At 45.4% G+C, this 125,198-nt stretch overlaps 1 protein-coding gene across 3 annotated transcripts; it reads right to left on the reverse strand.

Annotated features, from left to right (window-relative positions):
• Window positions 1–12,487: 12,487 nt before the first annotated feature.
• LOC106607821 (HIVEP zinc finger 2) lies at window positions 12,488–110,434 on the reverse strand. 3 transcript variants are annotated; one of them, XM_014205212.3, is made up of 10 exons: window positions 109,997–110,434; window positions 96,135–96,200; window positions 44,226–44,408; window positions 31,909–31,976; window positions 26,708–31,823; window positions 26,343–26,494; window positions 23,767–23,942; window positions 23,397–23,498; window positions 22,034–22,965; window positions 12,488–15,080 (listed from the first exon to the last, which is right to left on the reverse strand). In XM_014205212.3, exons 5-10 carry the CDS (start codon window positions 31,583–31,585, stop codon window positions 14,262–14,264), a joined length of 7,059 nt encoding a protein of 2,352 aa, XP_014060687.1. In that variant the 5' UTR covers window positions 31,586–31,823; window positions 31,909–31,976; window positions 44,226–44,408; window positions 96,135–96,200; window positions 109,997–110,434; the 3' UTR covers window positions 12,488–14,261. The 3 variants fall into 3 exon arrangements, with proteins under 3 accessions (XP_014060687.1, XP_014060688.1, XP_014060689.1); XM_014205213.3 differs by lacking the exon at window positions 109,997–110,434 and adding an exon at window positions 96,714–96,872; XM_014205214.3 differs by lacking the exons at window positions 96,135–96,200; window positions 109,997–110,434 and adding an exon at window positions 75,580–75,812.
• Window positions 110,435–125,198: the final 14,764 nt, after the last annotated feature.

Here is a 125,198-nt window from a genome sequence, read left to right on the forward strand (position 1 = left end):
TCACTATTATTCTACAATGTAAAACCCTTGAATGAGTAGGTGTCCAAACTTTTGGCTGGTACTGTACATCAAAATTATATTGCCACAACTGCATAAAACAATGTTTTTATTTCACCCAGTCTCACTGGCGTGTCAGAATGAGCAAATGGTTTTAAATGTTGTGTTATTGCTAATAATCATAACGCCATTCCTCATTCACAATGTATTGCACCCTCTCATTCTTGTTTTATCCAGTTCTCTCATTGAGATCATTGTTTGTAGGTGGCCTCAGTCAGTATGCTGACGGTCTACAGTTTGCAACAGTGTGACATTTTAAAACGCCAGAAACGTGGAGCGGATGACGACAACGTGGCTCTAAGAATAACAAACAAACAGACGCGGGCCAAGTCCACCCTGTACCCCAGCCCAAACACACGTCAATGACATGAGACCTACCATGTCTTCTTCCATTTCTCACTGACACCCCCCCCCCTCCTCCTTCGCTCGCTGGAAATACTTCGGCCAAAAGTGGCCTGAGTAACAGATTTTTCAACCATATGTCCTCTCTGTCTCACTGAGCTCCATCTTTCCCGCTGCTTCATCTCTTGCCTGCACCCCCCTCCTCCTCCATCCATCCCTCCATTCCTCCCACCTCTCCCTCTCCTCTCCCTCCATCCTGCTCTGGGCAGCTCATATTACTTGCCCATCTATGTGTTGGCACTGTTGTTTCCTGTGTGTTATGTCTATCTCCAGAGATGTAGGGTGTTCTGGCCACCTCTCTTGAGGTTAACCGCTGGTCTGCTCTCCCCTCCCTTCTTTCTGACCCAACTGACAGAGCTCCAGGAATCCCAACCCCTTGATACTGTAACAGACTACAGAGTAGAAGATAAGGCCTTGTAAAGGCGGTTATGAGCGTTGGACCAGTAACCGAAAGTCACTGGTTCGAATCCCCAAGCCATCTAGGTAAAAGAAAAATGTCAATGAGCCCTTGAGCAAAGCACTTAACCCTAATTGCTCCTGTAAGATGCTCTGGATAAGAGTGTCTGCTAAATGTAAATGAAAGTTTTGCTGCAACACCTTTTTCACTTTTAAACACATTCAATTTTCCAAATAAACACCCCAGCATGGACCTGTCACAGGAGAGAAGAGAAGGTTTACTATCCAGATTTCCTCTGAGCCGTGTCATTAATGTGTGACCTGGAGCGGTGGCTGTGGGGAGAGAGAAACAGACAGCATGGTGATTGTGTGGTGCTGCTGACTGATTTATAGGGCTGGATTAATGGAGAGAGGGTCATCTCGGTGTGGAGCAGACACAGCCCTGTCCTCCACAACCTCCCTCCATCTGATGGAAAAGTAACCTCTCAGTATGTTCAGCATGCCCTTGCCCTTTCTCATGCCCATCACGGCAGAATTGATGTTGTTCTTTCCCCCAATGTTTCCAAATAAATCTTCCTAATGGTGGCAGCTGTAATCACAATTTAACAGGGCCTGACTCAAACGCAAGGCATTCTAGGCCATCTTGTTGTCCTTAAATATCTTTTGCATGTGCTTAGTCAGTGCGGTGAGTTATGGTGAAAAGCCAGCCTGGCAAAGTACTAGCCAAGGAGTCTTCCCAGGCCCAAGAAGGGGGGGTAACTATCAGAGATAGAGAGAGAGAACGTCATCTGGCGTGACTGGAGGCTATCGGGGTATGGAGAGGATGAGCACAAGCTCAACATTACAAGCCTGTGCCCAAGGGAGAGGCCATCACTCCAAACCCATCATTACGCTGTACTACCATTTCCTAATTACAGAGTAATTAACTCATTACCGCACAGCATTTTCTCTAGAACCGGGTCCCGCAATACTGAGTGGGACCAAAAACAGCTCTCCTTCTCACAAAGAACCATTCAAAATCTCCATCCCATACCCAAATGAACCTAAAATATTCACATGATGGAAGTTGGAATCTTCGTAAATATACCTTAAAACGCCCGAGAAGTGACAAAGAACGTCTGTGAAACTGTCCATCAGCTAACTAAAGGAGTAACTAGTTGTCAAACGGCAAACCAGTATGTTCTAACCTACGCCTGTTTTTTTCCCTTGCATACTGTATGCTCTCAGGGAGCATTTTTTTTGAGTGGTGATCGTCAACGGCTGTGTGTGGTCGAGGTGCTGGAACACGTGACGAAACACACAGTTGGTAGATAGGAAATGAATCATCCACCGGTAGGTACGAAATTAATCATCTGTGAGGGTTTGCATAAGGTTTGAATAACGTTGAGATACAGAGGAACATACAGCATCCTATTTACAGAAGAACATACAGCATCCCATTTACAGAGGAACATACAGCATCCTATATACAGAGGAACATACAGCATCCTATTTACAGAGGAACATACAGCATCCTATATACAGAGGAACATACAGCATCCTATATACAGAGGAAAATACAGCATCCTATATACAGAGGAACATACAGCATCCTATATACAGAGGAACATGCAGCATCCTATTTACAGAGGAAGATACAGTATCCTATATACAGAGGAACATACAGCATCCTACATAGAAAGGAACATACAGCATCCTATTTACAGAGGAACATACAGTATCCTATATACAGAGGAACATACAGCATCCTATATACAGAGGAACATACAGCATCCTATATACAGAGGAACATACAGCATCCTATATACAGAGGAACATACAGCATCCTATATACAGAGGAACATACAGCATCCTATATACAGAGGAACATACAGCATCCTATTTACAGAAGAACATACAGCATCCTATATACAGAGGAACATACAGCATCCTATATACAGAGGAACATACAGCATCCTATTTACAGAGGAACATACAGTATCCTATATACAGAGGAACATACAGCATCCTATATACAGAGGAACATACAGCATCCTATATACAGAGGAACATACAGCATCCTATATACAGAGGAAAATACAGCATCCTATATACAGAGGAACATACAGCATCCTATATACAGAGAAACATACAGCATCCTATATACAGAGAAACATACAGCATCCTATTTACAGAGGAACATACAGTATCCTATATACAGAGGAACATACAGCATCCTACATAGAAAGGAACATACAGCATCCTATTTACAGAGGAACATACAGCATCCTATATACAGAGGAACATACAGCATCCTATATACAGAGGAACATACAGCATCCTATATACAGAGGAACAGAGGTACATACAGCATCCTATATATATATATTATATTTTTAGTAAGAGGGTGTGAACGATGCTGAATGGGCGTAGACAAAGAAGAGCTCTCCAGTAGGTGTACCAACACATTCAAGGGCCATTTTCTCAAAGTGGGGTTACAATTTTATCAATTTTCAAAGCAGAATAACTTTCCCATTGTTCCTCAACTGTAATGTATGATATAATTGCTATTATTTTTTATTTAACTAGGCAAGTCAGTTAAGAACAAATTCTTATTTACAATGACGGCCTACCAAAAGGCCTCCTGTGGGAACGGAGGCTGGGATAAAAAATAAATAACATATAAATATAGGACAAAACACACATCACCACAAGAGACAATACAACACTACATAAAGAGAGACCTAAGACAACAACATAGCAAGGCAGCAACACATGACAACACAGCATGGTAGCAACACAACATGACAAAAACATGGTAGCAACACAACATGGTAGCAGCACTAAACATGGTAGAAACATTATTGGGCACAGACAACAGCACAAAGGACAAGAAGGTAGAAACAACAATACATCACTCAAAGCAGCCACAACTGTCAGTAAGAGTGTGCATGATTGAGTCTTTGAATGAAGAGATTGAGATAAAACTGTCCAGTTTGAGTGTTTGTTTCAGCTCGTTCCAAGTCGCTAGCTGCAGCGAACTGAGAAGACGAGCGACCCAGGGATGTGTGTGCTTTGGGGACCTTTAACAGAATTTGACTGGCAGAATGGGTGTTGTATATGGCGGATGAGGGCCGCAGTAGATATATCAGATAGGGGGGAGTGAGGCCTAAGATAGGGGGGAGTGAGGCCTTTTATAAATAAGCATCAACCAGTGGGTCTTGCGACGTATATACAGAGATGACCAGTTTACAGAGGAGTATAGAGTGCAGTGATGTGTCCTGTAAGGAGCATTGGTCGCAAATCTGATGGCCCGAATGGTAAAGAACATCTAGCCGCTCGAGAGCACCCTTACCTGCTGATCTATAAATTATGTCTCCGTATTCTAGAATGGGTAGGATGGTCATCTGAATCAGAGTTACTTTGGCAGCTGGGGTGAAAGTGGAGCGATTACGATAAAGGAAACCAAGTCTACATTTAACTTTAGCCTGCAGCTTTGATATGTGCTGAGAGAAGGACAGTCTACTGTCTAGCCATACTCCAAAGTACTTGTATGAGGTGACTACCTCAAGCTCTAAACCCTCAGAGGTAGTAATCACACCTGTGGGGAGAGGGGCATTCTTCTTACCAAACCACATGACTTTTGTTTTGGAGGTGTTCAGAACAAGGTTAAGGGTAGAGAAAGCTTGTTGGACACTAAGAAAGCTTTGTTGTAGAGCATTTAACACAAAATCCGGGGAGGGGCCAGTTGAGTATAAGACTGTATCATCTGCATATACAGTTGAAGTCGGAAGTTTACATACTTAGGTTGGAGTCATTAAAACTTGTTTTTCAACCACTCCACAAATTTCTTGTTAACAAACTATAGTTTTGGCAAGTCGGTTAGGACATCTTCTTTGTGCATGACACAATGAATGTTTCCAACAATTGCTTACAGACAGATTATTTCACTTATAATTCACTGTATCTCAATTCCAGTGGGTCAGAAGTTTACATACACTAAGCTTGGAAAATTCCAGAAAATGATGTCATGGCTTTAGAAGCTTCTGATAGGCTAACTGATAACATTTGAGTCAATTGGAGGTGTACCTGTGGATGTATTTCAAGGCCTACCTTCAAACTCAATGCCTCATTGCTTGACATCATGGGAAAATCAAAATAATTCAGCCAAGACCTCAGAAAAAAATTGTAGACCTGCACAAGTCTGGTTCATCCTTGGGAGCAATTTCCAAATGCCTGAAGGTACCACGTTCATCTGTACAAACAATAGCACGCAAGTATAAACACCATGTGACCATGCAGCAGTCATACCGCTCAGGATGGAGACGTGTTCTGTCTCCTAGAGATGAACGTACTTTGGTGCGAAAAGTGCAACTCAATCCCAGAACAACAGCAAAGGACCTTGTGAAGATGCTGGAGGAAACCGGTACAAAAGCATCTATATCCACAGTAGAACGAGTCCTATATCGACATAATCTGAAAGGCCGCTCAGCAAGGAAGAAACCACTGCTCCAAAACCACAATAAAAAAGCAAGACTACGGTTTGCAACTGCACATGGGGACAAAGATCGTACTTTTTGGAGAAATGTCCTCTGGCCTGATGAAACAAAAATTGAACTGTTTGGCCAAAATGACCACCGTTATGTTTGGAGGAAAAAGGGGGAGGATTGCAAGCCGAAGAACACCATCCCAACCGTGAAGGACGGGGGTGGCAGCATCATGTTGTGGGGGTACTTTGCTGCAGGAGGGACTGGTGCACTTCACAAAACAGATGGCATCATGAGGCAGGAAAATTATGTGGATATATTGAAGCAACATCTCAAGACATCAGTCAGGAAGTTAAAGCTTGGTCGTAGATCAGTCTTTCAAATGGACAATGACCCTAAGCATACTTCCAAAGTTGTGGCAAAATGGCTTAAGGACAACAAAGTCAAGGTATTGGAGTGGCCATCACAAAGCCCTAACCTCAATCCTATACAAAATGTGTGGGCAGAACTGAAAAAGTGTGTGCGAGCAAGGAGGCCTAAAATCCTGACTCAGTTACACCAGCTCTGTCAGGAGGAATGGGCCAAAATTCACCCAACTCATTGTGGGAAGCTTGTGGAAGGCTACCTGAAACGTTTGACCCAAGTTAAACAATTTAAAGGCAATGCTACCAAATACTAATTGAGTGTACGTTGGGACTGTGATGAAAGAAATAAAAGCTGAAATAAATCATTCTCTCTGCTATTATTCTGACATTTCACATTCTTAAAATAAATTGGTGATCCTAACTGACCTAAAACAGGAATTTTTACGGGGATTAAATGTCAGGAATTGTGAAAAGATGAGTTTAAGTGTATTTGGCTAAGGTGTATGTAAACTTCCGACTTCAACTGTAAATGGATGAGAGACCTTCCTACTGCCTGAGGTATGTTGTTGATGTAAATTGAGAAGAGTTTGGGGCCTAGGGTTGAGCCTTGGGGTACTCCCTTTGTGACAGGCAGTGGCTGAGACAGCAGATTTTCTGACTTTATATGCTGCACTCTTTGAGAGAGACACCAATATTCCTTAGCCGGCCCACATAAATGGAATGGTCTACCGTATCAAAAGCTTTGGCCAAGTCAATAAAAATAGCAGCACAACATTGCTTAGAATCAAGGGCAATGGTGACATCATTGAGGACCTTTAAGGTTGCAGTGACACATCCATAACCTGAGCGGAAAGCAGATTGCATACCAGAGAGAATACTATAGACATCAAGAAAGCCAGTCAGTTGATTATTGACATATACAGAGGAACATACAGCATCCTATTTACAGAAGAACATACAGCATCCCATTTACAGAGGAACATACAGCATCCTATTTACAGAGGAACAAGGAACATACAGCATCCTATATACAGAGGATCATACAACATCCTATTTACAGAGGAACATACAGCATCCTATTTACAGAGGAACATACAGTACCCTATATGGGAAACATTGGATAGCTGATATGGACCATATAAATTAGCCAGGTTCTGAGGAAGTACATGTAAAACCAAAGACATTATCTATCTGTCATAAATATATGCAGGGGACCACATTTTTAGGAAACAGAAGCTGACAGACGTGGTCTAACCATGTCTCTATGAAATACATTTCATGTTAAAATAATTAGGTCACGTTGCAGATTTTACAATAATTCCCCCAAAACTGCTCTCTTAGTCTACATATATTGATTGCTTATCAATTTCATTGGGCTCTCATATCACCACCAATGTGAGATTACAGTAAACAATAACATTAGTCTGACTCTGAGATTGTTGTTATCTGCTTTACATCTGGTTCTGTTTATGAGTTCCCATGCCGACCTTATGCGGCTCCAGTCCCCAAGCTAGCTTGCCTGGATCTCGGGGCCAGAGAGAGAGCGAACTTCATCCATCCGGCAGGCAGCCAAACCCAGCCTGGACAATAAAAACACCTCCCTATTTTGTAGAAGGAGAGTTTATCCCAACCAGAGTCTGACTGAATTTATACTGCACGTATAATAGGACTGTTCATGTAAGTACAGTGGCTGTTATCTTATCAGGGACATGGGAGGGATTTTTCTCTTGAGACATTGTTTTGCCTTGGGCTGTTTTGAACAGCAACATTAAGGATGCATTGTTTAAATTTGTAATTAAACTGCAGTCATTTTGGGGATTATAATCTAGTTAGGAGTGATGCAAAAACGATTTAAAAACGCTTCATGAAGTCTCATGAAATGAAAACCATAAAGTGTAAAGTAAGTGGATAAAACTAAATACATGAGAGGTGCTGACTAATGCAGAACAGTCATCCGTCTACATACATACAGTACACATTTCATCAGGTTTTCTACACAGCTGTACTACTTTGTTTTACCTACAGGTGGCAGTATATCTCTATGACATGTCTACAATGTATGTTCTTAAAGCAGTTTAGCCTAGAGTCGTAGTATATTTCATTCAACTGCTAAAAATACTAGGTAAATTTCATATTCACAAATGCAAATGGTCTAATGGTCTTTTTTCACTTTATAAATGAATTTAAACAATATGGCACTACTTTAACTAAAATGAAAAACAAAAGGCAATTAAAACTTGTATTATTAATGAATAGGATTTTTTTGTTTAGGATTCCTGGCAATGTAAATAGTTTGTATGTATGCTTGGTTGCATGTGACTATTCATTTTTCGTTTGTTGATATTTGTTAACAAAAAAGAAATAAAATGACTACTCTACTCTAAAAAAAATAAAAAATTAAAATACATAATAAAATACTAAAATACTAAAATTAAAACTATCTACATTCATATATAATATTCTAGGTCAGTGGTGACTTTTACTTCGGGTACAGTCTACCCAGCCTTTATGTAGGACATATGGGTTGTTGTGTGCACTATACTGCTTTATGCATACTGTATATATAATCCTTGCATTGACATTTACAGAATACAATTTTCTGGTAAACACAAATTTTGGTTCATATTCCAATGGTCCTGGCACACTCTATATAATTTTCATCAGGCCATCATGCATAGGTAGAGTACATTTTAATTAGTTAAACTTTATTTAACTAGGCAAGCCAGTTAAGAACAAATTCTTATTTACAATGATGGCCTAGGAACAGTGGGTTAACTGCCTTGTTCAGGGTCAGAATGACAGATTTTTACCTTGTCAGCTCAGGGATTCAATCTAGCAACCTTTCAGTTACTGGCCCAACGCTCTAACCACTAGGCTACCTGCCGCCCCAAATTTGATATAAAAATAATTTACATTAAATGATTTCCCATGCAAGTGGATTTCCATCTGAGGGATATCATCAGAGCTTGTTAACATCACCAGTTTTTCCTGTCAGTGCTCAGATGAACCTTCCCGATCCTGGAAACATGGACATGGGAGAGAACATTATGGTTTTAATTGATACATTTTTGTTCCTGCCACCAAAACATTTACAACTATTTCCTCCTCCAAACAGATTCCTCTCCAGGAAAACAGGCACACACGCTGTGAGGGTACCCCCTTAACCAAACACTCTCTACTTCCTTGGAACACATTATTTCAATCTTGACGACAAATTGCAGTCTTCCACGTTGCTAGTACTACATCCTAGTGATTCCAAATGACCAATTTTAAATGAGAGAAGTAACTATTTTGGCAAAATAAGACAGCTTTTAGACAGCTTGTTTACTGCACATTAAATAAATTGCATGGCTTGACGAGTCATCATTTATAACTAGCATGCATTTGTTTTATCCAGAAAAGTCCCATTGAGGTCAGAAGACATTATTACCTGGCCAAGATGTACTCATACACAATACAGTGCATACACAGCACAGCAAAAACATAAAGAGATTATTTCCTGTAATTTTGGGTGTTTATTAGGATCCCCATTAGCCACTGCAAAAGCATCAGCTACTCTTCCTGGGGTCCACATGAAACATGACATAATACATATTACAGAACAAGTCAAGGACTGAAATACATCAATTTAAAACGTCACACATAGCCAACATATCAGTACATACACACAATATCTAGGTCTAATACATAGTACAGTGCAAATTACAATGCAATGTATATAAAATGGCTGTGTCTCTTCACAGTCCCCTTTGTGCAGTATGGTGTTCTTTTATCCGTTTTTTAACTGCTTTTATTGCTAGCTTGAGTTACCTGGGGTGGTAGAGAGTTCCATGTAGTCATGGCTCTATTTAATACTGTGTGTTTCCCAGCCTCTGTTCTGGATCTGGGGACTTTGAAGAGACCTCTGGTTGCATGTCTTGTGTTGTACCAATGAGTGTCTGAACTGTGTGCCAACTGCTTGAACAGACAGGTCGGTACCTTCAACACATCAATACCTCGCACAAACACCAAAAGTGATGCAGTCAATCTCTCCTCAACTTTGAGAAAGGAGAGACTGGCCTGCATGTTACTGACACTTTCCCATGTACATCTAAGTGCGATAAATTCTTTGTTCTGGTCCATCTGCAATTTATCTATGTCCTTCTTTGCTGCACATGACCACACAGCTGGGCAGTAGTCCGGGTGACAAAAAAATGAGGGCCTGTCTGGTCGACTGAAATGTCAATAAGGCAGAGCAACGCCCTATCATGGACAGACCTCTTCCCATTTTAGCAACCATTGAGTCTATATGTTTTGACCATGACAGCTTGCTATCTAGGGTTGCACCCAGCAGTTTAGTCTCAACTTGCTCAATAGCCACATTATTCAATAACAGATTGAGTGATTTGTCCCACAAATGATGTTTTAAGTTTTTGAGATATTTAGCACCAGCCTGCTGCTAGTTACCCATTCTGAAACTGACTGGAGCTCTATGTTCAATTTCTGTTATTTATTTGAATGTTGCAGCCAATGTGTATACTGTTGAGTCGCCAGTGTACATAGACACAGGCTTTATTCAAGGTCAGTGGAAGGTCATTTGTAAAAACAGAAAACAATAATGGCCCTAGCCGGCAGCCCATAATAAGGCAGAGGACGCAAATCCATAACAGCTATGTTTTTTTCAGCAATAGGTTATGATCAATGACATCAAAGAGCTGTAATGTACAGTAACTATATCCTTAGAGGCATGCTACAGCACACCCTCTAAACCCATAACTAATGTTTCTCTTGCTCGACAACATTTCACAATACCCACTCAATACAAAGGGGGAAGTGGGTGATTGTGGCATTATAGGGATGGCCACTCCTTTTTTCAAGGAGTGTTTTTTTCAAGTTTTAATTTACTGTACATGCCTCACCGTTAAATCAATGACAACTGTAAATGTCTGTAAGAGAACAATAGAGAGTAGGTGGGCTATCTTTCGGGCCAGGAAAAACCTCTGGGCTGTGCTTAATATTCAGAGGCTGGCTCCAGCAGCCCGTCCTGCAGTCCTGATCCGTCTGTGGTAGCCGTTCATCAGAGAGGGTTGGACATGAAAAGACAGGACAAGGCCAGACGGATGGCAGGTGTCTGGGTGACACAGCCATGTCCAAGGGGCGGACGCTCAACCCACTGCCTGCCTGCCACCCTGATGGAGATGTAAGGAAAATAATACATTAACATGCTCACTCACAGCTGTGACAGCACCAGGCCACTGCACCCACACGCCTGGATACAAAATAACCAATAGGCTAGTCATTTGCCGGCTGTATTGTGTACTCTACCTGAATACCGACATACTGTAAGAGCAATTTGTCAGTTGCAGTATTCATGAGGATGACAATCTGACAATCCAAAATGGGTCTCTGAGTTACTGAAGATCTAAAGGGAGAATTCCCATGTGAATTTACGTAAACAGATGACTTTCAAAGTAGAAACATATAGACTCACCAGGTCTAAAATACCCTAAGATCAAAGTATCTTTCAAAGTGATCTGAAAGACAAACACATTAGTGAGAATAACCAACCTAGTTGTGTCAGAGTGGATTAAACCAAAGGGAAGTAACTACACGCAGGGAAGTGTGTTCAGGGATAGCCAAAAATGAGCAGCTGGAGATGAGATCTTTAAGGTTTTATATAAGTGGTATATATATATATATATATATATATAAGAGGTATAACTGAGGTAGTTGATAAAGTGTATACCATCCAAAGTGATCAAGATCCAATTTATAACGCGATGTGTTGGCTCAATCGGAAATTACCTGTAGATTTTAATGTGGATCTTCTGAGATACGGTTTGAATCCAGCTGTCACAGAATATGTCGTACTCGTTGCTGAAAATGTCATACTGGATAGAGAAGGACCAAGGCGCAGCGGGTATGTGGATACTCATTATTTTAATTGGAAAATGAAAAGCATCCACAGGAAAAAACAAAACAATAAACGGTACTCACGATCAACAACAGTTTTGCAGGCTATCCAAAAACGCAGTGCAAAAACAATTCCCCACAACCCCAAAGACAAACACACATACCTATATAGGACATCCAATCAAAGGCAACTATACACACCTGCCTTCAATTGGAAGTCCCAATCACCAACACAACATTCAACAAACACAAACCACCTGCCACATCCTGACCAAGACTAAGCAATACGCCCTCTGCTGGTCAGGACGTGACACCAGCGCCTCTACATGGTTTGTATGCATTGACTCCTGTTGCGCCTATGGTACTGTAAAGTGTGAAATGTAGTGTTGGCCTACATGATATTGCAAATATGAAGTCCAAGTCTTAACATTTTCTGGATTGACTGACCTTCATGTCTTGAAGTAATAATGGACTGTCGTTTCTCTTTGCTTATTTGAGCTGTTCTTGCCATAATATGGACTTGGTCTTTTACCAAATAGGGCCATCTTCTGTATACCACCGCTACCGTGTCACAACACAACTGATTGGCTCAAACGCATTAAGAAGGAAAGAAATTCCACAAATTAACTTTTAATAACTTAACTTTTATCATCAAGGGAAATGGTGGCTACTTTGAAGAATCTCAAATATAAAATATATTTTGATTTGTTTACACTTTTTTGGTTACTACATGATTCCATATGTGTTATTTCATAGTTTTGATGCCTTCACTATTTTTCTACAATGTAGAAAATATTCAATATTAAGTAAAAACCCTGTAGTGTGTAAGTGTGTCCAAACATTTGACTGGCACTGTATGTACATATGAAGCACTTGAGGAAGACAAAGAATGAAAGCATCGAGAACATGCATATTATTGTAGTCGTATTTATTTATTTTTTAACAAAAAAAAACGTTTTTTCTCACCTGTACTGTGATTCATTATTGAAACTGGGGTCTTACATGATATTGTACTTTCCACTGAACATCACAAAGTTACCCTTTTTATGTATGTTTACCTTTTTTTTCTTTTTTTTTCTATACAATGATTTGTGCTTTGATACCTTAGATTTTAAAGACATGTTAATACAGTTAAGTGAATACCAGGGACTACTGACAAAAATGTCCAAAGAGTAAAATACACAGATCTTATACACACCATACAAAATACATAAGAGTGACTGGCTGAGTGCTCCCATTCATTTAGGTTGTTTATTTGCACAGCTTTTTACAAGCAACTGGGGATTCCAAATTCCAGTTCCAAAATGTATATATTATGAGATTGTACCCCCAAAATTTAGGGAACATAAGGTGCATTTTTTCAGAGTTCTTGATATCTGTGTGTACAAGCCTTTAAAAATGTTTTGGGGATTAACTGACGGCATTGCCCAGAATCAACTCTTTCCATGTATAAATGTGTATGACTGCATGTGTGTGTGTGTGTGTGTGTGTGTATGTATGTATATATATATATATATATATATATATATATATATATATATATATATATATATACAGATTCATGGGCATTCAATATTTACATCTGCTGGAATGTTCCCCATACTACTCATTAAATCAAGTACTTCAAGCAACGTGATTCACAGAAGATCAAACTATCTTTAATATTTCACTACTACTTCAGTAAGCGATGAACGACAACAAAAAGAAAGAAAATGCATAAGTGCACATGTTGAACAAAAAAATAATAAGTTCTACTTTTTTGTAAAAAAATTACAAAATCACAACTAGTGTAGCCAATCCAGCAGGAGAGAAAAGGGTACAAGCATTTAGAACTAACTACCATACTGTATGTGGGTGTCAATCCAAAATGTAAGTGCAGATATATATATATATATATATATATATATATATATATATAGAATATATATATTTATACAATAGGTATATATTCTTGTAAATTTAATAATATGTATATACTTCCAAGTAAAGTGTATTCACTAACATATAAAGCCATTTTACAGTGTACATATTTTTTGCTCTAATTACGCCATAGCAAAACCCATGCTTTACATAGAAAAGGCATCCACAACATTAAGAAAAATTTACAATTTATAAAACATGATACAATAAATAGTATTATAGAATTGTTGCTGTACACAAAAGCCATTTAATTTCACTCATATAAAAATATGTTTTAGTGCAACCTTACATATATTGATACTTCACATCATTCAGACTCAAGTGTCCAAAAAAGACGGGAAATTGCATGTATTACAAAGCTGATAAACTTTATATATTTACATTTCTTCCTGCTTAATATGCTTATAAGAATATGAGCAGAAAGTAAAGAAAAGGCACACACATCTGTACATTTAAACGTACCAGACTGGAGTCCATAAGCAATTTGGTCAGGCTCATGGATAAGTTAACTTATACTGTCTGTATATTCTCTGAAACTTTAAATAAGAAATACATTGTTAAAATAGCAAACCAGGTTATAAAAGGCATGCTATACACATACATTGAAACTACAGAGTATCTACTTAATTTGCTTGTTTAAAGACTTTTTTGTGTTTGCGTGTGTGTGTTTGAATGTCTGTCTCTCTGTGTTCTTGTGTTGTGTGTGTGCAATAGTATGGGTTGATGTCTTTACGTTGCACGTCCCTCCCTTTTTAAACAACGTTCACCTGTTCTCTGTGGAGTCCTTTGATATATCTTTGCCTCTCTTTGTGCTTGCTGCCCTTTCCCCTGGGCCCTGTTGACCTGGTGACCTCTCCTTGACATGGTGGCCTGGCCCTGCCGTGGGGCCCTTTGATGTGGCCGGCAGGGAGGTCTCTGAGCTGGAGCTGGAGGGTAGGGGAAGAGGGGATGCCGAGTGGCCGGCCGGGGACTGCCTAACCTCTAGGCCACTAAAGTGCTGAATCCTGCTGGGGGCGCTCTCCTGAGGGATGGGGTGAGGGGGATGGCAGGGGTGAGGCAGCGGGGAGCGACGTCTCTGGTGGGGCTCTAAAGAGCACGCCACCCCGCCTTTCTCCAGAGAGTCATGTTCGGTAGCGATGCGGAGAGAGGCAATAGCTTTGGTACATGTCTGTATGCTCTCCTCCTGCTGCTTACTGTCCTTGATGTTGGACATGTCTGCGCAGTCCTGGCGACTTCCTGACCTGGGTAAGGACGGGCTGGAGGAAGGAACCGGGGTCCTCTGCATTCTTTCATGGCACTGGGGCGAATCGGGGGACCCGGTGGACCCCTTGCCCAGCGGGAAGGACACTTCACTGGTGCTAGACTCCTCGGACGTGCTCTTCTGCAGGGGGAGGCGGGCAGGGTGGGCCAGGCCGGTGACTGAGGTGGCCACGGAGTGCACCATCTGGATGCCCCCGATGGGGATCATGGGGAAGGGGGTGCGGACCTGCTGCTGGGAGTGCAGGGGGAGGTGGCTGAACAGGCCCTGGTGTGGCCGTGGGGACTCCTGGCTGCTGTGGGGAGGGGAATCCTTCCTCTGATCCTGAAACAATACAAGATGAATTCAGTACAAAATATAGTGGCCAAAGATAAATAGGGTCTGTGGATCTTAGACTATAGAATATGCAGATGATCTCAGATCTCCGTTGCAGATCACGATGCCTTGCTCCCAGACAGAATAAACAACTTTTTTGCTCGCTTTGAGGACAATACAGTGCCACTAACACGGCCCGCTACCAAAACCTGCGGGCTCTCCTTCACTGCAGCCAACGTGAGTAAAACATTTAAACGTGTTAACCCTTGCAAGGCTGCAGGCCCAGACGGCATCCCCGGCCGCGTCCTCAGCGCATGCGCAGACCAGCTGGCTGGTGTGTTTACAGACAATCAATCCTTATCCCAGTCTGTTGTCCCCACATGCTTCAAGAGGGCCACCATTGTTCCTGTTCCCAAGAAAGCTAAGGTAACTGAGCTAAATGACTACCGCCCTGTAGCACTCACTTCCGTCATCATGAAGTGCTTTGAGAGACTAGTCAAGGATCATATCACCTCCACCTTACCTGTCACCCTAGACCCACTCCAATTTGCTTACCGACCCAATAGGTCCACAGACGACGCAATCGCCATCACACTGCACACTGCCCTAACCCATCTGGACAAGAGGAATACCTATGTAAGAATGCTGTTCATCGATTACAGCTCAGCATTTAACACCATAGTACCTACCCTCCAAACTCGTCATTAAGCTCGAGACCCTGGGTCTCAACCCCGCCCTGTGCAACTGGGTCCTGGACTTCCTGACGGGCCGCCCCCAGGTGGTGTTGGTAGGTAACAACATCTCCACCCCGCTGATCCTCAACACTGGGTCCCCACAAGGGTGCGTTCTCAGCCCTCTCCTGTACTCCCTGTTCACCCACGACTGCGTGGCCATGCACGCATCCAACTCAATCATCAAGTTTGCAGACGACACTACAATTGTAAAATCTTCTCTCTGCCCCGTGGCAAAACATGTAGAATTGCAAGAAATGGACTTTTAAACAAAAAATGTCTCTCTTCGCTGTCATGAGGGGGGCCGCTAAAATGTTTTGCTCGCAAGGTGAGAATTACTAAAATAATTATTACATTTGTGATTTTGTCAGACAGCATAGGCAGCAGCTCTATAGAGATGAGAGGATGACTTAAAGAAATAATAAAGTCATCAAATAAAATAAACGTAATATACGCAACATTTGAAATATTTATTAATATTTATTAGTGCCTCCTGACCCCTCCTGTCTCAGTCTCCAGTATTTATGCTGCAATAGTTTATGTGTCGGGGGGCTAGGGTCAGTCTGTTATATCTGGAGTATTTCTCCTGTCTTATCCGGTGTCCTGTGTGAATTTAAGTATGCTTTCTCTAATTATCTCTCTCTCTCTCTCGGAGGACCTAAGGACCTAGGACCATGCCTCAGGACTACATGACATGATGACTCCTTGCTGTCCCCAGTCCACCTGGCCGTGCTGCTGCTCCAGTTTCAACTGTTCTGCCTGCGGCTATGGAACCCTGACCTGTTCACCGGACGTGCTACCTGTCCCAGACCTGCTGTTTTCAACTTTCTATAGACAGCAGGAGCTGTATAGATACTCTCAATGATCTGCTATGAAAAAATATACATTTCTTAATAACTGATCTGAAATCGAACTATCAGTCCAGTGAAATAAAAAAACAAGTTATTTAATGCCCATGATGTGCCTCGCAAGTAACAGGCTTTCCACATTTTGTTACCTTACAGCGTTATTCTAAAATGGATTCAATACAAAAAAGTCTCATCTATCTACACACAATACCCCACAATGACAAAGCAAAAACAGGTTTCAAGGGCCAAGAGTGTGCAAAGCTGTCATCAAGGCAAAGGGTGGATACTTTGAAGAATTTCAAATATAAAATGTATGTTGATTTGTTTAATACTTTTTTGGATACTAAATGATTCCATATGTGTTATTTCATAGTTTTGATGTCTTCACTATTATTCTACAATGTAGAAATAGCCAAAATAAAGAAAAACACTGGAATGAGTAGGTGTGTCCAAACTTTTGACTGGTACTGTAAGTATTTATTGTCATTATGGTGTATTCTGTGTAGACTGAGGAGGTAAAAAAAACCAATTGAATCCATTTTAGAATAAGGCTGTAATATAACAAAATGTGGAAAATGTCAAGGGGTCTGAATTATTTCCCGAATGCACTGCATGAAAATAGGCAAATGCATGAAACAACATTTATTTACAGTCAATGTAAATAGCCAATCATTTTTAGGAATTGTATTTAATTGGAAAAATAACTTTGCCTTGTGCTTCTTCATACTATCAACAAACTATCGGTTGATAAGCAAATGCTGGTTATGGTTAAGGTTAGGTTTAAAATATGGATTAGGGTAAGGGTTAAGGTTAGGGTTAAGTTTAGCATTAGGATAAGGGTTAGGGTTAGTACAGATGTAGTTGAAAGGTTACTGATCATCTGTAGATCTTCTACAGATGGACTATCCAAATTAAGTGTTACTTGGGATTTTAATGGATCTTGAGATGGTAGGAAAAATCAGCTCAAATACGACAAATCTATTACCAGCTAAAAAGAAGTCAAAATATGAATTTTCAAAAAAATATATATTATACAGCTGAAGCGGGCTCCATTTCACGCTTCATTTAAACTGGCCGGGTTTAAAAAGACTCTTAAGAACAAAAATAACAGTTATTAACCACTGAGTGATGAGCCAAGCTTACAGTACATTATGGCTACGGTTGCCTTATCTTTTTATCCCTCAGTACCACAGAAACCAACCAGATGGTGTGGAGAAGTCAAGAATGACTCCACAGTGCAAGAATACTGCATTTTTCCCCTTTCCCCAGGGATTCTTAATTAGCCACATATATAAATAGAAACGACCGCAGAGACTGTAAGAGCACTCTATAGTGGGCCTGCATGGTTCCATTGTACTATAACTTTAAGTTAGACTCTCCATTTATCATCCTAAAAAAGCAGCCACTAATAATACACTGAACAAAAATATAAACGCAACATATAACAATTTCAACAATTTTACTCTGTTACAGTTCATATAAGGAAATCAGTCAATTGAAATAAATGAATTAGGCCATAATCTATGGATTTCACATGACTGGGCAGGGGCGCAGCCATGGGTGGACCTGGGAAGGCATAGGCCCACCCATTTAGGAGCCAGGCCCACCCACGGGGAAGCCAGTCCCAGCAAATCAGAATGAGTTTTTCCCCACAAAAGGGCTTTATTACAGACAGAAATACTCCTCAGTTTCATCAGTTGTCCGGGTGGCTGGTCTCAGACGATCCCACAGGTAAAGAAGCTGGATGTGGAGGTCTTAGGCTGGAGTGGTTACACATGGTCTGCGGTTTTGATGCCGGTTGGGAGTACTGACAAATTCTCTAAAATGACGATGGAGGCAGCTTATGGTGGATAAATTAACATTAAATTCTCTGGCAACAGCTCTGGTGGACATTCCTGCAGTCAGCATGCCAACTTCACGCTCCCTCAAAACATGAGACATATGTGGCACTGTGTTGTGTGACAAAACTGCACATTTTAGAGTGGCCTTTATTGTCCCCAGCACAAGGTGCACCTGTGTTATGATCATGCTGTTTTAATCAACTTCTTGATATGCCACACCTGTCAGGTGGATGGATTGTCTTGGCAAAGGAGAAATGTTCACTAACAGGGAATTAAAAAATCTGCACAACATTAGAGAAATAAGATTTTTGTGCGTATGGAAAGATTCGGGGATCTTTTATTTCAGCACATGAAACACGGGATTAACACATCTTGCATTTATATTTTTCTTCAGTACATATACACACACACACACACACACACTATCATTCAAAAGTTAAGGGTGACTTAGAAATGTCCTTGTTTTTGAAAGAAAAGCAATTTTTTGGTCCATTAAATTAACATCAAATTGAAATACAGTGTAGACATTGTTAATGTTGTAAATTACTATTGTAGCTGGAAACGGCAGATTTATTTATGGAATATCAACAGTTGAATTCTGAAGTTTAAATAAACCTTAGCCAAATACATTTCAACTCAGTTTTTCACAATTCCTGACATTTAATCCTAGTAAAAATACCCTGTCTTAGGTCAGTTAGGATCACCACTTTATTTTAAGAATGTGAAATGTCAGAATAATAGTAGAGAGAATGATTTATTTCAGCTTTTATTTCTTTCATCACATTCCCAGTGGGTCAGACGTTTACATACACTCAAATAGTATTTGGTGGCACTGCCTTTAAATTGTTAAACTTGGGTCAAACGTTTCAGGTTGCCTTCCACAAGCTTCCCACAATAAGTTGGGTGAATTTTGGCCCATTCCTTCTGACAGAGCTGGTGTAACTGAGTCAGGTTTGTAGGCCTCATTGCTCGCACACGCCTTTTCAGTTCTGCCCACACATTTTCTATAGGATTGAGGTCAGGGCTTTGTGATGGCCACTCCAATACCTTGACTTTCTTGTCCTCAAGCCATTTTGCCACAACTTTGGAAGTATGCTTGGGGTCATTGTCCATTTGGAAGACCCATTTGCGACCAAGCTTTAACTTGCTTAATGATGTCTTGAGATGTTGCTCAATATATCCACATAATTTTCCTGCCTCATGATGCCATCTATTTTGTGAAGTTCACCAGTCCCTCCTGCAGCAAGTACCCCCACAACATGATGCTGCCACACTCGTGCTTCACGGTTGGGATGGTGTTCTTCGGCTTGCAATCCTCCCCCTTTTTGCTCCAAACATAACGATGGTCATTATGGCCAAACAGTTCTATTTTTGTTTCATCAGACCAGAGGACATTTCTCGAAAAAGTACGATCTTTGTCCCCATGTGCAGTTGCAAACCATAGTCTGGCTTTTATATGGCAGTTTTGGAGCAGTGGCTTCTTCCTTGCTGAGCGGCCTTTTAGGTTATGTCGATATTGGACTCGTTTTACTGTGGATATAGATGCTTTTGTACCGGTTTCCTCCAGCATCCTCCACAAGGTCCTTTTCTGCTGTTCTGGAATTGATTTGCACTTTTCGCACCAAAGTACATTCATCTCTAGGAGACAGAACACGTCTCCTTCCTGAGCGGTATGACAGCTGCGTTGTCCCATGGTGTTAATACTTGCGTACTATTGTTTGTACAGATGAACATGGTACCTTCAGGCATTTGGAAATTGCTCCCAAGGATGAACCAGACTTGTGGAGGTCTACAATTTTTTTTCCTGAGGTCTTGGCTGATTTCTTTAGATTTTCCCATGATGTCAAGCAAAGAGGCACTGAGTTTGAAGGTAGGGCTTGAAATACATCCACAGGTACACCTCCAATTGACTCAAATTATGTCAATTAGCCCATCAGAAGCTTCTAAAGCCATGACATCATTTTCTGGATTTTTTCAAGCTGTTTAAAGGCACAGTCAACTTAGTGTATGTAAACGTCTGACCCACTGGAATTGTGATACAGTGAATTATAAGTGAAATAATCTGTCTGTAAACAATTGTTGGAAAAATGACTTGTGTTATGCACATAGTAGATGTCCTAACCGACTTGCCAAAACTATAGTTTGTTAACAAGAAATTTGTAAAGTGGTCGAAAAACGAGTTTTAATGACTCGTGTGTATGTAAACTTCCGACTTAAACTGTACATAGCCGTACAGAAGCCCATTATCAGCAACCGTCACTCCTGTGTTCCAATGGCACATTGTGTTAGCTAATCCAAGTTTATCATTTTAAAAGGCTAATCATTAGAAAACCCTTTTGCAATTATGTTAGCACAGCTGAAAACTGTTGTTCTGATTAAAGAAGCAATAAAACTGGCCTACTTGAGACTAGTTAAGTATCTGGAGCATCAGCATTTGTGGGTTCGATTACAGGCTCAAAATGGCCAGAAACAAAGACTTTCTTCTGAAACTCTTCAGTCTATTCTTGTTCTGAGAAATGAAGGCCATTCCATGCGAGAAATTGCCAAGAAACTGAAGATCTGGTACAACGCTGTGTACTACTCCCTTCACAGAACAGAGCAAACTGGCTCTTACCAGAATAGAAAGAGGAGTGGGAGGCCCCGGTGCACAACTGAGCAAGAGGACAAGTACATTAGTGTCTAGTTTGAGAAACAGACGCCTCACAAGTCCTCAACTGGCAGCTTCATTAAATAGTACCCCGCAAAACACCAGTCTCAACATCAACAGCGAAGAGGCAACTCCGGGATGCTGGCCTTATAGGCAGAGTTCCTCTGTCCAGTGTCTGTGTTCTTTTGCCCATCTTAATCTTTTTTTTTTATTGGCCAGTCTGAGGTATGGCTTTTTCTTTGCAACTCTGCCTAGAAGGCCAGCATCCCGGAGTCACCTCTTCACTGTTGACGTTGACGTGTTTGCGGTTACTACTTTATGATGTCATTCCATGACATAGACTGACCAGGTGAATCCAGGTGAAAGCTCTGATCTCTTATTGATGTCACTTGTTAAATCCACTTTAATAAAGGGGAGGAGACAGGTTAAAGGAGGATTTTTAAGTCTTGAGACAATTGAAACATGGATTGTATATGTGTGACATTCAGAGAGTGAATGGGCAAGACAAAAAATGCAAGTGCCTTTGAATGGGAGCACCGGTTTGTGTCAAGAACTGCAACGCTGCTGTTTTTTAACGCTCAACAGTTTCCTGTGTGTATCAAGAATGGTCCACCACCCAAAGGACATCCAGCTAACTTGACAGAACTGTGGGAAGCATTGGAGTCAACATGGGCCAGCATCCCTGTGGAACGCTTTCAACACCTTGTAGAGTCCATGCCCCGACGAACTGAGGCTGTTCTGAGGGCAAAAGGGGGTGCAACTCAATATTTTGAATGTGTTCCTAATGTTTGGTATACTCAGTGTATATTATGCCAGTAAGGAGCTGTTCATGAAGGCTGATGTGCAATGTTTATATAATAGAATAGAACAGTTTAATACGTTCTGGAACACTTACTGTCTCCATCTCTGAATGGCTTCTGCTGCTCTGGCCCATTGGCACCATCTCTGAGTGTAGGTGCTGGCCCAGACTCCAGGGGGCACTGTGATGGTGCATGCCCCTCCTGGGGGAGACAGGTCTGATCATGCCCCGGTGGCGACTCCGTGGAGACAGCTCCCTCCTGCACAACAGTTCTCTGCCCGGTGACATGGGGCGTCCGGTGTGGGACAGGGGTGAGATGTGACTCCTGGGGGAAAGGTCCCTGCGGGGCGAGAGGTCCCTTCTGAAGGAGATGTCCCTCTTGGGGGAGATGTGCCTGAGAGGGGACACCTCTCTGTGGGGTGACAGGCGGCCATGGGGGGACAGGTCCCGTCGGGGGAAGAGGTACTTGCGTGAAGTGGAGGTGGGGGACGGCTCTCGGAGAGGGGAGGAGTCCAGGCCTGGGGAAGAGAGGCGAGACGGGGACAGGTCGAATGATGAGGAGCTGTGAGCTGGGGAAAGGCCAAACTCCTCGTCCATGGAGCTGGGTACGTCTAGCCTGCTCTTATAGTTCTCACCCAGGGCCCCCTGCAGCAGCTGCTGGTACTCTGCCATCTGGTCCTGGCCTGCACCCTCACTGGGCACCATGAGCTGGGTGATCTGGATGCTGGGCAGGCTGGTGAAGTAGCTGAAGAGGGGTGGTTTGGAGCAGTGGCCCAGCAGGTCTGAGGAGCAGGCGCCCTGAGAGTCCGTGACGGACAGAGATGGTATGCCATAGGGCTGAGGGCTGGTGCTTCTGGAGCGAGTCTTCGGCGTGGATTCACCATCGTAATCGTCGTCATCATCTTCATCGTCATCCACCTCATCCCCGTCATCCTCGCCACCATCAGAATCATCGGCGTCTGAGAACTGGTGGTCAGCCATGATGCCTGACATCTTCCCAGACTCCCTCTGGTCATCCTCGCCATTGTCTAAAAAGAAACATATGGTTTATCCAACCGTTGATCCAGTCAAACCCTATGCAAATGCAGTAATAGTAGCCTACTTTGTTCTGCAAGACAAATAAACAGCATTTAGTGCAGTCTTAACAAGGAAATGAGACATACAAACACAGTAGTGCTTTCTATTTAGGCGTTTACAAATCTTTTACAGCAACTGCAATTTAACTATTTTGGATTGAATGGGTCACTGGTGTTCTTTCCCACAAGCAGGGTGAATGTGAACTGTGTATTTTTAAAGTTGGTCATTTTACATAAACCTGACAAAGGCGGCTCCTGTTTTTCATTACGATAATTGTTCCTCAAGAACCGCACCAGTGCAACATACAGGGCCCAGTATTTATCAAATTTTGGCTCATCTCTATAAAATATGCTCAGCCTGATATGCTCAGTCTGATTCATACCAGCTTCTTCAGCGTCCGCATCCTCCACAGATGTCACTGACACCCCGAGCTCCAAGCACTTCTTCATGTGGGCTTTCGACTTCATGTGTTTTGTCAGGTTTCCTGAAACAAGAGTTTACGACTTTTAAAACGTCTTACTGGAAGCAGCACAGGCCGTCTGGCCTTTCAATTCACTCATCAACACTCCACTGCAGCAGAGAGAGAGAGAACCTTACCACAATGAAGTGCAGACAGAGGTCTGTTTAGTTCTACATAAATCCTTTTCCAATGTGATCACTGTTTTTGTTTGAACTATCAGGTTAAAGTGCTTCAGAAGAAAGGTGTACATTTGCATACATGTGGTTATATGAAACAGAAGAAGGAAACCCACCTTTAGTTTTAAAAGCAAAGTTGCAGAACTTGCAGACATACGGCCTGACATCGGTGTGTGTGCGGATATGTTTCTTCAGCATGCTTGGCTTCTTACAGCGGATCCCACACTCTTCACATATGTACTTCCCTCTTCCTCTGCCCCGCACGTAAACATAGTCTTCATTGGATTTGTACCTGAAATCATAACAAGATCAGATTTTTCAACATTATTGGAGGGTTTTGAGTATATCGAAGCATGTGTTAAGGGAGCAAATACCAAATACATCAAACAGCTAACTTTACATTGGGAAAGTTAGCCTGCAACTGCTCAGAGAAAATATTTCTGGTGCCAAATTCAACTGGGTATTGGTCAGACATTTTTACAGCTGTTCTCGTTTCTGAAATTGAATTATATGAAGAAGAAATCTAACAATATGGTAATATCTTCAAAGGGATATTCAAGATACCGTTTGTGATTGTGATTTTTTTTGTTTTTAAATTATTTCAAAAATAATTTGGAAATCTATTTATCGCTTGAACCAAAGTAAAGAGGTTACCCGAAGCCTCACGGACAGTAGTCAATAATACCATGGCAGTTAAACAACAAAACTTTGCTCTACTGTATTTCCATAAAAACAGTAGCCTATGCTAGTAACGCCTTTCAATCACAATTAAAAGCCATCTGAAAAATACATTCTGCTTTATATATATACAGTGCATTCGGCAGGTATTCAGACCCCTTGACATTTTCCACATTTCTACTTTACAGCCTTATTTTTCCTCATTAATCTACAAATAATGACAAAGCGAAAACAGGTTTTTAGACATTTTTGCAAATGTATTGAAAATAAAAACAGATACCTTATTTACATAAGTGTTCAAACCCTTTGCTATGAGACTCGAAATTGAGCACAGCTGCATCCGGTTTCCATTGACCATCCATGAGATTTTTCTACAACTTGATTGGTGTCCACCTGTGGTAAATTCTATTGATTGGACATGATTTGGAATGGCACACACCTGTCTATATGAGGTCCCACAGTTGACAGTGCATATCAGGGAAAAAACCAAGCCATGAGCTCAAAGGAATTGTCCGTGGAGCTGCGAGACAGGACTGTGCTGAGGCACAGATCTGGGGAAGGGTACCAAAAAAATGTCTGCAGCATTGAAGGTCCCTAAGAACACAGTGGCTGCCATCATTCTTAAATGGAAGAAGTTTGGAACCACCAAGACTCTTCCTAGAGCTGGCCGCCCGGTCAAACTGAGCAATCGGGGGAGAAGGACCTTGGTCAGGGAGGTGAACCTGATGATCACTCTGAAAGAGCTCCAGAGTTCCTCTGTGGAGATGGGAGAACGTTCCAGAAGGACAACCATCTCTGCAGCACTCCACCAATCAGGCCTTTATGGTAGTGACCAGACGGAAGCCACTCCTCAGTAAAAGGCACATGACAGCCCGCTTGGAGTTTGCCAAAAGGCACCTAAATACTCTCAGACCATGAGAAACAATATTCTCTGGTCTAATGAAACCAATATTTAACTTTTTGGCCTTAATGCCAAGTGTCACATCTGGAGGAAACCTGGCACCATCCCTACGGTGAAGCACGGTGGTGGCAGCATCATTCTGTGGGGATGTTATTCAGGGGCAGGGCCTGGGAGACTAGTCAGGATCGAGAGAAAGATGAACGGCGCAAAGTACAGAGAGATCTTTGATGAAAACCTGCTCCAGAGCGCTCAGGACTTCAGACTTGGGTGACGGTTCACCTTCCAACAGGACAATGACCCTAAGCACACAGCCAAGACAACGCAGGCTCCAGGACAAGTCTCTGAATGTCCTTGAGTGGCCCAGCCAGAGCCTGGACTTGAACCCGATTGCCCATCTCTGGAGAAACCTGAAAACATCTGTGCAGCGACTTTCCCCATCCAACCTGACAGAGCTTGAGAGGATCTGCAGGGAAGAATGGCAGAAACTCCCCAAATACAGATGTGCCAAGATTGTAGTGCCATACCCAAGAAGACTCGAGGCTGTAATCGCTGCCAAAGGTGCTTCAACAAAGTACTGAGTAAAGGGTCTGAATACTTATGTAAATGTGATATTTCAGTTTTGTATTTTTAATACATTTGCAAAAATTTCTAAAAACCTGTTTTTGCTTTGTCATTATGTGTTATTGTGTGTAAAAAAAACCATGTATTCAATTTTAGAATAAGGCTGTAACGTAACAAAATATGGAAAAAGTCAAGGGGTCTGAATACATTCTGAATGCAGTGTATACATCCTATTTCTGCAGAAAAAGCCTTCAAGTCCATGAACGTAAAGCAGTAATTTGACAAAATCATGTAATAGCTACATTTCAGTTATCACAGTAATTGTTTTACCATTCTCATATAACATAGGCCCTGAAGAAAAGGTTTCAGCCATTAAATCCAACTTAACCACAAAATATTTCATATTTAAGTGCTGATAATTTCTATACAAACCTGTACATTTTGTATAGAAGTCACAACAATATAACAATTTAAGCAGCCGTCTCCAGAAGGTTCCACACTGATATCAAAAGGCTTTCATTTTAATGGCTAATGGCAGCCATCTTGACATACCCTCCTTCAAAGATTCTGATGCGAGTGGGCTCAGCCTGCTTTGAGGAGGCCTCCTTCTCTCCGTGGTCCTCCTTGATTCGATCCCTGGAGCTCAGCCCCTTGATTTTCTTCCCATATTTGCTCACATCTAGCTGCATGAGTTCTGGCTTCATCTGCAAATGGAAAACATGCATAACACTAAGTTAAATCCTCACAAACAGACAAAAACACTTGATGGCAGATGTAATGAAATAATATTTTATAATATTGTAGGGGATTTCAAACTTTCTAAACCTTACATGTGAGTTATGAAATCTGTAATGCTTATTTAGTAAATGTAAATGTAATGAATTGTGAACACGAGGCAAATGTGACGTGTTGATTACCTGCTCAAACTTCTGCTTCCAAGCAAGAGAGGACACAAGTTTTCCAGTCCCGGGTTGATACATAGCAGCCATCGTGTAGGTTTCTGTGTTCTTCCTCTGCTTGGAGCGGAGCAGGGCCAGAGTAGCCTTGGTGCTGAGGCTGAGAGGGTTGGGGTTGTAGGAGCTGATGCACCAGGAGCCGTAGACAGAAGTTAGGGGAGTCGTCTGAGCGTTGTTTGGCTTGGTGTAATTCAGGAAGCACCAACTGACACTGGTTGCCGTGCGAAGACTGGGGAACTGGAAGAACTGCTGAACGTCTGCCAGATCTGTGAGCAGCAGAGTGCTTCCAGCAGCGCCCCCACTCTGATTGGCAGCCAGCTGCACCAGCATGTTGACAGGGATCTTGCTGCCCATGGGCGGCTTGGCCTCCTCTGGAGTGTCACTGGAGGAGACCATGGACTGTGGGCTGGAGCTAGCCTCTGGGGTGAAGGAGTCATCAACATCTAGCTCCTCTGGGGACTCTCTGCCACCAGGGATGTCCATCACAATTTGCAGAGGGGGAGTGAAGCTGTCAGCTGGTGGCACATCGGGTATGTGAGGTGCGTTGGAACGCACTGGGATTTTGGTGGAAGGGAAGTCTACTGGTGGGGAGGAGGACATCCTCTCCTGATCGTCCATTGAACCCTCACTCTTTAGAGGTGCACGCTTTGGTAACTTGATGCTGTCCTTCGAAGCACTCAGCTCGACAGCGCTCAGCTCCTTTACAATCTGACCGTACATCTTCTCCTCCTTGACCCGTTTCTGCTGTTTGGTCTCTATAAAGAGTTCCAGGCTACTGGCCGGTGATAACATCCGCTTGCTTCCCCCGCTACTGGAGGACGCATCCGTGGTGGAGATGGTTCTCGATGTCAACGACAGCGGAATTCCCGTGTTTAGTCTCCCATGTTCGGTGTTCAGATCTGGAACTTTCCAGAGTGGATAACGTGGAGCTCCCTCAGGCTGACCAAGGATCTGAGATAGGTTAAAGCAAACTCCGTGCTTTGAAACACTGCCGCTTGTGAGTGAACTGGATGATGCATTCTCTGAGCATATGACTCTTGCTGAATAAGTGCTCTGGCTGTGGTTAGCTAAGAGCTGTGAAACACTTGTGTACATAACACTTCCGTAAGATGGCACGTGAGTCTGTATCCTAACGGGGATTAGCATACCTGGGAGTGATGGCTGTGAACCTGCATTCTGAGTGGCGAAGATTGGCTGGACCTGTTGCAGGAGCATTTTACTCTCGGTGAGGGCCACTTTAGACGGTGGAGAGCTGTAATGCTGGGCCTGGGGGGAGACCCTGGAGGGATACTGGTAGTTCTGACTGATAGCACCGTCAGCCTTCATGTCACACTGCTCCTGGATCTGCTGTAGCTGATGAAGAGGTGGGTGGGATTTCTGGAGCATGTGCGGTATACTAGGCTGTCTGATATGTAGTTTCTGTAACTGGTGTGGCTGGAAAGCCAGATGCTGCTTGTGTCTCTGTGTTGACTCCGGATGCCAGAACAGGCCAGGCTGAAATGGCAGGAAAGGCAGTGAAGCCAAGCTGCTCTGGAGTGAGGAGTATTGCATCGCTTCCTGGCTCATGAGCTCATGACTTGGATGCTCTCCCTCTGATGACTGTTGACTTGGCAGACAAGATGACTTCTGGAACAGTGTTGGGTCTTCCTGGCTGTCCTCACTAATTCTCTGTTGCAGAAGATGATAATGTGACCCTCTCTTAGGTCTTGCTACTTCGCTGGCTGGTGCACCGTGAGAACCTTGAGAGGATAGGGGGCTCTGCCAAGATAAGGGTCCATGATCCGAGTGCTCTTGCTTGATGGTCATTTCGAGACCACCTTGCTCATGCACTACAGTCTCGGGGTAAACGCTAAGGGATGCCTGCCTTACTAGGTAGCCCCGTCTCCGTTCTTTCATGGCTGATGCACTGGAGTAAATCTCTCCCTGTCTGGATGATGTTGAGAGACTGCCATAGTCAAAGGACTTGCTACGGATCTCTGGGATCTCGGTGGCCAGAGCACAGGGAGCCTGTTCTGATGAGGATCGTCGCATCTCCCTCTGCTGGTGATGGCCGGGGATGGTGAGAGAGTTGCCACTGTACTCAGACTGCTTGCCAAAGTCATCCTGCTTGGTCGGTGACACAGACTTCAGGCTCTCTTCCTTGTCAAAGGACATAGAGAAGTTGGAGCTGTGGGACAGGTTGCTTTCCTGGCTGGGGCTCCTGGACAGGCTGGTGCAGGACTCAAAGCTGGACTCCCCAGAGGAGTGCTCCAGGTCTGCCAAACGCAGACGCTTCTTTTTAGGAGGCAGCTTCTCAGCAGGGAGCTGGGACAGCGTCTCACTCCTCTGGGGCCACTGGAATTCTTCAATGTGCTTCTCCGGCTCCTTGGTCGGTACATCAGGCTCTTTCTCAGGTTTATCTGGCTCCTCCGTCACCCTGATCTCAGGCACTTGGATGTTAGGCTGACGCACCAGTTTGGGGGGCATGTGACAGGGCTGGTTGGGTGAAGCTAAATCACTGTCGCTCTGCTGCTCCATGCTCTCAGACCTCAGGATAGAGTCCAGGCTCTGCACATCTTCTGTGTTTTCTGTATCTGACTGCTCTGAATATTGGTAAGAGGGTTTGTCTTGCAGGTAGGTTGGGTGCTCGAAGGACTCTGACTTCTCAAAGGAGTTTGGCCTACTGAGTGAGTTTGTGTGCTGAATGACAGAGATAACGTTGCCAGTTGCCTTTCTGTCAGAGTCTGGGACTAGCACTACATCCTCTGAGCACATACTACTACAGCATGTTTCAAAACTGTCTGATTGGCTATGTGCATTGTACATGGATCCAATGGATCCCTTCCCAGTAGGTGTTGCCCTTGAACCCACTTGACTACCTTGTTTTGAATCATAATCCCCAACCATATCTAGTGAGCCACTACTGTCATACTGGCCTGGGCCATCCTCCTCGTCCCCTACACTCTTTTCCTTCCTGCGTTTACGAGTGGCAATCTCTGTCATTCCCACTTTAGTACCATAAGGACTGTATGCTGTATGCTCTGGCACCACAGGACTACGCTCCCCTAGCTTTAACACCACAAATGGGGATGCGTTCTTGGGAATGTGTCCATAGGTTTCAGATTCGCCATGCCCTTCATGTGCTGAATGCTCAAAAGCTGCCTGTCTCCTAAGCCTCCTAAGACCGGCAGCACCCGGGTAGAAGACGTCATCAGAGGTCATCATCTCATCGAAGGAGTGGCTCACTCTTATCCCCGGTGGGACGTTGAGGTTGGTCGGGGAGGATGTTGGCATTGAGTTACTCCTAATGAGTGGCCCTGAATCAGGAGCTTCTAATAGACCTGTGTTGCTTTGGCAAGGGCTTGTGGGATACTGCTTAGGGTCAACGCCTGCTAGTAGATGCGCTTCACTGTTATCATTACGGAAAAATATATGATCTTCAGATATCTTCCCCATGACTAGGTTAGTGTCTTGGCCAACAGTGCCCATGCCTACTGCAATGGATTGTCTAGATCTAGGAGAGTTAGGTTTGTAATACCAAGTCCGACCAAACATGATCTCCTCGTAGGACTTTGCATTTGTGTTGGGAGGGCTGATCTGTTGCTCCGCACTCTCTGAAAGGGAGAAGTAGCCTGAGTCTGTGCTGCCTTTGCTGTGTGGACTCAGAAGGTTCAGGGACTGCTGGGACTGCTGGTCTGAGTCCTGTGATCCCTTCCTATCTGTCAGTTTCAGAGCCAGTCTCTGTTTGATAGTAGGAGAGTCATCCACACGGCTCACCTGGGAGCTGATGTGAGAAGCCTTGAGTTCCATGAATGGGGGGCACTCCATTGCTGTTGGTGGGATCCCATGTTTTGGGACAATTAGGATAGGCACTTTCATGGATGCCATAGCTAGTTCCTCAGCTGAGTCAGCATATGGCGGCTCCCCACCCTTCTCCATTGTGCTTTTGTCCATCTCAAATGATATCTGGGGGATGGGGCTGACTTTGTCCATAAACATAGAGGCCTCTGCTGTCTCCTCGTCGGTGTCCGTGCTCTGTTCACCGTCTGAGTGTACATCTGTCTCTCCCACTGAGGACGCTTGATCCATGTCTGTGCGTGAAGCTGCCAGTTCGGAGAATGGGACTAGTCCTGCTTTGATGGCATGGGCATGAGATTTTCGGTGTTTGTACAAATTACTCTTGGTTTTAAAGGAGAACCCGCAGGGGACACAAGGGTAGGGGCGTTCCCCAGTGTGTGAACGAATGTGCTTCTTCAGCACGCTGGGTTTCGCACAAGCCCTTCCACAGTAGTGGCAGATGTACTTTCCTGGCTTCTTGGGTTTCTGCTCCTTCTTATATCCCTCCTCTGGCAGCTCCGGCCCTGATTTGGAATACTGGCCAAAAGAACTGGGTAAACTGGGAGATTTCTGACGAGAGAATACTCCATGGGCACGGGAGTGTCCAGGGAATATGTCGTCAGAAGGGAGCTGTCCAGCGAAAGGCCAGGCATGGGCCTCCAGACCAGGCTGTGGCTTGGCTCCGGACAGGAAGTGCTCTTGCATGGGCTGCTGTGGGTACGGTTGTGGTAACTGGTAGGAGTAAGTACGGGGGAAAGCCTGTGTGTATTGACTGTCTTGAGATGGCTGACCCATTGCAGTTGATAACATCTTCCCAGAGCCATACTTTTGTGCTGAGACAGTAATATTACTGCCACTGGCACCACTTTGCAGGCTTTCGCGATGCGAGTGCCTTTTTCCCTCCGGGTCAGCGAAAGTGCTTCTTTTTGTGACAGCTGAGGGCTCAGAGACCCACTTCCTTTGTAGCTTCTCCCGTGGCTCCTTGGTGCATTTTTGTCCAGAAGCTGATTCATGTGGCTCCATTGTCCAACTATACTTCAGTTGGGTTTCTCAAATGTCAAATGTCAGATGCTGTAGTTCTTAAATAAAGGGGCCTTCCATTGCTGAAGTCGTTTTGGGTTGTTCTACATTTGAGTCACAAAGATCCTCTAGTGGGCATCAGAACACTTTCTTCCTATCAAGCATACTGTACACTTGCGAACTTGCTTCAGCCCTTCAATTCTCTGTTTATTCATTAAATGTATCAAGACCTTTGAGTGATCTGAAAATGCAAACAGAACATGAATAAATGCCATGTACTTTAAAAATCATGATTGGGTATAAAATATCTATTACTGAACACTTACCAGTCTGAAAAAAAGTGTTTGTTGATATCCCTCCTTTTACAACTTCCACGAGAATCTTTATGTACGACCTGGAGAGAGGAGAGGGAAACAATTCAATGATTGAAACAAAACATTCACTGTGAAGTCAGTTAATAACTTATGTCTCTAGGATTTTCTCCATTTTCAAATAAATGAATCCCAGTTCAGTCATCTACAGTTGAAGTCGGACGTTTACATACACTAGATTTAAGCTCAGTTTTTCACAATACCTGAAATTTAATCCTCGTAAAAATTCCCCGTCTTAGGTCAGTTAGGATCAACACTTTATTTTAAGAACGTGAAATGTCAGAATAATTGCAGAGAGAATGATTTATTTCAGCTTTTATTTATTTCATCACATTCCCAGTGGGTCAGAAGTTTACATACACTCAATTAGTATTTGGTGACATTGACTTTAAATTGTTTAACTTGGGTCAAACATTTTGGGTAGCCTTCCACAAGCTTCCCACAATAAGTTGGCTGAATTTTGGCCCATTCCTCCTGACAGAGCTGGTGTAACTGAGTCAGGTTTGTAGGCCTCCTTGCTCGCACACGCTTTTTCAGTTGTGCCCACAAATTTTCTATAGGATTGAGGTCAGGGCTTTGTGATGGCCACTCCAATACCTTGAATTTGTTGTCCTTAAGCCATTTTGCCACAACTTTGGAAGTATGCTTGAGGTCATTGTCCATTTGGAAGACCCATTTGCAACCAAGCTTTAACTTCCTGACTGATGTCTTGAGATGTTGCTTCAATATATCCACATCATTTTCCTTCCCCCTGCAGCAAAGCACTCCCACAACATGATGCTGCCCCACTCGTGCTTCACAGTTGGGATGGTGTTCTTCGGCTTGCAAGCCTCCCCCTTTTTCCTCCAAACATAACGATGGTCATTTTGGCCAAACAGTTCTATTTTTGTTTAATCAGACCAGAGGACATTTCTCCAAAAAGTACGATCTTTGTCCCCATGTGCAGTTGCAAACCGTAGTCTGGCTTTTTTTAATGGCAGTTTTGGAGCAGTGGCTTCTTCCTTGCTGAGCGGCCTTTCAGGTTATGTCGATATTGGACTCGTTTTACTGCGGATATTGATACTTTTGTACCGGTTTCCTCCAGCATCTTTACAAGGTCCTTTGCTGTTGCTCTGGGATTGATTTGCACTTTTCGCACCAAAGTACATTAATCTCTAGGAGACAGAACGTGTCTCCTTCCTGAGCGGTATGACGGCTGCGTGGTCCCATTGTCACGGCTGTTCGAAGGAGCGGACCAAAATGCAGTGTGTCCGTAGTTCCACATATTTATTAAAAGTGAAACTGAATGCAATACACTGAAATACTTTAAAATACAAAACAACAAACCGTGACGCAGAGAGGACAACACAAAGGACAATAACCCACAAACCACAATGAGAAAAACCCCTACTTAAATATGATCTCTAATCAGAGGCAATGAGGATCAGCTGCCTCCAATTGGAGATCAACCCCAAACAATCCCAACATAGAAATAGACAAACTAGAAACTAAACATAGAAATAGAAAACATAGATTAGCCCAAAACACCCCCTGTCACGCCCTGCCCTACTCTACTATAGAAAATGACATCTTACTAGGGACAGGACGTGACACCCATGGTGTTCATACTTGCGTACTATTGTTTGTACAGATGAACGTGGTACCTTCAGGTGTTTGGAAATTGCTCCCAAGGATGAACCAGATATGTGGAGGTCTACAATTTCTTTTCCTGAGATCTTGGCTGATTTCTTTAGATTTTCCCATGATGTCAAGCAAAGAGGCACTAAGTTTGAAGGTAGGCCTTGAAATACATCCACAGGTACACCTCCAATTGACTCAAATTATGTCAATTAGCCTATTAGAAGCTTCTAAAGCCATGACATAATTTTCTGGAATTTTTCAAGCTGTTTAAAGGCACAGTCAACTTAGTGTATGTAAACTTCTGACCCACTGGAATTATGATACAGTGAATTATAAGTGAAATAATCTGTCTGTAAACAATTGTTGGAAAAATTACTTGTGTCATGCACAAAGTAAATGTCCTAACCGACTTGCTAAAACTATAGTTTATTAACAAGAAATTTGAGTGGTTGAAAAATGAGTTTTAATGACTCCAACCTAAGTGTATGTAAACTTCCAACTTCAACTGTATATTCTCATGTACAGTGGTATGCAGTACAAGGAGTACAGTGCTAAACTAGATTGAAGTTAAAATACTTCTAATGAGTGTAGTTTGTGATTGGGCCACCCACCCCCTCATGCTTACAGTGAGTCATCAGTAACAACTAGGCCCACGCAGTTCCTAAAAAGACACAAAAAAGTAAAAATAGCATGCAAAATGGAGGTGACGTAAGACATCATATGTGCGTGGGCGTCCAAAGGGCAAGTCATAAAGGAACTACCAGCACTAGCATTTTTCTTTTCGCTGGCGTCTGATTTTTACTTTCTATACATACACATACTGCAATGCCGAGTAAACACAGAAGCTACAAATAAACCTGCATTCATTTGTGATTCTATTTCAGAGTGCTAACGTACAGAAACCACACCAACACTTGAATATAGAATGAATCCAGTGTCTGAGACTAACATGCTGAACATGTAACTCTCTGCCGTGCATTTCTTGATTTCATTTTTTTTCTCTGATTGCGACAGACACACACAAGGCCCCTTTGCTCTGGCACTGCTGGGGTAGGAGCACGGAAGCTATGTGACGCGGGTGTCTTGAGGCCAATGTGAGAGATAAAAATAGCCCAGTAGAAAACACTGGTATTTTTAGCACCTGAAACATGAACTTTTGGTCGGTTTTTGTTTTCTTCCATGCTGTTACACAAAAAGAATGTGTGCAAACAACAGAACTAGCCATAGGCGCTCAGTGAAGTTTAGCAACTACAGAATAAGTGGTTGGATGGAGGTTTGGTACCGGCCAGATATCCTTTCTTATTGACCAACGATAAATACCACCTGCGATCCTGTTAAACAACTATACATGTACATGTTTAAATTAAACCCAAAGCCAAATGTGTTTGTGAAAACACAGCCATAGGCGCTCATGTTTAGAAAGATTGGAAGATACAGAATTCAGTATCAATTGCAACACACCTGAATCAAAAGCTGTTGCATACCAACCTAATGAAATGTTCTCGATTGTCAGCTTTGTAAAGATAACGTAGTTACAGAGAGACACATTCTGAGAGGAATAATAACTCATCCTAGCGTATTCGCACAATACGCACTCCGTTGCTAGTATTTTGTAAAAAGGGGTCAACTGATGAGCCTTATGAAGCCAGAGCAAACCTATCACTGAGTGGAAAAGAGCAATCTGTCTAAGCTTGAGTCAGTTTCATATATCACACTTAATGGTGGCCAGGTTGGTGTACCCCTCTCCTCTTCCCTTCTCCCCCAAAATCTCCCCCTCAATGTTTGGGAGCATCTCCTTCCATGAATTCATCTGTCTAGTATCTCTTGTTATCAATACAGATCCGCTACCATGGTGACGAAGTTCTCTAAAATCTTTCTTTTAGGACATACAGTTCAGTAGGCATCTGTCCAAAACCATTGATGAATTATTCTCTGCCGTGTTGCATAAGGTTATCATTGTTTAAGTCAAAGAAAAACTATTGAATGGGTTATATAAAGTGTTTTTTATCCTAACTAAAATGCTGTCCTATTTTCTGACTGAGTGTGGGTGAGAATATTCATTGGCATCCTTTTTAAGTGGAGTACCTGGAGGAAGTGTGCGTGGGACACACACAGAGACAGAGTGTGCTAGGGACACCTCACTCTATACAGACGGACCACATTCTCAAAGATATAAACGGAAACACTCCACTGGATGATTCAAGCATTTTATGTAACATCTCCATAGTCTAACAGTATTTCATCTGATAGGAGGCCCCACTGCCAAAAACTGATAACCATGATGAGGCGGACATTTTCATTATTTACAGTACACCGGCCCCCCACAGTAAGTTACTACCCCCACCCCAACCATTACAGTACATATATCTCCATCAACCCCCTCCTCCCCAAAGGTATACATAAACCATGTTAGCTTCCTTATTTGGGCTCTCTTTTCATGGGGAGAACATAACGGTGAGAGAGCCTCTACCCACCTCAGGCCTAGTTCTGGTTTCTGGCTGGAGATCTATGGGGAGTGGGGGATAAGCTGGTAGCCTGGGGCTGTACCAGGCCCTACACACTGACGCACATCTCCATTGTGACTGGGGAAAGAGCAAACCTTAAAGAGGCCCTTTCACTCAATCAAAATACATCCTCTTTCCAATGCAGGGATTAGGTATTTAAGCATTTTTGGGCTGGCAGATTCAAGAGAGAGGATTAGAAAATGTTTTGTTATTTTGTGTGACAATGAGTGATGTGTAGTTATCCTTAAACCATTTGGACAGCCAAGATGCCACATACCAATTTGAAGTGCTTGGAATTCCTTTCAACACTGAAATAAAGAATAGAGTGAATCCCGTTTTCTTTTCCCTCAAATAACAACATCTGAAGTTAAAAATGAATCATGATGCCATATCTCTCACTGTCACACCAAAAGTTATTTGCAGGACACGAGCACTTTAAATAAATAAATACAATTGTTGGAATAAAAAAAAAAAAAAAAAAAACAGACCTGGAAAATATCTCCGTTGCCAAACTATGTTCTTTAAATATTTGGAGTCATAGTCTTTGACACCGCTATTATCGACTGCTGTTTCAGACCTGCCAGTGTTACATAGTTACTGCAATAAACAGCTGAAGGTAATTAAATCAACCTCATCTAGTTTCAGTTCCAGCTCTATTACAGAGGGTAGTACACACGGTTCTGTTTGTCTAAGCAAATTGACATCTGCAATTATACCTGAGTAATTCCTGTAGAAACAAAGGCCAGTCGCATGGGCAGCCGCCTGTGTGTTTTGGGTATCTCCTAAACCACAGGGCCATTCGATCACCACAGTGGCCTAATTCAGTGGCCTGTCTGTGGGGTTGACCGTGACACATCAGCCAGTGTGTTTTTAAAGCTCCGGTTACCCCCTTTTGTTTGTCCTCCTGGTGACATCATGTTCACAGCAGCGATGTAGGCAGGCACACACACACACACACACACACAGGCCGTTTCTTATTTCCCTGAACGGAAACCGGCACAGTTTCTTGTACTTTCCAGGGCAGACTCTGAATAATTCAAATCATTGCTAATTGTTTCCATTCAGTAATTACAGAGTTTATGGTAACAAAGTCCTGCCTAGAAGTGCATCATGGTCAGTGCCTCAGCCTCAGGAGGCCTAATGAGACCCCCAACCGAGACCCTTGTTTATTTATCTGTGTGTGTTCGTTTGTTAGAAACACACACATATCTGCATAAATGTTTTATGCATTTCTCTGTATCTTTCCTTACAGTGGGAATGAGAGGGGACCTGGGTCGGTTTGCTGGGGTCTTTGTTCCAGCTATTCCATCTCATTGGGGATGGAGGCAACTTTAAAAGCTCCAACTGGCTTCATCAACTGGCTAGCTAGGGGAAAATGTGAAAGGGCTCTGAAAATAAATTGAAGCAAGGGTCCTACAATAAAGTATTGTGTGTTTTATGGGCGTCTGGATCAACGCGCCTTTCACCTGAACTGGGTTAGGGAGTTATTCACAATGCAATGTTTAAGAATCCCTCTGTTCTCAAATGGACTGCATGTACAGAATACACAACATATTTTTTGGACTATTGAAAGGACTGAATGAAATGTATTAATTCTGCGGTCTTGACACACTTCTCTGCGCTATTCAGTTGCAGGTTCATCTGTGCCTCTCAAGGTAACATGGAAAACAAAAGTAGCTTGTTTTGTCTTTTCCAGTGTGTATCGCGTATAAAACATGTACATATTGTAAAATATTAATAGAAATAAAATAATGTGCAATAAATAAACACCCCCACCAAAAAGAAAATCTATGAAACAGAAAATATTCCTGAATCTTATTGAAATCCCAGAAATAACTATTTTCATCTTCAGACTTATACCACCAATAGTTTGCGTCTTGACAGCCTGAGAGATTCACCATTTGCACAGCCAGCAGGTTTGTGGTGTGATTTTATCCCCTGTAAGCAGGTTCTGTGGATGTATCACCCAGTCTGTTCGCAAGTCAGCCCCCGGGAGTGTCATATTGACTCCTCATTAGGAGCCCAAAGATAAAGCACAGCCTGGAGCTGGGAGGGACTGTAGCCGGGAGATACTGCAGTCTGGAGACTGTGGAGAGACAACACGCAACAGGTTGAGAGAGGGGGAGGGAGAGAGAGACCATCCATTGCGCAAACCAGGTCAAGGTGGTCAGCAGAGCCAGTGGCCTCACAGAGCAATACTAAAATTACAACTACAATGTATAGTGCATTATACACATTTATAGAATGGTGACTGTATGTGCAATGCGTATGGCATGATGGGATGGATATTTCGTTTTGGGACAAACTCCAGCAACACATTTGAAAAGTAAAGACCAGTTCTGGTAAAACTACAAGGCACATGATTCAGACAAGAATCATATCTTGACAGTCATACATCCTGTCATACATCCTGTCATACATCCAGTCATACATCCTGTCATATATCCTGTCATATATCCTGTCATACATCCTGTCATACATCCTGTCATACATCCAGTCATACATCCAGTCATACATCCAGTCATACATCCTGTCATACATCCTGTCATACATCCAGTCATACATCCTGTCATACATCCAGTCATACATCCTGTCATACATCCAGTCATACATCCTGTCATTCATCCAGTCATACATCCTGTCATACATCCAGTCATACATCCAGTCATACATCCAGTCATACATCCTGTCATACATCCAGTCATACATCCAGTCATACATCCTGTCATACATCCTGTCATACACAGGTCTACATTTCAAGCAGAAAGTACGAGGTACAGCTAGGCATAAGATGGGAGGTGGTATTTTTAACATGGTGGATGTGTGTGTAGTGAGTAGTGAAAAGAGAGAGTTGGGCTCTGCGTGGGTGAGAGGCCTCGGCTACAGCCTCATTGAGACAGGGTGAGGTGAGGAGTGTGGGTGACAGTTCCTGTGTGGGAAGAACAAGCCTGAATGCCATGCAGCAGGGTTACCATGCTGATGAATTGGCATTATGAAAGGAGCTGGTTGCACAACCCAGCTAGGCGGTTGGTCGGTCGCTCCGCTGGGCCACCTCTTCTCGCCGTCTGTGTGGGAGCTCAAGTGGGAAGACGGGCGTTCACTAGGCATAGCAAACCACACCTTAAGCTGAGGTCTTCACTGTGCACAGCCATGCAATAGCACAAGCAATAATGGCAGTAGTTACACGTTTCCCGCTGATAGACAGGTGGAATTTCTTGCTTTTATTTGCATTTGTTGTTATGAGATACGGCAAAAACATTTGTCATTAAATGGGGAAACATCATCCATCAAATTATAAACATATTGATGTTACAAAAATGGACTAATCTGGGCGTTGGGTTGTCTGTTAACAAATTGCTGTGTGCCAAATCTTGACTGGGTCGTGCCATGGGTATCAGTCCCATACCTGATGATGTTCCTGCTGATTGTGATGAATGTTATCTGCTCTTCCAAGAATGCTGGGCCATTATGGGAGGCGTAACCTATGAGCGCCGGCAATAAACAGAATTTCTCTCGGCTGTGTGGAGGTATACAGTCAGGCACTCAGGCCAACAGCACACACATCGCCTCACAGACAGTTGCCCCAGAGACACTGTTTAGCTGTTCACTCATTTGTTTATGAGCTTTTGATCGATGCGTCCATCCAGATCCTCTTAATCAGTTTCTGATCTGGTTTCTCCCTGGCTCTCTCCAAGAAGACAATCACATTCAGAGATGCAGAGTGTTTCATAGTCACATGTTCAGGGGTTTCATGTGTGATTGCAGGCTACAGTGAAAATCTTCGACTCCACATTAGTCATTAGTCAGTTATTCAGGCTCCACATTAGTCAGTTACAGAGATCAGGAGCAGAGCTGTCTGTTGGTGTTGGGTAAAGGCCCAGTTACAGAGACCAGGAGCAGAGCTGTCTGTTGGTGTTGGGTAAAGGCCCAGTTACAGAGACCAGGAGCAGAGCTGTCTGTTGGTGTTGGGTAAAGGCCCAGTTACAGAGACCAGGACCAGAGCTGTCTGTTGGTGTTGGGTAAAGGCTCAGTTACAGAGACCAGGAGCAGAGCTGTCTGTTGGTGTTGGGTAAAGGCCCAGTTACAGAGACCAGGACCAGAGCTGTCTGTTGGTGTTGGGTAAAGGCTCAGTTACAGAGACCAGGAGCAGAGCTGTCTGTTGGTGTTGGGTAAAGGCCCAGTTACAGAGATCAGGAGCAGAGCTGTCTGTTGGTGTTGGGTAAAGGCCCAGTACAAATCAAATCAAATCAAATGTATTTATATAGCCCTTCTTACATCAGCTGATATCTCAAAGTGCTGTACAGAAACCCAGCCTAAAACCCCAAACAGCAAGCAATGCAGGTGTAGAAGCACGGTGGCTAGGAAAAACTCCCTAGAAAGGCCAAAACCTGGGAAGAAACCTAGAGAGGAACCAGGCTATGAGGGGTGGCCAGTCCTCTTCTGGCTGTGCCGGGTGGAGATTATAACAGCACATGGCCAAGATGTTCAAATGTTCATAAATGACCAGCATGGTCAAATAATAATAATCATAGTAGTTGTCGAGGGTGCAACAAGTCAGTAACACAAGAGTAAGTGTCAGTTGGCTTTTTCATAGCCAACCTTTGAGAGTATCTCTACCGCTCCTGCTGTCCCTAGAGAGTTGAAAACAGCAGGTCTGGGACAGGTAGCACGTCCGGTGAACAGGTCAGTGTTCCAGCAGGTCTGGGACAGCAGGTCTGGGACAGGTAGCACGTCCGGTGAATAGGTCAGGGTTCCATAGCTGCAGGCAGAACAGTTGGAACTGGAGCAGCAGCACGGCCAGGTTAACTGGGGACAGCAAGGAGTCATCAAGCCAGGTAGTCCTGAGGCATGGTCCTAGGGCTCAGGTCCTCCGAACAGAGACCAGGAGCAGAGCTGTCTGTTGGTGTTGGGTAAAGGCCCAGTACAGAGACCAGGGGCAGAGCTGTCTGTTGGTGTTGGGTAAAGGCCCAGTTACAGAGATCAGGAGCAGAGCTGTCTGTTGGTGTTGTGTAAAGGCTGTTAAATAAAGGTTAAATAAAATCAATTAAAAAATAAAATAAAAAAGCCCAGTACAGAGGAGATCCAGCTCATAATCAACCCTCTCCAGAGACTCAGAGTCCAGGATTATATGTTTAAAAGTATTGCTTGGTTGTAAGTACAGACGACGCTAAAGGGTATGTGTACAGTGTGACCTGTTTGGCCATGCCACCAGCCCAGCGCCTCATCTTGAAGATGAATTAGCCCAGAACAGTCTGTGGACTTTGGACAGGGTTGATGGGGAACAGAGGGTGACATAATTTCCCCCAGACAAGCCAGTCCATGAGCCTGAGCGTGAATGGACACACACGCACACACACACACACACACACACACACACACACACACACACACACACACACACACACACACACACACACACACACACACACACACACCACACGCGCACACACAACTGCGCACACACACGCGCACACACAACTGCACACACACACATAGGCACGCGCACACTCTCCTTCTCTCTCTCTCTCTCTCCCTTTCTTTCTCCGTCTCTCAGTCTCTGTCCCTCTCTCTCTCCTCCTCTCTCAGTGAGAGGCCCATCATGGGGTGCAGGAAGACTCCAGTGGTCTGAGCATAGCGCCTGGGGTGTTGAGCCAAAGACCGGGCCCCACAGGCTGAAAGCCATTTAGAGAGGGAGAAACAGATCCTTTCAACATGAGGTCATGCTTAATACAACTGACACTCTGGCGGCCCCGCCAGTGTCCCCAGCCTGATATACAGTTACCAATGAAACAAGTGGCCAGACGGACACAGACAAAGCGGAGAGGGTGTAAGTGCCGCCATGCTAAGGTCCTGGGGAGGCTAGGTTGAGGGTTGAGGGCAGGGAGGGAGGGAGGGAGGGAGGGGAGGGAGGGAGGGAGGGAGTGCGGTACTGTGGGACTCTCTGGCAGACCGACTGTGGGACAGAGCCGGGTAATTACACCAGGCCTCAGTAATTGAAAACGGCATAGATAAAAACTCATCTCCCTGTCTGTGTACAAGCCCTCTGCTCCAACAGGCTGCCTGCTGCAATGCTGGAAAGAGCAACAAAATAAGAGTCGGCAGCAGCATGCTTCCTGGTTGGATTTATGATTATTTCCTGGAGGTGGTAACGGCTAAACATGCATGCTGTGTGCACAGTGGGATAAACCATGTGACCCAGATCTTACTCTTTATGTTGTAGTAGGTGCAGTTATGGGATTTCTCCAGCTAAGCAGCAGAACTAACTATCCCTAGTTTATTCATGCTCCACAGCTGTAGCCGTTTAACGTACATGTTTCCATTTAGCGCTGGATGAAACACATAAAATCCCCCCTATGGAAGGAAAGAGAGGGAGAATAAAAACAAATAAATAAAAGGGCTTCATGTTGGTTTTAATTGTCTATGGAAAGACGGTCGTATTTTCCACCGGGTAAGCTTGAAAAATTACCTTCATTACATTTTCCACAACATTTTGCAGAAATGTCAGGAAGCAGCTGTAGAGGTACTGATTAATTGTCTTTCTCACTGGTTCCCCCACGTACAACACCGAGCCCCCTGTCTTTTCACCGACATTAGAACTTCATGAGCTATGCTAAACTTTAGATCAACACAAACTAGGCGACGTTAACTTTTGAAACCACATAACCGTAGGAAAGAAGGCTGCTTCCGTACGGACATCTCAGCTGTGGCTATCTTGGATGGAGGATTAACACAGGCTTAACTAAGCCTGGAAGGTCATCACATGGCGTTGAAAAGGCCACTACCCCTCCATGTCCCCCCCCTCCTCCCCCACACAGATCCCTCCCAGCGCTCAGAGTTTGGGTATTCTATTCCTAATATACACCGCACACCATGTGGACACAACCAATGTATCAAACAGGGTGTTGTACTACAGCGCTGGGGGAATCCAGTGGAACAGTATACCTCGTAACTTCCAAATATTTTGAAAAAAGTTTCTATAAAAGAGAAGGGGAAGGCAAAACAAGAAGGGGACCATCTGGAGGATGTGATCCTGTAGGACTGGTGGAGGACAGGAGGAGCTCAAACATCTGCCACCAATGTGCCTCCCTGCCTGCATGGACCAACCAGGGCCTCCCTCCTAGACCAAATAAATGACTCTAGTCACTGTCCAAGGTTAACAGCCCCGCTTACGGCGAGTAAACAGACAGGAGCCCGGTGTCTAACCCACTGACACCGCCTACCATGGAAAACCCAGTAAAGTGCTAATACTTGGTAGTTCAGACTTGTTGGCAACGTACACATCAGGGATGTCTAACACAAATGTCACCAGCTTCACAGCCAAAGTGTTTGGGAGTGAATGGACAAACGGTGTGTGTAGTCAAATGGGTTTCCCTTCCCTGAAGAAATCGCTCGCTGCACCACAGAGACATTTGGAGTTGATTCAGGTTAGCCGACATGGGAGCAAAGAGAGGATCTTCCATCGGCGAGAGGAGAGGAGAGGTTTGAGCTGGAGGAGGTATGACAGATGGAACATGATGAAAAGTGACAGAATAATTTAGACCACTACATGGCCTGTCAGTTGTGAGTGTGGCTGTCACAGATAGAGAGGATGTTTTAGACCTGTAACAGCAGGGTCTTCTCAGGACTGACCCGACAAACACAGCCATGATCAATTGTGCATAAACAAATATTTTAGAAATAAACAAACACAATCCTATTTGCTTCCTGGTGGTACTGCAAAGTCCCAATGCTATAAATCGAAAACAGGCGGAATCATGATATTCTTCAGTACTTATACTTACCTATTGAACAGCAAGTAAATCATGAGCAGTATTTTTCTCACCTTTATCAAGAGTCAACCACAACCCATAGATCAGATAGCATCAGGCCTGTCTTTTTTATCCCATCTGCTAGCATGCAGCTAAAGCTAACACTCACCCCTTTCCAGATGAGGCTCACTGAGACAAGGTGTCTGTTCCTAACACTCCGCTTATTTCCACCCTAATCGCACGCACTCTTGACTCTTGTGTGGAATGTGTGTGTGTGTGTGTGTGTGTGTGTGTGTGTGTGTGTGTGTGTGTGTGTGTGTGTGTGTGTGTGTGTGTGTGTGTGTGTGTGTGTGTGTGTGTGTGTGTGTGTGTGTGTGTGTGTGTGTGTTTATACACTCACCTGCGTGATCTCAGGGGACTTGAATGGTGATTGAGCCTGGCACTGTTTAGGGGTCTTCAGTCCGCTTTGGTGCAAGGTGGGGGGGTGGGGGGGATCACTGGGTCAGGCTCGTGGGAGGGGGGCAAGAGGGGGGTCCGAGGTCAGGATGACCCCTTGGCCGGGGTGAGGAGACGACACAGACCACTGGAAAGAAACAACAAGAAGAAGACCATTTAGACACCTCCCATAACAATAGAAACCTGCCATAAAAAAATCCAATAGACTGATTTTGAATGGTCCAACAAATCAAACCAATTTTAGCATTGCTCTACCAATCTGCTCTTTTAATTTAACAAAATGTTTCAGTGCTCTGGGTTGACTCAATATAGTTATGCCAAAACATTTTATAGAGATAGATCATAATTCATAGGATCTGAAAGGTACAGTATGGTGCACGTACAGGAACAGGCAAAATGGGGACATTGCCTGATAAAGCCTTTTCAATAGAGCTAGCTATGCCCAGTCTCTTTCTACCCTACATATCTCCCTCTGTTAGGAGAGGTCGAATTGATGCTCTCCTTTCCGACCTGACAAATTAGACAAATCTTATCTGCGTAAAAGAGGAGTGGTCATAATTAGGTTGGTTGTTAATCTAACGGACAGTGAGAAAGAATTAGATATTTTATTTTATCATCCACCGTGAAAACGCCAGCCTGAAACTCTGCTCGATCCATTCATGACCTCCTCAGCCGTGCTGACAAATCACAGATATTACAATAATAGAGACCCAGAGAGCCAAGGTCAATGAAATGTAGCAGAGGCGGCATTCTCTCTCGCTCTCTTTCTCTCTCCTTTTCTTTCTTTCTCTCTCTCTCTTCTTTACAACTGTATACTGGGTTGTTCATCTTTATTTACCTCAGAACCCCTTTTCCACTTCGCCGGATAATAAATGATTCATAGATGCAAGCATTTTGAGAGGAACCCCAAAAACCTTGTGTTGTGAACTGGTCTATTCCTGATGGTAGGTAAGGTTGTTTTTTGACTCTCTCTCTCTCTCGCTCTCTCTCTGAGAATCAGACAGACAGAGGTCGGCCAGGCATGCTGTGGCCTATGTAAGCTTTTCCAGGTCAGAAGGTAGAGCGCCCCCCCCCCCCCCCCCCCCCCCCCCCCCCTACAGTAAGGTAGAATACTACCCCACTCTGTCTGACCTAAGGCTGCAGGGGAAGGGAACTCTGAGGCAAGATAATCCAGAATATTTCCATGGGGTTGCATCATAATCTGCAGTATGACTCTCTCAGCAACAAAAGAGCATAGGCTAGCTACCATATTTCTAGCCATGTTGAATGCCATGCTCCACTCCAATGCAGGATTCCACCAGAAACAAAATTAAAGACAAACTATCCTCTCTTTCACACAATGTAAATCAAGGTCCAAAAATGACAGTACTTCTACTAATTGATTGATATGCCTAATGTACCACCCCAAACTGTTTGAATGCAGTGTCTGGACGACGACACGGATAATATACAGTTGGCTGAGTTTTCCGTGCATCGGGAGGACAGAATTGCCCCCCATCTGTCTTCAGAGTTCGTTCTGTTAGGTGACCTAAACTGGGATATGCTTAACACCCCAGCACCAGCAGTCCTACAATCTAAGGTAGATGCCCTCAGTCTCACACAAATTATCAAGGAAACCACCAGGTACAACCCTAAATCCGTAAACATGGGCACCCTCATAGATATTATCCTGACCAACTTGCCCTCCAAATACACCTGTGCTGTTTTCAATCAGGATCTCAGCGATCACGGCCTCATTGCCTGCATCCGCTATGGGTCCGCGGTCAAACGACCACCCCTCATCACTGTCAAAGGCTCCCTAAAACACTTCTGCGAGCAGGCCTTTCTAATCGACCTGGCCCGGGTATCCTGGAAGGATATTGACCTCATCCTGTCAGTCGAGGATGCCTGGTCGTTCTTTATAAGTAATTTCCTCACCATCTTAAATAAGCAAAAAATGTAGAACTAAGAACAGATATAGCCTTTGGTTCACTCCAGACCTGACTGCCCTTGACCAGCACAAAAACATCCTGTGGCGGACTGCAATAGCATCGAATAGTCCCCGCGATATGCAACTGTTCAGGGAAGTCAGGAACCAATACACACAGTCAGTTTCCAAAACTGTTAAAATAATGTCTGTGAGTATAAAAGAACTGATATGGCAGGCGAAAACCTGAGGAAAATCCATCCAGGAAGTACTATTATTTTGAAAGGCTGTTTTCCCATTTAAAGCCTATCCACTATACAAACACTGGAAATTTCAGGAAATTTCTACTGTCTACTCATTGAAAGTGCTGTATCTCCCTGATTTTTCAGAGTAAAAGCCTGAGACAATGCCTAAAGACTGGCCACATAGAGAAGAAGCCATAGAGATCGTGAACTGGGAGCGCGCGCCTTTCTTGTTTCTCCTTTTCTATTGACAAAGCTTTTGTCCGGTTGAAATATTATTGATTATTTATGACAAAAACAACCTGAGGATTGATTTTAAACATCGTTTGATATGTTTCTACGAACTTTTATTGTACTTTTTTGACTTTTCGTCTGGGTGTTGCGAGCGCGCTTTGTGCCTTTGGGTTACTGAACTAAACGCACCAACAAAACTGAGGTTTCTGGACATAAAGAGGGACATTATCGAACAAAACAAACATTTATTGTGTAACATGGAGTCCTGGGAGTGGCACCAGATGAAGATCATCAAAGGTTAGTGATTCATTTAATCGCTATTTCTGACTTTTGTGAGTCCTTTCCTTGGCTGTGAAATGTCTGTATGGTTTCTTGTGGCTAGGCACTGTCCTAACATAATCGCATGGTGTGCTTTCGGCGTAAAGCCTTTTTGAAATCAGACACTGTGGTTGGATTAACAAGAAGTTTATCTTTAAAATGGTGTATAATACTTGTATGTTTGAGGAATTTTAAGTATGGGATTTCTGTTGTTTGAATTTGGCGCCCTGCAATTTCACTGGCTGTTGTCGAGGTGGGACGCTAGCATCCCAATGATACCAGAGAGGTTAACAGCTTCTACCCCCAAGCTGAACAATTAATCAAATGGCCACCAGACTATTTCCATTGACCCCCCCCCCCCCCCCCTTTGTTTTTACACTGCTGCTACTCACTGTTATTTATCTTTGCATAATCACTTTACCCCTACCTACATGTACAAATTACCTTGACTAACCTGTATCCCCGCACATTGACTCGGTACCGGTACCCCCTGTATATAGCCTCATTGTTATTTTATTGTGTTACTTTTTATTTTATTTTTTACTTTAGTTTATTTAGTAAATATTTTCTTCACTCTATTTCTTTAACTGCATTGTTGTCTGTGCCCAATAATGTTTGTACCATGTTTTGTGTTGCTACCATGTTGTTGTGAAGCTACCATGTTGTTGTCATGTGTTGCTGCCTTGCTATGCTGTTGTCTTAGGTCTCTCTTTATGTAGTGTTGTCTCTCTTGTTGTGATGTTTGTTTGTCCTATATTTATATTCCCATAAATAAATATACCCCGTCCCCGCAGGAAGCCTTTTGCCTTTTGGTAGGCCGTCATTGTAAATAAGAATTTATTCTAACAGACTTCCCTAGTTAAATAAAGGACAAAATAAATCAAATAAAAAATTGTTGTTTAAGGACTTTTAAGTAAGCATTTCACGGTAAGGTCTACACCTGTTTGTGGTATTCGGCATGTGACAAATAAAATTTGATTTGATCTCATTTGGCCCACAGAACTTACTCAAAGGTTGCTGCTAGAACTACAAAATGTAGGCCATACCTGCCTCCATAAAACTTCTATAAAAACATTCTTGATAAGGTCCCTCAAATCATTTTACATTTCCATCAAGTTTGAAAACACCATAATATAACTACAGAAATATCAGCAGAACTATTCTGTCTCTCTCTCTCAACGCTGAAGGTTAGGATAGAATACAAAGCTATTTTCAAAAAGCCAAGTCTCTTGCCAAGTCTGAGCTAGCTGCACATTTCCACCACATACCAAACCCACGGGTTGTAGCTATACAGAACATAGATGAATCCTCTTTTGAGGAGAAGTGGGCCATTTGTTTCAATGTGGGCCTGTTGGCAGCCTGTTGGCAGCCGGAGAGCAGGAGTTCCTCTGAGAGAAGCTGGAGTAAGCGCTGTGATTATTGACTTCTAGTGGGCGATCCCTGCTCTTCTTTTTTATCTCAAAAAATCACTACCGGGGCTTGTGAATGACGCGCACGTCCATGGCACCCATTACTCAATGCTGGGATAAATCTGGGAGAGGTCCATTCTCATTTCTGGAGCACGTAAGAGGAATTTAGATGACAAATACTGTATAGAGGCTCCAATAAATACTCATACTGGCAAATAACAGTAAGTTCTCCAGTAAACTCTGAAGCACTTGAACTGCATTTGTTGATAATTAGTCATAAAACAGTTAGAGGAAATATGAAATGTCCTCTTTCCTAAAAAGGGAGCACTGACTGGAAATTGGAAACAAAAAAAGCAGTCCCTGTATTAGAAATAGAGAACTTCCAGTTCCACACACACTTTCCTATCCATTGGCCTTCCTTAGATAATCACTCAAAACAAGTTCCATGTTTATCCTGTATGTTCCGCAGTCCAAAAATACCCCCAGTATTATCCGTGCACTAATTCATCCTCTCTCCTGCCTACTGCAGTGGTGCTGTCGGAAAGAAGCCGTCACAGCTACACTCATTATTATTGTCTCAGTCTCAATTGGATTACAAGGAATGAGCATTTAATACAACACACATTATGGTACTTTCTAATCTTAATCCCTCTTTCCATTTCTCCGAAACATCAAAAAAATCCTGCCATGCTCGTCTGTGTAGCAGCACCGTAGCAGCGTGACGTTGGCACATGGCATGGATGGATGCACCACAAAGACAACAGCACTCTGAACGTAACAGGCCTCTTACGTAATCCCTCGATTGATTCTTAAACACTTGTTCAATTTAAAGTACCGCTGTTACTCAACAGAAGATACAAAGTGCATTGTTTGGCCAAGGTATAAGACGGGAAAACGTGCGTGACAAACTGAGGAAGGCAGAGCCTGAAAAAAAACCCACTGGATGCCATTGTGTTAATCTATAGCAACCAAGGCCAATGTTTACAGTAATTCCCTCACAAAACAGTGCCTGACAACCATTGTCTCTGTTTAAACTGAAGAGATCTGAACTGAGTGCTAGGTGGAGATGAAAAGACCCTCCTGCTCCCACAACATTATTCAGCTGATAAAAATGTAATGTGTAGTAATACAGGAGAGTTAGTGGGATCATTGGAAGTGGCATTAAGAAGCTAAATGTATCACAGTGTGGGGTACCCTCAGGCCACCGGGCCTTTCATCACCTCCTGCCCTGCTCCCCCTCCTCACCCTAATCCCTGCCCCTGCCAATGGGTCTGAAACCATGGAAACAGACGAGCGCCCTGTCAGGTGCACCTGCATCGGCCTGACACCTCCTCTGTCCTAGACGACAACCTTCCCCCTCCCCTCGCCTCTCCTCTTTTCTCCTCCTCTCTCTTTCTCTCCCCTCCCTTCTCCCTTTCTCCTTTTCTCTCCTCTCTTCTCCTCTCCTTCTCTCCAGCCCAGAAACTGTCAGCCCTCTACAGCATGTTGCTTCAGCCGAAGTCCTATTCACCAGGGCAACCAGGGCAGCCGGCCTCCCTAACACGACTGAGATCCCATAATGAAGGGCCAATTAAGGCCATATAATGGGCTGAAGTGGCAGGGAGGCAGGGGGACAAAGCGCCCACCGCCCGCGCCTCGCCACGTGCCCCTCTGACACATTTCTCTGGCATCAGTCACGGCCTCACATGTCTGCCCCATCGCCTTTCACTCGGAGAGAATAGCAGAGCCCCGAAAAAAACTAAACAAAAACACTGCCTACAAATATGCTGCTGGGGGAACAAAGCCCCCTGTGTGAGCGTGTCCTGTTTCAGTACCCTCTTTCTCTCTGTCGCTCTCTTTCTCTCCCTCACCCTTTCTCTCTCTCCCTTTTCCCCCTCCCTCCTTCGGCCGTCTAAACTAGTCTGGGTGCTGGAGGATCATCTCGCTCTTAATATCTCTCATTTAAAGTCACACATCTGTCTTCCATAATTAATCAAAGTCGTCTTAATAAATATGCCTAAACTCCTGTTTCTGCTTTAATTAGTCTCGTAGCCAGGGGCGTTACACAGAGACAATGCAATTACCGTATACTTAATGGGGACATTTAAACATTTATGGGAGGAAACTGAAAAGTACATTTGAAGAATGGCACAACGGACAAAAAGGGGGCAGGATTCAACCCTGTTCCTGTGTTAGAGGTAATGAGGGGAGAACAGAAAGAGAGGGGCTCCACGTTGCAGCACACAAACACATCAGAGGGTTCTGTTGTTTTTCTCTCCCCCTCTCCAGCTGCACATCCCGCCTCCCCTCTTCCCTCCTGTCCACCAGTCCAATCCCCAAGTCTGTTCTTGACAGGTCGGGCTTGATGGAAAGCACAGCACTGAAGGATGAGTAGTACATCAGCGTGGAATTCAGAGAATAGCTGCGGTCATGACATCAGCGTCACACTTTCTTTCAAGTGGGGGCCCTGAGCGCTCCCCTGACAGCTGAGGTCGAGTGTCGTGTTACTCTTCACAAGAGCCGGGAAATCGGCCTAAGTGGATTTCCTGATGGCGTCGGCAGCCATCTTTCATTTGAGTGGGCTTGACGCTGGTGTTTGTTCTGCGGTGAAGTCAAAAGGAGAGAAGGATCTCTCTGTGTGCTGTTGGACAACAGACAAACGTCTGATCTCGGAGGGAGCTGGTTGGTTGGCCAGGCCTACACATGGATTCCTCCACTCTGAGGACTTGTCAAGACTGCGGTTTCAATACAATATCCCCTGTGTGTGTGTGTGTGTGTGTGTGTGTGTGTGTGTGTGTGTGTGTGTGTGTGTGTGTGTGTGTGTGTGTGTGTGTGTGTGTGTGTGTGTGTGTGTGTGTGTGTATGTGTGTGTGTGCATTCCTGAAAGTAAAGAATAACACATCACTTTCCTTTCAACAGCCTTAATACATTCACAGAACCTCAGATCCCATAGCCTTCAGACAGACACAGTTCCCCCTAATGAAATCATCAATACTAGTTACACTAACTAACACCACCATGTGAAACCCCAGAGAGGCTCCAGAAGCAGACTAGACCCAGGAAACAATCAGGGGACTCAGGGTCCGGGAGCCAGGCTTCAGCAGGTGTAGCAGAGAGAGCTGGGCCACTGGGCCGCTGCTCTGTAATCAGCGTGTTGGGAGACAGGATTTGGGCTGAACCAAAATGGGAACCACATGGCCTTTAATGGGCATTAATCACACAGTGAACCCAGCGCTCACTGCTGGGCAAGAGAGAGCGACATGCACGTCCACGGACACGCCGCATCCGGGAACAGATAATCAGTGTCATTTTCTCAACCAAATCACGTCTCCAAATCACTGTGTCTTTCTGTGGCTGTGATGGAGAGGGGGGGGTCATGTGTCGACACACTCACACTAACACTTGCACAGGCCCCAGTCAGCGTCACGCCATCAGAGGTGTGGGTGGGGTGAGCTGATGACTCAATGACACCCAATATGGTTGTCATGTCCAAAACAAAGGAATGAGAATCCGTTCCCACCCTCCCTCCCCTCACTAGATCTCTCGTTGTCCCTCTTCTCTACAGTGGAGCCCCGTTCTCACATCTTCATTGGGGGGGGGGGGGCTGTGAGGTTACCAGGTTCAGTGGGGTCTGGTAGGGGTGAGTCCACGTACCCACTCCCCCTCTGTCTGTCTGTCTGTCTGTCTGTCTGTCTGTCTGTCTGTCGGTGTCACCCGCCTCTCCTCTCTCCCCCCGAAAAACAACCTAGCCAGGCCATGATAGCTAGCCTGGGCTGCCTGTGAGTCTCAGCAGCAGCAGCAATAGCAGCCGGCGTCCCCGCCAAGCCTACTCTTGTTATATGAGGTGGGATCTGGCCCTGCGCTGCTCTGAGTCAGCCTGTTAAACCTATCAAGGCCCCGTCTGTCCAGTTTCCACTAGTTTCGCCTCCCGATACACACCCGCCCCGCACTTTTTTTTCTCTCTGTCTCCCTCTCTTTTTTTATGAAGCTTTGGGGTTTTTAAGAGCACCGAGGAGCATCTGGTGGGATTTCTGGTGTGCTGGGGCGGAATTCTCTGGGCTGAAATGAGAGCTTTATGGCTGTGTAATTGATGGGCTCGGGGACAGGGCAGCACAACAGCAGCACATACCCATATCCTGTACGAGCCGGTCCCCCGTTTTATCGGGTCCCACTGGAAACATGCTGATTGACACTGAGGTTGAGGAGACAGGGGACTCTGTGCACTTCAACACATAAACACTCAATCATAAGTGGTTTGCAGCCAGAAAAGGTGAACGTTTTCATATTGTTGGCGTCAGCTTCTCCAGTCAGACGCTAGCCACCTTTACCTAGACAGAAGTGGTCACAACACAAGGGTACTCCAAATCAACTGCCACTACAAGACTGTTCCGTATGATGCAAATTAAATTCCACCATACATACTGCATGTCTGGCAATATATTATTAACAAGTCAGACCACCTTATTCCTATAAATCTTGTTCCTCCAGCCGGAGTGTGAGAGAGAACTTGTTAATTGCTTCCCTCCCGTGTCAGCGCAGTGTGCTGCGTTACACAGTGGTGTGGTTAAGGGCACAGCTGTTTTCTCACTACTGGGAGCTGAACAATAGCCCCTAGCTTTGTCCTCCCCTGGTACGACAGTCACTTCCTCATCCATACCCTCCAACACACACAGCGCTCTGATGAACCAACTGCCTTCTGATGAAATTCCCTGAAATCCGCAGGAAACTAAGTGTAATCCGAAACTGCCAAGGCATGGGAAAGAGGTCTATTTTCCACCATTGTTTTGTACACACCACGTTTTTTCACAGGGTGGGTATAGAGGGTAACTGGCTCTGGTTGTCCTGTTGACCCTATTTGTGGAAACCCTGGATGTTGATCAAACAAAGGCAGTCTACATCCCCCACTGCCTACAGTCAACATGCCATGGGAGGAAGGCCTTGGTAGAGCTAGGTATCTGGTTTTGGTAGGGAATGTCTGTATGGCCAAACAAGAGACACACAGTACAGGAAGTAGGTTGGGCTACCCTGTTGATAGCGGACACAGTTATCAATGAAGAGCACTCCGTTCACACACACACTCAGTCTCGGTGTGACGCAACACTGCCGCACCCCCTCCAGGAATGATTACAGGTGGCGGGCCCATGGCCCAGAGGAGCTAATCTCCCCCAGACAGAGGATTGTGAAATGGGAGGGCCACAATCAGACGATCAGACCTTCATACATTACCTTCCTTTAAAAGGAGAGCTTAGTCAAGAGAGGGGGGGGAGAACTGAAGGGCTTCCAAAGCATTGTGTTCATTCAGTCCAGCAGCAGAGTGTCAAGAGGCTGGCTGACAACACCTAGGCACTATGATAAACAAAGGTGTGTTCACACCAAAGCCTTTCACTCAAGGTGTTGAGAGGACACACTTATAGAGCTGCCTGAAAGGTTAGTTCAACACCCGTTTTAACACCGCAATCATGACGTGACATTATCACCAGCTTAAAACAGGGTTTGTCTTGGAATTTCAGATGCCTTAAAACTTGTATAAAATAATAAATAATCAGAGTCATTGATTATGAGTCAGAAATGGTTTGTTTATGATAAAAGGTCTGATAATATAAACACATCCCAAACAGTTTGAAAAGTATGATGTAATTTGTCAACGGGTGTCGAAAACATCAAAAATGACCTCCCACATCAGTTCTCCAGCTGTTTACCTGATTCAGGTATCAAGCCACGGCTTCAGGTTGACTGCAGACTCACCACAGGGATGTTAGATGCGGGTAGTATGCTGATACTCTAGCCTTGGCTGTCCTATTCATTATGGACTTTGATACAGAAACTGCTGTGTCTGCACAGAGTCTTTCCCAGCTAATCTCGGTATAACGGAGGGTGTGATAGGCTGTAAAAGGCTTCCTCAAGATAAAGTAGTGCCCTTACCAGAGTCCCTGTCTCCCCGCCCAGGGGATTAGATAGTGACTGTAGGGAAATGGAGCGTCTTGTGCAAGCCTGATGCTGCAGGGACCAGGGCCATCCTCTGAGGCCCCCTATAATAATGTTGTCATTGGAAAGCAGGCTGCCTGCCCTGTCCACACTCCTAATAAAGAGCTAATTGGAAGGGGGAAATGGGGATGTTACCCAGAGCCAAGAATATCTCCCTGTCTGTCTGTCAGTCAGTCTTTCTGCTGGGGTTTTTCAAAAAGCCACTTCAGACAGAGCGTCTATATTTTAGCAGCGGTGTCTGTCTCTTTAACAGCCGCACTGGGAGGAAGACGCCCCGTACGCATGACAATAACAATGCCTGAGTGAGCCTCAATATCCATTCATATTCAAGCTAAACTAAGACACAGGAGTAAAGTGACCCACTTTACAAAGCTGGTTACCAGGCCTGAATTAATTATAGAGAAGGCCAGTGTCACTGCAGCCAAGTCAGAGAGAGAGAGTTCAGTTTATTTGATCATTTAAAAGCAAGGTACACATTATGCACTTGATTAAGAATCTTCGAGGATGAACACAAAAAGTCATTGTGGTCCTCTCTTTCATGATAGCACTTGGCAAGTTTAGAGAGAGAGGGGGAGAGGGGAGGGGGAGAGAGAAAGAGGACAAACGAGGGAGCGAAAGAAAGAGCAAAAGAGGAGGAGAAAGGAGAGAATCTCCGTGACAAGCAGATAGGAGAAAGGAGGACACACACAGTCAGATAGAGTACATCGACAGGACAACAGGGTCACACTCAGCCATGGCCAAGTGTTGTTAAACCACTCAGGGCTGAAAACAACCAGCAGTCACACCTCCACAGACACAACACCGTACACAGCAACATCCCCAAGAGCGACATCCACTGCTCTCCGCTCTCCGCTCTTCACAGCCACAGTGAGGAGGAGGCCAGGTAAGGAGAGGAAGGCCTGTTGATGTACCTCTATCTACTCATATCAACAGACAGCATCTAAAGAAACATGCCATAGGGGAAACAGTTCTGCTCTATTCACAGTTTTTAGACAACAAATGTTATTCAGTCCAGTAAAAGCCTTGTATCAAGTGGACTTAGACATTTAATGTGATTATGACCATAAGCTGGAGGAATGTGTCGGTCGGCGGGACAAGAGGGCTTCTTTTAGCGTCTGGTTGAAGTAGCGGGGGGGGACTCACAGCTGTGGCGGTCAGCACAGGAATTCTATCCAACAGGCTGGGGAGACCAGATGGAACACTACCTCACACTACTGATTGACTGACTGACTGACTGACTGACTGACTGCAGACAATGTGCCAGGCTGGAACTCTGTACCAGTACCCCCTATAGCCTCACTACTGTTATTTTACTTTTGCTCTTTAATTATTTGTTAATTTTCTATTTGCTTCTTTTTTTTCTTTTTTACTTCAGTTTATTTGAGTAAATACTTTAACACTTATTCTTCTTAAAACTGCATTGTTGGTTAAGTGCTTGTAAGTAAGCATTTCACTGTAAGGTCGACACCTGTTGTATTCGGCGCATGTGACTAATAAAATGTGATTTGATTCGAAATATGGCTTCTTCTATTAATTGGACCTAGACAGAAGTTGATGGGAAACCAGGTGTAGTTGTGTTTGGAGACCTGATTTCTCCTGACCATGTGACACAAGCAAGAAAAAAAACCTGAGCCTTGGTTATAGCCTACAATAGAATTGGCCTCTAAGTAGGGCCCAGAGGTTTTCCTGGGTCAGTGCTTATTAAGAAAAACGCAGAGCCCTACTCATATTATATGAATGAACAGTTACCATGTAGCTGTACTGTAAGAACTGCAATATAGTTGTGTCTTTCTTGACCAACCATTCATACAGTACAGTGTGTACAGTACACGGTTCTCTCTAACCCTGGCAAAGTAGAATAAGGAAGAGCAAGTTCATGAACCTGATTAAGCCACAATAGGTTTGTGATACCTCGTTTACTGACAACTGTACCGTAGGCTTACTGTAGAAGCTGTATGACGTAACTGACGTTTTATTTAATGTTATACTGACCCATAATATGGGTGACTTTAGAGACACTATAAACTATATTTTTTAAACTCGGCGTGATGGAAATAACTGAATCGCTTAAAACTGGCTTCATTGACTATTATTTCATTGAATAAGATGCAGTATGTACACTAAACATTAGATGGTTTTGTAACCTGTCCAATAGAATTAATCCATTCATTACTATCCATTGAGTGTCTTCCCTGTTTATGTTAATAAGGCACCAGATCCCAGCTGGGTATTCACAGTTGAAGGCTTAAGCTGCTGATGGAAATAAGTCTAAGAACATTTCTCAACAGAGCAGCTGCAACAATATTCCGGCTGCTTACATAATAAGGATTTTATGTAGAGAGAAGAGAGGGATGTGGGGAGAAACTCCAAGAAAAAAATGGTATTTCTGCCTGCATATCTAAAATGATCTGTCTGTAGACTTGTCTGAGTGGATTGGAAGTGTGGTGGCGAAGGACACTTTTTGATAGACCACTCAAGTGGCCTTGGAACGGTGAGGAACTGCTGAGACTCAGAGAAAAGCCATGAGTAATATACTGTGTCTGTTCAGCAACAAAAGTTCCACACTTAAATTATTCTAACACCCCTGTGGATTCAATACTGTATTGCTGTTTTGTTCTGATGGCTTATTTTATTCGTGTTCCGGGCCAATATTTCAATGCCTGAATGTAGCCATATACACCACCATTCAAAAGTTTGGGGTCACTTAAAAATGTTCTTGTTTTTTAAAGAAAAGCAGTTATTTTGCCCATTAAAATAACATCACATTGATCAGAAATAGTGTAGACATTGTTAATGTTATAAATGACTATTGTGCCTTCCCTGTGCCTTCCCTGTGGCTCAGTTGGTAGAGCATGGTGATTGCAACGCCAGCATGGTGTTTGCAACGCCAGGGTTGTAGGTTCAATTCCCACGGGGGGCCAGTACGAAAAAAATAAATGTATGAAATGTATGCATTCACTACTGTAAGTCGCTCTGGATAAGAGCGTCTGCTAAATGACTAAAATGTAACTGGAAACGGCAGATTTCTTATGGAATATCAAATCATTTGTCACATGCACCAAATATAACAGGTGTAGACTTTACAGTGAAATGCTTACTTACAAGCCCTTAACCAACGATGCAGTTCTAAGAAAATAAGTTTAAAAAAAAGTTTAAAAAAGTAAGAGATAAGAAAAACAAATGAGTAAAGAGCAGCAGTAAATAACAATAGCGGGGCTATATACAGGGGGTACCGGTACAGACTCAATGTGCGGGGGCACCGGTGTCTAGGTAATTGAGATAATGATGTACATGCAGGTAGGGTTGTTAAAGTGGCTATGCATAGATAATAACAGAGAGTAGTAGCAGCGTGGGGGGAGGGAGGTGCAAATAGTCTGGGTAGCCATTTGATTAGCTGTTCAGGAGTCTTATAGCTTGGGGGCAGAAGCTGTTTAGAAGCCTCTTGGACCTAGACTTGGCGCTCTGGTACCGCTTGCCGTGCAGTAGCAGAGAGAACAGTCTATGACTAGGGTGGCTGGATTTTTGGCTGCTTCATTAAATAGTACCCGCAAAACACCAGTCTCAACGTCAACAGTGAAGAGGCGACTCCAGTGTCTGTGTTCGTTTGCCCATCTTAATCTTTTATTTTTATTGGCCAGTTTGAGATGGATTTCTTTGCAACTCTGACTAGAAGGCCAGCATCCCAGAGTCGCCTCTTCACTGTTGATGTTGAGACTGGTGTTTTGCGGGTACTATTTAATGAAGCTGCCAGTTAAGGACTTGTGAGGCATCTGTTTCTCAAACTAGACACTCTAATGTACTTGTCCTCTTGCTCAGTTGTGCACCAGGGCCTCCCACTCCTCTTTCTATTCTCGATAGAGACAGGTTGCACTGTTCTGTGAAGGGAGTAGTAAACAGCGTTGTACGAGATCTTCAGTTTCTTGGAAATGTCTCACATGGAATAGCATTCATTTCTCAGAACAAGAATAGACTGACGAGTTTCAGAAGAAAGTTATCTGTTTCTGACCATTTTGAGCCTGTAATCGAACCCACTAATGCTGATGCTCCAGATACTCAACTAGTCTCAAGTAGGCCAGTTTTATTGCTTCTTTAATCAGAACAACAGTTTTCAGCTGTGCTAACATAATTGCAAAAGGGTTTTCTAATGATCATTTAGCCTTTTAAAATGATAAACTTGGATTAGCTAACACAACGTGTCACTGGAACACAAAAGTGATGGTTGCTGATAATGGGCCTCTGTACACCTATGCAGATATTCCATTCAAAATCAGCTGTTTCCAGCTACAATAGTCATTTACAACATATTAACCATGTCTACACTGTATTTCTGATCAATTGGATGTTATTTTAATGGAAAAAATTGCTTTTTTTTCAAAAACAAGGACATTTCTAAGTGACCCCAAACTTTTGAACGGCAGTGTATGTGGCTGTGTTTTAACACAACACCGACAGAAATTCCCGCCCGAGTGTTTTTGTGTTGAATGGCAACAAAAGCTGTGAGATTGAGAGAGCGATAGAGAGAGGCGTGTAGCCGGAATCAAGCTGCTGACGCTAAAGGAAGTGGTCACGAGAGGTGTGAACTTGACTCCCCTGACAACAAAGAACAAGACTACTGAGAAAGAGAGAGAGCGTGAGAGAGAGAGAGAGAGAGAGAGAGAAAGAGAGAGAGCATGAGAGAGGGAGTCGCACACAGCTTCCGCTCTACGAAGAACATAAAGGACGGGACACGGGCTTAAGACTAAGCAGTAGGAAAAAGATCAAGAAAACATTTTCATTCATGTTTACCATACAGCAGGGCGGGGGCCGGAGGGGCCCAGCGCTCTCTCGCACCTTGAGGGCCCACCCCAGGTTTCCTGACAGGGAGCAGGCTATAAGACATGGACTCAGGGAGTAAACACTGACTGACTCTCTGACTGGCAAGCGGTGGAAACACTTGGTTCCACATGAGGAGGAAAGTTAGTCAGATTCCTACTGGGTCACTCAACAACATGTTCCTTCCCTAGGAGGGAGAGGAGGAGCTGGATTGATCTCGCTCTCTTTCTTTCCGTGACCAAACACCACCCATGGAAAACAGAAACACACACAGACACAAACACAAACACACAGGGGTTGTGACAGAGCATATTCCACTTGTTCTCCTCTCTCTGTGCTTCCAGTCCCCCTATTTGACAGCGCATTTTTCCAAGTCATTTGGCCCTGCCCAAGGAAAGAAGACAACTGTGTCTCTTTTATTTCTCCATGTCTGTTATAACATAATGAATCCACTCCGTGGACAAGTTCATTTTCGAGAAGGGGCCTCTGATGTAACCTGACCGTGACTTTTCATTTATTAGAGGTTCCCACTGGATCACGGAGTCAGTCAGAGAGCGACGGAGTGACTCACGGTCAGGAAACATCGTAGCCTCGTTTTTTTACCCAGTAAAGTAGGAAGATAAACCCAATTATCCCTTATTAAGAACATTTGGGAGATAATTGTTTTTCCAGTAGTTCTCCTGCGAGATAGCATGGCTCAGCGGTACGGTACCCGCGGTAACGGAGCATGCTAACGTTTCCTGTTCCTTTACACTCACGGCTAGAGAGAGCAGAGCAGGTCCCTCCTGATTGGCCTTCAACATGTGTGTTGGTAATGAATGGTAGTGGGAAGGAAAACAGCTTTGGGCTCCAATAAGAAGGGAGGGGAGGGGAGGGAGGGCCCTGGTCTGATTAACGAGGCTGGGGCGGGAGCCACACGGCTGGGGCGGGAGCCACACAAATAGACCCTGTGTTGGAGCAGGGCCCCAGAGAGACCCAGAGCCCTGGGCTGGGCTGCCAACCAAGCAACCACACCAACCCCCACAACAGCATAGGTGTTCCTGCCTGTATGGGACTTCCTGTCACTACCATTGGGACACTTTCCAGTCCAGCTGGGATCAGGAGGACAGGGAAGGAGGAAGCGGAAAACACGGGGAAAACCCACAGGCTGAGTATTACTCTAGTCCCATACTGGGGGATAACACGACTTATCCACAACTGCCTACGCCAAGCCTGCGGCAATACTGTACTATATTCAAAGCTCAAAAAGTGAATATGCCTGTATCAATAACTGATGTGTGTTAACACTTACAGAGTGAGATAAAATACAGTATCAGTGTTAACTAACTTTGGTGGACTCTCCTTCCATCCTTCCATTTTCTAGTAAGCCGGTGGCTTATAGCATTTCTCCGAAGTGAGATATAAATTGTCAGAAGATGGGCTTCTCTCTCTGCGCTCGGCCTGTATCTCTGAGGAAATACCCTTCACTCTCCAGTGAAGTAGGAGTGAACAATGTGCCAGGGGATATTAGTTCAGCAGCAGGACATCCACTGCAACACTATTTCCTATATTACCCCTCTCTCTCTCTCTCTCTCTCCCTCAACACTATTTCCTATCTTACCTCTCTCTCTCTCCCTCAACACTATTTCCTATATTACCTCTCTCTCTCTCCCTCAACACTATTTCCTATATTACCTCTCTCTCTCTCAACACTATTTCCTATATTTCCTCTCTCTCTCTCAACACTATTTCCTATATTACCTCTCTCTCTCTCAACACTATTTCCTATCTTACCTCTCTCTCTCCCTCAACACTATTTCCTATCTTACCTCTCTCTCTCCTTCAACACTATTTCCTATATTACCTCTCTCTCTCTCCCTCAACACTATTTCCTATATTACCTCTCTCTCTCTCTCTCTCCCTCAACACTATTTCCTATATTACCTCTCTCTCTCCCTTAACACTATTTCCTATATTACCTCTCTCAACACTATTTCCTATATTACCTCTCTCAACACTATTTCCTATATTACCTCTCTCTCTCTCTCCCTCAACACTATTTCCTATTTTACCTCTCTCGCTCTCTCTCTCTCTAGAGAGTGCTAGATACCACCAATCAGTGATGGAGGTCGCCAGGAAACATTACATAAACCTCTGAGATATTGATATATACAATTCAACCATTTTTGGTATTATTACTATGAGCTCTCACACACACACACACACACACACACACACACACACACACACACACACACACACACACACACACACACACACACACACACACACACACACACACGCGCGCGCGCGCGCGCTTGCTCAAGAGCGCTGGGCAACCCCCCCTATCCCCCACCTCTCTCTCTCTCAGGGCTGGGCTGGGTTAATGCATACTGACAGCATGGAGCAGTGCAGAGTAGTGCAGCACAGTGCTTACATAACGTTAGCAGCTGCTGTCTCACTGGGGTGGAGGGCAGCACACCACACACTACACTGGCTCTTCTGGGACACACACTGGAGTCACAACTGCCTTCCCTCCAATCACACAACCATCAGCCAGTGTGTGTGTGTGTGTGTGTGTGTGTGTGTGTGTGTGTGTGTGTGTGTGTGTGTGTGTGTGTGTGTGTGTGTGTGGGGGGGGGGGGGGGGGGGGGGTGTATAGATGTCTAGAGGGGGATCAGAAAGAGGAGTGGAGGGGATTAATCCACAAGTAAACAATCCACATAATCAACTGCAATGTTTTTTTTTCCGACCTGGAGAGGGGAGAAATATTTCCTTGTCCTTTTCCCCACTATCTGGAATTCTCTCAGAGCTCCACCACTGTGACAGAGCTCTCTAAGGGCTCTCACATGAACAGAACTACCAAACACCTGCTGTGGTGGTAAAACATGGCTTCTAGTGGGCCAGGCCAGGAGCTGAGACAACTCTGGGACCTTTATGACTGTTCTCTACTACTCTACCTGGTCCCAGAAAGAAGCTAGGTATACAGCTAAAATAGTCCACAACCTCTAAACAGGACAAAACTGTCAAACGGTAGGAAAAGACAATAAAAGCCTCATGCTAGCACAATATTATTGTTAGGCCTATATCATATTTTCTTGGTCTCTACGACATTAAGATTAACCGCACAGGAAAAGGAAACCAACAATCTCCAGCCCGCCTCGGCCACATCAACGCACCAGGAAACTCTGACGTGAGCTTACTCAACATCCTCTTTCATCACTTAGCACTACTCCTGAGAGTTTAAAGCACAGTCAGAAACAACCAGGGAATGTTATAGGCATCTGTTCTGTATTTGGAGAAAGTCTCTTTTGCTCCGGCAGAAATCTGTCGTCTGTGGAGCGTTCATGGGAGACCCGACAAAGGTGAGGCATTGTCAGGCTGAATGGAGCACTGTCTGTATTGTCAGGGTACAAGTTCAGCTGTCACGACTGACTTCAGCTCTTGGAAATGTTACAACTTCAAGCCCGTCCATCTGTGGGCAACAGTCAGGCTGCAATATTACTGAATGATAGAAACTCCTCCTGGTTAGGAACAGTTTGTTCACACTGCAAACCATACTGCACTTTCTATCAACAGCTCCTATTAAGCTCACCCCACTGCATGATCATATTCCTCAGCCTCTGTTTAATTACAGCCAGCGGTAATCTGTGAAATAAGTTTGAAAAACCTGACAATTTCAATCACCTCTTCCAAAGGTTTCAACACGTCCTACACACACCGACACAAAATATATTTTTGCCCAGTTATACTCCATTTCAGCTGCAAATTACCAGAAGCAGGTCTATTTTGGGGGGGAGAGAGAGAGAGAGAGAGAGAGAGAGAGAGAGAGAAAATAGGTGAAGTAGTATAACAGTGTTTAATACCACCATTAATGTGGCCATGAAAAGGCCACCCTGGAGCCCTGTCCTCCTCCTCCTTGGGCCCTGAGGCCCCCCAGCCAGGAATGCCCCCTCAGCTGATGGCCCCCGCAGCCACATCGCGCTAGCGCTTTAAAGGAATTTCCTACTTTCATATAAAATTGATAATGGGATGTGTACGCAGCAGGAATGGAAAATCGGAGGAGCATTACGAGGTTTCACATTCCACCATCTCCATGGGCCAGACAGAAATGCCACACATCTGCTGGAGGACCTCTGGGAAGTATCTCACTACTCTCTCTCTCTGTGTGTGTGTGTGTGTGTGTGTGTGTGTGTGGTGTGTGTGTGTGTGTGTGTGTGTGTGTGTGTGTGTGTGTGTGTGTGTGTGTGTGTGTGTGTGTGTGTGTGTGTGTGTGTGTGTGTGTGTGTGTGTGTGTGTGTGTAAGTCAGACTCCAGTCAAAAGGTTTGTGGGTGTAGCTGCCAGACAGCGTGATCGAGGATTCGGTAAAAACCTCAACTCTGAATGGCTGACCAGACAAGTCAAATACACACCCATCTTCCATTACCACTACAGCACAAAATACGACACCAAAAAAGGACATACCGGTCTGGGGTGTGAGAATACCATACAGAATGAATGTTACTAGTATCATCATTGGAATTTGATCTGTGCTGTACTTTACAATACATTATCACGAGTTATTAGTTACAGTAGTAATAACACTACTTATTTTCCCCATCATGTCAAAAAACAACAAAGGAAATTCTAGCCTGTTTCCAGAGCTTGTGCCCTGTTTGCGTAATTCTCCAGCTTAATATCTTAACACACTTGGCCTTTGCACCATTGGGAGCGTCAGGCAGAACCAGAAAGCAGATTTTCCCCGCTCTATTCTCCACAGGTGACCTTTGATCATGCTGGCAGTGGTAGAAAAAGTATTACATTGTCATACTTGAGTCAAAATAAAGATACCTTAATAGAAAATGACTCAAGTAAATGTCACCCAGTAAAATACTACTTGAGTAAAAGTCAAAAAGTATCTGCTTTTAAACGTATTTACAAACAGTGGTGGAAAAGGTACTTTTCATACTTGACTAAAAGTAAAAAGTAAATGCCATACATTAAATTCCTTACACTGTTTTGTTAATGTATTTACAGACAGCCAGGGGCAAATTCCAACACTCAGACATCATTTACAAACGCAGTACTTGTGCTAAGTGAGTCTGCCAGATCAGAGACATGGGATGACCCCATGTTATATTGATAGGTGCGTGAATTGTACGGGAGTAAAAAGTACACATTTTCTTTATGAATGTAGTGGAGTAAAAGTAAAAGTTGTCAACAAAAATAAATGGTAAAGTACAGATACCCCCCAAAAATGACTTAGGTAGTACTTAAAAAGTATTTTTTACTTAGTTACACCACAGCCTAGTGGGGTTGGCTACGCTCAGGGGTTTCACCAGGTGACACAAACAGAGACACAATATCTGGTTTATCCCATGACATTGTATCACTTCCCTTCTTCCTTTTGTCCTGCTCTGAAGCTCCTCCTGTGTTTGGTTGATTACAAAAGAACCAGTAGCACACGGCTGTGTGAAAAAAACACTCATATTTACAGTATGATTACTAGACCAAACAGCCCTGAATGTATGGAAATATTGTCTGTGTAGAAATATTACAAGCATAGACTTCGAAATGTCCTTGTTTTTGAAAGAAAAGCAAATATTTTGTCCAATTAAATAACATCAAATTGATCAGAAATACAGTGTAGACATTGTTAATGTTGTAAATGATGTTTGTAGCTGGAAATGGCAGATTTTCAATGGAATATCTACATAGGCATTCAGAGGCCCATTATCAGCAACCATCACTCCTGTGTTCCAATGGCACGTTGTGTTAGCTCTGATTAAAGAAGCAATAAAACTGGATTTGTGGGTTCGATTACAGGCTCAAAATGGCCAGAAACAAATAACTTTCTTCTGAAACTTGTCAGTCTATTCTTGTTCTGAGAAATGAATGCTAGTCCATGTGAGAAATTTCCAAGAAACTGAAGATCTGGTACAACGCTGTTTACTACTCCCTTCACAGAACAGCGCAAACTGGCTCTAACCAGAATAGAAAGAGGAGTGGGAGGCCCCGGTGCACAACTGAGCAAGAGGACAAGTACATTAGAGTGTCTAGTTTGAGAAACAGACGCCTCACAAGTCCTCAACTGGCAGCTTCATTAAATAGTACCCGCAAAACACCAGTCTCAATGTCAACAGTGAAGAGGTGACTACGGCATGCTGGCCTTCTAGGCAGTGTTGCAAAGAAAAAGCCATATCTCAGACTGGTCAATAAAAATATAAGATTAAGATGGGAAAACGAACAATGACACTGGACAGAGGAACTCTGCCTAGAAGGCCAGCATCCCGGAGTCGCCTCTTCACTGTTGACGTTGAGACTGGTGTTTTGCGGGTACTATTTAACGAAGTTGCCAGTTAGAAATGTTTAGAAATGAATTAAAATTTAAAAGCTAAAATGTCTTGAGTCAATAATTATTCAACCCCTTTGTTATGGCAAGCCTAAATAAGTTCAAGAGTAAAAATGTGCTTAACAAGTCACATAATAAGTTGCATGATCTCACTGTGTGCAATAATAGTGTTTAACATGAATTACTACCTTATCTCTGTACCACACACAAGTTCACTGCTCGACTAAGTTCCCTCACTCGAGCAGTGAATTTCAAACACAGATTCAACGACAAATACCAGGGAGGTTTTCCAATGCCTCGCAAAGAAGGGCACCTATTGGTAGATGGGTAAATGTAAAAAAAAAAAAATCATACATTGAATATCCCTTTGAGCATGGTGAAGTTATGAGTTACACATTTTTGGATGGTGTATCAATACACCCTGTCACTACAAAGATACAGGTGTCCTTCCTAACTCAGTTGCCGGAAAGGAAGGAAACCACTCAGGGATTTCACTATGAGGCCAATGGTGACATTAAAACAGTTACAGAGTTTAATGGCTGTGATAGGAGAAAACTGAGGATGGATCAACAACATTGTAGTTACTCCACAATACTAACCTAAATGACAGAGTGAAAAGAAGGAAGCCTGTACAGAATAAAAAATATTCAAAAAAATGCATCCTGTTTGCAATGAGGCAGTAAAGTAAAACTGCAAAAAATATGGCAAAGAAATGAACTTTCCCCAGTTGTTAGATATTATGCACATTGATAGCTTGATCGCAAATGTCCTCGCCGTGTGATATATCATAGTTGCAGGCAGCAGTAATCTAAACCATCAGACCGAAAACATGCGAGGAAAACTGATCGGGTGAAATTATGAAGCAAGTGGACGGAGAAATACAGCTTCACTCTATCCAATAAGAGCAGCAGGATCAACTGTACAGCCCGCCCTTCTCTTTACAGCCAGTTGAGTTATTTAGACCAAGTAGAACCTCGCACATGACTGCCTGACATGAGAAAGACGCGTGCTGGCACCCGAAAAAGTCTTTTTTCTGATCATGGATAATTACAAAGAATACTTGGATCTTAATCGTATCCAGAAAATTGCCCATATCCGTTACGATACTCGTTTTGTCCGACTACTCGGCACACCCATAGTGGCTGTTAGGATAAAAAGAAACGGAATGGAACTAAACACAGGCAAAAACCTAGAGGAAAACCTGGATCTGTCTGCATTCCAACAGCCACTGGGAGACAAATTCACCTTTTAGCAGGACAATAACCTAAAACACAAGGCCAAATCTACACTGGAGTTGCTTACCAAGACGACATTGAATGTTCCTGAGTGGCCTAGTTACAGTTTTGACTTGAAAATGGCTGTTTATTTATTCTACAGTCCAGGTGTGCAAAGCTGTGTTAGAATTTGTCTTCCACGTTGACAGAGTATTTTGTGTTAGATCGTTGACCAAAAAGGACATTTTAATTCATTCTAAATGTGGAAAAAGTCAAGGGGTGTGAATAGTTTTTCGAAGGCACTGTAAGTAAAGCGAGCAAGGGAGATCCTTTATTTGTGTCAGAGGATAGCATGGGCCTGGTGGGCTGAACCTGGTGGGCTGAACCTGGTGGGCTGAACCTGGTGGGCTGAACCTGGTGGGCTGGGCCTGGTGGGCTGAACCTGAGCAGTCTTGTTTTATGGACCTGTCGTCATCACAACTGATCTCTTGACTGTGTTTGCATGTGGTTCAAACAGACAGTTAGGCCAGTGTGTTGTGCTGTTTTGCTGTACACTGGGCTACTGCAAGGCTGGGGGCAGTGTGCTATTTCCATATATTTCTCCTTCCTCACACACTCCCTCTACGTAACCATGCACACCACTCATTCACACTCCCTCACTACGTTTGCTGTTTTGAAACCGAGTGATAGACTGTTTCTGTCTCTCCTCTTGCTGGTGTGTTTTCCTCCATCTATCCTCATGTCTCAGCTGCTAAATCCTACAGTTATTATTCATGGGTGTAAAATGCCACCCACTCTACAGCAATTTGGCTGAATAGTTGCCATCTCTCTCCTCTCTCTCTCTCCTCTCTCTCTCTCTCTCTCCTCTCTCTCTCTCTCTCTCTCTCTCTCTCTCTCTCTCTCTCCTCTCTCTCTCTCTCCCCCCCCCTCTCTCTCTCTCTCTCTCTCTCTCCCCCTCCCTCTCTCTCTTTGTCTCTCTGCTGCACACAACAGCCATGTCTCTAGGTTGGCTTGTAACCCCGCAGACCTACACAATGATAAATAATAGGCTCTAGGCATTTCCCTCCACTATCACTCTGGACCTACAAAAATGGAATTGAAGAGTAGATATGGAAAAATGCTAGAATAAAAGACATGGAAAAAATGATAATAATACTATATACACTTGTAATCTCTTACATCCATCTGGTTTATAGGAAAATAAGGGGGGAATCATTAAAATGAAGACATCTGTATGTAGTCCCCAGATATTTTTATGGGGGTTTGGGTCCACCTGTGCTATGAGTAATGCAGGCGGACTGGCCTGGTTATTTTTCCAGCATTAATGAGCAGTGTAACAGCAGTCGTTTCTGGAAGGGAACAAGCGAGGGAAAGAGAGGGAAGTGATTGGTGAATCTGAACGAGCGAGCTGCAGACAGGAAACTTTCCCAGCCGCGCCAGAAAGAGACTGTGATCGTTTCAGAGGGACATCGTCTACGAGAGTTGAAGCTGATCCTACTGTAGTTCAGAAAGCCTCTCAACAAAAGGCTCAATGGTGGAAAATATAGAAAGGACCCAAACGGCCAGCCTGCTAGCAATTAGCCTTCTAGCTATTTTGAGCCATTGTTGAGTAGCCTGGCTGTGCCACATTGAGCCCCTGAATTGGAGCTCCATTCTACCTCCAGTCCCCTCTCTGTGGGTGTGAGGTGGTCAGAGTGGACGTGGCCAGGAATAAGACTGGGTGGACAGGTGGTATCACCTGGAGTTGAAGTGTTTACTATATAGAACACAGTCCCAGTTTCCTGGCCACCTCACAATATCTGTCTCACCTCTACATGGAGCCTCTCATTCATTAACTCTCTTTCCTTCTCTCCTCTCTTTCACCTCCCTCTCTCTCTGCATGTCCTCTTAGTCTGCCATGGGCGCTGTGTCCCGTGTCAGTGGGCCATCTGTGTGAGAATCCCCCTGGCCCTGCCTTTCCACTTCCTCTGTTTGTGTGTGCGTGCCTGCCTGCTTGCACCCGTGCGTGTTTGTCCAGGCCTGGTGCCATAGCCTCCAGCGCTGGCAGTCAGGCTGTAATGACAGAGCACCAGCAGCTAACCCTGGACACTGAGGGGTTCTGCCCTGCCAAACCACTGACACTAGCATTAGCATCTGTGCTAATCCTCCCATACAGGCTAGGAACCAGCACCTCCAGCCCACCATCTAACCTGACACACGGACCACATTCACTGGGCTTTCTGATATGCTAAAAGTGGCCAAAGCTACTTTTACTAAGTAATAGTAACCCATGGTAACTGTGGGAAAGGAATACTGATTGTGAACACAATGGACATGAAGCATGGTGGGCCTGCTGTTCTATTTTCAGAAGGTACAAATTGTTTTTGACTAAGAAATAGATGCATTCTCTTTTTCCCTCCCTCTGCCCCTCACTCTCCTCTCTCTCTCCTCTCTCCCATCTCCCTCCCCCCTCTCTCACTACCTCCATTGTTTTCTCTTTACTGCACAGTGCGAGCACAAAGACATGTTTGCCAGAAGAACAGAGGCTGGGCTGTGTTAGCCTGCCTGATACCTGCTGAGTAGGAAATGGGTAGGAGGCAGGGAGAGGAAAGCTTGCCCGCCTGGCAGTGCCCGCTGCCCGGGCTTCTCTCTGTCTTTCTCTCTCTCTGCCATGGACCTGGCACCAGCAGCTGCCGGACAGAATGACAGAAGGTATGAGGGGCTTAGACCTGCCGCGCCCTGTCAGAGACCACGGCACAGGCACTCTCACAGTAGGAGATACACTTACCGAAACACTCAAACATTACAGTCCAACAGGACACAGTCACCCATCTCCAAAACACATTTCCACAGCTAAACTTACTGGTCTGTCTCTCTGTCCTTACCACGTTCTTCACAGGAACAGATGAATCATAATCCTCCATAGCAAGGTGAGCAATACATTTTTTGCTGAGACAAGCCCATTGTGCAGCTACAAGGAGAATAGTGAAAAGATGTTTGCCGCAATGGACCTAAATATAGAATGAATCGGGGATTCAATGATTATCATAATGCCTATGTGTGTGTTTCCAGGATTGCTGAGGCCGAAATTGCTTTTCCCATTCAATCAAGGCATTTCCTGTACAGCGGCTGTGTGAAGCATCCATTCAGAAGGCTGTATTGAACAGCTAGCGCTTCAGAATGCAAACCTTAAAGGAAGTCGTGTTGGCTTGAGTAACTCTAGCTGTGTGGTTATGTTACCGCCTACACAGCGGGGACCAGATAAAGGTCACATCAATAGAGGTAAATGTCCATACTGGAGGAGCACGGCCGAGCTAGGCAATTACCCCCACTGGTACTATGCACAGTCACTGTGGCCAAGCTCCTGCTTAGAACACACTTACTTTTCAAAGAGAGCGAGAGACATGGGGGGGAGGGGGGGGGGGGGGTGAAAGAGAGAGCAAGAGCGAAAGAGAGGATGAGAGAGAGAGAGGGGAAGAAAGGAAGCGAGAACTTGAGAGGGACGGAAACAGAGAACGAGAGAAGGAAAAAGACAGAAAGTGAGAGAGAAAGAAAGAAAGGCCGTGAGAGAGGAGAGCAGTGATAAAAGTACTGACGTGTTGATATACTTCCTCCTCTGAATCAGACAGCTGAACGCTCCTTGAAAAAAGGGTCACTGAAGATCACACGTCTCAGGTTAAGACACTGAGCCCATCCACCTGGATCCTACTGTACACTACAGCAGACATACAGAGACAGGACACTGCACAGGACAGCCCTTCTCCCCAACCACAGGGCTCTCCAGAGGGTGGTGCGGCCTGCCCAACGCATCACTGGGGACACACTGCCTGCCCTCCAGGACATCAACCACCCAAGTTATGGCCTGTCCACCCCGCTATCATCCAGAAGGCAAGGTCAGAACAGGTGCATCAAAGCTGGGACCGAGAGACTGAAAAACAGAGATAATGACAGAGAAAAAGCCATGGACAAAAACTGCCCCTAGCCTGGTCCCAGATCTGTATATGCTTGGGCAAAAATGTATCTGCTACCAGGCTAGTCTGACCTTGGGTGAGGTACTTGGGCAGAACAAAATCCCAACCTACTCCAACACTGAGAATGAGAACATACTGTAGGATACTGGATGTGAATAATGCACAGCGATGGTCATTGATGTGGGAGTGGAGTAGCAATAACGCAGCTTGCAGTAAGGCCCCTCTGCATAGACCCTTGTAGAGTGGAGGGAGTGGGACTGACTGTGTGACTCACTTTAGACAGGACTGGAGGCAAGCAGTAAACACCAAGTTAGATGGAAAAATAAAGTTGGGAGACCCCCTTCCCACTGTTTGGGCTCCAGGGTGAAATGCCTTATTATCCTTTATTACACACACACACACACACACACACACACACACACACACACACACACACACACACACACACACACACACACACACACACACACACACACACACACACACACACAAAATCGCTCGCGAACACTCAAAAACAGGCTCGAGGCTAATCAAATAATCGCAAACAGAAAACAAGCAACAAAGAATGCAGCACCGAAACCTGCACACAATTACTGGCCTGTCCCGCTGCCAAGAGAGTGCAACTGATAAAGCAGGGGCCAGATCAGGTTGTTCTCGATGTGGCTCCATTTCAACCATAGTAGCGGTTGCTTAACGTAGCCCTGCATAACATTACCCGTGGTTATAGTAGTGGTTGCTTAACGTAGCCCTGCATAACATTACCCGTGGTTATAGTAGTGGTTGCTTAACGTAGCCCTGCATAACATTACCCGTGGTTATAGTAGTGGTTGCTTAACGTAGCCCTGCATAACATTACCCGTGGTTATAGTAGTGGTTGCTTAACGTAGCCCTGCATAACATTACCCGTGGTTATAGTAGTGGTTGCTTAACGTAGCCCTGCATAACATTACCCGTGGTTATAGTAGTGGTTGCTTAACGTAGCCCTGCATAACATTACCCGTGGTTATAGTAGTTGTTGCTTAACGTAGCCCTGCATAACATTACCCGTGGTTATAGTAGTTGTTGCTTAACGTAGCCCTGCATAACATTACCCGTGGTTATAGTAGCGGTTGCTTAACGTAGCCCTGCATAACATTACCCGTGGTTATAGTAGTGGTTGCTTAACGTAGCCCTGCATAACATTACCCGTGGTTATAGTAGTGGTTGCTTAACGTAGCCCTGCATAACATTACCCGTGGTTATAGTAGTGGTTGCTTAACGTAGCCCTGCATAACATTACCCGTGGTTATAGTAGTGGTTGCTTAACGTAGCCCTGCATAACATTACCCGTGGTTATAGTAGTGGTTGCTTAACGTAGCCCTGCATAACATTACCCGTGGTTATAGTAGTGGTTGTTTAACGTAGCCCTGCATAACATTACCCGTGGTTATAGTAGTGGTTGCTTAACGTAGCCCTGCATAACATTACCCGTGGTTATAGTAGTGGTTGCTTAACGTAGCCCTGCATAACATTACCCGTGGTTATAGTAGTGGTTGTTTAACGTAGCCCTGCATAACATTACCCGTGGTTATAGTAGTGGTTGCTTAACGTAGCCCTGCATAACATTACCCGTGGTTATAGTAGTGGTTGCTTAACGTAGCCCTGCATAACATTACCCGTGGTTATAGTAGTGGTTGCTTAACGTAGCCCTGCATAACATTACCCGTGGTTATAGTAGTTGTTGCTTAACGTAGCCCTGCATAACATTACCCGTGGTTATAGTAGTGGTTGCTTAACGTAGCCCTGCATAACATTACCTGTGGTTATAGTAGTGGTTGCTTAACGTAGCCCTGCATAACATTACCCGTGGTTATAGTAGCGGTTGCTTAACGTAGCCCTGCATAACATTACCCGTGGTTATAGTAGTGGTTGCTTAACGTAGCCCTGCATAACATTACCCGTGCACTTTGAGGCCTATTGGAATCCAGCTTGGGCAGGTAGTTGCATTTGTCCCCACTGACAGATACAGATAGTGAGACAACTGACCTACACGCCCCATCATCCCACCACAATGAGGCAGTAGCGTGGTACCCACCGCTCAGCCTCTCTGCCCTGTCAGGATGCAGGAGTACATCGCTATAGCACCCACTACTACACACACAGCACAGAGCCAGGACGTGAGGACATTAGACAAACATTAGCAGGAGCACACCGTGTCTTCCCTCCCATAGCTTCCTGGAGTTAGGGTTAGGACATAATCTCTCAAAAGGTTGAGATGAGTTGAGAGGCAGTAGGAGGCCAGACAGGAGCCTACAGTGAGGGAGGGGGTGTCCCCCAGCCATGCCCGGGCAAAAATGTCCCCGCAAACGCTCTGAAGCACTGCGAGAAGCAGTGACACACATTCTAAATCGTCTGAGAATTTGTGAATGGAAAAATGGTTTCGCACACTTGGCAGAGGCACGAATCCTCATTCCACAGTTATCAGACAGGGGTATTACAGTTCTCTTCTCCGCAGAAAGACAGACAGAGTGAGAAAAAGAAAAGCGAGAGAGTACATAAAAGGAATCTATCTGGCTGACTGTGGTGGGCAGGGAGAGAGAGAAGGAGAGGAAGGAGGGAGGGAGGAGTAGAGGGGAATGCTGTTCAAGTTAATTTCAAGGTTGTGGTAATTTCACTCCTGGACTACAGGGGCTAGAAAGAGTGCGGAAGAGAGACTGAGTTTGGGGTTGGGGTTTCTGTTGCTGGGGTGGTGTGTGTGATTAAGCATGCAGACTGGCAGGAAGAAAAGCTTTTCCGAAAGCAACATCTTTGAAATTGTGTGTGTGTGTGCATGTGGGTAAGACCTGCGGGAGGCAAGAGGTGTGTGTACATGTGGTGTTTCCCTGCCTTATCACCAGGACATTCCCTCACATAGCAAGTTATTCCAGTATGATCACACACACACACACGCACACACACACAGAGTGAGAGAGACAGACAGACACGCAAGCGAGTCTGTGGCTCGGGGTGCTAGGCTGTAAAAGGAACCCGTTCTTGTTAAACAACATTGTCCCTCTCCCTGGGGAATAAAGATGGAGGGAGGGAGGTTTGATTTAAAGCAGTCCCACACTAGGAAGGTCCTTTCCTTAATGGAGAAAAGTGACAGCTCTGTGTAAGCTCATCAGTGGAGCCCAGGGGGAAGTGACCGGGTGTCCTACAGCCATGCTTCCTACAGACTAAACAACTAGTGCAACCCCACTGGAGAGCTCCTGGAGAGGAGAGCTAGAGGACAGGGGAATGACGGAGGGAGGAAGGGAGATACGTAAGAAAAGGTGGATTGTAAACAGGCAGGCCAGGCTGGCATTGTTTCCCTCTTATCTCCGTCTGGGAGACGCCTGCCTAGGCTGTGCAAACAAGGAACACAGGAACACAGAGCAGGCACACATACACAGCCCTGTGACAACCCCTGCAGCCCAGACCAGGTCCAGTCTGTCATACACACACACACACAGCCCTGTGACAACCCCTGCAGCCCAGACCAGGCCCAATCTGTCATACACACACACACAGCCCTGTGACAACCCCTGCAGCCCAGACCAGGTCCAGTCTGTCATACACACACACACACAGCCCTGTGACAACCCCTGCAGCCCAGACCAGGCCCAATCTGTCATACACACACACACACAGCCCTGTGACAACCCCTGCAGCCCAGACCAGGCCCAATCTGTCATACACACACACACACAGCCCTGTGACAACCCCTGCAGCCCAGACCAGGCCCAATCTGTCATACACACACATACACAGCCCTGTGACAACCCCTGCAGCCCAGACCAGGCCCAATCTGTCATACACACACACACACACACACACACACACACACACACACACACACACACACACACAGCCCTGTGACAACCCCTGCAGCCCAGACCAGGCCCAATCTGTCATACACACACACACACAGCCCTGTGACAACCCCTGCAGCCCAGACCAGGCCCAATCTGTCATACACACACACACACAGCTCTGTGACAACCCCTGCAGCCCAGACCAGGCCCAATCTGTCATACACACACACACACAGCCCTGTGACAACCCCTGCAGCCCAGACCAGGCCCAATCTGTCATACACACACACACACAGCTCTGTGACAACCCCTGCAGCCCAGACCAGGCCCAGTCTGTCATACACACACACACAGCCCTGTGACAACCCCTGCAGCCCAGACCAGGTCCAGTCTGTCATACACACACACACAGCCCTGTGACAACCTCTGCAGCCCAGACCAGGCCCAATCTGTCATACACACACACACAGCCCTGTGACAACCTCTGCAGCCCAGACCACGCCCAATCTGTCATACACACACACACACAGCCCTGCGACAACTCCTGCAGCCCAGACCAGGCCCAGTCTGTCATACACACACACACAGCCCTGTGACAACCCCTGCAGCCCAGACCAGGCCCAATCTGTCATACACACACACACAGCCCTGTGACAACTCTTGCAGCCCAGACCAGGCCCAATCTGTCATACACACACACACACAGCCCTGTGACAACCTCTGCAGCCCAGACCAGGCCCAATCTGTCATACACACACACACAGCCCTGTGACAACCCCTGCAGCCCAGACCAGGCCCAGTCTGTCATACACACACACACAGCCCTGTGACAACTCCTGCAGCCCAGACCAGGCCCAGTCTGTCATACACACACACACAGACAAGCAAAGTGAAGGCTGTATCGCTACAACAACACACAGCAGACAGTGGGTAACACAACACACAGAGCAGAAGGCCCCCCTGCCCTGTCTGTCACTATCAGCACTCCGGTGGCAATCCAACAGCCACTGTCATCCCCCATTCAGTTTACAAAACACACTGACAACAAGGAAATCACCTTCTCAGCAGCAACACCAGAGAGAGAGACAGAGAAAAGGAGAGAGGGAGAAACATTTGGTCTACCAACCTGGCTATATCAGCTCCCCAGTCCCACAACATCTCCAGTCACCGACAGCATTCCTCTGGGGTGAAACTCCTCTTGTCCATTCTCTGTGGTCACCAATAGAAAAACCAAACTGCCGGGCCAAACTCCCATCAATCAGAATAGCCACTCACTGGTAGAGAGAGAGTGTATGCTTGTTAGGAGACCTACTGATGTAAGCTAGTCACCAGAGAAAATACCCAGTCAGTCATGACGCATACTTAGGAACAGAAATAGCAATAGGGCCCCCAGAGGGATTATACAACAGACTACATTTAGAGGCACTTCCACTGGCCCAAAGACCAGGCAGGCAGCGGCTTATACACACTCTCGCTCTCTCTTTCTCTTCTCTCTCTCTTTGCTGGCCCCCGAGTCTTTTTTTCACAAAGTAAGTTGACATTTTCCTAAGCAAGATATGAGCACAAATAGAGGGGTCAAGTGAAAGGCAACAGTTAGGGGGTGGAGTGATAGGAGCATGCCTGTTGCAGGATGCTGCTCTCTCTTAGTTATGGCTGCATAATGAATGGAATTGTAATCAAAATTGCAATATTGACATGTGCAATATCCATATCGCAAGAGGCTGCAATTTGTTTTAAATGCCACGAATGTAACATTTTAATGTAAAAAGTGTCTCCCTGGGAAGCTCTGCCCAACACTTTGGTTCCTAACTTGTCACAACAACTTCTACTGTACCTGTCGTTGTCATGCCAAACAACACCAACCATAGAATCAGAATACTCCTTTTATTTATATGATCCCAACAGTTCACCCAAGTGTTTTGACCTAAATCACAAGTAAAATCGCAATCGCAATATTTGGTAAACAAAATAGCAATTAGATGACATTCCCATATCGTGCAGCTGTACTCTTTACTGTTGTGATGACACAGTAGCACAGCCTTATCGGGGCAGCCCGGCAGGCCCCCGGGGGTTGTCCTGTCCCAGAGAGTGTGTACCGGCCAGGGGGCCATAACAACATGGTAACCCCCCCCCCCCCTCCTTTCTCCCCTCTACCCCTCCCGCCCTGCTTGCTTCCCCTGCCGCCTGTGACTCCCCATCTCCCCCTCCTCCATCCCACTCCTCACCTCTATAAATATCTCGCCAGGCCAATACTGTAAAATCCTCTGAGATGTGCCATCTCTGGCCCCATCCTCTGCTCTCCGGTCAACGATATAATTTGCTCCTGTCTTGCTCTTTCAACACGCGGCTACCACCACATTATCGGCCACGGAGAGTGACATTGGGACAGGTCAGCACTGCGACAAGGCATCACAGAAAGTGGGGGAGAGAGAGAGAGGGAAAGGGAGAGAGGGAAGTGCGAAAGGGGAGAGGGAGCGAGGGGGGAGAGAATCCCTGCTGAGAAAAAGCATCCAGCCACAACTCTCTTTGCAGCTGTAGTGCGAATATTAGTGCATGTTTATGGTTCTATCTCAACCACAGGTATGTCATGACTGACAGCGGTGCGGCAAGTTTGAGGGTCACCGTGTAACATTCTCCGCATTGCATACATTCAGGGTCACACATGGCCAAAACAGCAGGCATTTTGGAGAGGAATTCCCCTCAACACTAGGCGGATGACAACAAACACGTTTGGCAATTGTTTTAAGTGGACCAACTCAACCAAGGTTAGACACCAGTCCCGTGCTGGTGATAAATTGGTTAATAACGCCCATACTGTCATGCAAGACAAACGTACACATCTATCATAAGCCCACTGTTACTTTGACCTTACTGGAGAATCCAATTTACAGGTCTAAAAATAACTTAACCTCTGTTGACCTCTCTATGGGGAATCAGGAACCGGTGTGGGCAGGAGACAACTGGGAATAGTTGGCCCCAATACGCACACACACCATGGACTCCCGGGAGACCTGACACCATAGCCACTTATGGGCAATTCAAAGTAACCAACACCTGCTGTGAACAGAAGTCAATAGTCCACACTGTATACCTCTTAGTAAGAGCGCAGTGCTCTTGAGTAGTGAGCAGTACCAGACGCATAGTTGAACGCAGGTCTGAGACAAGATCAGTAGAACACAGTTTCACACAGTCCACAACGACATGCCTAGTTATTTCTACCCTGCACGTGTATTTACAGTGGTAGGCAATAGAAAGAGAATAACAGTACACCACACGACATATGGACAGATGTTTGGAGAGAAAAACAGGTAGTTGCTAACGAAAACAGTCAGCAGTGCTTAACACGCTCAAGACTTTCTCAGACTTTATCTTAAAGAAACAGTCCCCCCATCCTCCTGTACTGGTGGAATATCTTCATTAGAGAAACATGTTGGTTATGTAACCGAGTAAAACTAGGACAGTTCTCTACCATGTTGGCCCTTTCGTATTTTCAACATACTCGGAGTATAAATAATGAACCTACTTATTGTGGAAAATGCACATATTCATATAAACACGCAACATGCCCTGGATACCAAGCAACAGAATGGTATAGTAGCAACATATTTCCATAGTTGAGTTTTTATATGTGTAGTGTTTTATGAATATTGTATTTTGATTGTCTTCAATCAAAAACGGTATAAAATACCAACCAAGTTGCCAGTGTGTACAGATACAGTCATGCTGGAGAGAATGATTAAGGTTATAGGTACTGGCTTGGGTCCCTGCCCGGGGTAAAGTGACCCACTCATCCAGCTCTGTTATGACGTCCAATACACAGGGGCCAGAGAGATCCTCCTTCATCCCAACTCATCCTGTGTGTGTGTGTGTGTGTGTGTGTGTGTGTGTGTGTGTGTGTGTGTGTGTGTGTGTGTGTGTGTGTGTGTGTGTGTGTGTGTGTGTGTGTGTGTGTGTGTGTGTGTGTGTGTGTGTGTGTGTGTGTGTGTGTGTGTGTGTGTGTGTGTGTGTGTGTTGGGGGCGGGGAATGCCCACACAGATCACCTCACCTCAGTATCTTGATAAGGGAATCAACCACCTCTCCTCTCTTGGCAGGTAGACTAGCGATTCAGAGCGTCGGGCCAATTACCAAAAGGTCACTGGTTCAAATCCTGAACCGGCAAGGTGGAAAAATCTTCCGTTCTGCCCGTTCTGTCGATTAAGGCAGCCCCCCCGCACTTCTCTGATTCAGAGAGGTTGGGTTAAAAGCCAAAGACACGTTTCGGTTGAATGCATTCAGATGTGCAACCAACTAGGTATCCCCAGGTACATGTATCTCTGTTCCACACAGCTGAGGTGCATTTAGCTAACATTTATACATAAAACACAAACTCTCTCACTGTCCACGTTTGAAAACCATTTAGCTAGCTAGTGAAACAGATTAGAGAACCATGTAGAGTTCTTCAAGTGGAGAATTATTTGAACACAGCTGAAGATAATTTTGCAGCACCTCAGGTCAATGCATTGCCTTATGGGTTTTTATACCATAAAATGTCTAGCAAGATTCCAACCTTTTCCATCCAGGACCCTGCACAACGTTAGTCCCAAAACTCTGAGTGGAGTGTACCCTTTTAAAAGGCTACAAAATGGCAAAAAAATAACCTAAATGTATGCTATAAAAAGTCAGTAAGCCTCTTTCTGGGACAAGAGCAAACAAACAGTGTTAATTGAGGACTTTCATCCACTCCATTACATCCCCTCCTTTATAGCATCAATATTTCATCTCAAGTATTGCTGGAAGTATTTTACACACGCTGATATCCTGCTAGAAGAGTGATTTCCTATTAACACTTGCATAATTAACCAACATAGCTACCTCGATGAAATGCTTGGAAGTATTTACGGCACTGCGACACGGACGCCTTGTTTAAATCAGGCAGAGTGGCGGGAAATGAAATAATATGTTTTCCCCAAAAGCAGGTGGCAATACGACACGTATCCCTCTGAAACCCGTTGCCTTCAGGAGTAGTTAACCCCAATGCAAGTGATCAGAGACCAGGAATCATATTGAACTTCCTATAAAACAGGAAGAGAAAGATGTTACATTTCATCAGCCACATATTGGATATCTGTGCCTAATGTAAAGTGGCCATGACAGCTACACTGAGAGAGAGAAGAAAAAAAACAGATAACTGGAGAAGAGAAAAACTGGGAAGGGGGAACTTTCTCTGTATTCTTATGTTTAAAGCTGAGCAGTGGGTTTCACTTATACACCCCTGGAGCTCACAAAGAGGAATACAGTAAGTCCCCACAGCATGCAACACACACTACATTTTAATTAGCAATACAGAGCATCCGGAAAGTATTCAGACCCCTTCCCTTTTTCCACATTTTGTTACGTTACATCCTTTTCTAAAAATGATTAAATTATTTTCTTTTTTATCATCAATCTACACAAAATACCCCACAATAACAAAGCAAAAAAAACGAAATACCTTGTTTACGTAATTCTTCAGACCCTTTGCTATGAGACTCGAAATTGAGCTCAGGCGCATCCTGTTTCCATTGATCATCCTTGAGATGTTTCTACAACTTGATTGGTGTCCACCTGTGGTAAATTCAATTGATTGGACATGATTTGGAAAGACACACATCGGTCTATATAAGGTCCACAGTTATAGTGCACGTCATAGCAAAAACCAAGCCATGAGGTCGAAAGAATTGTCCGTAGAGCTCAGAGACAGGATTGTGTTGAGGCACTGATCTTGGGTAGGTTACCAAATACATTCTGCAGCATTGAAGGGTCGCAAGAACACAGTGGCCTGCATCATTCTTAAATGGAAGAAGTTTGGAACCACCAAGACTATTCCTAGAGCTGGCTGCCTGGCCAAACTGAGCAATCGGGGGACATGGGCCTTGGTCAGGGAGGTGACCAAGAACCCGACTGTCATTCTGGCAGAACTCCAAAGTTACTCTGAGGGGACGGGAGAACCTTCCAGAAGGACAACCATCTCTGCAGCACTCCACCAATCAGGCCTTTATGGTACTGTAGAGTGGCCAGACGAAAGCACCTAAAGGACACAGACCATGAGAAACAAGATTCTCTGATCTGATGAAACCAAGATTGAACTCTTTGGCATCTGGAGGAAACCTGGCACCATCCCTACGGTGAAGCATGGTGGTGGCAGCATTATGCTGTGGCGATGTTTTTTTAGCGGCAGGGACTGGGAGACTAGTCAGGATCGAGGGAAAGATGAACGGAGCAAAGGCCTTGATGAAAACCTGCTCCAGAGCGCTCAGGACCTCAGACTGGGGTGAGGGTTCACCTTGCAACAGGACAACAACCCAAAGCACACAGCCAAGAAAACGCAGGAGTGGCTTCGGGACAATGTCTGAGTAAAGGGTCTGAATACTTAAGTAAATGTGATATTTCATTATTTTATTTTAATTCCCAATTTGCTATAAATTCAACAACAAAACATTTTGTTTTGTCATTATGGAGTATTGTGTGTAGATTGATGATAATAATTTTTTATTTTTTAATCGATTTTAGAATAAGGCTGTGCTGTAACAAAATGTGGAAAAAGTCAAGGGGTCTAAATACTTTCCGAATGCACTGTATGTCTAATGTTATGGTATTGAGTGCAGGTTGTATGACCTCCAGACAACACATTGTTCATTTTTCATGGACATTTTCCCTCACATCATTCCCCATTTAACTTGACAAATGTGCTCCTTTAAGCAGATATTGAATAAGCAGATATCGAATGAGTTCATCACATTTTATCGCTTTTTATATCATTTTCCATTTTCTCCTTTTAGTCAGGTAGGGACAGAGAGAGAGAAGTAGAAACACAGTGTGTCACATGTTCCTGGCAGCATCAGCCTCTCTAATAGGACCAGAGTCGGAGTCATATTTGACCTGGCGACCCCTGACAGTCCCTGGCCAGGAGGTGGATCTCCCAGCAAGCCCTGGGGGAGCGTGAGGGAGCCTGACAGAAGGAGAGCAAGCGATCATGAAAACAGTCACTCAGCAGCCCCTCCAAAACAAACACGCTCTCATGCAACCCAAGGCACAATTGCTCATCGGAGTGCAAGGCAGTGACTCGCTCTCAGCCAGCCATCAGGGACCCAGTTAGTAGTTATACAACGCAACCCCGCCTACCTGTCTGCGTGTTTTCAACTGTCAGCCGAGTGGGTATCCCACAGCTGTCCCCGATTCCAACGATGAAAACCTTTCGGTGCGAAAACCGAAAACTGAACGTCTCCCCCGAGCCCCTCTCTCTGGCCCTTTCATTCCACAGGGTCTTATGTTGCCCGGGGCACCTTTTGCCCCCGGCAGTAAGGCAAAGCAGGCAGAACAGCCCAGAGAGCCCCCCCACTCGCCCTTTCCACTCCCCCATGGCCTTTTCTTACTCCCACTAGAGTGTCAGTTTACGCCAAAATCAGCCAGACAAGCAGTACCAATTTTAGACTTGGCCCTAAGTCAGATCAGCTGGCTGATGCGGGGGCTTCCCAAACAGAACACCCCTGCTGAGGTCGGATGGCCCTCAGCACCCCTCCAAACAGCAATGCATGGAAGTGCAGGTGACTCACTAAGAGCCAGGCTCAAGAACAAAACAACCAAAAGATATCTGGGTTCAGGCTGGCTCACTGAAAATGCCTGTTTTTCAAACTTGAATCAAAACCAAATGCTGCAGACAACTAATAGGTAATATAATGTTGTGATTCATGAAAGACCATGGATGGGAGTTAATAAAAAATTCAATTATTATTATTATTTTTAACAATTGCCCTGGAAAAAGCATTATCGCCTCATAATCACATTTTTGTGATTTGCCACTTTTTAATTTAAATGAAAGACAATTGTCAGCCCAAATCCTCCATCACAGATGGCTGGATGAAATGTTCATCAAACATGATATTAATTGGGATGCATCACACCTTTCAGTTTTACAGCCGATTTACATAATCTGGGTTTTAACAGGTTTTAATGGCAGCCAATTTGTAGCTATTTGTGGCATGCACACAGGAACTGAGTAGGAGGCTCTGAGAGGGTGGTAAGTGGCATCTTGAATATTGACAGATGTAATAAAAAAAACATTTCAATGACTTTCATGAATATCCAGTAAACCCCCCCCACACACACACACACTCAAAAAACAGGTTTAAATCCTCATACACGATGCTCTACACCACAAATAAGCAAGCATGTTCTAGAAGAAAGTACATCTATAGAGGAACATGATCAGAATGACATGTCTCTTTACATCGACTGAGATGATAATCTTACCTTTCGCATTCTAAAAACAACTCCCTCCAGCAGGGACAACAAAGCGAAAGCACAGACATAGCATTCATATTTATAGCCTGAGCAGACTGTCATTTACATTCTATGGCCTGGCTGGGGAGTAGAGTAACACTGAGAGGTTGTTTGTGGATGAGCGGTGAAGGACATGCAGGCTGATAGGCTCAGGCTGAAAATACAATGGGCTGCCCCTTGAATGTTCTTTCCCTCTCTCTCACACACACACACACACACACACACACACACACACACACACACACACACACACACACACACACACACACACACACACACACACACACACACACACACACACACACACACACACACACACACACATGACCAAGCAGGTCAATTGTAATGGCAATCATTTCATTCTGAAAGACCAATAACGGTATGAAATTAATTCACAGGTACCAAATGGATAGAAAGATAAACCACAGTACAATCTGCATGTGCCGTCGATCCATCTAGTTCTGTTTAGAATACAACTGAATGAAACACTTAGCTCCCAGCCCAGTGATTGATTCCATGGCTGTCTGATGGATGTGTAAACTTTTAGCTAACACAAATGGAGTGCCACGCTGAATAAAGCAGACCCAGTCAACTGGTCTGGTAACTGGTCAGGTAACAGAATCCCAATACATGGCATCAATATCCAACCTAACTAAATCCTCAATGACGAAGTCTCTGTGGGAATCTTCTCACCTTGGAAAACCAAAACGACTTGCCGATCCTGGATGTGATCCTGTTTCCTTACCTCAGTTTCCCACACTCACTCCTAATGAGGACCTGCATGCTTTTTCCCGCTCCCTGTGTACGGTGCTGCCAAGAAAGGCAGTCACTGGGCCCTTAGCCCTGGTTGTAAACATGTCTTGTTTCGGGAAGTAACATGACACATATTTATTTAGGAATTTCTCCGAAAAATCAACAAGCTTTGTTAGCTTGTCCTGGCTTGCACACACAACAACACCCTTAATGGGAAGTTTTATAGGGTTCTATTAAACTATGGGAGCAGCTATATACAGTTGAAGTCGGACGTTTACATACACTTAGGTTGGAGTCATTAAAACTCGTTTTTCAACCACTCCACAAATTTCTTGTTAAAAAACTATAGTTTTGGCAAGTCAGTTAGGACATCTACTTTGTGCATGACACAAATAATTTAGGATTAAATGTCAGGAATTGTGAAAAACGAAGTTTAAATGTATTTGGCAGGTGTATGTAAACTTCCGACTTCAACTGTATCTGTGACTTCATATCATGTTATGTTATGGATGCCTCTGTTGGTGTTGTGACTTGATCTGTGGGAATATTGCAGTTTCTTATAAAACAGTAGTGTGTGTGTAATCCTAGCTAGTGTAAAGAATGGTGTGACTTTTCACAACATTGTCGCGCTACATGGATGCCATTGCTTTGTTGAAGGGGCTATTGTATTACCAGGGTCATCCCATCAACTGTAATGAAAGAATATTCGAGATGGTACAACAATAACACATATACTGTAACCATGGTGACAGGCTACAGTGGACTACTGATTTAAAAATACCAAAAATGACTAGTAATAAATAAATCAAGAGTATTTTATCTCTTCAAAGCCATCAACAAAGACAGGCCTTTACACAGAACACTTTGTGTCTGGCAATGTACTCGTAGATCAGCTGGCAGAGAAGACAACATCACGTCGCTTACCCATAGAGGACAGCACTACTACGAAACCTACTTTCTAGGTGAATTTAGTGGGTATTAAGAGGATATTGTATAACTACTGTATAACGAGCATGCGTGATGACTCATATAGTGAAGGTAATTCTAGATGGAGAACATGGATGAGATGGGACCCAAATTCATTTGCACCTCTTTTGTTTCAAGTCATTTGTCTTCAACGAATGAGCGGTGCTACAAATAGACACACTGAAAATAATAGGTGACCTCATTATCTTCTCAGCAGGATTATTACATATACACCAACCATCCTCCATTCATACTCTATCAATACCACACTAACTACACTGCCCGTGGAGAATACAGTAGTAGACACCATTAGCACCCCCAGCCTCTGAGACTCTGCCTCTGTATACCGCCTCGGTTAAAGTAACTTCTCTCCGTGTCAAACTCTGCAAGCAGACTTCACCTTCTGCCTCTTATCTGACTCAACAGCACAGGTCTACGAGCGGGGCACCACCATCAAGCAACACTCTCTCTCTCTCTCTGCACTATTCAGCATAAAATATGCATCAAATTATATAACGCTTATATAATGCATCCCTCGCACAAGTCTGGGCTAAGCAATGCTGTGTTCTACAGCTAATTAAGCGATCCGTGCAGAGCAAAACAGAGCAGGGGGAGCTGCTAATTTTAGGTCCTTCCCCGAGCCCATCCCAGAAACAGGAGGCTGAGAAGCAGCGGGAGGCTCCGGAGCTACCGCAACAGAGTGGCTCAAGGCAGGGGGAGAGAAGGGAGGAGAGAATGCGGGTGGGGTGGGGGGAGAGAGAGAGATAAGGTCCCCAGTCAAACAGAGCAGACAGACCCGGGTTTCATCAGCGGAGAGCCCAGGTCTGTCCCAGCAGAGGAAATCAATCTGCCTCCCTGCCTCTCTGCCTGCTGCTGGGCCTTCCTCAGATCCGCTGTGTGTTTATGCAGATTATTAGCTTTAATAGAGTCCTCTGCAAACACTGGACCACATGTGTAACACCAGTCAGGCAGCCGCACTGATTCATCTGTATCCTGGAGCAGATCCTTCTCTCCTCCCCTGCTGGTCCGTTGGGCTAACCTAATAAGTTATCAATACTAACATCTACAACTCCAACAGTTAGTCACCTAAGCATATTGTGGTATCAGCCTCATACTCAAGTGTGGTTTAATCACCTCACAAGGCCACCAACACACACCATTATTTTCCTTATCCATTCAAGGAATTAAGGAGATGTCATGAGTGGGCGCATACGGAGCTGAAACATTATTCTGAGACGAACAAAGAGTAGTTTGTGTGCAGACAAGAGCAGACAGGGGAGGGAGGGAGAGAGAGAGGCTGGGGAAAACTGGCATCTGTGAGGAGTACTAAAGAAGGACCCAGGCCTCAGGCTAGAGCCTTCTCTGGGGGGTCTCGCTGAACAACGATGCTTTAAACACTGCTCAATTCACCTGGCGGACGGGGAAGCATCCGCCCCCACTCACCTTCACTCTCTCAACGCTATCCTTAACAAGGTCTCCCCCATCTGGCTGTAGCTAAACAGCAGTGCTGCTCTGTGTGAGTGGCTGACCAAAATTCTCTCACATAAATGTATGTTGCCTAAAAAAAGACAGAGCAAATATGCAGCAATCTTTTACAGGATTACAGTCTCGACTAGCATCGGAATTTGCTCCTTCAATATTTATATATCCCACAAACTTGCCAGAGCAGCTTTTTGGATCTCTGCTTGGGAGAGAAAAAACACCTAAATTATAGCTTTCTAAACAGTGGCACATCAGACACCTAAGCTATCAAATGAAACTACAGGGACTCCCTTTCAACACCAAATAATATTTATGCACTCCTTACGACGTAAAACATTGTTTATTTTTAAACACTTTCTGCATAATCTTTTACAGTACTTTTTGCATCGCAATATTTCAAATGCAAAAAAAAGTACATTCTTGCAGCAAGTAAAATAATACATGGGCCTAATTCATACTGCATAGTACACCGATATACTGTATGAACTTCTTGCTCTACAGGAAGGCAGCTTGTAAATTCAGTGGGGCCTCTCACACATAGAACAGCATCTCCCCTGTAGTATCCTGCCCAGTAGGCATGGATACTCAGGGCTCACTTAACTCTAATTACTCCTCATTGACTTAGAACAGAGCTGATCCCAGGACTATCAATTCTCCTGTAGCTGTCAGCGCTGAGTGATACGGCTGAGTGATACGGCTGAGTGATACGGCTGAGTGATACGGCCCAGTGTTGCCCATGTCTCTAACGCTCATTCTGTACAGACACAGGTATTCTCAGCGATGACCTAACTGTACACGTAGCTCCCTGACGTTGCTAGCAATTCTATGGCGAGCAGAGGGGTGAACTGAGGATGGAGGAGCACATCACAGAGAGATGGAGGGCATTCTTCTGATCCATTCCATGCATGCGGGCCCGGGCGCTGTACTGTAAAGCATGTTACTCGTCATTATTGCACCTCCCATTAGTCGGTGTTGTGTACGAACTGGCTTGCAATGCAGACAGAGTCGTTAGCTGTGAGGGAAGTGTGTAGCATGCCACAGCATGGAAGATTGAAGGCTCCCAATGCAGTTCTGACAGACCGGATGCTTAAATTAGATACTCAGGAGAGGAGCAACAATGTCAGCTTCTGTGGATCTGCCAACTGCCAGATGGGATGAGAAAATGGCCAGAAATCAGATAAAAGAGAAACTTCCCACTAGGCTACCGGTGCATACCTGCCTGCCAAGACACAGCGCCTACAGGACTACTAGCTACGTACGCTACTTGCATTGGAAATGTTTTGAAATCGCACACACACAACCTGCTTTCTGTGTCCAGGGGGTAAGGTGTGTGCACACTGGTGTAGATTGAGTGATTATGCCTTTGCAACACTATGTTTTATTTGAGACGTGTTCCCGAATGAGAGGTGGCACCATTTTTTTAATTTGGGGGTTCCGCAAATATTCTCTTTACCTTCCCTCCAAGTGTTTTGTGGTGCGCTATAGGTGTGTTTATTCCCTGATTTATTCTGCTGTGTGGCGCGGTGGACCCAGACTGGAGAGGAGAGGAGAGGAGAGGAGAGGAGAGGAGAGGAGAGGAGAGGAGAGGAGAGAGGAGAGGAGAGGAGAGGAGAGGAGAGGAGAGGAGAGGAGAGGAAGGAGGAGGAGAGGTGGTATGTAGACCGTGGTGTTGACACAGCCAGGATGCTAAAGCATATGCAGCGTTGGTCACTGGCAGCACTAGAGACATGACACAGAGGCAGCTCACACTTCCCTTCCTCAGCCCACCTAAATAAGATGTGAGAGGGTTCGTGTTGTGGGTGTGGGTGTGGGTGTGGGTGAGTGAGTGCGTGCGTGAGTGTGCAATGGCGACGCCTCCTCTGCTCAGCCCAAAATCACAGTCTGCTTGGAGAGGAGCAGGATGCAGCTCTGAAGGCAGGTGTCAAGTGGGAGGAAGTGATGATTCCACAACTGTTCCAATTTGTCCCTTGTGCTAGGGATCCATCAACCTATTTAGATATAGGATAGGGAACATACTGTATAAATACACTGAACAACATAAACCCCCATGTCTGGGTCTGATAGTGTCTGACAGCTAAGATAACATACACTACATGTCAGAAAACGTGTGGTGACATGCCTGTCTGACTGGTGCCCACCAACGACTTCAAAATGGTAAACGAGACTAGACAAATGAAGCCTGCTAAAAACACACAGACACCGAATACACTAATAGCTGACTGGCTTTCATGTTCATATCTAGTTCATGTTCACAAAGAGGTTGAATATCAGGCTGATGGCGTTGTCTGGAGCTGTCAGCGGAATATTATCTGTGACTGTAAAGTGTTGCTGCATCACGTAGTAGTCAGACTGATCGTATTGCAGGTGGCAACAAAGCACCACTATTTTTACTATGTCAAACAGGGGAACACAGTAAAGAGCGTTTAAACATATACATCAAAACGCTCTTTTAGATGCCTCTTCGCGTCGCCAGTTAAAAGGATCGAGGACAAACAAAGAAGGGCTTCAGAGCGGAGCTAGATATTCTGACACGTACGGAGAAAAGGAACCATTTTCTCTTTGCAAATATTGTCTTTGGGGTGTCGCTGCGCGCTGACAGGATGAGGAAGAGGATCAATGTTTACAGACAGATCGCTAGGGCTTTGAGGGGGAGGGAGGGAGGGGTTGTATTCATCAGAACCTCTGACACTGCGCTTCACAGTAGATTCAGTGCTGAAGACGTCTGAAGACTGCCAGCCCTGTGATCAAGGGCCCAGCTCAGTGATGGATAGCAACACACACACACAAACACACACACAGGCGGAAAAGGCAACCTCTCCAGGCAAGAGGGAGAGTCAGCTATAATCACATGCAAAGACACGCATATCGTACATATAACTTATCAAAAGCACCCGTCTCCAAAAAAATGGACGAATGGTAGGCAATACTATTGGCCTACTTAGGTTTCTTGTCAATTTGTTTGTCTGTTTGCTTGAAGTTCTAGCATCAGAATTGAAATTCAGCATTCAAAACATGTTTTTCTGGGGTCCTTACAAATTCATGACGACTTTGGTGATGTAGAGATTTCTCTCTTTAATGCCCTGGCTGCCTGTGATGGGAGCTGGGAGCTAAGCTGGGAGCTAGCGAGCACTAGCTAATCCTGAGGGCTAATAGAAAAGTCCAATCCCCTGCCACTCTCATCCCATACATGTCAATACACTCTGGGCTGAAGAGGGTATTATATAAGAGCCAGAGAAGGAGGCTGGAGGATAGGGGAGAGAGCACGTACACAAACATATACACACACACACACACTTGCGTCCATACACACAGAGGGACACTTCTCCTGGGTTTGTACACTGGCCTGCTACTTCGTCAGCACTTTATAGGCGTTTGACGTGACGTTGCCATGTGAGCTAAACCAGGCTCCGACTTTCAGTGTCACATCTTCCCAGCTATTGACCTCTTTTCACTCCCCCCCCAAATCAAAACAAACATCTTGGTCTGGCGTGAGGTAAGGGTGTAAGGAGTGCTTCAGGCTGAGTGGCCAACTGTGGCTAATCATATACTGTGACGCATCCATGGTTCCTGCCTCTGACTGCAGAGTGGATGAGCATCATCGCCATCTTCCCATCATCTCATCATTGGAGTCAATAAAGAGAAGACACCGTCTGTCCGGCTTTCACGTCTCTCTCCTCTCTCCCTCCTCTGGTTAACGCAGTGAGAGGCAACCTGAATGAGGCTGAACAGCAAGGGGTCCGCTAATGGCAGACAGGCCAGATTAAGAGATGGAGAGAGAGGAATTGCAAATATGGCAATGTCAGAGGGGCTCTATCCGTCTCCTCAGCAGGCAGCACTGTCCTGTAGGGCTCACGCACAGACACATGCAATCACAAACACGTGCACACACAGATTCACATGTGTCCATGTAAAGGACTGAGAATTCAGTCATGCTGAGAATAAAATGACAACCTTCCAGTAGCAGGACACACAGGCAGGAAGTGGTGACAATGGCAAACCTTTACCATTCATACAAATCTCACTGGGCGGAAAACCGTTTTTTTTCTCTCTCCTCTTTCACGTGTAAGTGCCTGAAATTGGTGAAAGAAAATATATTTCAAAAACGACTAATCTCTCGCTCTCGCGCTCTCTCTCTCTCCTAGAATATCGTGTACCTCAGTCAGTCCCCACCTCCCCTTAACACCCTCCCTGCTTCTATCTCCTCCTTCTTCTGCCCGCACCCCCTCTCTCGGTCCCCAGACTTCCATCGGCACTCAGCGAGCAGAGCGAGCTAACGAGTGACACTCCTGCCATTTGCTCTTTAGAGAGCGTGGGCGTAGTGAAGTAGCACTTTAGTCACCGCCTGGCACAGCTGCGGGCTCCGGGGAGACCAACTGGTTCTTCCTGCGAGCTCGCCACCTGTTCTGCCATGGCAAAAGAGAGAGAGAGAGAGAGAGAGAGAGAGAGAGAGAGAGGAGAGACAGGGGGGATCAAGCTCACGGTTACAGGGAGGAACAGGTGTGAGATGAGGATCCCTTTGTGGAGTGTCCTCTATGCAGCAGGCAGGCAGGCAGGCAGGCAGGCAGGCAGGCAGGCAGGCAGGCAGGCAGGCAGGCAGGCAGGCAGGCAGGCAGGCAGGCAGGCAGGCAGGCAGGCAGGCAGGCAGGCAGGCAGGCAGAGGGTTGGACTGACTGACTGGGGAGCATAGCTCTGCATTCTACTGTAGCTCATCATCCCTCTTTGGTCCAGTCAGTCCCACCATGGGACTGTACCACCTAGACTGGTCAGGCTGTATTGGTGGGTTATGGTAGAACTATAGTGTACTGCACTAATGATATAGTAACACATAGTGGGATATAGCTTGTCAGATCCATCTTTACCCTTGCCTTTTATGAACTAACACTCGCACTCAGCATGTGTGGGAAGACAGGGGAGGTAGAGTGGAGGTAAGGGGCAGGCAGGGGGCAGGTCTGCGTATCTTGGTGGGTGCAATCACTCCAGCCCTACTTTATCTCCCCTTCCATCTCTCTCATTAGGACGGACCGACCCGAACTCTGCATGCTTCAGCAGCTTCCCTAAACAGGAAGTGTGCATGGCTGCACAGACGTGAGTTTGTGAGCGCATCATTTGCATGTGTGGTGAAGAGGAAGAGGAAATGAAACCGTGCTTCGTTATGCCTTTACTGTACTGAGCCGCAGCGCCGTACGTTTCCTCATCCCCAAACACTGCTTTCCATGTGCTTTGACTAAGGACACAAGGCCTGCCCAAGGACTTCTGGGTAGCTACAGGAAATGGGAACAAGCAAACTGGTACTCAGCGACGATTCAATCCATCTATTAAAATGCTCTGTTATCTATCTCCCAAGCACCATTGGGAAATGGATCACTGTGTGTGTGTGTGTGTGTGTGTGTGTGTGTGTGTGTGTGTGTGTGTGTGTGTGTGTGTGTGTGTGTGTGTGTGTGTGTGTGTGTGTGTGTGTGTGTGTGTGTGTGTGTGTGTGTGTGTGTGTGTGTATTTTCCTCCCCATGGACACAGAGTGAAAGGACAAAACGACGGTTACACAATACAACTCAGAATAATGGATCCACGTGGGTGAACAGGGGTGAATGGGTGTGGACTCATAGAGATGTACCGATGTGCACAGCGTATTCTTTTGTGAGACTAATTGCTTGTAAGCAGAGATAGTGTTCATGTGACGGCTAGGGAATAAATGTGACTTTTAAGTGTATGTGTACACACACCGTTAAATTCCCTGCATATGAGTCTACGTAATCATGGTTCTGTATGGTTATGAATGTGCATGCGTTAGCAACTGAACATGTGCATACATGTGTGTGAGTTCTGCTCTAGATCTGACAAGACTCCTGCAGAGCTCTTGTTCTAAGTCCACACCGATGCAGACGCAGCGTTTTGGCATGCTGCTGCCCCCTGTGTACACCAGCATGAACAGGCAAACAGCAGCTCTCGCTGTGCTACAACATATTGACTGCTCACCTATCCCTCGTGTGTTGATGAAGGTGAAACCCAGACAACACAATTAGCAGCAGCAGCAGCAGCAGCAGCAGCAGCAGCAGCAGCCGGGAGCCAGCTAACAACTTCCTCACATTAGCACAGCCATCAGTCTAGCCACTGCTCCTGACTCCTGGATATCAATTGTTAATGTATCCAATCAATAGAGAAGTAGAATGAGAGAGACAGACAGACAGACAGACAGACAGACAGACAGACAGACAGACAGACAGACAGACAGACAGACAGACAGACAGACAGACAGACAGACAGACAGGCAGGCAGGCAGGCAGGCGGGCAGGCGGGCGGACGGACGGACGGACGGACGGAGGGAGGGAGGGCTAAGGAGAAAGGGGGAGGTTATCTTTCTAGTTAACTGACGTGTTGGGGTTGTGAGTACCTACATGAGAGGCGGACGTCGTGTGCACACATGGCAATCACGTGTGCCTTAATTTTTAGCAGCCATATTTAAATTCCTCCCCTCCCCCGGGGGGGGGAGAATATATTTGGCCACAGCTGTTTCACAGGCTGAGCGCCCCCCTCCTCTCCTCTCCCTTGTTCAGCCCCATACGTCCATACTGTTACACTCTCAATCTGATTCTGCCAAGGACGTGCTGAGCCGCGTGCTGAGGGTTCCCATAGTAACAGAATGTGTCTTTCTACTTTAGGGCTCTCTTTTTCTATCTATTGTCTACCACGCCAGCAGCTTGAATCAAAGCAAATGCCGGGCTGACCAATAGCGCTCATTTATTTTCCTCTCCCGTCAGCTCCCCAGTCCATGACAAGCTTTTGGAATCCCTGCTGTGGTTCATAAAGTGGACCCTTTCATTTTGGATGATGAGGGAGATCGATGTTTAGGTTTTTGGTTTGGGTCTTTGGTGGTGGTATATGGCAGTGATGCTGAAGACTGAAACCCTAAAGACAGCCCAGTCATAGTGTTGGGTAGATTCCTTCCAGGCTTGGCTGTCCAGTGGAGGCCAGGGAGGGCCGTGGGGGCTCAGTACTCAATAAGTGTGTTGCTGTTCCTGGGGTTGCTGTAGCACGTTATAGCTGCGGTAAGCTGCCTGCTCTCCTCTCCTGCTGGGACTCCCCATGGCCATACGGTCAGAGGGGACACGGCAGCTTAACAGCACTTCTACGCCTGGAGCCCTTCCACACACGGGCATAACCACACACACACACACACACACACACACACACACACACACACACCACACACACACACACACACACACACACACACACACACACACACACACACACACACACACACACACATCAGACTCCAACTGCGCCAGAGGTCTCATGTCTTACCCTATTTGCCTTACCCACACCTACTTACCTAGAAAGTCTACGTGTGTGGATTGTTAAATCCCACCAACCCATCATGATGTACCTAAATGTGTCTGCTTCAGGGAGACGGGAGCTGATCTGAGCTAGTAGGGAGCTGACGGCTCATTATGGGGATGAGTTTAGCCCTGGTGACCAGCGTAGCTGCAGATCTCTCTCTGTATCCGAGCTCTCCCTGCCAGGTGTGGAGTGTCTGAGCCCCAGCACCTTGGTCCGATACTCCCGCCTGGCAGCATTGACCTTTCCCTGGGTTTAGGGCTGAAGATGGCAGTGCTGACAGAACCCCGCTGCTTTCAGAGGGAGCTGAGCTGGCTGGGCCGATGCCGCGTGACAAACAGTGACAGCCCAGAACTCAAGGGCATCGCGTGACTGGCCACAGAGCTGAGCCACCTCCACCTCTGTATGCCTGCTCGACACTGCACTGGAGACAGGCACACATTCACTACTACACCAAAGGAGAGAGTAGACCAGAGAAGCCTTATCTGACCCAGCGCATGGTAGTCTGACCTGCTACAGTAGCCACTATCCTATGGGGATTCAACTTCACAGTAGACAGACTCTTGTCTACATGGATGTGGGGTGGGAGTGTTTCCTGTTGAATACGAAATAGGCACCAGTGGAACTCAAATCCTACCTCGCATGAGCCTCCTGGGTGCGTGGCTGGCTGGCTGGGCTGGGGTGACAGCAGGGCCAGAGTGGCCCTGCTGTCACTACCTGTAAGCATGGCAGGCAGTTCCACTAGGAACACGAAGCTATGGGTAACAGCAGAAGGAAGGTACTGCGAGACACGACTGTCACTTGTACAATGCAAGCTCCGTCTATGAGTAAATATACCTTAATGGTTAACGTACTGCTTCGGAAACAACAAGTCACTGGACAATGAACATAGGTACTGATAATAATTTGGCATAATAATATGAATGTTACCATGTATCAAGCCACTATTCATAAATTATAACACATCAAGCTCAACCCACTTCTGTGTGAGAGTCCATTGGTGCTCTGTGGGAGGAAGGGGTTATGGCTATACACCCACAGGCAAGACTGTATAAATCCTACTTCCCTGTCTGTCTGTCTGTCTGTCTACACTGAAGACCCATGGAAACTATTTTCCGTTGGACAGGACATGACCTAAATACAGAGAGCCTCCATAAACTGTTTCACGACTGACGTCTTCTCCCAAAACACCATGCATCCCACTCCACTAACAGCTTCAGTTGCACCCCCAATATCCTCTATATTGAACTTTGACGAACCGATGTCTAACCCCTCCCGGCTGTTGACAGCTCCTGCTGCTCAGCTGACTCACTGGCCGCCATTTTGGATCCCACAGTTTTCCAGGGGGTTGCATGAATCTCCAATTAGCAGATGAAACAACAACTGGAGGGCTCTACTACAGTGCTCTCCTGTCATCTTAGAAAAATAGAGCTTGGAAACATAAACATTGCATGATGACAGATCCCAAGGCAGAGAGAAACAAGATTATAAATTCCTTTTAACCAACTAAGCACTTAATACCATTGGATTGTGTCTGCAGGGAAAATAAACAGTTACCAACCCAGAGTTTACTATATGGTACAAAATGAAGAGGAAAAAGTATTGAAGTAATAAACAGTATCGAATTCTATTGCAATATAATATTTAATAACGTATCGATAAAACCATAGTCATTTCAAGAACTGGAAAGCTCTCCTTTTTAAACAGAAAGGGAAGAAGTCTCTCTTTTCTCTTGTTGAGCAGCTTGCCACACAAAGTTGTGCAATTAGTGACATTTCTCCCTGCCTGTGCCCCCGTTACCCACCTACACTGGCACTGCCAGGCTTGTCACCCCGAATCGCAGCCACAGGTAGCACTGAAGCACCCCCACACTGTCACTCCCACTTCCTGTGTGAGCCGGGGACGACGAGATGCTGACATTCACACACTGACGGACGTGTGGGGCGGGCGCACCCACACACACACACACACACACACACACACACACACACACACACACACACACACACACACACACACACACACACACACACACACACACACACACACGCACACACACACACACACACACGCACACACACACGCACACACACACACACTCGGCAGAGTGTGATGGTTATCAGTGTTTTACATGTATTTTTTCTTTCTGCAGCCCCACTGAGAGCCTCAGTCAGTCAAAGAACTGTGCTGCAGCCGGAATGCACACCACCTTCCACAACAAGGCACAAAGGGCAAGCAGTAGAGAGAGACATATAAAGGAACAGGATATGACACAGTGACACGAGTGACAGAAGGATGCTCTTTAAACCTTCAAAGGCTACATTGCTGCACGTTGTCAACAGCGTCAACAACATCATCGGACGCCGACTGTTTCTTTTATCAAGCCCATTGCATGGAAATAATTGCACCATAATTAGTCTGGCGACATTAGTATGTTAATGGATTGACAAAGCGCGCACAAAAAACATCCTACATTTTGGATATTATACTCTTGGCAAAAGAATTGTAACTGAGTTATTTGGTTACCATGGTATTCAGCAGTGACATTGAGAATAATTCTACAAAATAACTACCTTACGCCTCATTCAAACCCGTCTATCGGACAAAGGGACTGCCATTTTACCCTCTAACGACGGGTATTGTGCAAAAAAGAAAAACGGCTTCATTGGTTCTGTTAAAGATCTCTCACTTTTAGACAGAAATTCACACATTAACACATCTAGCAAGCTGTCCCTTCTATGATGTAGCTCCTGTCCTGTGTAAAGAATGATGGAAATGGCTGACCAGACATATACAGATGGAAAAACGGTACAGTCCAGTCAGTAGAGTACAGTATGGGAACATACCTCCGGGATTTGTCAGACTTCTTCTCCCTGGCAAAGTTATCCAGGCACACACCCTCTTCACACACTCTGTGATCGGGGGAGAGAGAAACAGGCTGTCAGAATATAAAGACTAGTGGCTAAACGTGCATGACCATGCACAAATACCACACAAATACCACACAAATCCCAGACAAACACAGTGAAAGTGTAAATTGGTATTCATGTATATTCTGCACAAAGTGAACAGTGAACCTGCTCGCCACACTTTTCTTCTATGTATCTGTGCCTTGTCAGCCTGCTACGCTCCTCTTTCTCCTTCAGGTGGTGTGGTGGAGCCTCTACCACCATCCCCGAGAGAGACCCTCTCTGCTCTCGCCCCTGTCCTCTGTGCCCCGTCCTCTGTCCTACATAGGCACTGTGATGTCACCTCACCTCCTTGGCTGACGAGAGGCAGGTGACAAGAGCAGCACCGAGACACACTGACAAGACCTCTCTCTCTCTCTCGCTCTCTCTCTCTCTCTTTATCTCGCATCCTTCATATCTATCTCTCTCCCGACATTATTCAGCATTATCCCAGAGCCAAGCCTCCCAGCAGCCCACCTGACACGGTGTCCTCTGCATCCCTTCAGCGATGGGGAGCCTTGGGGGAGAGGGGCGGGGGGTAGAAATCACAGCCACAGAGTCCGAGTCGCACAAGCCTCTACGAGCGCCGTTCACACGGCTCTGAGAATAAGAACTATTCCCTTCTACTGTCTGCAGCCCTCCCTCACTCTCTCTCTCTCTCTCTCTCTCTCTCTAGCTTGCCTGCTCACTCTCTCTCTGCCTCTAGCACTGCTCGCTGCTCAGAGGCGGGAGCAGAGCGGGAGAAAAAATTATCATATTTCTTTAGCATAAGCAGCTGTGGTCTGATTGGCTGGCTGGGAGCGGAGGAGGAATAAATCGAGCCAGTGACACACCATCAGTGGCTGCTGGCTGGCAGAGTGCAGACATAAAAGTAGGTCTCAGCTGGTTTTATCGCTGCAGAAAGCAAAAGAAAAGAAAGAAATAGAGGGAAAGGGAGAGAGACTACCTCCTTCTGAGAGCAGGAAGGAGGAGGCCATGAGTGCTTCCTGTTGTGCAGCCAGGGCGAGTGACTAGCGAGGACGTCACACAGCGTTCACACTCCTCCAGGGCATCGGCACAGCCGGCGGAGGAAATACACTCCTTTCAGTCACCCAGAGGAGGAGGAGTAGCAGGAGGACAACAACACAAAGACTACTCCATGTGTTTACTCTCCGTCAGAATGTGCCTGCACTGCCGCCCCTCTGTTTCCTAAGTGGCCATGTCCTGCTCCATTGACAGGGGTTCACATTTAGAAGACATATAGCTCTGTGTGTGGGTGGGTGTGCACGTGCATGTGTGTCACACTGATCCATTATGCGGTTATAGTCGACGTGGTCCATGACAGCATCTGAGGAGGAGTGTCATTACTCAGCTGTGAAAAGCCCCATCCGGCCACACTATGCCTGTCTGCACTGATACCCAGCTAGGGCCAATTACACTGTAAATCAACACTTTATTCAGAGAAAACACTTTCATTTAAGGAAAGCAAATACGCCAAGAATCTACAAGTATATGTATGCAGGCTTTTCCCTTTTAAGTAAAGTTTGTCATGATACACAAGAGGGAGAATAAAACTAGTAGGCGTACAAATTATATATTTTTTCACCAATTCTGTCTTTCTCTTTTGAAGGACTACTCTCTTCCATTAGCCTTGAACAGCCTGCCATGGTTTTTCACTGGGCTACAGCCACGGAGCACAGGTGCAGATGTTATCAACCTTCCTACTGTTGCAATTTCCCTCCACCACTTATATCAAGCCATCTGAGGGTAATTTCCTTCGGAAGCCCGGCCCGGCAGACCCTACGCAAACATGGGCCATACGACACTCGAGGAGGGCAACAGGAGGCACATTCTGTTAGCCCAGCGTTGGCTCAACAAAGCATCCTTGTAGAGAGAAAGAGAGAGGGAGGGGGTCGCCTTAGTTACCACTGCCATTTCCTCCTTGTTCCACTGCTGCTCCAGGGGAGCTGTAGTCAGCGCTACATACCACCCCTCCCTCCCTCCCTCCCCTCCCCTCCCCTCCCCTCCCCTGCCTCCTAGCTCTGCAGGTGTACATGTGCAGCTAATAGGGGAAACCACAGAGCAGGGTGAGTGTTTAGCAGGGTGAACCACTGAACCGCGTCAGCCCATTAACTGTATGCGGTGCAGGGAGCACGGTGCAGGTGAATAATTCAAAGGGCCCCTCTCAGGGACCCGGTCACAGGTGGCCCTATCACCTTACCTCTGGGGCCTGAGAGCTGTGAGGAGGAACACATACACACTGCTGGGGTTTACACAATGTTTTGCATAATCGACAGCGGTCGGCTAAATAGCCGATAACAGACTCATTGTCAGCCGGCTACTTTTTCCACTTCATTTATTAACTAGGCTTACTTTCATTTAAAAGTTTAAATTCACTAGTCAGAAAAGTCTGTATAGCCTTCTCCCACTAGAATGAACGACATGCATCGGTGGCTAGCTAATGAGTACGGGCCACCCAATATGCACAGAGTCCTTTGTTAGCAAGGTTCCGCTGGCCTCATAGTGACGAATGACATTGTTTTTATGGCTACATTCCTCTACGTGGCTACGTTAGCGTCAACTATGGGTAGCTACCACAGGAGATTGGATTTCTGTTAAGTCCTCACTAACAATGGACCCCGTGCGAATTGGGTAGCCCGTGATCATGCTACCCAATTCGCACGGGGTCCACAGTTACAAATGACTTCCTTCAGGCTAAGGAAGCTAGCTAGCTGTTATGGAAAACTGTTTGTCAACAAACGGAAAATAACTAGCTATTTCCGGTGTCCTAGCTAGCTACTTCCCTCATCTTAACGTTGATAGAAGTCCAAACTCTCGCAGTAGCTACCCATACCCAGGCTCCCGAGTGGCGCAGCAGTCTAAGGCACTGCATCTCAGTGCAAGAGGTGTCACAACAGTCCCTGGTTCGAATCCAGGCTGTGTCACATCCGTCCTAGCGTCGTCCGGGTTTGGCCAGGGTAGGCAGTCATTCTAAATAAGAATTTGTTCTTAACTGACTTGCCTAGTTAAATAAAAAATATATTCCAAAAATTGCTGATGGCAACGTTGCTATCAAAACAATGTAATTTGTCACTATGGGACCAACGGAACCTTGAAACAATGTAGCCCTTGCTCATTGGGTAGCCAAACATCTTCTAGTGATCTATTGATAGGACAGGCGCCTGTCAGTCACTAAGCGAGCGAAGATTTGTTCGTCTGCTGGCTGTCGCCGCCTCTCGGTACCTGTGTTATTTTTTGTGCCCTCTAGTTGACCGCAGTCAGCTCCATGTGAATTTACACGTTGTTTCTCACAACCGTTTTTCTTAGGTTTTGCCACAAACTCAATTGAAACAGTAGATTAGATTCCGTTTTTTACACAATACATTAAATTGAATGAGTAGACTAGACTAGTTTTTCTGACTGTATTACTAATCTAACATCTTCCCTCAAAGTCCCAACCACAGTGACTGATTGACGGGTCTGAAACCCTAACTCTGATTTATAAACATCCTGCCCCGTCCACTGACAATCCCACGGACAGTGATTGATTGACAGGCCAAACTGTCAGAGGGATAGTTTGGACCCATGTTAAATGAGCTGAAATAAAACATACACATAAAAAGCTTATTTATCTCAAATGTTGTGCACAAGTATGTTTACCTCCCTGTTAGTGAGCATTTCTCCTACATTAACATAATCCATCCACCTGACAGGTGTGGCATATCAATAAGCTGATTAAACAGCATGATCATTGCACATGTGCACCTTGTGCTGGGGGCAATAAAAGGCCACTCTAAAATGTGCAGTTTTGTTACACAACACAATGCCACAAATGTCTCAACTTTTGAGGGAGCGTGAAATAGGCATGCTGACTGCAGGAATGTCCACCAGAGCTGTGGCCAGATAATTGAATGTTCATTTCTGTACCATAAGCTGCATCCAACGTCATTTTAGAGAAGATAGGCAGCACCAAGTCATTACACAATTACAGACAGACAACATGAAAAACTACAAGTAATCTAGTAAAAACCATAGAATTCACAAGAGTAAAACAAAATCATAAAACAGCAAATTGTAACGCAAGTTGTCATGGAGAGAAGACCAAGGCGCAGCAGGTATGTGAATACTCATCTTTAATTAAAATAAAGGAGTAAAGCATCCACTTAACAATACAAACGAAGTGACAACAGCTACAGTTCTGCAGGCTAGAAACGCAGTGCAAAAACAACCACCCACAACCCCAAAGAAAAACACACACACCTATATAGGACTTCCAATCAAAGGCAACTATACACACCTGCCTTCAATTGGAAGTCCCAATCATCCACCCAACATTTAACCAACACAAACATGCCACGTCCTGACCCCAAAACTAAAACACTAGCTCCATCTGCTGGTCAGGACGTGACAGTACCCCCCCCCCCCCCCCTCAAGGTGCAGACCCCGGAATGCACCTACCAACAAAAAACCCCAACACAAAACCCATAAACAATAACCCTAAAACAATAAGGGAGGGAAGGGAGGGTGGCTGCCGTCACCGACGGCACTGTGCTACACCCTCCCTCCCCAACCCACCTATCCTGGAGGTGGCTCAGGTGCAGGGCGTGGACCTTGCTCTACCGTCGGCGTAGCCCACTTCGGTGGCGCTGCTAGCTGCGCCGGGCAGATGGGCCACTTAGGCTGACCCTGGCAGACGGACCACTCGTGCTGGGCCGGAGGACAGGAGGGCCCCTCGGGCTGGGCCGGGGGACAGGAGGGCCCCTCGGGCTGGGCCGGGGGACAGGAGGGCCCCTCGGGCTGGGCCGGGGGACAGGAGGGCCCCTCGGGCTGGGCCGGGGGACAGGAGGGCCACTCGGGCTGGGCCGGAGGGCAGGAGGGCCACTCGGGCTGGGCCGGAGGGCAGGAGGGCCACTCGGGCTGGGCCGGAGGGCAGGAGGGCCACTCGGGCTGGGCCGGAGGGCAGGAGGACCACTCGGGCTGGGCCGGAGGGCAGGAGGGCCACTCGGGCTGGGCCGGAGGGCAGGAGGACCACTCGGGCTGGGCCGGAGGGCAGGAGGGCCACTCGGGCTGGACCGGAGGGCTGGAGGGCCACTCGGGCTGGACCGGAGGGCAGGAGGGCCACTCGGGCTGGACCGGAGGGCAGGAGGGCCACTCGGGCTGGACCGGAGGGCAGGAGGGCCACTCGGGCTGGACCGGAGGGCAGGAGGGCCACTCGGGCTGGACCGGAGGGCAGGAGGGCCACTCGGGCTGGACCGGAGGGCAGGAGGGCCACTCGGGCTGGACCGGAGGGCAGGCTGGCCACTCTGGCAGTTCAGGGCAGTCTGGCCACTCTGGCAGTTCAGGGCAGTCTGGCCACTCTGGCAGTTCAGGGCAGTCTGGCCACTCTGGCAGTTCAGGGCAGTCTGGCCACTCTGGCAGTTCAGGGCAGTCTGGCCACTCCGGCAGTTCAGGGCAGTCTGGCCACTCCGGCAGTTCAGGGCAGTCTGGCCACTCCGGCAGTTCAACGCAGTCTGGCCACTCCGGCAGTTCAGCGCAGTCTGGCCACTCCGGCAGTTCAGCGCAGTCTGGCCACTCCGGCAGTTCAGCGCAGTCTGGCCACTCCGGCGACTGTTGACTGGCGGGCAGCTCCGACGACTGTTGACTGGTGGGCAGCTCCGACGACTGTTGACTGGCGGGCAGCTCCGACTACTGTTGACTGGCGGGCAGCTCCGACGACTGTTGACTGGCGGGCAGCTCCGACGACTGTTGACTGGCGGGCAGCTCCGACGACTGTTGACTGGCGGGCAGCTCCGACGACTGTTGACTGGCGGGCAGCTCCGACGACTGTTGACTGGCGGGCAGCTCTGACGACTGTTGACTGGCGGGCAGCTCTGGTGACTGTTGACTGGCGGGCAGCTCTGGTGACTGTTGACTGGCGAGGCTGGGTTTACGCCCTTGACTCCTGATGCGTGGGGCAGGTATTGGACGTACCAGCCTGGAGACACGCACCTCCATGCTAGTGTGTCTAGCGGGAAACACCGGACCGAAAGGGCGCACTGGCGGTCTTGAGTGCAGGGTTGGCATCACCCCTTCCGGCTCGATGCTCCCCTTGCCCTGGCACCTGCGGGGCGCTGGTACTGGGCGAACTGGGCTGTGCGTCCGTATAGGCGAGATGGTGCGCACCTCAGCGTAACATGGCGCCCTCCACCTCGTACGCACCTCCCTGTAGTCACGGATAGCTGGCTTACGACTCTTCCCTGGCCTGGCCAAACTACCCGTGTGCCCCCCCAAAAAAAAATCTTGGGGCTGCCTATCGGGTTCCCTTAGCTCCCTTAACTTGTCCGCCCAGAATTTTCTTTCGTCCTGCCAGGTCCATTCCTCCATTTTCTTCTCCTGTGGCTTCCTCCTCTTCTGCTGCTTGGTCCTTTGGTGGGTGGTTCTGTAACGCAAGTTGTCATGGAGAGAAGACCAAGGCGCAGCAGGTATGTGAATACTCATCTTTAATTAAAATAAAGCAGTAAAGCATCCACTTAACAATACAAACGAAGTGACAACAGCTACAGTTCTGCAGGCTAGAAACGCAGTGCAAAAACAACCACCCACAACCCCAAAGAAAAACACACACACCTATATAGGACTTCCAATCAAAGGCAACTATACACACCTGCCTTCAATTGGAAGTCCCAATCATCCACCCAACATTTAACCAACACAAACATGCCACGTCCTGACCCCAAAACTAAAACACTAGCTCCATCTGCTGGTCAGGACGTGACACAAATTAAAAACATTGGCAGGTCAGGGATCCTTCATTAGTGATTTATAAACACCAATCAGGACAAGTTCTTCCAGTTTAAAAGTATTTTGTAAGGCGTTGGCGCAGAGTACATAAAAGCCCTTTTACCAAATTCAGTTCGGACATTTGGAACAGTTAGCAGGATAAAGTCCTATGAACAAAGAGAGTACCCACCACATTTCTGAACAATAAAAATGGTAGTAAACCCAAAATTGTATGGTTGAGAAGCATGAGGTAAAAGGTATGGCAAATAAATCTGGAAGCACAACCGATTGGCAAATTTACTTCAAATTGAGAAAATCATATGACTAAACTGAATAAAAATAAGAAGAAACTATACTATGAAACAAAGGTAAATTATAAAAAGAATGATAGTAAAAAGCTTTGGAGCATCTAAAATGAAATTTTGGGAAAAAAAGAAAACTCAGCTCAATCAATGAATCAGATTGTCACGCCCTGATCTGTTTCACCTGTCCTTGTGATTGTCTCCACCCCCTCCAGGTGTCGCTTATTTTCCCCAGTGTATTTATCACTGTGTTTCCTGTCTCTCTGTGCCAGTTCGTCTGGCATGTTTCTAAGTCAACCAGAGGTTTTCCCGCTCTCCTGCTTTTTGCATTCTCCTTTTTCTAGTCCTCCCGGTTTTGACCCTTGCCTGTTTCTGGACTTTGTACCCGCCTGCCTGACCATTCTGCCTGCCTTGACCACGAGCCTGTCTGCCACTCTGATCTGGTTTTGACCTTTTTGCTTGTCCACGACCATTCTCTTGCCTACCCTTTTGGATTAATAAACATTGTAAGACTCCAACCATCTGCCTCCTGTGTCTGCATTTGGGTCTCGCCTTGTGCCTTGATACAGATGGCTCATTCATCACAAAACCCACTGATATTGCCAACTACTTAAATCATTTTTTAATTGGCAAATTTAGGCATGACATGCCAGCGACAATGCTGACACTACACATCCAAGTATATCTGACCAAATTATGAAAGACAAGCATTGTAATTTTTTATTCCGTAAAGTGAGTGTGGAAGAGGTGAAAAAATGATTGTTTTCTATCAACAACGACAAGCCACCGAGGTCTGACAACTTGGATGGAAAATTACTAAGGATAATAGCAGACAATATTGCCACTCATATTTGCCAGATTTTCAATTTAAGCCTACTAGAAAGTGTGTGCCCTCAGGCCTGGAGGGAGGCAAAAGTCATTCCGCTACCTAAGAATACTAAAACCCCCTTTACTGGCTCAAATAGCTGACCAAGCAACCTGTTACCAACCCTTAGTAAACTTCTGGAAAAACATTGTATTTGACCAGATACAATGCTATATAACAGACTTTCAGCACACTTATTGGGTAGGACATTCAACAAGCACAGCACTTACACAAATAACTGATGATTGGCTGAGAGAAATTGATGATAAAAAGATTGTGGGAGCTATTTTATATGACTTCAGTGCCGCTTTTCATATTATCAATCATAGTCTGCTCCTAGAAAAATGTATGTGTTATGGCTTTACACCCCCTGCTATATTGTGGATAAAGAGTTACCTGTCTAACAGAACACAGAGGGTGTTATTTAATGGAAGCGTGTCCAACATAATACAGGTAGAATCAGGAATCTCCCAGGGCAGCTGTCTAGGCCCCTTACTTGTTTCAATCTTAACTAACGACATGTCACTGGCTTTGAGTGAAGCCAGTGTGTCTATGTATGAGGATGACAACCCTATACACATCAGCTACAACAGCGACTGAAATGACTGCAACACTTAACAAAGAGCTGCAGTTAGTTTCAGAAAAGGTGGCAAGGAATAAGTTAGTCCTAAATAATTCCAAAACTAAAAGCATTGTATTTGGGACAAATCATTCACTAAACCCTAAACCTCAATTAAATATTGTAATGAATAATGTGGAAATGTAGCAAGTTAAGGTGACTAAACTGCTTGGAGTAACCCTGGATTGTAAACTTTCACGGTCAAAACATATTGATACAACAATAGCTAAGATAAAGTCTGTCCATAATAAAGTGCTTCTCTGCCTTCTTAACAGCACTATCAACTTGGCAGGTCCTACAGGCCCTAGTTTTGTCGCACCTGGACTACTGTTCAGTCGTGTCGTCAGGTACCACAAAAAGGGACTTAGGAAAATTGCAATTGGCTCAGAACAGGGCAGCACGGCTAGCCCTTGGATGTACACAGAGAACTAACATTAATAATCTCTCCTGGCTCAAAGTGGAGAAGAGATTGATTTCATCACTACTTGTATTTGTGAGCGGTATGGACATGTTGAATGCACCAACCTGTCTGTTTGAACTACTGGAACACAGCTCGGACAACCATACATGCCCCACAAGACATGCCACCAGAGGTCTCTTCACAGCTGCACCACTTGGTGTGGCAACTGCTCTGCATCTGACTAAGGCGCTCCAGAGGGTAGTGTGTACGGCCCAGTAGATAACTGGGGCCAAGCTTCCTGCCATCCAGGACCTATATACTACGCGGTGTCAGAGGAAAGCCCAAACCGTGTCAAAGACCCCAGTCACCCAAGTCATAGACTGTTTTCTCTGCTCCAGCACGGCAAGCTGTACCAGAGCGCCAAATCTTGGACCAAAATGATCCTTAACAGCTTCTACCCCCAAGCCATAAGACTGCTGAACAATTAATCAAATGGCCACTCGACTATTCACATTGACACCCCCCCATTAGTTGTTTTACACTGCTGCTATGCTGTTTATTATCTATGCATAGTCACTTCACCCCTACCTACATGTACAAATTACCTCAACTAACCTGTACCACCGCACATTGACTCGGTACCGGTACACCCTGTATATAGCCTTATTATTGTTTTATATTGTGTTACTTTTTATTATTTTTTACTTTAGTTTATTTGGTAAATATTTTCTTAACTCTTTCTTGAGTTAAGGGCTTATAAGTAAGAATTTCACGGTCCCCGCTCTTCCATAAGGTGTATTTTTATCTGTTTTTTAAATCTAATTTTACTGCTTGCATCAGTTACTTGATGTGGAATAGAGTTCCAGGTTGTATTCGGCGCATGTGACAAATAAAGTTTGATTTGAGTCCCCAAGTCCAGAACAGACTATGGGAGGCACATATTACTACATAAAACCATGACTACATGGAACTCTATTCCACATCAAGTAACTCATGCAAGGAGTAAAATTAGATTTAAAAAACAGATAAAAATACACCTTATGGAAAGCAGGGACCGTGAAGAGACACAAACACAGGCACAGACACATGCTTACACACACACACACACACACACACACACACACACACACACACACACACACACACACACACACACACACACACACACACACACAATAACAGACACACTATACCCACACATACACATGGATTTTGAGTTGTAGATATGATGTAGTAGAGCTGTGGCCTGAGGGCACAGACTAAATGTGTTGTGAAATCTGTTGTGAATTAATTGTAATGTTTTTAAAATTGTATAACTGCCTTAATTTAGCTGGACCCCAGGAAGAGTATCTGCTACCTTGACACCAGATAATGGGGATCCATAATAAATACAAATATAAATTACTCATTGGTGCAATTGTAATCATTCTTCTTGTTATCAGAAGTAGAAAAAAAACACCATCTCTTCCTCACACACCACACATAAACACACACACACAAACAATAATACACAGCTTCTTCTGTAATATACAGTGCCTTGCAAATGTATTCACCTCCCTTGGCATTTTCCTATTTTGTTGCATTACAACCTGTAATTGAAATAGAATTTTATTTGGATTTCATGTAATGGACATACACAAAATAGTCCAAATTGGTGAAGTACAGATCAGGGTTGGGTTAGAAAAAAATATCAGAAACTTTGAACATCCCACGGAGCACCATTAAATCCATTATTAAAAAATGTAAAGAATATGGCACCATATCAAACCTGCCAAGAGAAGGCCGCCCACCAAAACTCACGGACCAGGCAAGGAGGGCATTAAATCAGAGAGGCAACAAAGAGATCAAGATAACCCTGAAGGAGCTGCAAAGCTCCACAGCGGAGATTGGAGTATCTGTCCATAGGACCACTTTAAGCCTTACACCCCACAGAGCTGGGCTTTACGGAAAAGTGGCCAGAAAAAAGCCACTGCTTAAAGAAAAAAATAAGCAAACACGTTTGGTGTTTGCCAAAAGGCATGTGGGAGACTCCCCAAACATATGGAAGAAGGTACTCTGGTCAGATGAGAATAAAATTGAGCTATTTGGCCATCAAGGAAAACGTTATGTCTGGCGCAAACCCAACACCTCTCCTCAACCCGAGAACATCATCCCCACAGTGAAGCATGGTGGTGGCAGCATCATGCTGTGAGGATGTTTTTCATCGGTAGGGACTGGGAAACTGGTCAGAATTGAACAAATGATGATGGTGCTAAATATAGGGAAATTCTTGAGGGAAACCTGTTTCAGTCCTCCAGAGATTTGAGACAGACGGAGGTTCACCTTCCAGCAGGACAATGACCCTAAGCATACTGCTAAAGCAACACTCGAGTGGTTTAAGGGGAAACATTTAAATGTCTTGGAATGGCCTAGTCAAAGCCCAGACCTCAATCCAATTGAGAATCTGTGGTATGACTTAAAGATTGCTGTACACCAGCGGAACTCATCCAACTTGAAGGAGCTGGAGCAGTTTTGCCTAGAAGAATGGATCAAAAATCACAGTAGCTAGATGTGCCAGGCGTATAGAGACATACCCCAAGATACTTGCAGCTGTAAATGCTGCAAAAGCTGGCTCTACAAAGTATTGTCTTTGGGGGGGTGAATAGATATGCCCGCTCAAGTTCAGATATTCTGTCTTATTTCTTGTTTCTTTCACAATAAAAAATATTTGACATCTTCAAAGTGGTAGACATGTTGTGTAAATCAAATGATACAAACCCCCCCAAAATCTATCTAACAAAATAGGAAAAATAACAAGGGGGGTGAATACTTTCGCAAACCACTGTAAATCACAGTCCTATTTGGGATTATGTGGGAATCCCCATGGGGATTGGGACGGGGGGACAACAAGTTTTAGATACCATGGTCTTCCGTTCCCAACTCGATTCCCTCTCTGGGAAATCAAGTCATTAAATGTGTTGCATGGTTTGTTCTTTGAAACTAAGTGGGGAGAATGAATCTTCCATAATGACAATGGTGCAAAGTAGATCTCCTCTTTCCAGGCTGTGTGTTGTGTTCTGTGTTCCGTGTTCTGTGTCTATTCAGGGCCGTAGCTCAAAGGCAGGGAGGGACATTAGACAACTATTTATTTACCCCACCACAGAACATTTCACTGTATCATTAACCTGCTGGTGTCAAATGGTCCACAGTGTCTCTGTGCAGTCAGCACAGGAAAGACTCTTATAGGTATATTGTGACAGGTACTGTAGATCTGAAATAAAGCTTCACAATAGACCAGCTCCCTAACCAGAGACACAACACAAAAACGTCCACACACAACGAGATGAGTAGAGGGTTTCATCCACTGCTATGTGACCATTGTAAAATTGAGCAATATCATACAGCTTACGTTCTGTATTCCAGGCTCACAACCTCACCGTCCTCCTCTCACAATCAGGTTGCTGGTACTGCGAAAGACACACTAAAATATGTGTGCAGTATGGCATAATATATCCCACTCCTCTCCTACAAAGCTGTGGGACAGATGGTACAGCATGTATGTTGGTCTTTTAGAATTCATGCCCAGTGTTTGATGGCTATCCACAGTGCCACTCTACTGCTCTCTGCCTTTGGCTGTGGGTGCCCAACCTGAATGATATCCGTTTAGAGTCAGATCATGCTCAACAAAGGTGAATTAGAATGATGGGATATTAGGTTATTGCTGTATCTGCATTAAAGCAATGTAGGACAGCTAAATGAAGGTACTGGGTAACGTAGTCTTCAATTGTGGTACCGTGTTAATAGACTGTTATCATGGATGTAAAGCCTTTGAGCACATCCATTAATGTTTCATGGGGAAAACCTATTGCATGTTGATGGTTAGTTCTGTTTGATGATGAAAAACACATCACTTAGTCACCTGTCATTGTCATGATGACAGACTGAAATATGGATTGAGGACCCAGCAGGTAAATATTATTGACATGGGTTCAATCAGTCAAACATGCATCGGACAGCCAAGAGGGATGTTAAACATGAAAATGTGTCATCCTAAAGACTGGTACTGTATGTGCAAGAGCACTGATCGCTCTAAACTGCCGTTCTATAAAAAGCCATTGAAATATTGGCTTTCTATTAGAAAAATAATATAATAGAAATTCATGTTGACCAAATGGTTGGGAGGAAATAACAGTTAGGCAATGAAACAAAAAATACAAGCTAAGGAGAAAATTTGAATTTTCAACATCACTAGCTCTGTGCATAGGCTGCAGTTGGGTAATCCATACGTAATGGATAATACAAGTCAACTCTTTTTTTTTTTTACATTAAATCATATTATTTTCACCAGAAAGTGGGTCAAAATTAGAGGCAGGCGCCTGAGAACCCCCTTAATGGGCCCCGTTCTTGACGGGGAACACGTCATGGAACATTCCCCGAACGGGCTAGTGTACCACCCACCATACCGCTCACAGACACACACACATTCAAGCACACAGACACATAGGATGTAGGCTACATCAAACTACAGACAACGACAGTCAACACGCACATAAGAGACAATAATATACAAATAGGTGACAGAGAGAGGTGCATAGTCTTGACTGTTCCGTGGAGAGAGAATACAAGCTTCCTGCCTTGAATCCAGTTTAATCGGTTTACAAACCGTTTGCCCGCTGCATTGGCTGTGCAAATTCCTTAGGATATTACGCAACATTCCTAATCTGCGCGCAAGCGCTGGGTATTCCCCATCCCCACATAGCTATTATAATAAACGGAACAAAGACAATAGATTTTTCGTTACAAAATAACGAAATTGTACACTGGAAGTCAACTGACAGTTTATATTTAGTCACTTACCGTGTCACATTTAAAGTTTCGTGCAAAACCCCACGTCCAGGTAGCCTAACATCCCAGAGAAATGACAACCTATGACAACGCTCTTGACACTTCGCTAATTGCCGGATAAAAGGTCACGAGAACACAAGAACGAGCAAAATTAGCAAAGATCGACTTCTGCACTATTCTCGAACCTTATGCTGTCATTAAAAAAAGAAAAGTTGTCAGTAAAAAAATGCTCTTCAACAGGATTTTTCCGTTTTTGAGGAAGACGCCGAAGTTTAGAGCGTGAGGTTGCGATCGGGAGACACAGGGTTTATTTGTGGAACTACTTCCCAGAATAGAAAAGATGAGAGAGAGAGAATGAGAGAGAAGGCGAATGTGACAGTGTGTTTGCTGCGTGACGTCATCGGATCCCCCAGCGCGACCCAGGGAGAGAGAGGAAGAAGCAGTGGAGCGAGGCAGTGTGAGGTGATAGAGGGACAAGGACATGGAGAATCCGGCCCCGTCCCCCTCTCCACCGTGCTCTGTACAAAGGGAACTCCCTAAGCTGCGCACCCAGGGACGTGACACGCAAACAAACAGACAGACAGACCAGGGTACATTTCATGCGAGGCCCAATTTGAAAATATGTCTCTAGCATATCTTATAAATAAATATACCATAGTGCAATTACTGTGTACCACAGTGATATTCAAAAACAGTGTAAACGTTCTCTTTATTCTCAGGGTTCAAAATGCTATAGACGAAATTGCCAAGGAATGGCATGCACATCCCCCCCCAATTTAAGAACAAATCGATTCATCCCCCCAATAATTCTTTAAATAAAAAAAAATTGAGATAGGGGCCCCCTGGAGGTCGGGTGCCCCCCAGATAGCATATGAACACTTCATAAGCAATGTCAAAATGTGTAGAATTGCAGGAAATTAGCTTTAACAGTCAACTTTGGGCACAAAAAAACTGTCCCACTCCTCTTTGTCTTTTCTAACAGAAATGGGGTTTGCCTTTGGTGGATCATCGATGTGTCACCGACGTAGCTAGTTTGTTAGATAAGCTACCCACTTGTAGCTAGCCAGTAACTCATCCAATAAGTGTTGGCGTGTGTGTGCATGTGTGTCGTACGTATATACATGGAGCGTACAAAACATTAAGAACCCTGCTCTTTCCATGACAGACTGACCAGTTGAATCCAGGTGAAAGACATGATCCCTTATTGATGTCACTTGTTAAATCCACTTCAAATCAGTGTAGATGAAGGGGAGGAGACAGGTTAAAGAAGGATTTTTAGACACCTTGAAACAATTGAGACATGGATTGTGTATGTGTGCCATTCAGAGGGTGAATGGGCAATACAAAAGATTTAAGTGCCTTTGATACACACAGGAAACTGTTGAGCGTGAAAAACACTGCAGCATTGCAGTTCTTGACATACTCAAACCGGTGTGCCTGTTTTGTGTACTAAGTGTAGTAGGTGCCAGGCACACCGGTTTGAGCGTGTCAAGAACTGCAAAGCTGCAGTGTTTTTTACGCTCAACAGTTTCCTGTGTGTATCAAGAATGGTCCTCCACCCAAAGGACATCCAGCCAACATGACAATTGTGGGAAGCATTTAGGTCAACATGAGCCAGCATCCCTGTGGAACTCTTTTGACACCTTGTAGAGGCCATACCCCGACAAATTGAGACTGTTCTGAGGGCAAAAGGGGGTGCAACTCAATATTAGAAAGGTGTTTTGTACACTCAGTGTAGAGTTAAGTGGATTAGCAGCTAGAACATGAGTGGCTTACTGTCTCTAGTAGCTGATGGTCACATCAGATCAGCTATGACCTGGGAGTCCCCATGGAAACACCATGGATACCTCCTCTCTCTAATCTCTAGGAAAGCCATTCACAAGGGAGATCAGCTCCCATGGCCCTAAACTAACTAATGTCTTAAAATCATGGCTGGACTTCTTGGATTTATAGTGCCATAGTGCCGTAAGCGCTCCCTGGTAAGAGATACCTATACTTGAACGGGACACATGCATAAATAAAGGATACATTAAAAAAAGAGAAACGTTATCCAACATAACATTTTTAAGATATCCAACATTGCTACTAAACCACCTTAACCTACACAACATGACCAAAAGTACGTGGACACCTGCTCATCAAAATCTTTTTCAAAATCATGGGCATTAATATGGAGTTGGTCCCCCTTTGCTGTTATAACAGCCTCCACTCTTCTGTGAAGGCTTTCCACTAGATGTTGGAACATTGCTGCAGGGACTTGCTTCCATTCAGCCACAAGAGTATTAGTGAAGTCGGGCACTGATGTTGGACGATTAGTCCTGGCTCGCAGTTGGAATTCCAATTCATCCCAAAGGTGTTCGATGGGGTTGAGGTCAGGGCTCTGTGCAGACCAGTTAAGTTCTTCCACACCGATCTCGACAAACCATGTCTGTATGGACCTCGCTTTGTGCACAGGGTATTGTCATGCTGAAACAGGAAAGTGCCTTACCCAAACTGTTGCCACAAAGTTGGAAGCATGAAATTGTCTAGAAAGTCATTGTATGCTGTAGTGTTCGGGCCTAGCCCGAACCATGAAAAACAGCCCAAGACCATTATCCCTCCTCCACCAAACTTTACAGTTGGCACTATGGATTGGGGCACGTAGCGTTCTCCTGGCATCTGTCAAATCCAGATTCATCCTTCGGACTGCCAGATGGTGAAGCGTGATTTATCAATCCAGAGAACACGTTTCCACTGCTCCAGAGTCCAATGGCGGCAGAGCTTTTGAGTTCCAAGATGGCGTATCAGTCGGATGGTCTATTTTGTCTTGTCTTGTCCCGTCCTGTGTATATATATTTGTCTTTGTATATATTTCGTATATATTTTTTATATTTTTAATCTCAATTTCCATCTACGGACTGAACATACTCTCCTGCAACCCGCCTTACCCAATGTGGTACGGATCTGCAAATGTTTTTAATACTTTAGAACCGGAACCCCCATCAGGAGCTAGCCAGCTAACTAGCTACTAGCTTGTAGTCAGTTAGCCACTGTTATCCACTGCTAGCTGTCGTCACCGTTCACTCGGACATCAGCCAGCCTCAGCCCGGTCAATTCCTGCCAGTCTGCACAGCACGATATCAACCCAGAGCATATCGGACTGCTTTTTCTCTATCACATCTCCAGATTCCTACCGCAAGCTCTGAACCTTTACACCGGATCATCGCAGCTAGCTAGCTGCTATCCGAGTGTCTACTCCTGGCTAACGTCTCTGTCCCGAAGCAAGCACCAGTTAGCCTGGAGATAGCCTCGAGCTAGGCCCATCTCCCGGCTAGCCTGAAGAGATCCATCAGTCAATACCTGGGCTACAATACCTCTTTTGCCAATTGGCCTGGGCCCTTTACTGTCGACACGGAGCCCCGCTGATCCAATGCCGTTGTAACCATCCGAGGGGGTTTCAACAGGCTCTTCCGTTGCAAGCCTGTTAGCCCCGGCCTGCTAGCCCCAGCTCGCTAGCCCAAGTGCTGTCTGAATTGCCATGTCTCCAGCTCGCCTAGCTACTCACTGGACCCTATGATCACTCGGTTACACATGCCTCTCCCTAATGTTAATATGCCTTGTCTATTGCTGTTTTGGTTAGTGATTATTGTCTTGTTTCACTGTAGAGCCTCCAGCCCTGCTCAATATGCCTTAGCTAGAACTTTTGTTCCACCCCCCACACTGTAGAGCCTCCAGCCCTGCTCAATATGCCTTAACTAGCACTTTTGTTCCACCCCCCCACACATTCCACCTGCCATGGAAGCAGGTGGAGACGGCGAGAGAGGAACGACAACGATACGAGGAACTAGCACGGCAACGACGGAAGCACGAGAGGCAGCCCCTCCCCCCAAGAAATTGGAGATTGGCAGAGTCAGGGTGGAGACCTGAGCCAACTCCCCGTGCTTACCGTGGGGAGCAGGTGAACAGCCAGGCACCGTGTTATGCTGTGATGCGCACTATATCTCCAGTGCACATTCATAGCCTGGTGCGCACTGTGCCTGTGCCCCGCATTTGCCGTGCTAGAGTGGGCATTCAGCCAGGACGGATTGTGCCTGCTCAGCGCTCCTGGTCTCCAGTGAGCCTCCTCGGTCCAGGATATCCTGCGCCAGCTCTACGCACTGTGTCGCCAGTATGCCTTCACAGCCCAGTTCGTCCTGTGCCAGCGCCCCGCACTTGCCGGGCTAAACTGAACATCCAGGCAGGACGGGTTGTGCCAGCCATACGCTCCAGACCTCCAGTGCGCCTCCACGGCCCAGTATATCCTGCGCCAGCTCTACGCACTGTGTCGCCAGTGCGCCTGCACTGCCCAGTTCATCCTGTGCCCGCGCCCCGCACTTGCCCGGCTAAAGTAAGCATCCAGCCAGGATGGGTTGTGCTAGCCTTACGTTCCAGACCTCCAGTGCGCCTCCACAGCCCAATATATCCTGTGCCTGCTCTGCGCACCCGGCCTCCAGTGTGTCTCCCCAGTCCGGTGAGACCTCTTCCAGCTCCACGTAAGAAGCCTCCAGTGATGATCCATGGTCCGAAGCCTCCGGTGATGATCCATGGCACGAAGCCTCCAGTGATGATCCATGGCCCGGAGCCTGTAGTGATGATCCATGGCACGAAGCCTCCAGTGATAATCCATGGCCCGAAGCCTCCAGTGATAATCCATGGCAAGAAGCCTGTAGGGATGATCCATGGCCCAGAGCCTGTAGGGATGATCCATGGCCCGAAGCCTCCAGTGATAATCCATGGCCCGGAACCTCCAGTGATGATCCATGGCACAAAGCCTCCAGTGATGATCCATGGCGCGGAGCCTGCAGTGATGATCCATGGCATGGAGCCTGCAGCAACGGTCCCCAGTCCGGAACCTCCTGAGACGGCCCCCAGTCCGGAACCTCCTGAGACGTCCCCAAGTCCGGAGCCTCCAGTGACGTCCCCAAGTCCGGAGCCTCCAGTGGCGGTCTGCAGTCCAGAGTCTCCATCGGCGGTCTGCAGTCCAGAGTCTCCATCGGCGGTCTGCAGTCCAGAGTCTCCATCGGCGGTCTGCAGTCCAGAGTCTCCAGCGGCGGTCTGCAGTCCAGAGTCTCCAGCGGCAGTCGGCAGTCCAGAGTCTCCAGCGGGGGTTTCCAGTTCAGAGCCTCCGGCGATGATCCACGGTCCGGTTCCTTCGGCGACAATCCAGGGTCCAGTGACACAAAAGCAGAGGGATCAGCGGGCGGAGTGGGGGCTACGCCCCGAATCGGAGCCGCCACCATGGGTAGATGCCCACCCGGATCCTCCCCTATAGGTTCAGGTTTGCGGCGCCGGGAGTCCGCACCTTTGGGGTGGGGAGGTGGTTACTGTCACGCCCTGACCTGAGAGAGCCGTTTTATTTCTCTATTTTGTAAGGTCAGGGTGTGTGGTGGGCATTCTATGTGGTGTATTTCTTTGTTTTGGCCGAGTATGGTTCCTAATCAGAGGCAGCTGTCTATCGTTGTCTCTGATTGGGAATCATACTTAAGCAGCCTTTTCCCACCTGTGTTTGTGGGTAGTCATTTTCTGTTCAGTGATTCTGTACCTGACGGAACTGTTTGGCTTTTCGTTTTTTTTGTTTCTTTTGTTCATGTGTTTCATAGTAAATAAAATATGAACACTTACCACGCTGCTCTTTGGTCCACTCCTTCAACTTCAGACGACAACCATTACACAACTGGCCTACCTGGTTAAATAAAGGTGATAAAAATTCATAAATACACCACTCCAGCCGTTGCTTGGCATTGCACATGGGGATCTTAGGCTTGTGTGCGGCTGCTCGGCCATGGAAACCCATTTCATGAAGCTCCCGACGAACAGTTCTTGTGCTGACGTTGCTTCCAGAGGCCGTTTGGAGCTTGGTAGTGAGTGATGCAACCGAGGACTGACAATTTGTAAGTGCTACGCGCTTCAGCACTCGGTAGTCCTGTTCTGTGAGCTTGTGTGGCCTACCACCTCGCAGCTAAGCCATTGTTGCTCCTAGATGTTTCCATTTCACAATAACAGCACTTACATTTGACCGGGGCAGCTCTAGCAGGACAGAAATTTGACGAACTCACTTGTTGGAAAGATGGCAGCCTATATGGCGGTTTCACGTTGAAAGTCACTGAGCTTGTCAGTAAGCCATTCTACTGCCAATGTTTGTCTATGGAGATTGCATGGCTGTGTGCTCGATATTATACACCTGTCAGCAACGGGTGTGGCTGAAATAGCCGAATCCACTAATTTGAAGGGGTTTCCACATACTGTACTTTTGTATATATAGTGTATCTCAAATCAAATCAAATGTTATATGTCACGTGCCGAATACAACATGTGTAGACCTTACAGTGAAATGCTTACTTACAAGCCCTTAACACTTATTTTTCTTAAAACTGCATTGTTGGTTGAGTAAAAATAAAAATAAAATAAAAATGAGTATCAAATAATTAAAGAGCAACAGTAAAATAACAGTAGCGAGGCTATATACAGGGGCTACCGGTTAGTCATGGTTATATGTACATGTAGGTAGAGTTAAAGTGACTACGAATAGATAATAAACAGAGAGTAGCAGCAGCGTAGAATGGGGGGGGGGGGGGGGGGTCAATGCAAATAGTCTGGGTAGCCATTTGATTAGCTGTTCAGGAGTCTTATGGCTTGGGGGTAGAAGCTGTTAAGAAGCCTTTTGGACCTAGATTTGGCGCTCCGGTACCGCTTGCCGTGCGGTAGCAGAGAGAACAGTCTATGACTAGGGTGGCTGGAGTCTTTGACACTTTTTAGGGCCTTCCTCTGATACCGCCTGGTATAGAGGTCCTGGATGGCAGGAAGCTTGGCCCCAGTGATGTACTAGACCGTACGCACTACCCTCTGTAGTGCCTTGCGGTCGGAGGCCGAGCAGTTGCCATACCAGGCGGTGATGCAACCCGTCAGGATGCTCGCGATGGTGCAGCTGTAGAACTTTTTGAGGATCTGAGGACCCATGCCAAATCTTTTCAGTCTCTCTTATAATGCATGACTGTGTTTGTAATCATGTTTATAACACAATCGTATGCAGTTATTCAAAAAAAGATCACGGTTGGCTACAGCACCCACTTACAGAAGCTATTTTCCCTCTTGAGAAACAAGAGAGAGAACCTGTGCTCTTGACCTCAAAGGGCATGTTAGAACAGCATCTCTCTGCTGGGTTATCTTGCATCATTGGCACAGTGTTCCTAGATGGTGAAATCAGGGCTGCTGGTACGAGTATCTGCATGAGTCTAACATTTTGACTTATTAATCCAAGGACACTATTCCCACAGATCAAGTTTTTTGTACCCTGACTTAGTCACTGAAACATAATGGGCCAAGAGCCAAGCAGGTGATACTAGTTGTTTTCACACTGTAAATCAAACTATGTTGTTGCAACAGGGTGACTGATCCTATTATGAATGTTTAAAATATGTTTGGTTGTAAATCCATGGTTATAATCCATTACCACATCAAATGACGATACTATATGACTTTTACTGTAACATGCAGCAGGGTTCTCAAAGTGGGGTCAGCGGAGGGGTATTTGAATTTATTTTTACATTACATTTTTTTATGAATATTACTAACCGATTAAACAACTTTTGTCCAATTGATCTCTGGAATAAGTTTAAAGTGTGTAATACAATGTCATATTATCCATCTACAGGCTCTCAGGGATATTGGTATCACACAGTACTCCACCACCAATTACACATTTTTCAACTCCATATTATTCCCCTATTTCTTTTTTTACGTTTACATTTTAGTCATTTAGCAACAGGAGTAATTAGGGTTAAGTGCCTTGCTCAAGGGCACATCGGACGATTTTTCACAGAGTCGTCTCGGGGATTCGAACCAGCAACGTTTCAGTTATTGGCCCAATGCTCTTAACTGCTAGGCTAACTGCCACTTTTTTTTTTTTACATAAATGCAATGTAATTTTAGCTTTAAAACGGCTAAGTTTTTCTCTTTGCCACAAGGCAAAATGTGTAGAATTGCAGGAAATTAGCTTGAAAACTGCAAAATGTTCTCTCAGATGGCGTACCTTCGAACTGTTCTTTCCCCGGGTCCGAGACTCCAGCCACGTACTGTAGATGTCATAGTAAAACTCATTGTAGGCTATTTTCATCGCACATGACTTGTGTTCTAATTATGAGGGGGTCCCGGATGAATTTGCTAAGACAAAAGGGGTCCCCGGACTCAAAAGATTTGAGAACCCCTGACATGCAATACTTTGAGCTCCTACATATGATGCTTATTGTCAACTGATCCCTTCTCAGATAGACTCTGAGACAAGCCCCTTGAAAGGCTTCTTCATTGTCTAATGGTTGAGACAGAACACAGCCAAGTTACAGCTTGTCCATTGAAGGCCTGTCCAAACACAGCATATTGTACACAGTCATCAGACAGTCCACTTCCTGAAGCACACAGAGTCTCTGGAGCCCATATCCTGCCTGTTGTCCTTCCCCACTATCATCGAAAGCATGATAGAGTTCCTGAGTAATACACACACACACACACACACACACACACACACACACACACACACACACACGTGCACGCACACACACACTCTCTCTTCCCCTCAGGCACGTCCCATGGCTGTAACCAGTGCCTCTGGGAGACAATGAGGACTTGACAGCTGATGGATTGCCGGTGCTTACCCACTTGGCATGGCCGCTCCCCTGTCAGGCTCCACACCTAGTTGTACCCAGCACTAATCTGCTGCTATTGTGCAGCCTTCAGCTCCTCTGATTAACCCTAACACTCAGCGCTGCGCCACACACTCACTGGAAACCCAGCTTCAGCGCCTCTCTCTCTTGCTGCCAGGAAATTACATAAGGAAATATATGTGTTACACATGACAAAGATCCGTTTGTGTGAGTGATAAGGCAGGGCGCTAACGCAGCATGACAGGCATCCACCGGTGAATCCTCAGCGAAGAGCTGCTTTCATCTCCCGCGCCAAGGCTGTAAAACAGCCAGTAAAAACTGCACCAAACGGACGGGTGACTATGATCAAACAACCCAGGTTTCATCAGACATACCTGAGAGGCACGTAGGCACATCATTTCTCACTGATAGGATAGGCACATAAAGATATGAGAAATAATTCATTCCCATCATACTTGGTTTCATTACCACAGTTGTTGTTATCAAATGGGGTAATACTGTACCTATGTTACCAAGAGTCTGACTTGTTCGTTTATTCAACCCTATTGTTTGCATGGCAGGTGCCTCATTGTGTTGAGTCATGAAATGACACTTAAGAGAGTGCTCTACATTTCTATGTAGTTTGATATAAGGCCTGTTGAAAGCTTCTCAGCTGAGCTGTATTCTCTTCCCTATGGTACCAGACGGAGCTAAACAAAGACCCCTGGTGGTCAACTAGAATACTGACTCTGACCTTACAGTTCCAGTAGATTTCAGTTCAAAAGAGGTACAGAGTATGTGTTACTAGAGCAATCCCAAACAGTGTAAGTATGCCTGACCTGATTTCTACTGATGCGACTTAAAACGTCAGAATAAAAGTTGATAGCTGTTCACTTCGGGTCCTAAAGTTCTAGCGCTCCAAGAATCAACGGACCCATTAATCAAACTCTATGCTCTTGGCAATACTTGTTGTTTGTTTGAGTGGGGGAAGATTTGACGTACCCATCAAGGTTCTGAGGTCAGAGGCACCCGCTTCTGTTCTGGGAGCCAGTGTACCCCCTATTCCACGGAAACGAGGTACATCTCGCTTTTCACGACCTCAGGACACTGGGGCTCTTGTGCCGACGCAAAGTTTTCCACAGTGGAACATTTGCGGGAGATAAAAAGCTGGGCTATTGCAAGCACCTCTTAAACCACTGGGACTGTACTGTGTTTGAAGTTGGAAACTGACAGAAATTGGTAAGAAATTGCAACCTGGCAGAGGGATGCTTTCCACCCAGGACTTGGCACACATTTGGCAGCTTGTTCTGCTTTCCTGGGCTCAGCGGGGTCAAAATATTCTCCCAATTACAGGCCTCTGTACACAGCCACTGATCCTGCTATTATTTCCCTTTCCTGTCAAATAGTTCCTGGTCAGAGTTTCCCCCCTTCTATTTAGGATTGTTTAACCTTAATTTTCAACACACTGAGTTTATTATAATATATAGTCTGTCACTACACGGTGTTAAACACCCTTCAACTCTATAGGAACAGTGTGAATATTAGATATTCTCATATCTGGTTTTAACCAGCTGTTTTTTCACATATGGTATATGAGTTTCAGTCAATCAGAGTGGCTGCTATGAAACAAGAACAGTCTAGGCAATAGGACCCACTTAGGTCATTTCTGTGATTTATACTAAACAAAATAATTGAACATGGCACCTGTCGTTGCAATCCTCTCAGTGAGCATGTAAAGCATGATACCGCAAGGTTTTGATCTATGCGTAGTAAAGTTGTGTGCACTGCCGTCGACCCTTCCGGATGGCAGCGATGACTGCTCATAACCAGCAACAGTGACCAGTGTACATGTCATATTCTGGTTGTAGAGTGATAGCCCTGACAGAGAAAATGCACCCTGTCACTGTGAATAATATTTCCCACAAAATGATCTCTCTTTCCATTTCAGCAATTCCCCGGTTTTATTAGGAACTTTGCCGTGCTAAAATTAGTATGTTGTGGCTATTAGGCCATACAACCCGGCCTAGTAATTTAACAGATAAAGAGCCAGCTCAGTCCAGCTCCGCTAGATAATAGATACGCTTCTGTCGTCATACAGACACACACCCTAGAAGGTTTGATGTAACAGGCAGGTTATGAGAATGCTATTTCCATTCAACCCTCACCTGTCAGTGTGTCTTTGTGGCACATTACGTGCCACCTTTGTTTGTTTGTCTCTGAAGTTTTCACAGCCTGGTGTTTGTACAAGCAACACTTTCCTTTTGTGGTGCTCTTGTGTTCTCAGCCATTGTCGTGCGCAAACACACAAGTTTACCTTCCTAACAGCAGCCTACGGCCTCTTCACACATCACCATCAAAAGCATGGGCTATAGAAAAGGTCCTCTGTCGTTGCCTCTCTCCATTCTCCACGACAGGTATATGGCTGAGCCCCCTCTCCTCTGGGGTCACTGACGGTCTTCTGTAAAGAAACAAATAAACATGGAAATTGGGTCCAGGAATATAATACAGTGAGCTTTCTTTAGAAACCACATCCTTTAAACACAGTCATCAGAACAATGCTGAAAGCAGACAGAAGTATGTACAACATGCAACACTCCCATCCAGGCTAGTCAGAGGCTTTGGGACAATTAGCGGTTCTGCTCTGCCGCTCGTCTCATGTCATCTTTATCTAATCAAATGAGCCATTCTAATCAGAACACGAGGCAGGCAGGGAGACCCTTGGCAGTGCTCTTTATCACTAATCCTACCGCCACAAGGTTAGTGATACTAATATCACTAAAGGGTGCAAAATACAGACAGGCAGACATGAAAGCCATGATCAAAGTCAATAGATAAAACCATAAAAAAAACATAATCCCTCTCAAAATCAAAAAGCACTTACCAACCTACAGGATTGTAATGCCGTAATAAACCAACAAACAGTGCAGCACGTCCACATGGAAGATGCTTCCCGTTGGGCTGGACTATAGCCCCTCCACTTAGATGACTAGCTTATCACCCATGTTTCCTCAGCTAACTGCCAGATGTGTTATTATGTAAGCCACCGATGTTTAAATCTGGAAGCATTTTCCCCCGGCTAAATAGATAGATAAATAAATATTTGTCATTACTAATCTGGATTAAAGCAGCGGTTTTAGCATGGGGACATCTAATTGCAGAAATGAGGACAACGGTAAGAGAGAGGCGAGAGAGAGAACAGATGTGTGTCCACATTCTCCTCATTAGATTGATTGGCCAGACTTTGATGTTTGCAAACAGACACAAACACATGGATGCCAGCGTTTGTATATGGGCATTATACCGAGGCAAACGAATTTAGGGCCTTAATGAGGCTTGGTGGCCTATTTCTAGGCCCTCGCCATGACGTGCCAGCTAGCCAGCCTGCCAGCTCACAGAGAGAGCTCAGTCACTCGCATGTTATAAGTGTGTGTTGAAATCTGTGTGAAATAGTGGGAGAAGAGAGGAGGGTTAATGTGCTGTAGCGCCAGTCAAGACGCAGCCTTACCCTGGCTGCCAGAGGATTAACCTGACCTTACCTATACAGCTCAACTAGTGCGGGATAAGTGTCCATCTTCTGAAAGAGGACTCGGGTGAGAGGGACACCCTATCATGTGTTGTTTGAGGAGATTTATCGGAGGCAAGGGAGAGTCATTAAAGACGGATGCTTGGACGAGGACAGACGTTGAGTGGATTAAGGACTGAAACTCCCAGTTAACCCGACGGAAATTTGTGACAGACACATTTAGGCTGCACAACACCTATGGCGTAATCCCAGTCTGTTTCATGTCGCATGTTGGGTTGTGTATCTACAGTCAACGTAGAATGAAAACCTTATTCAAGGAGAAATAACTGAGTGACAGAAAGGCCACAGTATGTGGATGCGATGGACAGTTTGAAGTCTTGACTGGTCTGTGCTAAACCCACTGGCCTTTATAGGCACAACATAAAACACTCCTCAGAAGTGTTCCACTTCTTTAAATGCCAATGGTTACACTAGATCCTATCCAAACCTGAGAGGGAGGGAGCCCATGCTGTGTTCACCCAGCACAGGCCACAGAAGCCTCTCACTAGCCAATACGTCACAGTGAAGAGCAGGCTGATTTTCTACTGTAGCCACCGAGTGTAATGAGAGTGCACAGCAAGCTGGATGAGTGTGAAATAGCTTGCTGTGAATCAGCTCTCCCACTTTAGGCAGACAGTGACACTGGAAACTCTCAAGCAAACACCCAACAGCTAACCACAAACCGTCAAGAGCCTGCACTCCAGCAGACCCATGCAACTCTGCAGCAGGCCAAGAACACTTGCAGAGCAATTCCGAAAATGTTCTACACTCTACATGAAGTGAATGTACCTGACAGAATGTGTGTGAGTAACTCAGTGTACTGGAACAAAAATGTAGAAATTGTGCATTTATGGTAGTTGGGAGCTTTTGCGTTGCTGAATGAGGCAGGACTCAAATGCATACCCACAAAGCCTCTCACTAGGGTTATACCAGGATAGCCCATCCATACCATCTCTGCCTGCCCAAGTCCCTCCGTCAGCCTTCAAATCTTGTGCTGACTTTGGGAGGGACCGAGGCCAGAACCTGTAATCCCCAGCTTTCTATCCTCTTAATAGCTGGGATTGGAAACCATTTGTCTGCCTCCAGTGAGGGATTTTTACAGAATAAACCTCTTTGGCTGCCTTATCGCAACATAAAACTGATTTTAACAGGGGGGAGAGTTAGTCTGCCGCAGCCTGACATCGCTCAAAAAGCTTAGAGACTGGAGCTGGCAATTATAGATTACAGTAATACTGTATGACGCAATGAATGTGTCAGTGAGAAATAACCTGGGTGTGTTTCTGTTCCAGAATGGTGTCTAATCTGATGCACTTGATTCACTCCTGATAGTTCCCAGGCCTATTCTCTTAGCTTTACAGATCCATGCAGCACTTTGATGTTCCTCCTCAGGTGATTCCATCACTCCCAAAATGGTGTTTTGCTTTGGTTAAAGTACTGTAGTTTTACAGCATCAATTAAAGATAAGAACCCGCTGACGGTATGAATAACACAAATATCGAACTTATAAAGAGCCTTGGGATCCTGAAGACTGCCAGTAAAGTAGTAAACAGATATAATCTGAACACCATCAGTTGTGTTGTGTCCTAGAGATCACAGTAAAGTAGTAAACAGATATAATCTGAACACCATCAGTTGTGTTGTGTCCTAGAGATCACAATAAAGTAGTAAACAGATATAATCTGAACACCATTTACATTTTTTTATTTCACCTTTATTTAACCAGGCAGGCTAGTTGAGAACAAGTTCTCATTTACAACTGTGACCTGGCCAAGATAAAGCAAAGCAGTGCAACACAAACAACAACACAGAGTTACACATGGAATAAACAAACATACAGTCAATAATAAAATAAAAAAAGTCTGTATACAGTGTGTGCAAATAAGGTAGGATAAGGGAGGTAAGGCAATAAATAGGCTATAGTGGCGAAATAATTACAACATAGCAATTAAACACTGGAGTGATTGATGTGCAGAAGATGAGTGTGCAAGTAGAGATACTGGGGTGCAAAGGAGCAAAATAAATAAAATAAATAACAGTATGAGGATGAGGTAGTTGGATGGGCTATTTACAGATGGGCTATGTACAGGTGCAGTGATCTGTGAGCTGCTCTGACAGCTGGTGCTTAAAGCTGGTGAGGGAGATATAAGTCTCCAGCTTCAGGCATTTTTGCAGTTCGTTCCAGTCATTGGCAGCAGAGAACTGGAAGGAAAGGCGGCCAAAGGAGTAATTGGCTTTGGGGGTGACCAGTGAAATATACCTGCTGGAGCGGGTGCTACAGGTGGGTGCTGCTATGGTGACCAGTGAGCTGAGATAAGGCGGGGCTTTACTTAGCAAAGACATATAGATGACCTGCAGCCAGTGGGTTTGGCGACGAATATGTAGCGAGGGCCAGCCAACGAGAGCATACAGGTCGCAGTGGTGGGTAGTATATGGGGCTTTGGTGACAAAACGGATGGCACTGTGATAGACTGCATCCAATTTGCTGAGTAGAGTGTTGGAGGCTATTTTGTAAATGATATCGCCGAAGTCGAGGATCGGTAGGATGGTCAGTTTTACAAGGGTATGTTTGGCAGCATGAGTGAAGCATGCTCTGTTGGAAGCCGATTCTAGATTTAATTTTGGATTGGAGATGCTTAATGTGAGTCTTGAAGGAGAGTATACAGTCTAACTAAGTCAGAGCCGTCCAGAGTAGTGATGCTGGACAGGCGGGCAGGTGCGGGCAGCGATCGGTTGAAGAGCATGCATTTAGTTTTACTTGCATTTAAGAGCAGTTGGAGGCCACGGAAGGAGAATTGTGTTGTGTCCTAGAGATCACAGTAAAGTAGTAAAATGCTTCTAGTGATAGTAAACTCTCTGCCAAAGACAAGTATAATGTATTAGAATGTCTCCGCTGGAACTACAAACATAAACCTGTAACCGTCTCTGTTCTGAAACAGAATTTATGTCAGAAGAAATATATTGTTTCTTATTCAAGAAGTCTGGTGTCAGGTCACAAATG

Source organism: Salmo salar, chromosome 06 (genome assembly GCF_965601325.2).
Source record: "Salmo salar chromosome 06, fSalSal1, whole genome shotgun sequence".
Classification (NCBI taxonomy): domain Eukaryota; kingdom Metazoa; phylum Chordata; class Actinopteri; order Salmoniformes; family Salmonidae; genus Salmo; species Salmo salar.

Bases quoted from the DNA above. Each gene is read 5' to 3' on its own strand.
- LOC106607821 (XM_014205212.3), bottom strand. From the start codon at position 31,585: ATGGAGCCACATGAATCAGCTTCTGGACAAAAATGCACCAAGGAGCCA. The intron at 26,495-26,707 runs GTAATCAACACG...TTCCATTTGCAG, and splicing joins GGAAGCAGAAGTTTGAGCAG to ATGAAGCCAGAACTCATGCA. The intron at 23,499-23,766 runs GTGGGTTTCCTT...CTCTTGTTTCAG, and splicing joins CTTTGCTTTTAAAACTAAAG to GAAACCTGACAAAACACATG.